Source organism: Thermobia domestica, chromosome 13, assembly GCF_964235325.1.
Source record: "Thermobia domestica chromosome 13, izTheDome1.hap1.1, whole genome shotgun sequence".
Taxonomy (NCBI): Eukaryota; Metazoa; Arthropoda; class Insecta; order Zygentoma; family Lepismatidae; genus Thermobia; species Thermobia domestica.
Window position 1 is genome coordinate 184,187,554 of NC_137466.1, and position 144,179 is coordinate 184,331,732.

General features: G+C 35.7%; 6 protein-coding genes across 7 annotated transcripts in view; 5 read left to right on the plus strand and 1 right to left on the minus strand.

The window, feature by feature from the left end:
* LOC145668845 (protein nucleotidyltransferase YdiU-like) overlaps positions 1-569 on the plus strand; it is a 15,627-nt gene extending 15,058 nt beyond the window's left edge. Inside the window, exon 3 of the mRNA XM_081737046.1 lies at positions 1-569. This exon is cut by the window's left edge and continues 656 nt beyond it. Within this exon, the coding sequence (XP_081593172.1) occupies positions 1-426 (426 nt within the window). The 3' untranslated portion in view covers positions 427-569.
* A 13,254-nt stretch (positions 570-13,823) lies between these two features.
* On the minus strand, positions 13,824-45,795 carry D2hgdh (D-2-hydroxyglutaric acid dehydrogenase). Of its 2 annotated transcripts, none has more exons than XM_081737047.1 (8): positions 45,646-45,795; positions 42,596-42,883; positions 40,781-40,978; positions 38,329-38,522; positions 33,082-33,250; positions 31,724-32,010; positions 21,667-21,835; positions 13,824-14,249 (listed from the first exon to the last, which is right to left on the minus strand). In XM_081737047.1, exons 2-8 carry the CDS (start codon positions 42,873-42,875, stop codon positions 13,999-14,001), a joined length of 1,548 nt encoding a protein of 515 aa, XP_081593173.1. In that variant the 5' UTR covers positions 42,876-42,883; positions 45,646-45,795; the 3' UTR covers positions 13,824-13,998. The 2 variants fall into 2 exon arrangements, with proteins under 2 accessions (XP_081593173.1, XP_081593174.1); XM_081737048.1 differs by having other exon boundaries at positions 45,443-45,679.
* Positions 45,796-48,604: 2,809 nt separating this feature from the next.
* On the plus strand, positions 48,605-85,637 carry LOC145667882 (degenerin mec-4-like). The gene is made up of 6 exons (XM_081735312.1): positions 48,605-48,907; positions 72,148-72,279; positions 73,934-74,087; positions 75,469-75,642; positions 79,847-79,992; positions 85,218-85,637. Exons 1-6 carry the CDS (start codon positions 48,605-48,607, stop codon positions 85,635-85,637), a joined length of 1,329 nt encoding a protein of 442 aa, XP_081591438.1.
* A 12,933-nt stretch (positions 85,638-98,570) lies between these two features.
* LOC145667883 (ionotropic receptor 21a-like) lies at positions 98,571-99,782 on the plus strand. Its single transcript, XM_081735314.1, has one exon. It carries the CDS (start codon positions 98,571-98,573, stop codon positions 99,780-99,782), a length of 1,212 nt encoding a protein of 403 aa, XP_081591440.1.
* Positions 99,783-106,973: 7,191 nt separating this feature from the next.
* LOC145667884 (ionotropic receptor 21a-like) lies at positions 106,974-108,164 on the plus strand. The gene has a single exon (XM_081735315.1). The coding sequence runs from the start codon at positions 106,974-106,976 to the stop codon at positions 108,162-108,164; it is 1,191 nt and encodes a 396-aa protein (XP_081591441.1).
* A 7,209-nt stretch (positions 108,165-115,373) lies between these two features.
* LOC145667885 (ionotropic receptor 21a-like) lies at positions 115,374-116,564 on the plus strand. Its single transcript, XM_081735316.1, has one exon. The coding sequence runs from the start codon at positions 115,374-115,376 to the stop codon at positions 116,562-116,564; it is 1,191 nt and encodes a 396-aa protein (XP_081591442.1).
* Positions 116,565-144,179: the final 27,615 nt, after the last annotated feature.

The window sequence follows — 144,179 nt, forward strand, 5'->3', positions numbered from 1 at the left end:
CTCCTCGCAATGATGGAAGAGACAGGTGCTGACTTTACCATGACTTTTCGACAGCTAGGAGACATAGATGTTGAAGAACTAGCCAGAAGTGATATTGTACAAGAATACTGGTCTCTTCATAGACTCTCGAAACATGACAATTTTCTGGAATTTGTTCATGATTACGTGAACATTTTGTCTGATCTTAAAATTACGGAGGATGAAAGAAAAGCCATTATGCGTGAAGTGAATCCTCGGTACGTGTTGCGGAATTGGATGGCGCAAGCTGCAATTGAGAAAGCAGAAAAGGACGATTTTAGTGAAGTTCAGTTTTTGTTGAAAATTCTTGAAGATCCGTATACGATACAGTATGAGGCTGAAGAAAGAGGGTATGCAGATCCTGTACCCAAATGGGCTAGGATGTTAAAGGTTAGTTGTTCCAGTTAAGGACAGTAACATCTTTGGAGTACTACATCAGGACGTGTAACGGACACATTTGTTTTTCCGAATGCAAAATAAATTTTTTACCGTAATTTATTAACTTTCCTTGCAGATGTACATAAAAAATTAAAGCTTGACGTCCTAAACAATCTTTTGTCTTTCTGCTCAGTGATTTTTGAGATTATTAGTTCTTTCTTCTTGTTCATCATCATCATCATCATTATTATTATAATAATAATAATTTCCAGTATCAATGAGTGCATGATATCAAAAGTAGCAGACTAAACTAGCTAATATTTTCTAAACGTACTTTACAAGTTCATGTTACGTATAACGCACAAAAAAGTTTCGAATTTTTGCTCAATCAATTGTCATGGTATTTAATGATAAATTAGCGTTTTTTTTAATTGTTTTCGAGCGACGATAGGAAAGAAGAAACTATGGTGCCCCTAAAAAAAATATCGAATTAGAGATTCCAACGTATTTACATGTTTCATGGTCCCTACATGCCGAAAGAGTGACTTTTGGATGTGTGTTCGTCCCGATGTTAATATGTCAGCTTACCTAGAAACCACACCGTTCAGCGTATCAAGACCAAATTTTAAATCTAAGATTTTCATAAGATCCTAGTTTTTTTTTTTTTTTTTTTTTCGAATTTTCTTCCTATCTCCAAAAATAAAAGTAATTTACTTAAGGGTCAGAGAAAATAAAAAGATATGATTTTCTCGGAAACAGCTCTGACAGTTAAGTTTATATTTCACACGAGAGCTGATCAATAAAGAATAATCATAAATGAATAAAACATAATTACTTGTACTAATCCTCCAAATGTTGGTGGTCTTTTTCAAAATAGTTCCCATTACATGCAATACACTTGTTCCAACGTTTTTGCGAGTTATCAAAGACATGCTGGAAGTCATTTTTGGGCACATCCTTCAAAATCGCCTCCGCAACTTTCACCACTGTCCCTGAAGATGCGAAACGCCGTCTCCAGAGGTGTTTCTTCAAAATTGGAAATAGAAAGAAATCACAAGAGGCTAAATAAGGGCTATATGGAGGATGGGGTACGCACGGAACGTTGATCTTTGCAAGATAATCAACAGAATTTATGTACTGTTCGTCGCGTGTCAATTCCATGTTGCCTTATGCGAAATTGAAACTACGTGTGCTTGAACGACTGCCAAGATCACATTTCTGACGTCATGGCCTCCAAACTTGCTCGATCTATTCGTCACTTCTCCCACTACAGAGACATGCCTCGTTTTCTGTGCTTTGCTGTTGTACTCACCTCATAAACACTGATGATCAGTCTTTATTGATGAGCCTACGTACGCCATTATTTCATTAACAACTCTATATACTCCTGGGAGAAGTCCAGATATGCTAGTTTCCTCTTTAAGGTGAGTTCTTGCCGAACGATTTTCTTAAACTCGTTTTCAATTAGAATACGAGAAAAAAAATACTGGATTTTGAAAAGAAAACCCTCAGAAATTCAAGAAAATCGGCTATTCGATAAGACAGAAAAAGTGCAAATTGGTGAACATACTCTAGCTCCAACAAATTGTTTAGAGAGCTTCTAGATCAACGTTTACCGACAAAAATGTTTCACTAATAAGAACTGCTCTGAAAATATATTAATTTACAGTGGTACAAAATTATCATTTAAAATTTCTGAATAAACTAAAACTTCATGTTAACTATATATATAAAACAAAAATTCGAGGGAGAGAGAGAGTTTTAAACGCCATCCACAAATTTCTTATTTTAAAAATTTTGACATGATATAATACTTTGGTAACATTAAAGAAAGAAGGAAATTCTATGAATAATGATGTTCAGTTTACGAAGTTTCAATTTTGTAAACGGGACCACCTATATCAAGTGTGCCAGAGAAAAATAATTGGTTACTTGACCATTTTGTAATCAAATGATCTTTTTTGTTTGTGGATTCCTGCATGATTACAGAGTCCAAAAATAACAATTTTAATTTTTTAAATCCTTTTTTTTCCCCAGCTCGGATGGCAGTCATTTTTGTTTGACAATACGCGTTTGTTCTTAAGTTAATTTTTATTACTTAGACCTGGTGAATACTGATGAAACAAACAAAAACAAAAAAGAAAAGAAAAGAAAGAACAGCCTGTCTTATGTCTAGTACATACAGGATGGCCCAAAAGTAGGCATACAGACCTACATTGATCACTAGAGACCGGATATTTAGGTACTAAAAACCTAGAAAATAGGCACTAAAAATTTTAAAAATAGGCAGTAAAATAGGCACTAAAATGTCGCTCGAAATAATGAAGATAAATACTCAATACCATTAAAAAATAGATTCAAGTCATAAATAATGCTCAAAGAATATAGAAACATACTTCTTTGTCAATATATTCTTTTATTGTATATAAAAACTAAGTTTGTTATGCATTCCATATATACGGGTGAACCTGGAAGATGTGCATATACTTTGGGAGGTGATTCGTGACATCAAAAAAATACAAAATGTCCTCTTTCCTGTTGTGGAATTCCGCGTCGTATACGAGTGACAGGGGGGCCAATTTGGAATCGAAAATCGAATCCTGACAATTGGAGCGAGACATAAAAGTGTACACATACTTTGGGAGGTGATTCGTGACATTCAAGAGGACTTTTTGTCTTCTTTTCATGTCACGAATCACCTCCCAACGTATGTGCACATCTATCTGTTCCGCTCCAATTGCCAGGATTCGATTTTCGATTCCAAGTTGGCACCCCTGTCACTCGTATACGACGCGGAATTCCACATGCAACAGGACTTTTTGTCTTCTATTCATGCCACAAATCACCTCCCAATGTATGTGCACATCTATCTGTTCCATTCCAATTGTCAGGATTCGATTTTCGATTCCAAGTTGGCATCATTATCACTCGTACAGGACACGGAATTCGACAAACTACAAGAGAACTTTTTGTCTTCTTTTGATATCATTAATCACCTCGAAAGTATGTGCACATCTTTGAAGTTCACCCTGTGTATATATTGTAACGTACCACGTGCTTGTGTTTACAAATACCTAATATACATATATATGTATGTATTATTTATGTTATATAAATTACATATTTTCCCATGAAGGCTTATTTTGAAGAAAATGCATAGAATAGGCAACATTAGGCAGTAAAGGTCGAAATAGGCAAGATAAGTAAAATAAAAATGGCTTAAATCGAAACTATAACCCCCTATATAAACTTTAAAACGTTATTTTTGATCATATCTTTAATATTAAAGAATAGGCATTTTGCCTAACATCCGGTCTCTATTGATTACGTATGCCATTTTAATTTATTAGGATAATGAATTTATTTGCTTCGGTCTCTTCCAAGCATCAGGTACAATTAAAAAGAAACTAAGTCAATACCTGTATAGATAACAAGTAAATGATATAAAATGTCATGAGCCGGTCAGTACAGGATTGTATACCTACTTTTGGGCCACTCTATATTTAATTAAATTTGTACGCAAAATAGTCCAAATCCCACCTAAACAGTTTACATATCGAGCAATCTTCAAACACATATCATCCAAAGAAAGACTGGAATTTCAGGCTTAATTATTTGGCAGTGTATTGGTACCTAAATGTACCATATGAAATATAAAACGAACATTGAGAGTCACTTCCTTTACAACTTACAGTGTTTCTAAAATGGGAAATTTTCAAAAGAATCAATATTTGGTTACTCTGTATCTTTATAGGGACAGAGTTTTAAAATCTGAAATGTTAATTGATAAACCTCTATCGTGTATTATACTGCTGAGCAAATACCATGCTTGAGATTTGTCTTCAAATCAAGTTACATGACGTTCAAATCACACAAAAATGAAATGAAATGAAATCTTTAACTTTTACGTCCCGCGGTTATGCCGGTTGGGCTAAAGGAGACGGTGATGATAAGAAATGAATGAAATGGTGGAATAAAGAAAGTGTAAGGAAACGGGAGAACCCCGAGGAAACCCACGAGCACGATGTTTGTCCACCACAAAATCTACACTGCTCGAGCTGGAATCGAACCAGAGACCCCAAGTACAAGAGGTGAGCGCTCTAGCATTGAGGCAGCGAGCCCTCCTCAAAACACACAAGAAACGTATTGTTAGCTGAGGACAGAAGGAGGAAGATAGGCAAGCAAGTGCCAGAATTGGACTGGGTCCATAATTTAAATAACAAGTGTTGTGGTTAAGTTTAGAATGACCTTTTGTTGCTGTTAGATACGTTAGTGTCCAATATTTCAACAACGGTAGTATTTTGTGTTGTGACCAATGTGAATAGAATAATGTCTTGTCTATTTCGGCACACCTACTAGAAATACGTTAAACAAGTTTCAGCAGTATAAGTGATTTCTTTTATATCTCAATAGTGGCGCAATCCGTAGACCACCATTTGTTAATAGTTTGTCACCTCATGGCTTGCTGAATATGTGTGCGTAAGATGAAATTATAACAACTCGCGATTCTACTAAGCGTTCTTTGAAAACATACACGAAATTACAATGACAGGTATTTCTTAACATTTTCGCATTACAACTTATTCATGCGTTTTCATTTACATTCTGTTTCAGTATAATGCCTTTGCTTTGTTTTATCTTTCACGTTTTCTTCCTTGTTGCTGTTGCATTGGCCTAATTGACCTTTGAACATTGAACTTTATAATGTGGAATATTTTTATAAATACAGATAAATCAAAGTGGGGCCATAGTATTTGCTATTAATAGCTGTTAGCTGAGAAGTTTATTACCCTTTAAAAATCCTGTGTTTCAAATACTCACAGGAGATTTCTAAAAGAAAAAAAATGTAGTCTGACTGCAGAAGAAACTATTATAGTGGCTGATTTTTCTGAAAATTATACTTTGATTGTGCAAGATGAGGCCCAGGCTCATTACCTGGTCAATCGACAAGCCACCAGTCACCTATTTGTTTGAAAATAAATGGTAAAGTAAAAGAGTCAATATTTTTGTGTCATTAGTGATACTTTGGAACACAATACAGCTACAGTCCATTAATTTCGTCAGCATCTAGTAAAATCTATAGAAGGAAATCATCCATATATTAAACGCTTCATTTAATTTTGTGACGGGGTTTGCTAGTCAATATAGGAAAGAAAGAAGGAAAAAAGAACTTATGTGAACATCAAACAGATTTTGATTTGGAAACTAAGTTACTTTTTCGTTTTGCTCGTGTCACGGTAAGAACGCCTGTGATGATTGGGTGGTGCCACAAAACGAGAAATAACCAAAACAAGCCTCCAACGACCTTACTGTAACCAAATTTTGATGCCGGCAGAAGTGTTTGAATTTTGTCAACACCATTTAAGAGGATGAAGAAATCATTCAACATTACAACAGCAAACTCTTTGACTGATTTGCAACTGTGGCAATGACTGGCACAGCGAATTTTCATTGTTTTGTGCCTGCGTCAGAGTAGAACCTTAAGTACTTCATTACTTCACAAGTACAGAATATGAAACTTAGTTCAGTACAACACTTCATAGTATTGTATGTGTATGATGATCAGTGGTGGCTGACAGAAGTGAATGACATTAGTGATGAATATAAAGATGTGCATGTAACATTCCCAAGAGCCAAGGACTGCTTTTACGAAAAATAAGAAAGACCATGAACAATGTTGTAAGGAAACTAAATGGCTTAGAACTTAAAACAGCTACTAGCAGAACATACAACATTAGTCCTAAATAAGCGAAGAAATATCAGAACTTCCTAATAAATGCAAATCACAAGAAAACCACAAACAGGATCCAAGAGTGAAGTTGTAAACCATACAATAATTAGCTTGAAGCAAAAAATACTTTTTATCAATTGTATTCTTCATACAAACTGTGTTATAAAGAAGTGACTAAACAGGCCTGAGTTGTTTATACAGTGAAACTTCTTCAATTTGAACCTAAAGGGATCAATAACAATTTTCTTGTCAGTTACTTCATATAACACAGTTACGTTTAAACGTAGTACGACATATTAGTTAAGATTATATTATCGTTTATTATTAATAAGGCAAATATATTTTTTCTCGTTTTTTGTGTGATATGTAACGTTCTGTAACTTGACTTGCAGATAAATCGCAAAAATGATATTTACGCAGCAGGGTAATACGTGATAGAGGGTGATTTATCAGCATTTCAGATTTTGTCTCAACAAAGATACAGGGTGTCCAAGCTTCGATTACTTTTGTTTTAAATTTTCCGTTTCTGAAACATTGTAACTTATAAAGGAAGCGACTCTCAATGATTTGTTTTCTCGTATAGTACATTTAGGTAGCTACCCCCTCCCCAAACAATTAAGCATGATATTACATTTCTTCGGGCGATATGCCTTCGAACATATCAATTTCGATGTTAGGTAAATTTGGATTATTTTGCATACACACTGTTTAAATATGTATTAAACGTAAGATAGACTGTTCTTTTCTATATAAAATGTTTTTTGTTTAATCAATTTAGGGTTTACCAAGTCTGAGTAATACAAGTTAACACATACCCCTATAGACGAAAGAATCAGCACGTGTTGTCAAACAAAATATCCTCCTTTGGAGTTCGGAAAAGGATTAAATAATAATAATAATACTAAAATTATTCTTTGACTCTTGTAATCACCTAGGAATCCACAAACAAAAAATCATTTGATTATAAAATGGTCAAGCAACCCTCATTGGCTCACTTCATATGGATTTAACCCAAACTGAACTTTCTGAAGATCAGGATAAAATGTTTCCCGAATAGAGAACGAGAAGGAAAGACTTTATCTATACATATCTATATGTATATGGTGTATGGTACTTCTTCTTATCTGCCAGATTGAATTTAGGCAACCAGTAAAACACATATCAAAATGTATAACTTTCAAGTACTCGATAAGATGGCTACGCAAAACGACATTAGGATATGGTGATTGCATAATGTAAACTAGCTGGCAACAACAATAATACCAGTTTGAAAACAATCAATTCAGCCATTACCAGACTGAACATAGGACTAATAAGTAGTGGATGTTGTAAACGCACTTCCTTAATTGCTACGGGGAAACGAAACTGATGCTTGAAGAAATACATACTTTTTTTTTTTTTTTTTTCATCTATACTTGGGAGTGAACTTTTTTTGGACTATTTTCTCAACAACGACTCTAACAGACTTTTTTCATATTTTATTAATAATCTGATATTATCGCATAACCTATTTGTCCTGAAAAATTCCACAATTGGTAGTTTGCTGTTGTGAATGAGGTTTCTCAGATTATTTTCTCAAAAATTACTTACGGGACTTTGATCATATTCCATAAATATTCCATTAATAACCTGCCAATATGATATAACTCATTTATCCTGAAAAAATCCACAAGGAATAGTTTACGCTCTTATAAGGCTTTTCGGACGATTTTAAAAACGACTCACGGGATTTTGCTCATATTTCATAAATAAATATTTCAATAACCTGACAATACGTACGGCATAACTCACTTGTCCTGAAAAATCTAGAAGGGGTAGTTTACTCTTTTCTTTTCTTTTGTTAAAACAATATTCTCGAATATGACTCATGCGATTTAGTTGATATTTCATAAACAAATATTCCAGTAGTAACCTTAATATATGGGATAAGTTATTTTTGATGAGAAAAAAATCACACAAGTAGAAGCTTAACTTTTGAAGTGACTTTTTTTTTTTTTTTTTTGCGAACGAAGTTTTGCGAAAACGCCTGATATTATTCGTATTCAGAAATATTAGCAGCACAATATGATTCAGTTAGAAGGTTGGAACGAAGAAGTTTTATGCGGTAGAATGTATCTTTTATTTAACAGGTAAGTAGTGCGAAAGTAAATGAACTGACTCAAGTAATAAAATAAAAATTTAGAGTATTTACTTGTTGCCGACGTTGGTAATTGAAAGGTTTTTTTTTCTTATACGTTCCGACGATAGTTTCACAAAGAGCTTGAAAGTTTGGGGCATTACACCATGAACGGAATTTGCAAGGTAGGTTGAGAAATAATGTTTCAGTGTCCTGTGTACATTTTACCCAGCCAAGTTGTCCAAAATAAACGTTCACATTTGTGAAACTTGTAAAACAAGAGAAACCCTATGTACTATTTACACTATTGTTGAATATTGCTCTATTTTCATCTATCTTCATTAATCTGTACTTCATCCTTGGTAATTATGAGAATGCTGAGAGCGGCATGGGCGAAAATTTGACCCCATAATCTATTCTCATACGTCTTTTATTTGTTTGGTATCATAATCTATTCTGGCATACAGAACAGAAAAACAAGTTCGTTGTGTTGGTTTATGTATATCTCTTCAAAACTACACATACACACGATATTGAACTGATTCAAGATGAAGCAACGTGCTGTACGTCAGCTGAGTCTCTCGCCGTGACTAGATGCAGTTTCTTGTAAGTGTATCTTAAAGATCGTGTATAATCGAATAAACCACGAACAATCGATGATTTAAAAAGCAGTGTCATCACTGAGACTAATAATACTGTAATATTACTGAAGTTAATTGGTAAAGGGTAAATGATATTTTATTAACCTTGATATTAATATTTTGTAAATTTTCACATTTTAAACGGAAATAAAAACTCAATTCCCACTCTGCTGCTGTTAGGTCGTTCACATGTTCAGAGCAATTAAGGAAGTCTCGTAACAACTCAAAACTATGTCTGGATAAAAAGCATTCTTTTTAATAGGAATATATAACTTTATGTTATGCAGCAATGTGTCAACTCAACAACAAACACTTCCTACTTCGAGTCATGAGGAAGTTCTTGAAACTGTAATTGTAAGCGGAAGAAATAACACTACCAAAAAACTAGGAAGAAAAGGTATGTGGACAAAAAGAGTAGTGAACTCGAGAGAGAGTTTTGAAGTGACCATTACAGAAGAAGGTTTGACCTCTTAATTCTTCTCCGATCAAATCTTGGTGAGTACATGCTGATTACGAATCGATAACACACTTCTATTATTCGACTTCATTACCAATTTCACTCATATCAAGGTTCTAACTCCTAATGTAATATGACAGTCATTAGTAATTTTGTCATAAGGCCACAACACCAGTTTTGGATAATTACCAAATCTGATGTCTCCAGTTTTATTTATCCAATTAAGACATTACCATCTTAACAAATTATTGTCCTATCTAAATTAAGTTCGTTATGAGATTGCACTTTAAATTGTCCTCATGCTAACATGTTTATTATTATAGGAGCTAAGTGTGGATATAATCTTGTATGTCGACGTCCGGATTTCGATCCAGCAAGTTGGCATACGTTATGGTGGAGTAAGCGCCGATTTTGTGGCTAACGCTCTTGTTAGAAACATGTTATGGTAGTGAGTACAAAATAAAATTTAAGGTTAACGCCTTTGGTACATAAATGGTAGTACAGTTTTTGTTTAAATATAGATATCAATCCCGAAGCCTCACATATATAAATAAGCAGTCAAATCATGCAGAGAATAGATGGTAAAATTACATGGAATATCAGATTTGTTATTATCCAGGATGGTGCTGTTATATATGTTTGAATATATGCATACCATTTCCTATAGAAAATTCTATAGCAACTTACAACATAGAAATATTGCATATACATATAGATGTGTTTTGCGTTTATTATTGAGTTGCTTTTCACATGTCAGGCATTCTTAGGAGATCTTATTGCAGTGCATTGTAACAGGAAGTGCTTATGTAGACAGTAAGCGTGTGTGAAGGTTATCTTGAAACACGACGTTAGTTCAGTACATTAATCACGTTCAAAGAATTAAATATTTATTGTTATAAAACCTATGGGCAGACGCAGAGTGAAGCTAAGATCAGACATGGCAACCTCTCCATCTCCTTCCCAAACAAATAATAGACGTGGTGAAAATGTTAACCAAATAAATGTCTCTCAATCTAGTTCTCAGTCAGGAGCACGCACCCAAATTGAGTTGACATATGTTAATACTATTCACGATAAGTTCCAGCAGGCTGCGCACAATATGCAGTCTCGAATACGGATGTTCACACCTACAAGGACGAGGAAATTTTCAACATCTAATGTGGTGAAAACTAAAACTTCAAGAGCTAATTTCAAATTTAAAACGCACTTGCATCTTGGTAGTCTCTATCAAACAAATGAGAAAATTTTAAAAACAACCCGTTTCATAAGAATCACCCTATATATCAGTTTTTTTTTCTACAATTTGCATTTTGTGCAGCAGTTGCAATACAAGTTTCAATTTGTATCGCAATTTGTAAATTTTGTATCGCATTTCATGTACTATAATGAGTAATTATAGAATAATTATATATATAGAGTCCCTCCCTTTGGTCGAGATGTTTTTTGAGTTAGGTTCGTGGCGTCTCGCGCGGAAAAATCTTGAAAATACTCTATGTTGGTTTTTACAAGGGGTGTAATTGAGCATCCGGTGTATAAGTACTTCAAATGAAAAGCGAAAAGAAAAAAAGAGAGAAAGGCGGGTGTATTTTTTTATATTTTCTGTGCTGAAAAATGCCGTTACTGCTTCAGTGATCTACTATGCACTTCTGCATTTTACTAACCATATCCAAACCTTATTCATGCTACATCATATATCGGTTAGGTCCAATATAATTTGAACTTATTTTCTATGCTGCCAATGCACCTTTTGTTCAAGGGTCATTTTTTTAAATTACACACTCAGAAACAAGGATATTATGTCCCGAAACCAGAGAAGATCTGGAGGATGATCCACTAGTAACAAACCGACAAAGGGAAGGAAAGACACATCGGAAAACTTCCGTAACCCAAAGTCGAGACATTTTTGGATCAAAAGATATAATATATTTCAATCAAAATTTTTCTTGTACGACTTATATCTTGAGAACTATACTACCAGTTAAACCCAAACTATCAGTTAATTCAGCATGATGTGCTCATTTCGCAGAAAATACGAAAGCTCGATTTAGGGGCCGCTCAAAAATGTTGTGGCTCCTGATCCAAGAACTAATTATTTGCGAAGATCGCAATATCTTGATCCATTTTTGGTTTTCCTAAAATTCTTGTTTCTTGCAGCAACCGACCCTTCAAAGAAAAGTTCAAGAAATAATATAATATTTTTTCAGCTTCCTTGGTATAATTAAAAATATAAAGATGCATCCCAGTTTGCGATACATTTTTCAATTTGTATCGCATTTCCATGTTTTTGCATCGCAAATTGCGATGCGATACCGCTTTAATAAAAATGTTGAATACACACACACACACACACACACAAACATATATATATATAGTTTTATCTAAGTCTTAGGAGTAAGTGGTAAATAGATATGTGTCACATAAAAAGATATAGGAGAGAGGGCAAGAAATGTAACGCTTGTTTAAAAATTCACTTCTGAAAGAACTAATGAAATGAGTTCCTTTACCATTTAAATATAAAAGCAGTAAAATAAAATTAATTATATGGCAAAGCACGTTACGTCTACTGTAGGCTACTCGAAGGAAAGCCCAAGAAAATAAATCTGCATTGAAAAGTATACATATTTATTAGCATTACCATTATTATATAATTTTATACAAAAATATACATTATTTTTCAGTCTTAGTATTACAAGATATTGTATTTTTGTACACTTAGGTCAAAACAGAATATTTTTTAACAGTCATGCAGCATTGCATATTTCTATGGTATCTACAATTGTGACTACTATTCAAATATTCTTCAAATTAATTATCTCCAATATCAACAATTATTAGAAACTAATTTCTATACAACTGGGAACATTAATTTTTTGTTTACATGACTAGGACAAAATCAAATATGCTAAGAATTCTACACGAAAAATTACGAAGTCTTAATTTCAAGACTACAAATATTAACTTAGATTCGTAAAGATCTGGCTCAATTTGTTGTTGAAAGGCTCCCACACAACAAAATTAGAATACTATAATACTCGGGCTCAATCACATTTTTTTCTTTCTCCGTCTGAATTTTATGTTTAATAATATAAACTTTAAAGAGTTGTTAAATGAACTAAATGACTCCATTTTGATCGGTTATAATATCTGATTTCAACAGTAAATTCTTAGCAAGATATTAAATAATAAAAACACCATTATCAAAATAATAGAAACACCTGAAAAATGCAATTCACCACATTAATGTGGCGTTGGACCATCTTTTGCCCTCAGAACAGTTCTGATGGAACGTGAAATGAGTCATAGAGATTACGAATGATACCAAGTGAAATATTACGCCATTCTGCGTGTAGTGCATCTGTTCCATGAGAGAGAATTGAGGCCAAAATGTGTGCCGAATTCGTATCTCTAGAATGGACCACAGATGTTCAGGTCCGGGGAGGTGTTCAGCTTCATCTTGATGTTCCTCAAACCAAGCCGCAACAGCCCCAGATGCGGAAATAAGCGTATTATCATCCTGGAATTTAATGTCATTACCCAGAAACAACATCTGGATCATAGGGTACACATGAGCTCATAAAATGGTAACATAAGCTCCTGGGACACCCTATATATATATATATATATATATATATATATATATATATATATATATATATATATATATATATATATATATATATATATATATATATATGTATATATGTATATATGTATATATATGCAAAAGTTCTAATTTGTTTCTTAAGTCAAGAGTCTTATAAATGTTTTGATACATTTCTGCAAACATACTTGTAATAATAAATAATTAGTGATTTAATTATTTCTGTCATGCAATACTAATAAAAATACTAATAACAAAACATACATCACGTATAACTGCATTTGTAGCGACAGTGAAAGTTCATCTTGATAAATTTAAAGAAGACATATAAAAGTAAATGTTGTACATTACAGAATTCGATTCACGCATGAACTTTCCCAAATGAATTGCATATCACAGAAGTTAGCTATTTTTATTATTGTAAGGAAAATAATCAAGAGAGTTTACTAAAATCATGTTAAACAATGTCATTACACACGGGAGCCATTGAAGACATACAAATCAGACTCATATTTAAGGGCCTTATGCAGAATCATTCTGACACGTGATTAGTGCTATACTAAAGAGTTCGACTATCATGTTTTCTACAGTAGTCAGGCCTTTAGTACGACGCTAATCGTACGTCAAAACGATTCTGCATAAGGCTTTAAGAGTTTTGCAGAAAAAAAAAATGTAATGCGAAAGCTTTTATGAATCCAATGTTCTTTCCTAAGAATTATATATCCAGATATTTTTGCTTTACTTCTTACCTCCACATGTTTGAAGTCTTTTCTCCGATAATATCCTGCAAGCCAGGAAAAAATATTTTCTATTTTAGTAGCTTGTAAAGGTACGTCTAGATGTAGAAGTTACAAATATAGTTATTTTGTCAGTGAGGAAGAAAACAATAGTAAAAAAAAAAAAAAAAAAAAAAAAAAAAAAAAATCCATAACCTTCAAGTTTAGCACCGAATATTAGTCCTTAAATCATGAAAGTAGTTTTCTTATTAATAGCGTGTTTACTTAAACTCAGTCATGTCCCATCCCAAGAGTTGTATTCGAACTATTAACGTATTCTTTATGGTAACATTTTATATGGATTGAGTATTCCTTTGGGATCCAATAATTTCTTGAGGTTTCTCATAACGTTGATGGCACTTGGAGATTTTGAATAGTGAATAAATTGCTTCTTTTTGAAACCAAGCCCATGTTCTGCACTGACACTTCCCTTCACTTTTGATGTCCATTCATATACATAGGGTTCTAGCTTGTTTAGTACTTTCTTGTCGTACTCTTTCGAAGTGACATTTAAGTGAAGATTGCCATCACCTGCAACAGAAAAAAAAGTGTGGTAATCAATTATGAATCAATCGATTGAGATTCCTCAATCAAAATGTGATAAGGCAGTATTACTTTATTGATACGTATGATAAGCCAAAGCAGTAGAAAATCTATTGAGTGGGAGGAGTTATTCACAAGTAGATTAGTACTTTTCATTGTTTTAGTGTTGTAAGTATATAATACATCTGTACCAACCTTGAAAGCTTTGATTTCATAAAGAGTTCAGAATAAGGTGATTGTGCATATAAGTTGTATTTCTAGAAGAAATATATTTTGTTTGATACTTCTATAAAATTGATTTCATAAGATATGAGTTGCTTTGCAGTCCGTGGTTGGGCAAGAAAACACCTCTGAGGAAGATGAGAGTCATTGAAAATTTTGGCAGTTATTAAACAACAGACGTGTGCAAGATTAGTCGACGTTAATACTAAATCTAATTTGCTCATTGGGTAGAATCCATCTCTCCGCACTTCGTGTCTTTTTATATATAGCCTAACCTTTTACTAACTTCTGTGCGTTATGACCTAACCTTTCTATTACATGAATATTCCAAGTGAAAATGTGCAGGAATAAGCGGGAAAGCAAACTCGGGCCTCCAGCTTACTATTGGTGCGCTAACCACTACGCCATCAAGCAAGGATCGACTCTCAATATTAAAAGTATGTTTTTATTTTTTTATTAGCGTAACAAGGTAAAAGAGAATAAGTGAGAAAGTGTACTTTTAGAGAGAGCAATCCTGGAGTTGCATTGAAAAAAAAAGCAAGGGTTTTCTCATTAAATAGTCATAAAATTCTAAGAAGTTCTGAGAAAATTAAGTTTACATTGTATCTCTGCTTTCGCAACTCTTAACATCTAGGCGATTGCGACTATCGGAGCAAATATTTCCCATAACAGAAAAGACACGTTCGGTAAAACCATTACTTACCATACATAATACAAATTGAACCCACTTGTACAAGTTTGGCATAATTTCATTTCCATATTTCTGAAACAAGAGATTCCACTTCGTTTCACATGGACTGTCTTTTTTTGCAGATAATATCAGCGAGACCTTTTTAATCGGAACAAATTCAGAGTACAGCGCATCCACATTTATTTGTTCCGTTAAATTTAATTTAGTCACTGCTTCCTCAAGATGTGACCACTCCAGCATAGTTCTTAACTTAAATCTGCTAAATCAATAAGACAGGATTTACATCACTCACAACCGTGGAACACAAAACTTAAACTCAAAGATTTACATCACTGAAATCAAAAGACTGCTGTAAGTAGTCGATAGCGCGTTGATAGAATCCATTAAATTTACTCTTCAAGTTGTTCTTTCTTTTACGTAGAAGCTCCCTGAAACACAAATTAACCTTAAAGCAATAAAATTCATCATGCAACCTTTCTGAAGTTCATTTAACAAACCTTTCATGATTTCAAACAACTCAGGGGAAGAACAGTTGCTTTCTTCAAGCAACAGGATTCTGCTATGGAAAATGCCCAAAATATTGTAGTACAAATACAGGTATGCTTCTTCTGGAGTTACTGAATTATCACTTCGAAGCCACTGGAAACAGATTTCCAAATTAGCGGATCACAGTCTTCCCCAAACTAAAAAAATAAGATTTAATGGCGAGCCATTTTTGCAACAGACGAGTCAGAGCAGGATAACGAGAAAGCTACCTCGTTGGTACGTGACGTAAAATATTTTGCCATTGTAACTCAACAAGCTCATAGAATTCCTTTAACTTAGCACCAATTTTTGCTGAAATTGAGAATTCATTATATATGTTATAATGTTTCAACATCCATGGCACCAAAAGCTTTGCCGGCTTGTTTAGCTACATTGAGAATAACATGACAGTTGTAGTTTGCAGCGATCAAGTTAGAATTGTCTTTCTTTAAGTTTTGGTAAACCGATCGGTGTATCCCATAAATAACAGCTGCATTGTTTGCTGTGTATGCCGTTACATTTCTGATATCCAAATTGTTGCTTTTTAAAATAGTTCTTATGCGATCTGCAATTGCGTTGGAAATTTCATTGCTGTCTTCGTAAAAATCTAGAACTCGGGTAGAAATTCCATCTTTAGAATAAAATTGTATATAAAGAGGGAAAAGGTTTTGATTCTTTCTGTTAGATGCATCACTTGAAATTGAAAAATAGGAGTTGCCCAATTTTTCATTAATGATTTCCACCGAATGAAGAGTCCTATAACTATTCTATCAGGCCTTGTTTCCATTTTGTACTAATACACAATAACACACTGAGCAAGGCTATGTGATAATATGTAAAAAACAGTATCACGTAACAGTTTCAACACAATAACTGTGTCTTCATCAGACTTCCACTCCTTCTGGCTGCTTGGGAGTTGGTCATCACTTATATTGTCTCCGGAGATCAACTTTTAATTAGGCTCCGCCCCTTCATTAAAAATAACACTTGTGTGGCTTTCACTTTCACTTTTTAGCTGCACACGTGTCCAATTAAAAGTTTACTTTTTTGGTTGGATACATTCTGTCCTCTAATTATCCTTATTTTCCTTATTAATTTTTCCTCTTTCTTTCTTCCTTTTCATTTCTTCTTCTTTAAGCAGAATCTTCTCCCACTCTTTATTTATCGAGAATCTTGCTTTCCAATTCATCACCTTGTCTCCTGCCCTCATAATCTCCCTAGCTTCCTTCCATTTTCTCACCAAAGTTCTGTCCTCTGCTTCTATGACCTCTCCTCCTTCCGATCCTATCCTGTGGTTTGTCTCTTTGTGATGCTTGTATATCGCATTGTTGTCCCTTTTCAATCTTACATCATCCTGGTGTTGTTTAATCCTTTCTTGCATTTTCTTTTTTGTTTCTCCTATGTAAATTTTGTTACACTCCGCGCATCCTACTCTATATATTACTCCCCTTTGATCTTTGTCCGCTACTGCTTTTCTCTTGGTTCTTCTTACTAATTCAATTATTCTGCTTCCTCCTTTCCTGTACGTCCTAATTCCTGCTTTCCGAAGTATTCCCTTTATCTTCTCTGTTTCCTTGCCTAGGCTTTCTATTCCAAACCATTTTTTGTTCTTGTTTTCTTCCTCTTTCTTTCCCTCTCTTGCTATGTCTCTTGTGATCTTATCCTCTTCGTTGTATCCATTTCCCCTTAGCTGTGTCCAGAACTTCTTTAAATCGGTTTTCCTCTATTCTTCATTTGAGTTTAGGTTGAAACTGTTACGTGATACTGTTTTTTACATATTATCACATAGCCTTGCTCAGTGTGTTATTGTGTATTAGTACGAATGAAGAGCTAAAACATAGAAACTATACTCTCGCATTTTGTTCGGCACAGGACAATTCACTAGCTATTTTTGAATCTGGGAAGCATTTCGGAGCAAGTTTAAAGTTACAGTCCATTGAGAGATAAGAATAACAGTGCTGAGTATGATGAATTACTTTGTGCAACTTTAGCTGGAGTCACCTTATTTTCTTCAGTAGTGTTCTTCTGTACAAAGAAATTAGTTAACACTTTACTTTCTGTCGCACTTCGTGCCTTTATTTTATGTTTCTCGAAAAATTCATGCGCTTTCATGGCTTTCAGACCATTCCATTTGATTAGGAATGTACTTAAACATACCTTGCACTTTGCGTTTTCACGTTTGTCTCCAATACACAACCAAGTATATGATTTCCTCCAATCTTTTTTATACGAACATATTCTTTTTCTTTTCCAAGATAAAGTACAAGGACTGTCACTTTCACTATCGTCATTATCATTCTCAAAAATTCGCTTTTGACATTTTACACAACACAGTCTGAACTAAGCACAATAAAAACTCGAGAATGTGTGCAGGCTTACATTACATAAACATCAACAGGATGAACAACTAGTAGGCTTATTGCTGTTTACTGAAAGTCGTATATCTAATTAGAAGGCCAAATTTCAACAATACTTTCACTGAAGCAATTTTACTATCAGGACACATACTTAAAACAAAGAACAGTTGAAAACTAGTCTTCCAACCTTTGTTTGTTACGTACTTTACACAAGCTCAGGAACAAACTATCCATCTCAGTCGATCACCCTCACTACTATGTAAGTCACTTGAAATGTTACATGAGTAACTATATTTACTTACAATTAGATTAATTTTAATAGCTTAATACAGACGTCATTTCGCTTCAAAAGGATTCCGTATTTAGAAAAATAATGACAAAAATTGCCGCTTCATTGTTTCTGTCAATTACAATCAATAATGGAAAGTGGTTTTTGTTGTGGCACAAAATGGAAAGAAAAAGAACCTATTTGGAGCTTGCGTTAGTGGTTCCAACTTATAATAACCCTCGGAAAAGAATACAAAACAGTTTATTATTCTTCTTCTATTATTATTATTATTACTTATTTATTATTATTTTTTTTTAAAGGCTAACGGTATTTAAAATTTCTGAAGCAGAAAATTAATGGACAAGACTTATGAAACTACTCGGTAATGCTTCTTTGAACCACTATGGCTTACGTATTATGATACAGATATGAAATGTAGATTTATAAATTTTCATATTCCCGGACATTTGGCGTCCGGAGTAGTAGGTGTTGTTCCGGACTCCGGCCGAATTAATGAATCCCCGGAATGTCCGGGTCAAACTCGGACGATTGGTAACCCTAATTGGTGCTCATACTTTCAACTATTTGGTCTAGGAATTAATTCGTGCGGTTGGTACGCACACATTGAAGCTGTAGTACAAACACAAAATACATAAATACCTTAAGAAAAATATTGTCCATCGCTAGCCACCACTTTCGCCCATCTGTCAGGCAATGTACGGATTCCGTGGCGAAAGAAGTCCTCATCCTTGGAAGTGATCCAGTCAGAGACCCACGTTTCGATATCTTCTGAAGAAGTAAACCGCTGTCCAATCAAATCGTTGTTCATGCAATCGAACAAGTAGTAGTCCGAAGGAGCAACGTCTGGTGAATACGGCGGGTGGGGTAAAACTTCCCATCCGACATTTTCTAAATAGGTTTTGACCGGTTTTGCGACATGTGGGCGAGCGTTATCATGTTGAACAATAAGTTTATCATGTCTGTTCTCCCATTCTGGTCGTGTTCTGGCCAGAGCTTGCTTCAAACGCATTAATTGTCGTCGATAACGTTCTCCATTCATAGTTTCACCCGGTTGCAGCAGCTCATAGTACACCACACCTTTCATATCCCACCATATGCACAGCATAACCTTTGCACAGTGAATATCTCGTTTTGGTTGTGATGGACCTGGTTCACCTGGTTTCACCCAGGCCTTTTTTCGTTTAGGGTTCTCGTAATGGATCCACTTCTCATCACCCGTAATAATTCGATGCAGAAACCCCTTTCTGCTCTGTCGTTGAAGCAGCAATTCGCAAATGGTTTTTCGTCTTTCAACGTCTCTGTCTTTCAATTCATGTGGAACCCAATGTGACATCTTTTGAATCATTCCCATGGCTTTCAAGCGTTTGGAGACTGTTGTTTGATCAACGCCTAATGCTGCTGCAAGTTGTTCCTGCGTTTGACACGAATCCTGCTCGAGCAATGCTGTCAATTCTTCGTCTTGAAATTTTTTTGGCTGTCCAGCTCGCTTTTGGTCTGCCAAGCCGAAATCACCACTTTTAAACCGTGCAAACCACTTCTGACACGTTCGCTCAGCTAGAGCATGGTCACCATACACTTCCACCAAAATACGATGACTTTCAGTCGCACTTTTCTGCATGTTAAAGTAATGCAGCAGGACACCCCGCAAAAACACTTTATCAGGCACAAATTGCGCCATGTTCACTTAACTACAAACTGGTGTTGTTGACGCTTTAATCCACTGCCCTATACTACGAACGATACGCGATGACAGGGGTTTGCAACACATGTGTGGATACAGGGAACTGTGGGACGCTCCGTTCGTTGCGCCATCTCTTGTCCACCCGCACGAATTAATTCCTAGACCAAAAATACATGGACTACACAAACTGCTCTCGTGCTTGGACAACTCAGTACCTATATTAATAAACACATAATGGTGGTTAAACTCGGTATTATGAGAAAATGAGCACTGATATCAAGAATGAAAGATGTGTGGATGTGCAGGGAAGTAACAGGTAGCGCAAGGACGCGGTATATCGGAGAATCAGGTTTGAGTCCCGTCTCAGTTCCGAACTTTTCTCCTCTGATTTGTAATTGAATTTGCGAGTCAAGAGGATGCGTTATAACGAAAATCAGTTCGTTGTGCATTTTAAAAAGAACCTATTTGGAGCTTGCGTTAGTGGTTCCAACTTATAATAACCCTCGGAAAAGAATACAAAACAGTTTATTCTTCTTCTTCTATTATTATTATTATTACTTATTTATTATTATTCGTGTTTTATTATTATTACTTATTTATTATTATTATTCGTGTTTTTACATAAAATCATTTAAAAAGATGTATCAGTAGTTAATAATACAGCTGTAGCGTCATTTTCGGTAAATCTGTTCAAATGGGAATTGGTACTGACAAGTGTACTAAAAGAAGAACTCTGAACTAGCACTGATTATGAAATTCAAAGTGGAAGACATATTAACACTAAGTTACTTTTAAATAAACTTGTCTTTTCTCTATACTAAAATGTGCTATAAATTTCTGTCTGTATTTTATCATTGATAATCGTCACATTACCTGTCGTGAAAATGCAAAAGCATGTAATCCTTCATTAGGAACAGTAAACACAATAATTCGGGACCATTTATTCTTCCGAAAAGTGAGAAAACTCTGGGTTTCAAAACAATTTGCCGCATTTGACGGACACAGAAGTATTAAAGTCTACACTGAATTAAAGGGCCGCTATGACAAGAAAGGTCATTATTTCCATCTGTTTGGACCCCTAAAAGAATTCCTCGGAGATCAATATTTCCACAATCATGATAAAATGAACCAGGCTTCCTTCAAATGGTCAGACATACGTAATTTTTTTTCTATACCGAAACCTCCCAGGTATTAGTTAAACGCTAGAATGAACATGTAACTGTAACAGGAGGTTATATGGAAAAGCAAGTGTAGTTTCTACTCCTAGATTATTATGATTCTTTATTTATTTTTTACAAAAAGCCCTGGATTGACCTGAACGCTCTCGTGTATATTCATAACAAATCAAAGCGAGTGTTCATTCAACCAGTCGTTTGAAACGGTAATACACGAGCTGCTCAATGGATTTGCCAAAAATTTCCCTTTTTAACTAATTAAATCACCAAATTGTATTCTCTGTAATTTCAAGAATGAATTTCCAGTATGATTTAGCAATTTGGAAGTTCTTTCAAAACACTGACAACCTGGATTATTCAACGTATTATCATAAGCAGATATTTACTTTTTTTAATAAGTGATTTTCGAAATTATTTCTTTGTTGAAAAAAAAAAAAAAAAAAAAAACTTATGCAACTAACTTACCGATGTGTCCATACCCACAACATCGTATCACATCAACATCTGAAAGATGTTCTCTTAACACAGGAACAATTTCATAGAACTTTGGTATCGGCGTCGATATGTCATATTTATACACATAGCCATCTCCTAGTAAACCTTCTGTTATTCTCTCTCTCAATTGCCAAATGTGCTAAAAGGGAAAAGTAATCTCATAATAATACTTTTTTTTTTTTAATCTTAAAACTAATTATAACAAAGGTATAAGTCAAATATTTTATTTTCAATATTGTTCATTTCTTATTGAGCAAAATTTACACACATTTAATAAAACATTAACATCTGGAATACTATCTTCGCTTGATAAAACAGGGGTGAGCGATAAACTTTCTGCACACAAATCCTTGCACCTAAAACTGTTTGGATTCTCCTCTTGAAAATCCTCAAAGACTAAACGAACTTCCAACCAAGAATTGCACGCCTTAGGGAATAGGAAGATTCAATATAAATAAGATTTTTCTAACTCTATATACAAAAGACTTACTCTAACAATAATGCTGTTTGGCTGATGGTTATCAAACATACATAACTTATTTCCATATATTAGAAAATATTTCCTATTCGCAAAGCATATGGTAGCGTAAAGTCTCCTCCATGTACCCACACGTTATGATTTTGCTAAATTAATTTGAGTCAGAATTTACTGTCAGCTGCTTACGAATTAAAATTAGTAAACAATTGCTCCCATGTCCTAATTTTTTGTATGCAATTGCTGAAATTTCAGTTGTTGAGACTGCCCTTTCTTTCGAGTCATTTCGCTGGGAATGATTTACAAGTTTGTTAAGTTTTAGCTAAGTAGTGAGAAGGTCAAGTTCTAAACTGTACAATGAATATTTTTAACAAAATGTTAATTATTAATTAATTATTTTATCAAATTGTGACTCAGGAATGTCTAAATATTTATTAATGTCGAAAGTTTGAATAGGCACCCCCACCTTCGCCAATGGCTTATTTATTTGAATAAACATACACTGTTGTTTCTATCAGATCTCATGGATTCTGCACAGTATAATGAAAAATCGTTTTCCATATGGTTAAGCTTCCGTTCTATAAAAAAAAACATACCATGATGGCTATAACAACTTCAAATACAGTAATGTTCCTGTTGCAATCATTTATTGAAGCTTCAATCTTTTGCGATTTTTTAAAACCAGTATATTGATGCTTGCCGCCTTCAACATGTTATCAGCAAGCGTTTAAGAGCATTCAGTCTCTTTCCTATTTCTCCAAGACATCAAACTGCACTAGTGGTGTCTTAGTATTTCCTAATATTAACCAAAAAATCACTAACTGAATAATTAGTTACTACAACTAATTTTTGTTTATGTGAACTTGTATTCGATGAATTTATTAATCTTCACCTTCAACAGAACAACCAATAATTCCAGGAAAGTTATTACCTGATTTCCTACATTTATTCAGAACGTGTTTATATAAAATAGTGTGTTATGGAGTATATTAGATTACGTGTCAAGGCGAAAGCAGATTCATTGGGATGTTAGAAAGGAATATAAGGACAATGATTAAAAATCATATTTAGAAAATTTCTATAAATAACATTTACGACAAACCTTAACACAAAATTATACGGAATACTGTTCATTCTTGCTTCTTCAGAATTACGTATTACTTACATAAAAATGGAAATTGATCAAAGCCAACACCTATATTTTAATAACTTTTGTCATAGTTCGATTTAATAAGCTTGTCACTTACTTCGATTTAATAACTTATGTTATCTATAATTTAATAACTTGTGTCACACTTCGGTTTAATAACCTGAGTCACCTATACTTTAATAATCTGTCACAGTTCGGTTTAATAACCTATGTCACCTACATTTTTATGACTTTTGTCACAATTCGGTTTGATAACCTGTGTCTTATATATTTTAATAACTTATGTCACACTTTGATTTAATAACCTTGTCACTTACTTCGGTTTAATAACCTGTGTCACCTATACTTTAATAACTTGTGTCACAGTTCGGTTTAATAATCTGCGTCACCTATATTTTAATAATTTGTGTCACAGTTTGGCATTCAATTATTGCCTTTATCAGACTCATTTTAACGAAGGGTATGACATGTTGTTGAATTGTAACACAGGCCTAAGAATGTAAGTGTTCGCTTCGGTCAGATTTGATTTTTTATCTGAAAACAACAAATCTTTCACAAGTTCAAATCATAATGTGTTAGAAAAAGATCAGGGTAGTCAATCTTAACCTTTCTTAACTATAGCTTATGTTTTCTCTTGGCTGCATATATGAGATATTAGATCACAATTGAAAAGGAACTATAGATAAGATCAATACCAATGATGGCTCAGCATACATCGCAATGATTCCTCCAACACAGATTTTTGCCTGTCTATTTTAACGTTTGTACTTGTGCAGTTCTCACCTGATTACTCCTACAGCATATTATATAAAAATCAAACCACTCTAAGGCTATTAACATTTTCTATTACATTAATATCAAAAGAATACAATAATTCTCAATATACAACATCCATTATATTTGAAAAGCCCGATTATCGATAAATAAAACAATTCCATGCTAACTCCCTGTTAGCATCTAAACACCGGATACTTTCTGCCCACAACTACGGCATTTATCACCCTCATATCTTCACTCTCAACACGGATTGAAAGGAATATTTACGAAACCATACTGCAAACGCACTACTAATTTGTCTTCAAATACCATTAAGAGGTTACCTAATTAGTGGATAAAATGATATTGTTGAAAGCTCGCAAAAATTTCAGTTAAAATCATAAATGTGTCAATAATTCTACCACAACTAGTTGTTCAGTTAGTGATTAATATTTACTATTGTCATATTGAAATTGTAATTTTGTAGATATTGAAGTATTAAGTTTTGTTTTAATACTGTAAAAGGCAGCAGCAGTACATTTCTATTAAGATGGGAAAAGAAGAAAAGCTGTGAAATACAATAAACTTAAGATGACTATTAATTAACAGTTTGAAGTATTTATGGTAAATATTAGAACTTGTCCTTCTAATTACTTACCAAACCTTTAATTTATTTCTAGCTAAAAAGCTCGAAAGAAAGTGACAACCCTCACGAGTGAAAATTCAGGAAGATTGAGCCTAGTAAATCTACTTACTTCGTATATCCTTATACATTATTTTATTTTTTAAACAAGAATTTTAGGAATAATCCAAAACATTGACCAAAAGATTGCGATCTTGGCCAAGAATCTTAGGAATGTTAAAAAAAAGTAATAAATAAATAAATAAATAAAAAGATTTCGATCTTGGCCAATAATTAGTTTTTGAATCAGAGGCTACAAAATTTTTGAACGGACCCCTAAATCAAGTTTTCGTATTTTCTACGGAATAAGCTTATCACACTAGTTAAGTGATAGTTTGGGTTTGGCTACACTATATGTAGTTCTTCAGATATAAGGCCTACAAGAAAATTTTTGATTGAAATATATTTGATCTTTTGATCCAAAAAGTAAAATAAACTAATGCATCGTTACATCTGTTACCTTGTAACTTATACAGGTTTCATTATAAGAAGGAACATTAACACTTAAAAAGCTGCCTCATTAACTAAATTGATTAGTTTGTTTGAAGTTTAACGTCAGTTTCAGAACCAACGCTATATGAGACGTGGACTTACAGCTTAACGTGGGATCCATAACACACAAATAGAATTCGGGATGCTAACCGTAAAGTCACGAAAGAGTTGCATCTTTACCTCTTGAAATAGAAGATCCGGACTCAATCCGCGCTGGGACTTCATATATTTTGGATCCATCTTAAACTAGATTCACATATCAATATAGGGTGTACCAAAAAGAACATTACAACTTTGAAAACACATATTTATTTATTTAGCTTACGGACATAGTTTTGGTGTCATTTTTGTAGCAAAATACATCGAGTTTTCTACCTTGTACCTAAAGAAATTCAATGTGGCTTTAATTAGTGATGCGGCACACACTCAATTTGAAGTCGATTTCTTGCCAAAAATTCCTTACGAGCAGTTATATCAGTGTCTTTTAATTCTTGCAGCATTTGCAATTTCTATGGTTTGAGATGCAACCGTTTTCTCAACACACGCCAAACCAAGGTATATAAAATAACAGGTAGCCCCAGTTCGCGATTAGCGTTCTGATTGGCTCCCTGTCCGTGACATCATGTGGAGGTATCTGTGAAAATTGTTTTCGCTTGCCTGCTTGTTACACTTCGCGCTTTATTCGCAAAACTGGATTCAATACATAACTATGATATTCCTTGTCTTTCCAAATACAAATAATGAGTTATTTCTACTCACAGATGAGACAATAATGTAATAAATATATAAATATCGTCAATAATGGTTAATTATCTATACAAATAAAAATGAATATGTTTACTCGCTAATTCATTCTAGAGCTTTGGATCGATTTTTATAATTTTTAGTACCGTACATGAGTTGACCTGGCCCTTATTACTTTGATTAAAGGGCGAATCCTAAGAGGTAGAAGGGGTTCAAAATTTGTACCTAAAATACAGTATCTCACGAACCTATCAAGTTAGGAAGATGAAACTCGGTATATAAACTCCTCATTAAGCTTAAAGAAAAACATGTCCCATTGTTTTTGAAAATTTCCGTTTTAAGGAAAGAGGGGGCATTTTCTATTCATTGTAACAATGTTTGATTGCTAACTTCTCCTCAACCAACTTTAACGATTTTTGGTACTTTAATGCAGCCAGGAGTAACTAACTTAGCCGAAATTGGTGTCCAGTCCATGATTTTCAGGATCACTGAAATGAATAGTGACCAACCCGATGCCGTTTAAAACCAAATTCATCCTCTTTGGGCGTGGGGAAGGGGTGGCATTATGGATTTTTGTCATTGCACTTTCATTGCAACGTAAATTCTAAGGGTGGAAAGAGTTCAAATACTTTCCATAAACCAATCCTCTCAATAAGAGCATTTCAGGTAGTAAAATACATAAAGCAAACACTATTCAAAATTTCAGAGATTCCGGGTAATATGCAATAACAAATTAGGTTAGGTTGTGTTAGGGTAGGTTAGGTTATGTTAGAAATCTAATCTACCCTAACCTAATATAACCGAATCTATCCTAACCTAATTTCATTAGGTTATGTTAAGTTAGGTCAGATTATAAATCTAACCTAACCCGGTGTATTTAGTGTGTATTAACCAAATTGTCAGAAATCGTGACAGCAAAATATTTCCTTTACATTACTAATATTTGTTTATTACTCAATATAAAACATTTTACAGTATGTATTACAGGTTATAAGTTGCACAGATATCTATAGAGTGGTATATATACATAAAAGAACCACCTTCACAGGGGAAAATTTGCAGTTACTTGTCTTACACTTTGCCCTTCGATTTATCGGAATTTAGTTTTTGTGGCTTAGCCCCCTTTCTCGGCCAGCCCTTCAATTATAAGAATATAGTACGAGTGCACTTTGATCAGAACAAATGATTTTGTCACACGATGTGGCATTCAAGAAGGAATAAAATGAATGTGATTTGTACGTAACAGGTACGGTTCGGTTGAACAAGATTAGATTAGGTAAAGTTAGGTAAGGTTCGGTTCGTAATAGGTTCCTATGAATGTTCTGCTCAAATGCACTTTGAACTCTTTGCTAGAATAATGTTTCAGATACTTAACAAAACTTACGAATATCATTTAAACTAAAGAATATATGAGGGTATACATTTATATTCTCGTTGATACCCCCTTCCACTTCACTTTACGTACATAAACTCCTTAAGCTTCAGGCCCTCAGAAACAAATGTCTAACTAAAAACTAACTAACTAACTCTATGGCCTATGGAACCCGGAGGTTCAGTGCCGCGTTCACAAAAGCTCTCCACTGACTTCTATCCTTAGCTAATTGGATCCAGTTTCTACTTTGTATTCCTATCTCTGCGAGATCCATCTTAATATTATCCTCCCATCTGCGCCTAGGCCTTCCTAATGGTCGTTTTCCTATGGGTCTACCAGTCAAGACTTTGAAAGCGTTTCTACTTTCTTCCATTCTAGCTACATGACCTGCCCACCTAAGCCTCCTAGACTTGACGACCCTAACAATGTTGGGTAAACCGTATAAACTATGTAGTTCCTCGTTATGAAGCTTCCGCCATTCCCCATTCTCGTTCCTCTTGGGTCCGAATATTCTTCTCAGGATCCTGTTCTCAAATACTTTCAGTCTATGTTCTTCCCTCAGAGTAAGCGACCATGTTTCGCAACCATACAGAACAACAGGCATGATTATCGTTTTATATATTTTAAACTTCAAATTCCTCGACAGAATTCGCGACGACAAGAGATTTTGAACCGAATAGTAACACGAATTCCCTGCTTTTAGTCGACATTTAATTTCTTCGTGAATATGATTTTCGTCTGTTAATATTGATCCTAAATATTTGAAAGTATCCACTTTATCAAAAGTATTGTTTAATATTTTAACGCCTCCACAATTTGCCGTATTACGGTCCCGACGCACTTCCATGTATTTAGTTTTCTCTGCATTTACTTCTAAACCCATGTCCCTGCAAGCGTTTAATAATATCTCTGCATTTATTTCTACTGTTCTCCTATCATCCCCTATTAAATTTACATCATCAGCATATGCCATAACCTGGTGAATGCCGTTCAACTCTAGGCCCTGGTTGCTATCTTTGATTTTCCTTATGGCGTATTCCAGCACAAAGTTAAATAATAATGGCGACAACGCATCTCCTTGTTTCAGGCCATTTTCGACGTGGAAGCTCGTGGACAAAAATTTTCCCACCCGGACTTTACTTTGGGATTCACTTAAACATATCTTAATTAATCTAATTAGCTTTCTCGGTATTCCAAGCTCTGTAAGAACGTTGTATAATGTTTCTCTCCTAACCGAGTCGTAAGCCTTTCTAAAATCAATAAATAGTTGATGTACCGGGGTATTGTATTCCCACTTCTTTTCGAGTATTTGGCGAATGGTAAATATTTGGTCGATAGTTGATCGATTTCGTCTAAATCCGCACTGATAATCTCCAATAATTTCATCTGCGTATGGGGTCAATCTTGTTAACAGAATATTTGAAAGGATTTTATAGGATGTTGACAGAAGAGAAATGCCTCGATAATTATTACAGTCAGTTTTGTCGCCTTTCTTGTGAATTGGAACAATGATTGACTCTTTCCACTCTTGTGGCAATTCTTCCTTGTTCCAGATAAGGAGAATGAGTTTGTGTATCTTGTTCCACAATTTTTCGCCTCCAGCTAAAATTAACTCAGCCGGAATTTCATCTACACCCGGAGATTTGTGTTTCTTTAATTTCTTTATAGCGGCTTCCACTTCTATTCGATTGGGTTCTGGAATATACGGTTCTGCGGTGTGTATCTCCTTTTCTCCACGCGCATTAGTTTTTGGCTGCGTGTTCAGCAAATCGTCAAAGAAATCTTTCCATCTATTTAAGAGGCTATCCGTATCAGTGAGAACTGTTCCGTCAGATTTCTTTAATATATAAGCACGAGGTTGATAGCCTTTCTTAAATTCGCTGATCCCCTTATACAAGTCCCGAATATTTTTATTTTTACTATTATCTTCAAGTTCCTTAATTTTAGCTTTCAAAAAATCCCGTTTCTTTGTTCTAAAAGTTTTGGAAGTTTCCCGCCTGATATCTGCGAAATTTTGTGTAGTTATTTCATTCGGATTTTGTAGCCACCGTAATTTTGCCTGTTTTCTCTTCTCTACTAGTTTAATGCATTCTTGGTCGAACCATGGTTTGTTCCTACGTATTTCCGCGTGTCCCAGTTTTTCTATTGCTGAACTTTTAATGCTATCTCTAATTTCAATCCAAGTATCCTCAACACTAGTGCACTCCGAGTCTTCTAAAACCGAGAATCTATTCGAAACTTCAATCTGGTATTCCTCTCTTACCTGGCTCTCTTCTAATTTCTTTAAATTAAATCTCTCCGTTTTCGGACATTGAGTATTACCTTTATTCAACGATAATCTCTCCCGTATTATCGCTGCTACCAGGTAGTGATCAGTGTCACAATCAGCCCCTCTAAACGACCGGACGTCAATTATGCTAGATTGTCTTCTTCTATCTACTAAAACGTGATCAATTTGATTATGTGTTTTTCCGTCTGGTGATGTCCAAGTGTATTTATGAATGTCGCGATGTGGGAATTTTGTACTCTTCACGATTAGGTTTTTGGATGTTGCAAAGTTCACGAGTCTAACACCGTTGTCATTACTTTCCTTATGCAAACTTTCGTTCCCTATAATCGGTTTGAAAATATCCTCTCGTCCTACCTTCGCATTGAAATCCCCTAATAGAATCTTCATATGATATCGCGGGAGTTGGTCAAATATCCGTTCCACTTCTTCGTAAAAACTATCTTTTATATCGTCACCCTTATCTTCAGTTGGAGCATGTACATTTAAAACAATAATATCACACCACCGTCCCTTAAGAGTAATAAAAGAAAGTCTGTCAGTAACAAATTCAACCCGTTTAATTGCTGGTAATATTCGTTTGTGAACGAAAAACCCTGTTCCTAACTGGTGATTTTTATTTCCTTCCCCGTAAAAGAACGTAAAATTTCCGGAATTCTCAGATCCATTTCCTTCCCACCTAACTTCCTGAACTCCTACTAAGTCCATCCTGTATTTCTCTAACTCACTCGTTACAGATTTTAACGCGCCTGCCCTATAAAGACTTCTAATATTCCATGTTCCAAATCTCATGTCCATTTTCTTTTGCTGATGTCGTGCCAAGTTATCAGTCCTTGTCCGAGGCTTTTGTGAATGTTTCTGAACAAGTACCTTTTTTTACAGGATGAGGGTGTTAGCCTTACCCAAACCCCCAAGCTGGAGGACCACTCCTAGTCGTCTGTCCGCGACTGCTTATTCAGTATATTCGCAGCTAACCTCTATATCTAGAGGCCTTCTCCTCGATCCGCAACCTGAGGACGCGCCATGCAGTGGTGACAGGAACCCACGTTACACGGGAAACAAATGTCATAAAAGTAAAATTAATATTGTTGTTACACACCTGTTTTTCAACTTAACTAGTGTCTAGTTTATTTTTCCCCATGCCAATTTGGTATCAATAATGAAGAAACAGCGTCAGATCTTAAACATTACTTTTGCAGGAAACTTAGAAGCTCGTTTTTTCAAACTCTTTGATAATCCTCTGGTGAAAAGTGAGCAGAACATATTCGTGCATTATCCACATTAAAAGTGTTCTTTCGCTTACAGCGGGAAATCAATGTTCTTTGAAGTTCATCATTTTTAGGGAATCGATGGAACATTGTTTCGTTTGTATTGCTTCCTATGCATTGAGATAATATATAGGGTCTATATATTATCTCAATGTTCCTATGTTATTAGAATGAGCTACTGCACAAGTAAGATAACTTTTCCCCATCTTGAAACAGTAGTGTTATTGTTTATGCAGAATTTCACTTATTTTGAAAAATACCGCTATACCTCCCCGTGACGTCATCGACCACAAAGTATCCTGGGAAAAATGAGAGCAGAAAAGCTATCCCGAGAGTCCCCTGCGCCAAACTGTCATGTGTGGGACGCCCAGTTGTCAAGAGACACGCCGGGTTGATTTTGTAGGACTGTTCAGAAAGCTTTGTCTGACTTGTTCTACAACGTCTTCAGTCGTACGGGGACGAAGGATTTTTTACCATACTTTGTACGAAAATTACGTTGCATAGTTGTCGCAGACTTGGATTCTTCAAACCAAAACACACAGATAGCATGCTCGGGACCAGTAAAGGCAACCATCTTTGCTCCAACTGCCTTGCGGTGGCTTGTTTCTGAATTAGTGTACTACATGAATCAAAAGTTGGTGTATTTTGCTACAAAATGACACCAAAACTATGTCTATAAGATAAATGAATAAATCACTACGAGTTTTCAAAGTTGTAAAATCTTTTTTGATATACTCTGTATAACTCGGTACTGAAAACAAACTCCAAATAAATAAATTGTATTTTAAATAATAAGCTTACGTTTATGTGAGAAGGTTCTGTTACTGTTGTTCCGTTTTTCACAATTCCTGATTCCATGACTTGCTCTAAAAACGATGTCAATTTTTCCTCATCATGGGCACTATTAGATCCTGAAGTTTCTATCAAAACGTAAAATGGATACTTTTCAATGGGAGACTGGAGTTTCAAATTAGTGGTAACACATTCCAACGAATCTTCGTCTATCATCTCACACGAGGAAAGGATCTCTCCTAGATTCCTCTTTGCTCCTTTGAAAATCTTTAACACATCTTCAAAAGATGTTAGACCTATAAAGGAACTATTTTATGTAAGTACAATATATATACAAAATATACACATTATTTACGCTGAGCAGATTTCCCGGATTTACGAGACATTTCTGGTTTTCCGCTAGCTGTACCGAGAACATTTTCTCTGGGATATATAAATGTTCCGGTTTCTGCGAAACACTTAAATATTACAAACGTGCAAAGACTTCCGCATGATTACTGAGAACATTGGCAAAATGGCGGAGTTTGTTTGTGGATGTTTCTGAAACAAATGCTTATGTTGAGCACATCTTAAGCCTAATGAACATGTATTGTAAGAAGAAAGAAAGAAAGAAGAAAAAGAAAAAAGAAAGTCGCCTTAATGTGGAAACATTAAAGCAGTGCTCATAGTAAAAGCATACTTTCATTACTTCTACTCAGAAATTTATGATTACTTCATGTAAAATAAGACAGGAAATTCATTGTTCTGACAAATGCATGTAAATTGCAAGGTAAATATCCTTCGTTTGTACTCTATATTTGCATTAACTTGACAATATAGCGTTAAATGTTGTACCTAATTCATTTTCATGTTACATTAAATAGCGTTAATTGTTGTACTTAACTCATTTGCATGTTACACTGACTAAAACCATGTATTCCTAGATGTTATATTTAAAATAGCCTATTTTCTAAGTGTCACTATTATTATAGCAATGTTAGGGGGATATAACAAATAAAAATAACATGCTAAAATGGAAATCTGAGCAGATCATACAAGGTGACCCGGATTTCAGCTTCAAGATCTGGTCAAGGTAATATTACTGTACTCCCCGGTAGATCAATGGTTAGTTCGATACCCATTCCGGGTACAATTTTCAGTGATAAAGAAATATTAGAATGCAAGAGAAGGATTACTTGAATTAAGGCGCAGGCAATCCCGGTTTAGAAGACCAAACATACAGCATTGACAGCTTATACATGCATTATCAGCTGAATCTGCGCCATGTGGCTGGTCATACTTCTTCACGGGCTTTTTTTTTTCTTTCTTTTGTATGACAAATAAAGTAACTACGTACTGTATTATAATTTGTTAAAAAAAATACTCACCTAAAAACGCCACATTTACAGCTCTCGGACTCGTTGGACATTGAATTGCCACTTTAGTTACAAAACCCAGTGTCCCTTCAGAACCAATAAAAAGATGCTTTAAGTGATATCCAGTGTTATCTTTTTTCAGACTACTTAGACAATCTATAACTTCTCCGTTTGCTAGTACCTGTTGACAAGAAGAAGAAAAGTGTTTTCAAATTTCCGAAAAGAAAAGTTGCTCTTCTCTGCCGATTGCTATAAATTCGGCACACTCTCCTGAAAAGCTTCACTTAAATACAAAATTAACATGATCAGAATAATCTGAGACGTCATTTTTACATTTGCCAGATATAAGGGGAAAGTTAAAGAAGAAAAGAAAGAAAAATAATGAGAATGAGAAGTTACGACATACACTTGATTAAACTTTTTTTTCAATCATAAGCTGTACATACTATCACTAGTACTATATATCACTAGTACATACTATATCTGAGTACTTACACTTAAATGTATTATTTGATTTTATGCGCAAATATTTCAAGAGATGTTAACTATACAATTCACAGTACAATTATTAAATGATATCCTACAAAACACGAATCACTAGCAAAGCTCTACAACTACCGCGAAAAATACCTTGAAGAACTCTAGGATGCATATTTAACATAGAAAATGAATTCACCTTGCATCCTGTGCTTTTCTTTTCTTTCTTTTTCTTTCTTTCTTTCTTTTTTTTTTCTAAATCCCTAATTAACAATTAATATTCGATATTTCAGCCTGCGCTGGGGCCATGGTTGCAAACTGGAAGAAATCAATCTTAGTTTTTAATCTTGTACTAACAAAACACTCCAAGTGTTCATAAAGCACTATAGTTCCAACTGTTAAGTTCTAAATACTTTTTTATGCTTTTGTGGACACTTCGAGTGTTTTGTTAGTACAGGATTAAAAACTTCATAATATCTCAGTGCTTTCTTGCAGTTTGCGTACGAGTGTTCGCGATCATGGCCCTAGTGCGAGGCTGAAGTATCGAATCCTAAGTTTTAATATGAATAAAAAAAAAAAAAAAAAAAAAGGCACCGGATACAAGATGAGCTCCTTTTCTAACTACGGGGGAAGTTTTGATTTTATGCTGTACAGTCATTAAAGGAAGTAAATCTGAGATCAGTGTTTTTTTTTGTTTTTTTTTTATTTATTTATTTATTTATTTTTTTTTAGTTCCTTTCGAACATAGTATCACAATGGGTGACCTTTGATCACCTTTCTTCTGATGTCATTACTGCCCATTCCTTTCCGTACCTTACGTGTAATTTAAATATTTCTTTTAAAAAACACACCATAATTAGTATGCTGGTGTAATTGGATAATTACAATGCCCGAAAGATTGTACCGGGAGATATAATTTCTTGGAGGACACGCAATACCTCGGTATACAAATTTTCTTATGAGTTGTACCTTTTCTCCAGGGGCGGCTTAAGGATTTTAATTTTGGGTAGGGTTGCTCCCTCGCTTATGGATACATACAGAAATTTGATTGATTAATGACAGTAGGAAATTACTTTTACAGTAGTGGTTCATTATTAGTTAAATAATTATCTACCATTAATATAAACAAAGGAAAATCTATTTACTCTTTATTGTATCTTTTAGCGTTTATATATTCTTCAAAATTTTTGGGTAGGCCCGTGCCTACCTGGCCTACCCGCTAAAGCCGCCACTGCTTTTCTCCTTAAGAATATTTGCCTCCCAGTACAGTTTATCGCAAGAGAACAAATATATTTCTACACCACGTTAATTATTGTCTCCATTTTTGAAGCTATTTTTGAGACATTTGTCAATTCTGGGCAACTGTTTGATCGATCTCAAAAACAATTTACCGGGCTAAGTAAGTAATCAATTAACTCTTGCGAATTTTGAGTTGAGTTGATTTTAGTTTAGCGTCCCGTTCAGCAGCGAGGCTATATGAGACGTGGACCTACTGATTAACGTGGAATCCGAACCACATGAGCTACCGCCGGGAATCGAACCCGGGTCTACCACGCCAAAGGCGCGTACGCTAACCGCTTAGCCACGAGGGAGCTTTCTTGCGAATTTTAGTCGAAATTAGAAACGTTCCTGAGAAATGGAAGTTCGAAGACAGAAAACAATACAGAACGTGTGGCTCACCACGAGGAAGAGACAGAAAAATAAATAAAAGCATTTAATCCATACGAGAATGCTGCAAGTTTTGATACATAAGCTAACAACGAAGGCTCAGTCAAAAGAACAATAAGTTTCAAAACTGGATTCTATCGTACGGTATTCCTTTCTCAACAACTTCTCTATACATTAGTCAATTATCTTACAGAATTTTTATCTTAGATACAATCATATTCTCAACAGGCTACTGAAAAAATTGTACCGAGATCACTCATCCATTGTGAAGTTACTGAAACCAAGTTCCCTAGCGATATAGCGCTTAGGAAAGGCTATGGCTACGTATGTGGCTTTTAGGTAAGTGATATGTGGTCAAAATCAATCACTCTCATATTACACTTTACTCTCTAACATTTCACTATTGAAGGTAAACTTAAGTCAGGAATAGAATGTTACAGAATACAGGGTAATAAGAAAGTCATAACTTTATACACTTGCAGTTTCAAAACGTATTTTTTTTTCCTTTATTGTCTCACGGTTTTTAAAGCGAACAACGAAATTCGCCCTCCCTCTCTCCTAGAGGAATTGAACCCGGGGCCAAGCACACTAGCTGCTCAGCACACAGCAGGACATTCCGAAGTCGCTGGGAATACAAATTCATTGGTTTAGTATGTAAGTGTACAAAGAATATGCATTCTTATTAATTACTAGAATCTTACCATGGGTAAAGTAAACTTGTTCTTTATTTTACTTTCAGCATTACTATATTATGTGCTATATGATAAACCATCATTTTTTCCTCTTCTTTTGCCTGTTTTTGGTACACTGTGTAATTTAAAATTGTACAACATCCCCCTAAAAAATTTAAGTTTTCACAGTTAATGCCGCATTACTTTGTATTTTTGGTCATAAAGAAACATTACCAAGCAACTGCAACTGACTGGCTATCAAATTCCGAAAAAATAGTTCTTACACTGTTCTAGCTTTCTTCCATCGTGACGCATCGTTTGAAAATGATAAAAATTTGCATCAGTTCCTCATTCTTATTTACCTCTACTCTTTTATCTACTAGTGGCATAAACAAGGGAAATTTTGGGGATGGTTTTTAGCCCCCAGTTCATCAATAACATACGTAAAAACGAACATCTGCTACATTAAAATGTTTATACAAAATGGGCGTGCTCAAAAAAATACGAGTTTGGCTGCTTCAACCCTCCCCCTCGTGATGAAATTCTGTGTACACTACTGTCACCTACTGGTTGTTTAATTCTATATGGAAATTTATCATCTTCCTTATGATTTATGGAATATCAAACTAAAATAAATAATTTGAGTAAGAAAATAACACAAGTTTTATGTCCTGTATATTACCGTATTTACTCGGGTAATAGTCGCACCTTAAGTTTGAAGTAAAAACATTCGAAAAAAAAATTCTCGAATTAAAATCTCAGTCTACGGGACCTTTGTCATTATGAATGAGACTTTCTTTAAAATTGCTTATCTTGGGCGAGTCCGAGTAAAAGAACTTTTCATGTTTACTGACACATGACATCGTGACCTATCTGTCAACAGAGGTCAGGCAACCTACTTCCGCTCTCGACCCCCTCCAAGTATGACTCATATTCTAGTATGGCACCTGTTTACAATCACCTCATCTGCTCTGGCAATCCATCGTATTACCTTGAGGGTTTCAAACATCTGATTGTGATTCCAAAAATCACTTCTTGGCTGGCAGACAGCCTCTGGCGCCAAAGCGACAAAACTACTTTCGCATGTATGGGCAGCTCTGATAGTTCTTGTGCGTGGGTTTTCTTTGTGGTGTTGTGTACTTCTTATTCATGTCTTTCCTGATTATGTAAATATTTCGTCCTTTTGTGCCACTGCCAAGCAGTGTTGCCGGATCTAGCATGATGATGCTAGATCTAGCATAATTTGCATGTCTTTAGCATCTAGCATCTTGCTTTTAGCATCCTGCCCAAATCTAGCATAATTTCAGCAAGTTTATCAAAAAGCCGCAAAACCTGGAGATGAGAAATTAATTGGTCGTGGGAAGAAAAAGAACGGCAGAAATGTATCCTCTCCCATTCATTCATACAGTCGGTAAACCATACAGACAGTATTATTTTCCGAAGTAAGTTAGAAACGGCTTTGGATTTTCTTTCTTTTTTTTTTATTTTTGGCTCCACCCATGGTTTTCTAATCCTTTAACTGCGAGACATGGGCTGAGCTATGGGAGCCATTCTCCTCCCAACTTTTTGACAACTTCACCATTTTTATTTTTGACTTCATGACCATCTTTATTCCTGAAATGAAAGGTCCGAGACCGACCAAAAATCTGCCCCCCAGCAGACAATTCCCAACTCCGCTTATGCTACGAGGTCATTTTCTTTCAAAATATGTAAACAAACACTTTGCATTCATTTATACGATATATACGGTACGCCATTGAATCTGGCAACGACTGCACTAGTTTATTGAGTTAAAGCTTTGGTGAGTGAAGTATTGAGTTCCATCCACGCATTCTTGCGCTCTGCGTATTTTAAGTTACGTTATCGTATCTCAACTTCGTTTTTTCTTTCTTTTAAAACTCCTGAATTAGTAATTATGAGGATCTAGCATAATTTGACCGAATCTAGCATAATTTCGATCAGATTTTGGAATAATTCCGAGCTGTGAGTCTGGCAACGCTGCTGCCAAGTATATATATATATATATATATATATATATATATATATATATATATATATATATATATATATATATATATATATATATATATATATATATATATATATATATATATATTTGTCTCCCACGAATCGATAAGTTATGACTTAAGTTTTATAAGTTTTAATATTTTATCGTATGTAGGCTATATTTTATTTTTTATGTTGACACAATGCCGTATGTATCAAAATTCGAAATTGTTTTGATCGTAGCGATAATTGAAGGGCAGCTTTCCTCGCGTAATAGTCGCAGTTGGAACTTTGCATTAAAAAATTGATACAAAAAAGTGTGACTATTACGCGAGTAAACATGGTAAATTAAAACTGTAGACACAATCAAATGTACTAAACTGAATTTGACCAAGACACGCCACTCCTGAATATACAAGAAATCTATGGGACATACCGCTTCTACACCAAGCACACTACCGTGAAGATTTCCGTAACGTAATAATCGTATACCACCAGCATTCGTTGATACATTTCCACCGATATGACAACTTCCTTTGGCTCCCAAGTCTAAAGGCATCATCATCCCATGCTCAGAAACGTATGAATCTAAATTTTCCAAAATGCATCCAGCTTGGCATATTAAAACACCTGGAAAATATACCAAAGAAGAAATCTAAATGTGAAAGGAAAAAAGAAGTTAATCCAAGCAGCAAAAATGTTAAAACGTTTTCCCCTAAGCTGTAAATTTAATTTATTTTTTATAGTGTTCAGAAGTCACAAGAAGTGATCAAAAGGGAAAATATTTATATGGCATATCGGTTTTAAATTCGTATGTGACTACCAAACAGACAATGAAAACAATGTTCAAATGGCATTTAAAAAATAATAAACGTCAAAAACTTCAAAAGAATCCTTATATAAGATGCACTAAAATGGATATTTTTTGTGGGGTAATTTAGTGTTATTGCCTTATTAGCAAAAACTTAGACAAAAAAAAAAAAAAAAAAAAAAAAAAAAAAAAAAAAGAGCTTCCTAAGATTATTGGCTAAATAAAATGAAGAAATGGGACTAAGACTAAATACTGGTCACTCTTCCTAAGCTTGAAACTAAATAAAATTAACAAATGAGACTAGGGATAAAAGTATTCGGATCTCTTGCTATGGTTGAGGGTTGAAGTTTTCATGGATATTAAAGAAGTGATTCGCTTTCCCCCAATTATTTTAGCTTTAGTCCGATTTCGTTATTTTACTCCACCAAAAAAGATATATATCGGTCTCTTTTTTGTTCGTGCACTTCTTCTAAACTTTTGTTAATAAGAACTAACACTGAATTGTCACACCAAAATATTATATTCTCCTTTATAGTGGATTTTATAAAAGCATTGGTTCTTAAAGTAAGGTTTTAGTTTTTAGTCTTTTTTCGACATCCTGCAATCAATTATTTATTCCTAGTTTCCTTAACTTGAAAATATTACATGATTTCTATATGTGACATTATGTATTTCATTTGTAAGAACATTTTACAAGTTTTTTTTTTTTCAAATATGTATGAAAAAAAGAAAGCTTTAAGGGTGTGAAAGAACACTTTTACAAGGTAATAGTTCTTGTAAAGTAATAGCTCCTACAAGGTAATAATTCCTGCAAGATAACAGTACCTGCAAGGTAATAGTACTTGCAAGATACTTGCAAGGTAGTCGTTCCTAACTTCTCCGCTAAAAGCGTTACATATACGGTCTCGAAATAGCACTGAACTACTCTGTTATCTATTTAAGTAATGCTTCATTAACTGACATTGCCTATTCATATCTAAATACGTCTGAAATAACGTAATAAATTTTACTGTAAAACGATAAGCAAAACCGAAAATTATGTGAAAATATTTAACTGACATCGGTTTTACGTATCTGTACAAAATCTCAGAGCTTTAGTTAAAAGTACATGAAATTTAACTTGACTTTAAAAGAAAGAAAAAAAAAACACACACACACACACACACAATAGAAAAATAACATTATAAAAGCATTGTGTAGAAGAAAAATGTACCGTAGAATGAAAAGAGGAGTGAGAGCTCTATTTAGATACAGCGAACAAATCAGCTTATAACTGTGTTATCCTATTCCTTGGTCGCAGAATTGTTTTATTGTTTTCGGTAGTCTAATTTATAGACAAAATATATTGTCAGAATTCAGGGTATTAGGGGGAGCAATCACAACCCGAACTATGCAAGCTATAATTGATCCTAGCTTCTTTTTCTTCAATGGGCTAAGCCTCACGACAGGTAACAGCCTCGACGTCAGAACTCTAGGCCTCCAACCAGATAAAGAGACCGGGAGGGCAGGTGATACCTCTGGAAGTAAGGAAAAGACGCAACTCAGTCAGTTTCACAACGGAGAGCGCAGAAGAGGATGATCTTGGGTCATCTAAAACCGATGGATTGTGTGTTTAGCAAGACAAGCCCAAAAATGTCAGCCGTTAGCGTGCACTAATGTAAAGTGGAAATCTCCACGCCAGATTGAAACACTCGCAATCCGTAGCCTGAGGAGCTCCTAAGCTGGGATCACGCTCGAGGTATCAACCGAATCCTTTCAGTCATAGTGTGGTAGAGAGGTTCTCAGTTATTTTAAAGTCATATTAATAATGTAGGGAGAAGACAGGTAAAGTATTGGGAACGTACGTACTATCCATGGAACTACTACACCTATTACAGCAGCAAAAATTATCCCAACAATTTTAAAAACTACTGAAAGCAGTTGCCATCTTTAGGGCTAAAAGGAGAAAGCAAGTTTCAAGAAGCAGTTTAGGGTTAAAGGTACAAATAATACGATGAACATTTATAACAAACTAAACTTACAGCAAGCAGAAAATCAAAACGTTTAGACGTACTCAAGCTACACTTTTTTTCCTTACCTGAAAATTCATCTAAACTAATAATTTGATTCATCAAACCAGTCGATATAACAACTTCATCAAATACTGGAACACTTCCTCCGACTAAACCAGTGTTTCCACCTTGTGGACAAACTGCTAAGTTCTCGTCATTACAAAATTTCAAAATAGCAGAAACTTCTTCTGTTGTTTTCGGCTTCAGGACGATTTTACTGTTTCCTGAAATCAAAAATGGGAAATCAAACACCGAAAGTGATGCTTATCTTTGTTCCTGTAAAATTAGATCTTAAACTTTAGAATTAAATAAACAAACGAAAGTTTAATTTTCTGAAACAAAAGCAAAACTGGAAGTGGCCTCACTAATGTTTTAAATAAATAGCAGGCACACATCTTCTGTATCCAGGTTGCTTATTCTGCATCAGTCGTTGCAAGAGCGGGTTATCAAGAAGTGACGTAGATTACTGGAAAGCGATTGTTTCGAATTCTCTAACTATCGCTAACGACATTTTCGTGAGCTACATAACGAGAAGAGACTTTGTTCAAGTCGACAACAAAGGGGCAGGAGAGATTGCTACTTGCAAACAATAAGAAGATCAATATTTCTATTCTTGTTGTTGGCTTTTAGGTAATTAAATTCAAAATAATCAAATATAAAAGCTGACCAGCCTATTTTGACAACGCTGGCCCCTGGATCACTGCAGAGAATTATTTAAAATAATAATAATAATTCGCATTTCTAATCTCGCAAAAAAAAAAAAAAAAAATAATATGCCAAGTTAAATGCAAGGTACAATTTTAGAATCTGGATGTCAATATTTTGAAAATTTATGAGTGCAATCTGTTAAAATCAAGAATCGAATTTACGGGTAACGATTAAGAATAGATAGCCCAATGCGTAAAAAATTACAAGGGAACTGTTATAAAAGAAGGAAAGATTATTGCTGAAATACGTAATTTATAGATAAATGTAACTGTAAGGTAATAAAGAATTTCAGAGGACAAAATTATGCCCACTACGTTCCATATCGAATACGTTCTATGCTTCCAACGATGAATGTGCTGTTATTCTATTTCGAATTGTTATCTTAAAAAAATTTATACGCAGTGTGAATCTGAAATGAAATGAAAATTTTCAGTTTAACGTCCCTCGATTATGCCTTTTAGGCTAAGGGAGATCACGATTAAGGCAACCGAATGATGATGGAAGAATTGGTGGAACGAAATGTGAGAGGAAATGGGAATACCCCCGAGAAAACCCACGGACACGATGTTGTCCACCACAAACTTACTTGGCGGGAGATCGAACTAGGGACTCCACGCACCAGAGGTAAGCGCTCCACCACTGAGCCACTGTCCCCCGCAAAGTGTGAATCAATCAACCAGTACGAAAAAAAAAAAAAAAACAAGTAAAATTTTATTGTTGTATACATGATAAGGAGTACACGTAAGAGTTGATCCTTTAGCACGCTGCTGTTGAAAATCATGTGAAATAAAATATAGGAAGTGAAACGAGTAGAGGCGCAAAAGCAAGTATTCCCCACCCTAAAAGTAATCCTAGCTACGTTACTGCTCGTCTTGAAAAGGTGTCGCGAAAGTGATGTCTTGTTTCTTGGGCAATCCTAGCTCCATGTTCTTTGGAAAGTGCCTTTCATTTTGAATTTTGCAGATGACAGGTAGCTTTGTTGAGAAAATAAAATCGAGGAATAATCACTGAAAAAAAAACACTCCTCTTAGAACTACTTTTCAAAGCCATTGCCGGGGAAACTTGTTTCATTCAAAATTTGGGTTTTGGCAGCCTATTTAGTTAGAATTAGAATAAGATTCAGCAGAACTTACCTCTAACCATTTTAAGGAAATCAACATTGTAACTTTCCACATCGGATGACGATGTTAACACACGACCTGCTCCTAAAACCTTTTCAAAAAACGACACATGGCTATCCTTAAGCACAGCATAATCTCCTCTCTTGACTGGATATCGGACAGATGTCAACTCGGGCAATGATCTTAAGCACACTCCTCTGTGAAAATATCTCTTCACCAAACAGATTCCAGTAGGCAGACACCTCTTTACGTTATGTGGTAACATTTTCAAGGAATTACATGCTGTTGCCATTACAAAATCTGAAATTTTGAACAAAATATATTAAGATTTTTGGCTTTACAAAATGAAATGAAACAGAATTTTTCATATTTACCGCACCGGCAATTGTGCCTTACATATTATTGATATGCGAGATAGTAACTATGTGCGTAGCAAATTACACAGCAGATGTTAGAATATTGTATTATACTGGTATTTGCTTTTGCCTTAATATAATCCTCGATAAAGATATCACGTTAATTTTAAACAATACATCATTCAAGCATGGGATTAATTTCCAGATGTTTATTATATATGCTATCTAAGTTACTTCATACTACTAATGAAGTTACTTCGTTCCATTAGTAGTATATTTTCTATAGCAACAAAGGAAGGGCGATAATTGAGTAGTATAATACTCGCTTCTCGAATGCACACTCAAAACTCGACTTGCTATCGTTATTATTATTATTATTATTATTATTATTATTATAATTGGTTTTAAGGTTCTGATTTATAATACAAGTTGACGTTCTTGGGTACATACTCGATAATAATAGTAATAATAAATCACCACCTTGAATCCTATAACATAATAAACAACAAAAATATTTACTTCTAGCTTGGTGACGGTTCATGACCATGGTCTTAGGATGGATCTAAATATGGAATAAATTTCTAAACAAAACGTAACACCTGCAGATCCAAAGTGAGTGATGTTTAGATATTTTCCCCACACGGTGATATGAATAGCACCCGACACTTGCGTTTTTCCTCTTAGAGATACATGCCTGTCTCTGCCCACTATATCCTCGGGCTCACGAACATATCCCGTAATGCAAGCACGCTAGTAAACGTTGAATAACAGTTTCTAAGACGGTTTGTTTCTAATTTTACCCAGATAATGCTGAATTTATAGCCAAAATACTTATGTCCTCCTGAAGTACACTTGCACCAAATAATGCAACGTTTCTTACAATTGCTGACTAGGTATTAAGTTAAATTAAGAGAACGGGGTGAAATTTATATGACATTCAAACTGACATTTCTTCGTGGAAATTGTATCCTAAAGAATTCTTCACGGGTCTTAGTTTGTTGATACTTGCCGATAGCCCACTTAGCACGTGCAAATTTACCTCCAGAGATAATTAAAAAATCATAATTCCTTCAGTAACTTCTAATACCCTGCAGACCCTTTTGGCGTATGACCATCAACTGCATACATATATATAATATGCCTGCATACTTATGTGTCATTAAAAGACACACATGTGACAAAAGCGATTATCCACCTGTGCTAGGTGGTCATCGCAAGCTAGCTTTCCATTACAATTGCAAGTAAAGAATAGACTTTTATAACGCTATTTTTATGTTCTCAAATTACGAGTTAAGTGCCGGAGAGCAAGTCCAGAAATATGAAAAATACATTGCTATAATTTACAGGATGGAAATAGAGTATGTCAGTTTTTGTCAAATTAATACAAACGAAACAAGTTTAATGTGTTAAAAGCTGCATCTTGGTACTAATTATTTCAATGGAGACATGCTGACATCAGACATTAGAGTGTATTGAGGCAATTAGTTGAAAGATAGAAGTTCCATATGAAGAATGTGACATTTCAATTTTCAGTTCTATAACAATGTGTTAGTAAAGAGAAGAAGTTACGTTTCATGAAGAGGCACGAATTGTTTAAAGTGTGATAAATGTAGGACGACCATAAATATAAAGAAATGGGGAAACACATACATATTTAAACATGAATACCGTGTTGATGGTTAGAATGTAGTTGTAATTAATGCATTATAAAAGCAATGCGAATATTGTGTTGATAATGTAAGAAAAAAAAGTGAGCACATGGAATGTAATTTATTACAGTTCTTATTCTAGGTCTAGCACTACATCCTACGTAGATAAGTAATTGCAATGAAAGTGTTAGAAAGCAACTAACTTAACGTAACCTAGTGTTTCTGGCGATCCTCGTTTATACATATCCACCATCGCTGACGCGCCTGTTCTCTGCGGACATATACTCTCACTAGAGCTCGGGCGCCTCTGTTGCGTTTCTACTCTGAATTCGTTACGCAACATTCGTGCTTTTCAGTGACCACCTAGTACAGGTTGGTTTGTGTTCTTTTGGCATACTTCCTGATGGAAAACGGTAAAATCCTCTTAAAGTAAATATACACCGAAGAATTCTTAAGAAACACAGTGATAATAAATTTCCTGACAAATGACAAAATTTTCACCTCCTTAGGTCTGAAAATACTGGACCTACTCTGCAGCACAGCACGAAGGCCCAAATTACATATAATCTCCACCTACACAAGTTCCTTTATGACTTAACAATTCTACCAGTGTACTAAAAAAAAAAAAACCGTAGAAACAATAGTTCTGAACCCATTTGCAGACAATTAGGACAAAGAAATGTGGTTGTAATTGCTATCAGGGCGCGGTGGCACTCTGATTCTTAATCTGCACGACTAATTCGTTTAATAACACTTAGTACTATATTTAGCATATCTCCTCTATAACATCCTAACACGATCACAACCTGCTTATTATCTCTTTATTGACAATCGTAGTAACTATTACAACTTGCCTGTTCAGTGTTTGGTTCAGCCCACTTGATAGATATTCAATACAAAATGTCCTTGCACTAGAAAGCCAAAATTAAAATTAATTATGTTTATGTATATCAGTACACCGTGAAAGTAGTTATCATAACTTCTACAAAATTAACACTTCAAATATTTTATCTTATCACTGATTATACAATGCTACATATTCCACCTTTGCACTTACATTGTTTACATCTGTATCATGCGATTCATGACCTTGTGTAAGAGTTGCCAGGTCACCATTTTATTCATTTAGACCCTACAATGAAATTATTCATTGCCCCATGTCACTGTCACATTTTAAAAATAAAAGATGAAAGGTTAAGTTGACTTTGAGTTTTACGTCCCGTTCAGCAGTGAGGCTATATGAGACGTGGATCTACTGATTAACGTGGAATCCGAACCACATGAGCTCCCGCCGGGAAAAAGATGAAAGGTGTTCGATATGCACAAATTATACTCCATGCCAGGCCCGCAACCAGAGGGGGGCTAGGGGAGCCTGTCCCCCAAACTTTTCGCGGCTCCTTCAGACAACACAAAATGCTATTATTAATACAAAAAACACAATTTAGCTTTTTGTAAGAGAATTTTTCATGACTTTCCCCCTAATATATTCATGGCCCCCAAACCTCTTTGGCTGGTTGCGGGCCTGCTTCACGCGCTCTCGTTTTTAATGATTAAATAAAAATGAATCTTTCCTTCATGCCATAGCCTACTATGTGGTTAAATTAAATATATATCAAAGATATAGGCCTAATAATAACAAGGTCATGTGTACACAACTCGAAGGAATTAGGTTTATATGCCGTGAGAGTTTCTCAATTATTATTGAAAGCGGAAGTGGTAATAGATTTCTACCACTTTTAGTGTCAATAGAGATATTAGAATAGGGACGAAATACAGGAGCGGATCTAAAGGTTGCAATTCGGAGCATTTGCCCCGGGGCGCAGCGGGTTGAAAGTATGTAGAGGGGCGCCGTTTCGATGTAAGAATAATGCTGGCAAGTTCGGATCAAGCCGTATGGACGACAATGGGATTGGTAGAATGAAAATTATGCGTGCACCAAAAGAAGTGTCCTTCCTATGTCCACTAAGTTGTTTAATAAGCTCCCGACTTGCTTGAAGAATATCAAAAGCATACAGAAGTTCAAAAATGAACTATTCAATTTTTTGTGTAACAAAGTGTATTATGACATAAATGAATACGTGGGTGATACTTTGTAAATTAATGTAAAATCAATTATATTGAAATATCAGGTCGGGCTGGGCTGGGGCGATCAATTGCAATTCTTTCATAATTATTGACTTTCGTTAAACGATAATTGGAATAAAGCCAAACGTTAAAGAAGTGTGTCCGTGAAAAATGCTACAAAGAATGCAATAGCTATTTACAGTTTGTGTTGCTTAGCGGCTCCACTTTCACTATAGAGGATTGCAGGCATTATGCGGTAAATTGAACTCTGATCTTGACCTTCACTGAACTCAAAATATAACAAGAAGGGGTGGGAATGTTATGCCTGTTGCTAAACAATATTGCCATCTTCACCTTATGCTAAAAATCAATTAAGTTAGATTTTTGTTACAGGGAATGGAGTTTTTATTCTCTCGATGACAGGCAAAGTTCTAGGAGGCAATGGTACCATTCGGGAGGCAAGCGTCAGGTTTGAACCAGAGATTAGAAAATGTTTCTCAGGTCAAATTTAGTAATAAATTTTGAGAAAGATTGGGGCTCGAGCTATTTTTTTTTAAATTATCGGGCCGGGGTCGGGCCAAAAACTTTTAAAATTTATCGGGCCCGGGCCGGGCTTGGGCCAAGAATTTTAAAAAACTTATCGGGCCGGGCCAGGCTCGGGTCGAAAATCTCCAAAATTTTTCGGGCCCGGGCTGGGCAGGGCTGGATTGGTACGTTCGGGCTGGATTGGGCTCGGGCCGAAAAATTCGGCCCGTGCAGGTCTCTAATGTGCTGGTCTCTGACCAATAATGTACGAAGTGGATGAATAAAAGAATGAATGAATGAAGAAAACAGGAGAACCGCGAGAAAACCCACACACACGAGTCAGGCTCGTATCCAAGGGGGGTCTAGGGGGGCCGCCCCCCCTAAATTTTTGCTGGCCCCCTCTAAAATGTTCACGGTAGGCTTGCAAGTGAACTATAATATGGTGATGGACTATAATATGGTTGGATCGGCCCCCCCTAACTTCAGCCGTGCCCCCTCTACATTTTTGGGCTGGCTACCGGCCTGACACGAGTCAAGTAAGAGGAATATAGGCCCGTTTCCAACATTTATTAATTTTGATCACTGGAATTAGTTCAATGAATTTATACTTTGTCAGGTCAAAAATAAATCCGTTGGTCTTACGAAAAGCGCCCAAAAGACTTTTTTCCTTTCTTAATTGGTTGTATTACTTTTTTTTATACATAATGATTAAATCTTGTCAAATCAATCGATCGTAAGGAAGAGAACACAGAACTACGTTGCATTGACTGTTATGATCTAGAGAATGGGAACTATCTTAACCTTATTCTTCTTTTCTCAAAGCATAATTCCACCTTAGGAGAAAGGGTCAAATATGTTAAAAAAAAAAAAAGACCAGATTTCGTATATTTCACATGACATTCAAAATGAATTCATCTGCTTCATAGCTAATAGACTATGGAAAAATTCTTAATGACGTGCGGAAGGCTGAACTATCAATAATGTTTTACTATACTCAAGATGTATCTCATAATGAGCAAATGACAGGTTCTATGCTATGTCACATTTCAAAAAAGTGGAGAAGTGTGAAATAAAAGAAAGCTTCTTTGATTTAATTGAAGTGTGTAAAAAAAAAAAAAAAAAACTGACGAAGATTTTTTTGGACGATATTGCACAAAAGACAGAGAAAAATGGCCTCAAATTAGCAGAAAATAGAGGACAGACTTACTACAATGCTGCCAATATGGGTGTAAAATATCGTTGAGTTCATGCAAGGATCCAATCGTTAAACAACATTGCGCTGTTTGTGCCATGCATAGGACATTCCTTGAATCTTGTAAGAGTACATGCATCGGTATCAGAACCAGAAGCTGGAAACCTCTTTAGAAGGCGACCAGATTCTGACAAGCAAACATCAACTCAGATAAAAGCGTATCTCGAAGAAGAGAATGTCAGGAGAAATGGAACGAGACGTTTTACTGAAGAGGATCGCTTTAGACAATCTTTCTTCAGAATTCTTGACCTCTTACGGGAAGAACTCTTCAGTAAAATGGACAGGCTCCAAGAAGCAAGCAAGGAATTCAACTTCCTCAGAGGAAGCTCATTATGTGAAGTGTCTTCGGAGGACCTCAAAAAAATCTTGTGTGAATATCACTTTGAAATACCAAGACGATTTGAATGTTGTTGAATTATGTGTAGAAATTGAGGGCCTTAAAGACTATATTGTTGCAGGCCCGCAACCAGCCACAGAGGTTTGAGAGGGCTATGAATATGTTAGGGGGGCCAAGTCATTAAAAATTCTCTTACAAATAGCTAAATTGTGTTTTTTGTATTAATAATAGCATTTTGTGTTAAGATCTAGATTGGCCAGAGAAAGTTTAGGGGGGGCAGGCCTCCCTAGCCCCCTCTGGTTGCGGGCCTGTGTTGTTGTATTCCTGCCCAACCTCAAGAAATCCACCCCAAGGAACACATTCGACATGATCACCGAAAATGACCGAAGTGCCTATCCTAACGTCAGAGTGGATCTAAGTTTTTTCCTTAATATTCTATGCAGTGTGACATCTTGTGAAAGAAGTTTCAGGAAACTAAAAGTTATTTAAACATACATACGTTCAACCATGGGACAGGAAAAGCACTCAGATTTGGCAACATTAGCTATAGAGAACATGGTCGCTCAGTCATTTTTTTATGAATAAAATTATTGATGACTTTGCAGAAATGAAAGCCAGAAAAGTATTTTTGTGATTACACTTTACAAAACGAGAAGGGAATCATATAGAATCATCATTATTAATAGGTACTATAAATAAAAGTACTTGTTCTCTATATTTATTGCTACTTTTGAATGGATGTGAAGCGTGTAAGAATCTAAATTGAAGCATTTATTACTAGAAGAATTATCTACACACAGGTGGAAGGCCCACACACAGAGTGAAGCCAATATGCATATGATAGGAAACACCAATATATACATGAGAAAAGTCAATATCACATGGGAAAAATAAATATAGGGGAGGGTGTTGTACCATGGAACACTTTTTATAACTGCTCTTAAATATAATTTATTTGAATTGAAGAAAGTAATAAATGTCACCATTAAAAAGTGCCACATTTACCCTAATTAATTTCATAATTATAGATTGTAATACCACTGTCCTGTAGAAATAAATGAAAAATAGTTACATGGTTATTAATGTTCCATGGTATAACATGTTGACATACCATGGTACAATACCCTTTGTACCTCGGAACACAGCATTTGTGTAAAAATTAGAAACACAATATGAACAGAAATACTTGTATTTACGATCTAGACAACAATTATTAAAATGAATAAAAGAAATGACAACACTGCGAATTATAGTAAGTTTCTTCAGAACGGCTTTTTAGATGAGCTTAGTTTAACCAGGGGTGCCCACAAGGGGGGCTATGACGCAAACTGCGTCATTGAAATATTTGGGGGGGGGTTAAAATCTATATAAATATGTTTGATGAGGGGGGTAAAATTAATCGAAAAGAAGATTTTTTTCATGGAAGAACACCTACGGATAGACAATTGGAGGGGTGCGTCATAGACATAAGGGGGGTGGGCACCACTGGTTTAACTATGGCCTACAAATAATAAATTGTAGCATACAGGAAATATTTCAACTTAAGAACTAATAGTTTTTCTCTTTCAGAAGCGAAATCAGTTTTAGGGTGAGTAGCCCTACAAAAGTCACAGATATGTCTTCCAAGTCTTCTTGTCAGAATCGGAACAAAGTTCGTGAGTTCATCGGAGACAGTTCATACAACGAATCCATGGTTCTCCGCCTTTATCTTCCCTATAAGGTTGTCTGCAGTATATGCACTTTTTGTCCTCACTATCTTCGTTATAATCGGAAAACAAAGTAAAAGACCTCTCATCTGAGGAATAGGTCCGAAACGATTATGTACATCCTCAAAGTTTTTGAAAAAGCAGTCAACATTTGCTTTGTTGAAGCTTGTTGAACGAGCCAAACTCGTACGTTCCGGCTTTTTTTTGTATAGTCAATTCATTGTCCTGTCTTCGCATGAAACCACACATCCATTGTTTCGCAGTCTTTTTATCCACATTCCATGTATCAGGAATTTTCTTACCATTTACGACTGCATATTTATATGACAATAGTCTTACACGGTTTTTGACAAACCATAGCTCATTTTTGAAACTTATTTATGTATTACACCTATATATTTTCTTCTCGAAGACTAAACACCCGCTTCATATGAAAATTTGTAGCATATTTGTAAGTCTGTACGCCAGATTTCTTGAACTTGAACAAACTCCTAGAAAGCATAGCGAGCTTTGAGTTGTATACTTTGCAGACTTCCCTAATTGAGATCGTACCAGGTTCAGCTGTAACAGCTTCAATAGCTTCCGGGACGACAGACACCCTCTTTTCACCAGATTTACTCGTACATTGTGATCTTCAATAAAATAACAAAAAATAAATGTATTGATGTACCTAGGAACATGTTCCAAGGTTTGTCATGTACTTGTGTTCCTTGGTACAACAGGACGCCATGTTTCAGAAATTTTGCTTTCAAAGTTATAAGTTACAACTACAGAAAAGAGACAGTAGTGCACTGTTCTTACCGAGAAACGACGAAAACGATGACTATGTTGTTGATTGTAAATTCATCAACGGTTTATACTACATCACAATAATGTCACTACGAAAATATTTATAAAGCACATCTTAAAATTTGTATCACCTCTCACGACCGCAAATCTTGTTCGTCTTGTTCAATGGCACAAACAAACGGACTGCAGCCACAGCTGGTATATTCCTCTCTACATAGTATCGCAGAACGCTGACAAGCTGCAACACCTACCAGAAATTACAAATGTTCGTAGGTACGTTATGCTCTAGGTACAAGACTCTTCCCTATACAATTATTTACATATAAGTGGAATGCCCGCACATAGAGTGAAGCCAAGCATACAATTGAAAAGCCGATATATATATATATATATATATATATATATATATATATATATATATATATATATATATATATATATATATATATATATATATATATGCGGGAAAATGAAATCTTTCAGTTTAACGTCCCACGATTATGCCGGTTAGGTTAAAGGAAACGGTGATGATAAGTAATGAATGAAATGGTGGAATGAAGAAAGTGGGAGGAAACGGGAGAACCCCGAGGAAACACGGTGTTTGTCCACCACAAAGTTCACTTGGCAGGGGCTGGGATCAAACACAGGGCCCCAAGCACCAGAGATGAACGCTCTACCTCCGAGTCACCGCGGCCCCTTACACACAGGAGGAACCATAAAGTAAGGAAATGAAGAAGAATCTCCTACGAGTCCGTATTTAAAGAAAAATGTTTCTAAATAGCTTGTTTGAATTGTTGTGTATTTGTTTTTTTTTTTTTTTTTTGTTTTCTTTTACAACACTAATATTAGGTTTCTTTGCTTTAAAATCCGTACGACATATCCCAATAGGTCCTAATAGATGAATATAACAAAGTGTATGTCTTTTGTGTTTCTTACAAAGAAAAATCTTGAAAATTTTGTTTTCAGTATAACACAGTATTTTATTTTCGAAATGAGCTCCAACAAAAGAATCAGTTTCAGAATCTAAGTTTTAGTAAATATCTACCGGTATATCAAATATTTAATATATGTAAATAAAACAAAAACAAACATTCTATAATTTATCGGTTTGTGTTTCGATTGAACGAGAAAATCTCTTTTGTACTGTACCTTTAATACTTCTCACTTTGTAGGGGGCCTGGTGGCTCGGTGGTAGAGCGTTAACCTCCGGTGCTTGGGGTCCCTGGTTCGATCCCAGCTCGCGCCGTGTGGACTTTGTGGTGGACAAACACCGTGCTCGTGGATTTTCTCGGGATTCTTCCGTTTCCACCCACATTCTTCATTCTATCATTTCACTCATATCTCATCATCACCGTCTCCTTTAGCCTAACCGGCATAAGCGTGGGACGTTAAACTTAAAGATTTTATTTTATTTTCAAGCTCGTATGTTGACACAAATTTCAGTTATAGTTATAAAAGTGAGAAAGATGACAAATAATAATTTAAACTTTTTAAAATAATCGGGGAGATCGAGGTATTTACGAGCACTTAAGCTTCGATTATAAATAACTTTTTTGTTTTTAGAGATAAAATTAAAATTTCTGGTGTATAGTAAGCTTGGAGGTTTTCCTGTGTAGCCCTACTATAATGCAGAAGAAAGTCAAAAGTAACATTTTTCAACAAATCAATGAGATATTTTAAAAATTTACCTATGTTCGGGATTTCTCCAATGGTCTTGATGATGCTGAACATTAGGGTGGAGCGTTTCGCACTTTTGTTGGAAATTCGATGACGGCTAGTGCGGAAAAGGTGTCACTATTTGCACCGACCTTACTGATTTTTTAAAAAAATTTTTTGGACAACCCCTTACCCTGCCCCAAGTTTTTTAAGTGTTTGGTTAGACAACACGCACAACACTAATGACAGAAAAGCTACTTGTGGTCGTTTTTAGAGTTACCGGATGGCTATAATACAATTATTTTATTAAAACAAACTTGTAGCAATAAAAGTAAATAATTTTAAAATGTTTATGAGTCAAAGTACAGCCATATTAGTTCAGTTGTTGGAATTAATGTCCAGATTTTGTTTGGAATGCCACGTCAACGATGATTATAGGCATAGCCCTTGATATAACACGATTTTCTTTGTGCAACTCTTCGCTTATTTTGCTGTGTACGCAAAATAACCCAGAACTCACCACGGGGAGGTGGTTGTACATCGAGTTCCATCCACCCACCCACCCAGTACGCATACGTTGACATTTGACCTTAGGTCACGTAATTCTTCTTGAGCATGAAGCAGGGCATTCTTGTTCTATACTTCAGTTTGGCTCTAACGTAGATATCTCTTGCGTTCTGGCCGCACTTTTTAGACGCTGCCAGTAATAATCGCGGCACTCTGCCGAACTTTTGATTATCCTCAATGAGGGGGCCCAAGGCCCGGGGTCAATGACCTAGGGGTACATAGGACCACCCCCTCTAAATTTTGGCAGGGGTACCATGGCCCACCCCCCTAAATTTTGGCAGGGGTACATAGGACCACCCCCCTTAAATTTTGGAAATTGCCAAATCTAAAAATTTGGTATGGTAGCCTAGGACCACAGTATGTACCTCTATCCGTATTGGGGGTCTATGTCGTTCCCTTTCATGGGTAAAAAATTGCCAAAAAGTCAAATTTCGGGGGTTTTCGACCTAATTTATCCCCTTGGATGAGGTCCTATTACCTTATATGTTTATATGAGCGTATACAGGAGTCTATTACCTTTCATAAGACATGGGTATATTGGTGCACCCCTTTAAATTCTGGGAGGGGTACCTTGGCCCACCCCTTCAATTTTAGAAATTGCCCAATTTAAACATTTGGTATAATAGTATAGAACCCTAGTATGTATCACTATAAATTTGGGTGGTCCACCTCGTTCCCTTTTAGGGGTACAAAATTGCCAAATGTTAGTACAACCACGTGTTTGGTCTTTTGACCTAATTTATCGCCTTTGATGAGGCGTTATTATCCTATATGGTTATATGGGCGTATACAGGGTTCATTACCTTTCATAAAACATGGGTATATTGGTGCACCCCGGGAGGGGTACCTTGGCCCACCCCTTAAATTTTGGAAAATGCCCAATTTAAACATTTCGTATTATAGTACAGGACCTCAATATGTATCATGATAAATTTGGATGGTCCACCTCGATCCCTTTTAGGGGTACAAAATTGCCAAAATATAAACGTAAGAAATATGTTGTACCACGTGTTTGGTTTTTGGTCCATTTTATCCCCTTTGATGAGATTCTATTACCTTATATGATTACAGGGGTTAATTTCCTATCATAAGACATGGGTATATTGTTGCACCCTTCTTAAATTTTGGCAATGGGGGTCCACTGAAATTGTCCAATTTAAGCATAGTACAGGACCTCAATATGTTTCGGTGGTCCTATTGTCAAATTTTTAAGTACAACCACGTGTTCGGTTACTGACTCAATGTATCCTATTTGATAAGGTTATAAGGTATGGACGGGTATCCCCTTTCAATTTGGTAGGACCCTTCGGGTGTAGTACGGTCACGTGATCGATGATTTGGTTTTGATGCGCGACGAGGTCCCTGGTCAATGTTCTCTAGGAATTAGGTGGAAACTTTGCCCAGGGTTCTCGTCTTATATCGCACAGTTCTTTAGGAGAATCTGATAACGTTGTATGTGGAATGGACAATAAAAACACATAAATAAGCATAAATTGTATTTTATTCAATTTTCTGGTTTCTTCTTTTTCTTTCTTATTGACAATGTTTGTATATTGAGCTGGGTTTCTTCATTAGACCGCCTCCTCTTCTTGATTGTAATGATTTGTTTCCATGGTTTGCAGCATAGCACCCGTTTGCAAAGCTTCGTATTGTGAATTCTGTAAAAAAGAACGAGGAAAAAGATGATTAGTATAGAAATAGATGATGATAAAACAAATACACTTACAATGATAAATATGATAAAATTACCTGGAAGGTATATTGCAGCAAGTCTACGATCATTAACCGTGGGTACTGTTGTGAACAAATATTGAATTTCACGCAGAGATTTTCCTTGGGCTTTACAGCACAAATAAAAATAAGCATAATAACCACATACGGATGAACCAAGACTTTGCATTTGGCTATTATTATATTTATAGTACATACAATGAAGTTTTAAGAATGCAACATGTTGTGGTACATAAGGAGGAAGGCCATAGCTGTCAAAATATTCTCCAACACCGCGATTATCAATATAAATTGCAATCCAATGGCTTCCTAGTTTTGTAGATGGATCTGAATTTACAATCATTGCCAGAGGAAGAGAAATCCGTGAGGGCAACTCATCGCTTGCAAATACCCCAGTAAAATGATTTCTGAACAATGGACTACCGTTTAAAGCACTAGCTAATTGTAATGTATTCAACATCGTGAATGGAAATTATACATAACGTATACGTACCTTGTAATTTAAAAGTCCAGGATAATGTTGCGCTGGTGGTCTATCTCTAGGAGTGAGGAAAACTCCCCATACACAATACAGTTTGCAGGTGCTGCTAATTTCTCTTGGAAATGAACTTGCAATCGGATAGCTCCATGTCGTTGTAAATTCCAATAGTGACAATCTCCAGCAGAAGAATCGGGAGTTAGGTCAAATACAAACAGTGTATATCCATTCTTGTAGTCGGCTCTTGAAATTGTATTTCCAGTATTGGTAAAATGTATGCCAGAGCCTGAGAACAATGTGTGGTACGATGAAATGTAGAGATTTTCTTCAAAGTTGGGTTGCAATGATTTTGAAGGTACAGCTTTTCCATCCACGTACAATGTAAAGAAATTAATGTTTAGATGTTGAAATTCAAATGGATTGCTGGTAATAGTTCCACTGGATGCTTCATTCGATGTAAATCCTACAATAATACGATTTGGCAATGTTCCCATAAACAGGTTATCAATAGTTTTGGATTGTATATCCTCCGGGATGGTAAATGATTTCATTTGAACCCTTGTCAGAGGATACTTTGCCGGTGTAGATTGTAAAATTTTATTGTGTGCCAATTTGACACTAGGGCTGATGCTGACTTTTTTCACCTGCAACGATGCATCTAGAATATTGATTTTTGCATTGACACCACTTTCACCGGCCATGAGACAAAAGTTTGGTTTTGCAGGAATAAGTTTCACACGTAATTCCACTCCATGAATTAAAAATTTATCTTGATTAAAAATGTCACAATGAAGATGTCCAATCATATCGAATTTCATACTTTGTTTTGTCAGTTCATAGCGTTGTTGAAATTCTTTGTTCTCACTTGTGGTTGCGTTCATATGACCAGCCGTATCTTGAAACCACATTGCTGTTTGTAAATGTGTATTTTTAGCTCCATCACTATAATTGATCAGTTTTTCCATGTACGAACGATATGGATGATTATGTGACGGAAATGAAATCAGTTTATTGTTCAAGTAGATTTGTACTTCACTAAACATAGCATTTAGAAAATCATTGACAGGTGCAATTGATTTATCCGTATTGGTGAAGGAGGAACCATCTGGTTTCACAATTTGTGCTTGGATGTATAATAAGGTTTGTGGCAAATCAATGTATTCATCACTGCTACCACTCACTACAAATTCTATTGGTGAATTTTCAGCTATTGAACTAATTGGTTTGTAGCCTATAATACGATTGTCCAGAACACTGGTTTGCGTAGGTAACGTTGAGAAAATGTCCAATTCACTTTTTACATATTCACAGGATTGATGATGTAAGAAAGCCATCGTTGAATTAATCAAAAATATCTGGTGACGATGCTAATGATTTCTTCTTCTTCTTATGTGATAATTTACGTCTCTTCGTAGGATTGATGATGTTGTTGATCGTTGGAAGGTCAACCTCAAACTGAGAGCAGTCATCCCATTTTCGTTTATGATATCCACTTCCCAGCATAGTTTTCAACTTATTTTTAGCTTTTTCTTGTAAATTTGATTTTGCCTCTTGCATACGTTGATGAAACGATTCTTCCAGCGGTTGATTCGAGATCACCACATCATTAATCATATTGGCACCTGATTTTAATAATTCTTTTCCCACAGTTTTAGCGCCTTGCTTCACAAGTGGTAACACTGAACGAAATAAGCCACCAAGGAAACTTCCAATGCCATGTCCTGCTTGATAGGGACTTCCCACATAGACGTTGCCGATACCGGACAACGCTTGTTTTTGGTAGTATTGCAAATACGGATCAGTCATGACGACGACGACGGAAATGTAGTTTTGTACACACCGTTCCAAAGGTGAATGGCATACGATGACCTGTGCTGTCCCTTATATCGATTTGTATTTGCTCAAAATTCATTTTTTCCACCGGAACATAATGTGCAGGATTAAAGATTTGTACTGCATGACTTCCAAAAGTATGATTCACAGGATCCATGTTGACAATTCGTAACAAGGGTACCATTGTATCTCCAACAATGACAGATTCAATAATGTCACAATAGACGTACATTTGTGATGGTAAGCCTAATCGTACATCCGGTGTATATTGTCCCTTTTCCATATCTTTTAAGTCACTTTTCGGTTCAAATCCAAGCATTAAACTAACATTTGGTGAGATTTGTACAGAAGTATGGATTTCCTTTTTGGGATGTCTTATGAGGCATATATTATTAGTAGCGTCATGAGATATAAATAAATTGGTTTCTTTATGATGAATATTAATTGCATGAATAAGATCCCGTATATTGTTATAATAGCGTACAGGGATCGTTACAACATTCCACGGTTCTTGATCATTACTACTTGATGATTTGTAATATATTTTATTGTTTTTACTGTTAATGTTCAGCAAAGAATGTGGATAATGAATCTCTACAATTGCCACATCCCATTTCTGGCGAAACTCTACACGTCGTTGTAATTTCGTAATATATGAAGTCAATGTATTTTCTGGAAAATAATCCATGGAACTATTACTGGGAAGTGTAACGTAAAAATCTTGATCAGGTTCCATTCTTCTTCTTCAATGAAGTTGCAGGGATCCACGAATTGAATGAGGAAGGATATCCTTTCCACTGGACGAGATACTCCTTTCTGCGACCTTTTGTTCTTGTACGTAATATTTTATCGATGAGGAACGTCGAAGGGAGCGGTACTGGTTGTAATTCTTCTCTGTAGAAAACACCATCGATGAGTTGATGATTTAAATCCTCTGGTCGATACACTGGTGGGTTTCTTGGTACAATGGCTTTTACTCTGAATATTTCCCAAGTCCAGTTCTCGAGGTAACCCTTGTCAAAGATACGTTTTGTTTTACTTATACGAACAGTATCACCAACAGATAAATCCGTATCTTGTTTTGAACGTTGTAGCTTTTTGTCGTATAAGTTATGCCACACCTCCAGTAAATTGTCCTGAGAAACGTTTGCAGGTGCCATTTTAATACTGGAATGCCGACTTTCATTGTATGCTTTTACAAGTAAAGGCAATACTTTGATGTAATTGTATGTTTGATATTTGGTAAAGTATTTCCACATACGATGTTTCAATGTCTGATTAAATCTTTCTGCGATGCTGGCTTTAATATCTGGATCCTTTGTTGTAACATGTTGCACGTTGTGTTTCCTGAAAAACTTTTGTACTGTCTTGTTGGTAAATTCAGTTCCTTGATCACTACGTAGCACAATTGGTTTCCTGTCCTGGAAAATCATTTCAAATGCATTCACTATATCCTCGGCACTTTTTGATTTTAGTGGTACAGCCCACCCGTACCGACTAAACACATCAATCACTGTAACAATATAGCTGTAATTGTCATTATAGTTTTGAAGTGATTGTAAATCATTTAAATCACATTCCCATTGATCATCAATATTGTTGACAAGGTAAAAATCTCTACGGAAACGACGACGTACAGGACGATGTAACGTGTAGGTAGGTTGTTTGTTTAACCAAAGTTTTATTTTGGCTAGAGGTATAGATTTTCCTGTGGCTTGCCATAATTTCTTTGCAGTAGAAAACGATGCAGGATGTGCTGGATTGTAATAAATGGATTTCAACTTTTTGTTCATGGTTTGTACGTTGACCATTGTGGAATGATACGTTTTCTTTTTGGTCGGACTTCTAAAACATCATCATCGTCATCATCATCTTCTTCTTCTTCTCCGGAAGAAAATAATTCAGGTGCCGGTTTTGGTGGTGCAGATCCTTCAGATGCGGTTGTACTATTATGCTTGACAATATAGTTTAATCTTCGTGGATTACCAATCAATTCTTGAGGTGTGTTTGACGATGCAAGGTAGTTGCAAAACAATTCCCAGCCTTGAGGATTAGAATGTTTCCTCGGTCGAGTCACATCACACATTAAATCTACAATATTGGATCCATGTAGTTTATTATCGTTGATGTACACTGTTCCTTTATGATCCCACGTAATTGCGTCATCTTGTTTTAAACGACGGAATAGTAGTTCGGCTTTCTTACGATACATTTGTGGTATTGCGGCTGAAATTTCTTGTTTCGTGCTATCGTCAACATTCGGGACGTCACCATCAGGTTTCATTGATGTAATTGTAAGTGGTATTGGTTCTTCTTGTTTACGTATCACATAAAGATATTTCTGTAATATTCTATTGTACTGATTCCATTTTTCTTCATCACTTGGATACGATGTATTCAATATAGATTGCATTTCACGATCGAGATTAGATTCTCGATTTTCACTCACACGGGATGATGATGCATGCATTCGTTGAAGCATTTCTGGTGGCACTAAAACCATCTTCTTGCTATGTTCCATGATGTTTATTGTTTAAACAAAATACTGGATAACACACTTCCTACAATAGGTGCAAGTAATGCAGGTAAGAATCCTCCTTGTTGTACGGCTAAATGTTTCTTCTTTTTATCCAATGATTTTGTATTGTCTACGAGATAGCGGAGCGTGTTCTTGTAACGCTTTAATCTTGACTTCTGCGCACTTGTCAGTGGAACATTGCCTTTTAAGACATTATAACAACATTCACAAATACTATGAATTAATGAAGCGTCTGCATTGGCAATAATAGCTTTACGCAATCTTGGTTTAGCTTTGTGCAGAGCACGTAGCAGATCAGCGTGTTTCACTGTAGGAGACATCGTGACAGACTAAGTCATTCTTTTCACATGCACAATAATTTAAACATGTTTTGTTGGTACGTAAACATAATGATGCAAATCGTCGGGAAAAATATTTGTACGAAATCGCATTTCATCGGGTGTATCTTGTTTAAGATCCATCAGTAAATAACCATGTGGATTTCTTGTTGCGTCTGCATAACTTTCTTGTAGAAACAGTGGATGCTCAGGCATGATTTGATAACTCATATGCTTGATTTGTGACTTGTCACGTGGATTTTTAAACAACACCAAATACCAACAATTTAAACTCATATTTCTATTTGCTTTACTTTGATGAAATACATTTTGTGTTATAAAAATCACACTAATATTTCGATGATGTGATCCTTTTGTGAACATATCAACAATATCACTATTCACTTCTCGCATATGGTCATCAATAATAATCAAATGTGGTCCATCTTGAGGCTGAAAATCTTTCATTCGTGGAAGTCCTTCGTGAAACTCTACTGGAACCGGCATTGTTGCATACACGTCTTGCCATTCTGCATAATACCAGTATATCTTACGAAATTTTGCATTGATCATGGTTGGGAGATGTGACAGTAATCGCTTCACAAAATACGTTTTTCCACACCCACTAGGCCCTGCGAGAATACAGGTAAATGGATGTTTCCACTGTGTATCCATGATGAACACTAACACCTTGTTTCAAAAATGATGCGTATTTAAAGCGAGTACAAAAATTCTTGCACTCACTGGTGTGAAAAGGAAAAAACCGTTCATCTCTTTATCGAATAATTGAAAACCGTTTATTTGTTAATCGAATAGTTGAAAACCGTTTATTTGTTATTCGAATAGTTAAAAACCGGATAAAGTTTAACGGTTAACCGTAAAAGCTGATCACTGATTTAAATTCTATTTGAAAAAAATTTTCTTTTGAAATTTGTTTTGAAATTTTTGTTTCAAAAATTTTGTTTGAAAATTTTTTTTTCAAAATTTTGGTTACAATTATTTTTTGTTTGAAATTTTTTTTTCAAAATTTTGGTTACAATTATTTTTTGTTTGAAATTTTTGTTTGTAAATTTATTTTTTCAAAATTTTTTGTTTGAAAATTTTTCATTTCAAATTTTTTGGTTGAAAATTTTTTCGTTTCAAAATTTTTGTTTGAATTTTTTTGTTTCAAAATTTTTTGTTTGAAAATTTTTTAATTTCAAGATTTTTGTTTAAATGTTTTCGTTTCCATTTTTGTTTTAAAAACTTTCGTTTGATTTTTTAGTTTGAAAGAGAGAACATTGACCAGGGACCTCGTCGCGCATCAAAACCAAATCATCGATCACGTGACCGTACTACACCCGAAGGGTCCTACCAAATTGAAAGGGGATACCCGTCCATACCTTATAACCTTATCAAATAGGATACATTGAGTCAGTAACCGAACACGTGGTTGTACTTAAAAATTTGACAATAGGACCACCGAAACATATTGAGGTCCTGTACTATGCTTAAATTGGACAATTTCAGTGGACCCCCATTGCCAAAATTTAAGAAGGGTGCAACAATATACCCATGTCTTATGATAGGAAATTAACCCCTGTAATCATATAAGGTAATAGAATCTCATCAAAGGGGATAAAATGGACCAAAAACCAAACACGTGGTACAACATATTTCTTACGTTTATATTTTGGCAATTTTGTACCCCTAAAAGGGACCGAGGTGGACCATCCAAATTTATCATGATACATATTGAGGTCCTGTACTATAATACGAAATGTTTAAATTGGGCATTTTCCAAAATTTAAGGGGTGGGCCAAGGTACCCCTCCCGGGGTGCACCAATATACCCATGTTTTATGAAAGGTAATGAACCCTGTATACGCCCATATAACCATATAGGATAATAACGCCTCATCAAAGGCGATAAATTAGGTCAAAAGACCAAACACGTGGTTGTACTAACATTTGGCAATTTTGTACCCCTAAAAGGGAACGAGGTGGACCACCCAAATTTATAGTGATACATACTAGGGTTCTATACTATTATACCAAATGTTTAAATTGGGCAATTTCTAAAATTGAAGGGGTGGGCCAAGGTACCCCTCCCAGAATTTAAAGGGGTGCACCAATATACCCATGTCTTATGAAAGGTAATAGACTCCTGTATACGCTCATATAAACATATAAGGTAATAGGACCTCATCCAAGGGGATAAATTAGGTCGAAAACCAAACACGTGGTACAACGTATTGCTTACGTTTATATTTTTGGCAATTTGGTACCCCTAGAAGGAAATGAGGTGGACCACCCAAATTTATCATAATACATATTAGGGTCCTGTACTATAATACCGAATGTTTAAATTGGGCAATTTCCAAAATTTAAGGTGTGGGCCAAGGTACCCCTCCCAAATTTTTCAAGGGGTGCATTAATATACCCATATGTTATGAAAGCTAATGGACCCCTGTATACGCCCATATAACTATATAGGGTAATAACACCTCATCCAAGGGGATAAATTAGGTCAAAAACCCCCGAAATTTGACTTTTTGGCAATTTTTTACCCATGAAAGGGAACGACATAGACCCCCAATACGGATAGAGGTACATACTGTGGTCCTAGGCTACCATACCAAATTTTTAGATTTGGCAATTTCCAAAATTTAAGGGGGGTGGTCCTATGTACCCCTGCCAAAATTTAGGGGGTGGGCCATGGTACCCCTGCCAAAATTTAGAGGGGGTGGTCCTATGTACCCCTAGGCATTGACCCCGGGCCTTGGGGCCCCTCATTGAGGATAATCAAAAGTTCGGCAGAGTGCCGCGATTACTACTCTGCCTCTGACACCAGCATCACAGTGCGTTCCACAGCTTGACTATGGCAAGGGAATGTTGTTGTTAGAGTAGCTGAAGTTCGGATGTTTTCTTCAAGCTGCTGATCCTTATGTTTCGTGTGATTGGCGGCTCTGTTAGACATTTAGGCCAATTAATCATGTCGTAGTAATTTTCAGCTGTAAAGTTTAATTTCGGAACAATGAAGTCACGAGGGCGGCTTGATCTCGGAGTCTTTTGGCTGCGGCACTTTTTTATCCTTCTCCAGCCTAACGTCCGAATATGCGGATTTTCATCTGCTGTCATCAGCAGGTTTTCATGATAAGCGTAGTATCCGTTTGTTTGTAGAACAGAATGAACTATGTGTTGTAGATTTTCTGGCAGAAAACGTGATAGCTTAACTATGCTAAACAGATCCGTGGCGCCCATTTCGCACGAAGGATTTCGCCGTATTGAAAACCAGACAGGAACGTATACTTTAACAATGCACTGGCAAAGTAGGCACAAACTTGAACTAGGTTTATCAGTACTGATATAGTGGCGAAGCATCCTACAGGCCAATGTAAACCATCGTGAATGTGATAATGGTCCTGGTTTTCTGTTTTCTAGATCAGTAGTACACATTCCTGTAGCATCAGCCGTACAAATTTCAAAGAGGTAATTTTGTTCTCTGCTTAAACCATATGGTTTTTCCATTTCAGACACCCATTCAACGGGAATGGGTGTAAAGGAGACGATCGGTGGATGTTCACAATCCTTTAATTTCTTTCCGATGGGGCAGGAAAAAGCATTGAGTCCGGTCGTCCCACCATCCAATTCGGTAACCAGATGTCGAAATGGCAACTCGTTGGTATGAAGAAGGCAAATTATATGCTGCAGTTCCTTTCCTAGGGATCTATGTATCTGACTTATCACTCCGTTATCCCATCCTGTGTTCGTGGCTTCACCATCGCTGCCGACTGCCTCAAGACTTGACACGTCTTACTGGTTCTTATCTAAAAGCTCCAATATAGAGTCGGCAATATCCTTGCCAGTGCCTGACTTAGGTGTGGCATGACCCAAGTATTCTGAACCGGGCTTCGATAGAACTGTGATATGTTTTTCTGTAACTGTTTGCCGTTAATTTTTTCTTGCAGAAGAGTTGCATCATTTTTTCCGTCGAAATAGATACTTGTAATCGCCCGGCCTATTGAGCCTTTTCTTTCTGGATCTTCCCGCCCAGTTTATCGTTTCCTCTTCATACCTTAGATCTGTCAACAACAAGATTTTTGTCCTCTGGCGTTATGAGTCTCGCGTCGTGTAGTACAGCAGAAGCGATCAAAGCAACCTGTCTGTCTGAAACTCCAGTTCTAAACGCTGCCTCCGCTGTATTTTGAAGACAGGTGTGCTTTAGGCTATGTATTCTTCTTGGTCGTTCCTCGAAGTCAGATCCCGACGTGCTTCCCGATTCAACATGAAGGACTTGCTTCAACACTTCCAGAGTCTTTCTTGGTTGTCTGCTCCTTAAATCTGCTCACCTTACGGGAAAACATCTTTGACAGCTTGTTCGGACATCAATGTTACCAATGCTCATTTTCCGTGATGTTCTCTGGTCCAAAAGAAACTTGAATTTTCGTTTCGGAATCTTGGGTGTCCTCTAACAGTTGCAATCTTCAGCGGTTTTATTTTGCACGACGCAATATCAAAAAGAGACTTTTCAGCGTGTGCAACAAAAACTGCACGAAGTATTGCTTCTTGCCCTTGTGGACTGAAATGTTTTTCCTTGGTGCGACACTTATTATAAAATGTTTTCAGCATGTCAAAAACTCTCTTTTCTGAAACCACAGGAATGCTTGCTTTACCCCAAATTTGTACAACTCTTTACTCTTTGTCCAACTAGTTTACAAATGTCAGTCACTGGTAATTTAGTTATACTTTCGTCACCACTTAAACCACTTCGAAACCAATGATAATGTCGCATACGTCAGCGTACGTGGGTAACTGCACTTCACTCATTTCACTTGGAGTGCCAAATAAGCCTCGCTTCACACTTTCCCGCGTTGGTCTGCTATGAGGCTTTTTCTTCATCTTGCTTTACATTGCTTCTGAACTTGGAAACCAAAGTATACAATATGTCTCTGAATCGTATCGCACTAAGAAGACTGTAAGTTTAGGTACAATGCACAAACTCTCTGTCTTAACAGAAACAGTAGCGAACTAAAACCGTTAAAGCTTAAGCTGCAATAAACTGGTTTGTTGGATTGGTTGGCCAAAGTACGCAATATTTATACCAGCGTGAACTTCGAGCGAGAATATTCTAGTAACGTCGACGTAGGTTCTGGAGCCAACGAGGCGAGTGGGAGGTGCGCGAATCTTTTTGGATGGAGCCGGACGTTGTGACGACGCTCGAAGAGTGTGGCCAAAGTAAGCAACCACGAAGTTGTGTAGTCTGTGCTAGATTGCATTTGCTGTCGCTGTACATAACAAGCAAAGAGTTGCCAAAACAAATCGTGTTATATCAAGAACTATGCCTATAATCATCGTTAACGTGGCATTCCAAACAATATATGGACATTAATTCCAACAACTGAGCTAATATGACTGTACTTTGACTCATAAACATTTTAAAATTATTTACTGACATTGCTACAAGTTTCTTTTAATAAAATAATTGTATTATAGCCATCAGGTAACTCTAAAAACGACCACAACTAGCTTTCCTGTCATTGGTGTTGTGCGTGTTGCCTAACCAAGCACTTAAAAACTTTAAGTCCGTTGGGGAAGGGTAAGGGCTTGTCCATAAAACAAAATCTGTAAGGTCGGTGCAAATAGTGACACCTTTTCCGCACTAGCCGTCATCGAATTTCCAACAAAAGTGCAAAACGCTCCACCCTAATGTGAGTACACAACTGCGATTCCCAGCGTTAGACTGTGCATGATATCGTGCATGAAAGGTTACGTCTCCGAGTCTACAAGTTAAAGCCTGTTTAAAAACTTCAGTTTAATAACTAGCCTTGCAGATATGCATTCACTGTTGACATGCTATCGCACATTGGTGAAGACAATGATTTTTTGAAAAAGGGTATTTTTTCTGACGAAACCACCGTCAGGTAAGGTGCATGATCATAACAGCAGGATATCGGGTGGAGGAAAATCCACATCAGTTTATGGAGCATGAGCATTAAACGTTTGGTGGGGTTACCTGAAAATTCTGTCATAGTCCCATTTTTCTTTGAAGAGGCTACAATTACTTAAGCAACGTACCGACAATGTTGAAAAATATGCGGTACCTCGCATACAACAGGGATAGTGTGTTCCAATAAGACGGGACCACTCCCTATTATGCCCGTTGCGTGCAAGAATTTCTGGATAACCATTTCCAGAATAATTAGATTAGAAGGGCAGGTCCAATTCGATTGTCCTGAGATCGCCCGATTTGACCCTTGGACATTTTTCTTTGGGGGTATGTGAAAGATTTTGTGTACTAGACCCGAGTTCAAGATTTGGATAATCTAAGACAAAAAAAAATCGATGTTTGTGGATCGGTGATATCTCAAATGTTACCCAATATCTAAAGGGAGGTTGAGTACCGCCTTGATGTTTGCCGAGAAACAAAAGGGGCAAACGTGGATGTGTATTGAGATGAGTTGAGTGGTCTTGTGCTAAATATAACATTCTATTTGTTGCTCTTCCCGTAAAACAAAACTAAACGACTGTACCACTATTGGTTCTCGAGTTATTCAAATTTCTTATTGGTATATTTTCAACCGGACATAGTTTTATAGAGGAGTTCTGATAAACCAAACTGGCTTAAATAATAATAAGTAGCAGTATTCTGTGTACACCACGGGTAGGAATTTGGTTTGAATGGCGTGATATTTTTTCAATTATTATTACAACTAGAAGTGGCAGTGGATTTATACCATTTCCGATTTTAGTAGGGATATTAGAGTGGAAATGGGATATATATTCTTCGGATGCATACGCTGATTGATTGGGGGTACGGTTGCTCAGTGGTAAAGCGTTCACCTCTGATGCGTGGGGCCCCTGGTTCGATCCCAGCTCACGCCAAGTGAACGTTGTGGTGAACATACATCGTGTTCGTGGGTTTTCTCGGGGTTTTCGCGTTTCCTCCCACTTTCTTCATTCCACCATTTCATTCATTTCTCATCACCATCTCTTTCAACATAGCCAGCATAACGTGGGACGTAAAACTTAAAGATTTCATTTTTATTAATTACAGATACTCGCTTTTCGCTATGTGTTACTTCCGAATGACTCGGCCATCAACCATGCAATTGTCAGTACTCTGTAGATAAATACGTTCTCTCCATGTCAAAAGATAATTAAATAAATTGGACAGCTTGTCCGAAGTTCTACACAAAAGAACTTATAAAGTGTGTAACATGGTTTTCTATTGATTTAAAAAAATAATTTTTTTTATTTCTTTCCTGTTGAAGTAGAGTCCTGAGAATATTTTTTTTTTTTAATGAAGCCTTTTCTCAAATTGAAATCAATGAAACAAATTAACATTACATGTCATGCAATGCTGAAACTATTAATGAAGTTTATTCATTCACTCATCTTTCAACCCTCAAAGAAGAAACTTACAAGAAAATGTTAAATGTCCATTTGTTATTGTCTTGTTTATAATTTCTTTTATTTAGATTATTCTCAAACCATTACTTAATTGTGTTATGTTTGACTTTCTGCTCTGCAGTAACATCTCTCAATTGGAAGCAGCATTTTCAGGTCATACTACTCTTATACTATTTTCTCTAAGAGCACTGCGGTCTATCACATTCTTTTAAATAAAAACTAGAGCTATTGAATTAAATCAGAATATACAATGTCTAAAGTATTTTCTATTGAAGGAAAGCATCATTGTTTGGGTTGCAATACAATGTACCAACTACCACAAACAGTTCATCATAAGATTGCATTTAATGAGAAAGTTCGAGTAACAAGTATTATTGGAGAAAAAATCAGCAAAAAGTCAACAAAGTTTTATCTGAAGTGGATTGTTCTGATTGGTTGTTTTATTGCAGTAATATTCCAGGTATAATAGAATATAATACATTATTACTGTTAACCTTTACAAGCAATAGACAACATTCAATTAGTATATAAATATGGTTAAAATTGTTCATTGGTAATAGTCTAATAATCAATCATAACCTATACAAAATTGTGATGGTTAATGTAATAACAAAATATAACAGACTTCGTAATAATAATACTAATAAAAATAAAAGAACATTATAAAGATCTTGTATCTTCAAATGTGAAGTCCAAATACCGAATTTCATGTTTCTAACCTTCAGGGGTTTCGAGATACGGGTATTTTAATGTAATAATTGCATTTTAATATGATAACTGGTTTACGTGACGAAAAACACATAGAACACAATTAAATTACGTGTAATTTAAACACCAAAGTCTCATTTAGGAGCTTCGTGCCCCTAGGCATTATTGCTGTCGGCGTCCCCCAATAATTACAGATGGTGATCAGAAAAATGGAAACACCTGTAGTTGGCAACACGTCAGATGTATGGGTTGGCAGTGGTGTCGTGGCGCCCGCAGCGCCGGACCGCTGGTGGTGGAATGTTAGGTCGGTCTCCATACTACGTCAGGCGCAGTGGAACAGCAGTGTCCAGTGGCTGCAGCAGACGGAGGTAGTGTAAAATGGGAGACCTCTCAGATTTTCAAAGAGGGCAAATTGTTGGTGCGCGGTTATGTGGAGTGAGTGTGACAGCAGTGGCTACTGTGTTAGGTGTGTCGCGTGGGACAGTGTCGAAGGTGATGATGGCCTACACAACACACGGGAAAACCACATCGGGGAAGCGGAACAGTGGCGGAAGAAAATCATGAGTGACAGGTCACGCCGGGTATTAAAGCGCATTGTCACGCAGAACCGTCGTGCCATTGCGGAGCAAGTGACGGAGGAACTCAATCAGCGCCTCCCTTACCCTGTTTCGACAATCACAGTCCGCCGCGAATTACATGACATGAACTTACGGGGTCGTGTTGCACGAGCCAAACCGCTCATCAGGGACCATAACGCTTTCGCACGCCGCAAATGGTGCCGCGACCATGCAACTTGGACCGTTGAGGACTGGAAACGTGTGATATGGTCGGATGAGTCATCCTTCACCCTATTCCCAACCACGGGGCGTGTTTATGTGTGGAGAACGCCCAAAGAAGCTTATGATCTGCAGTGTCTCCGCCCAACTGTGAAATATGGCAGCGGCTCGGTGATGCTGTGGGCCACCATATCAAGGTTTTCATTGGGTCCTGTGGTCACACTTAGCGGACGAATCACTGCCAACGATTATGTCGCAATTTTAGGAGACCACTTGCATCCTATGGTCCGGATGTTGTTTCCGGACATGACGCCATCTTCCAGGATGATAATGCACCCATTCACACAGCTGGCGTTGTTGCAGCGTGGTTTGAGGAACATCGGGATGAAGTTCAACACCTCCTCTGGCACGCCCAATCCCGAGATCTCAACATAATTGAACATCTGTGGTCCGTCTTGGAAACACGACTCAGGCGACGATTTCCACCTCCATCCTCTCTGACAGAACTGGCCGATGCCCTGCACGAGGAATAGTGTAAAATTCCACTTGCTACCATTCACGACCTCTATGCCTCCATCCCAAGTCGCATCAAGGCTGTTCTGAAGGCGAAAGGTGTCCCGACACCATATTAATCTGGTAAGTTGCAATTTCGTTCAGGTGTTTCCATTTTTCTGATCACCATCTGTACATGCTTCACCATCCCTTCACCCTTAACTTAAAAATAAAACTTTTATAACTAAATTATGTTTGTTGCTGAATTAACAATTTATTACAGTTAAATCCACTCACTAGGCGCTACAGCTACAACTACATAACAAAAAGTAACAAATGGGAAATATGTTCTGAATTACTTTTAGATTTCTTACACTATCATTAAACTTATTAGAGTAGTAAAAGAGAATTGTTCATGAAATAAATAGTATATTTGCTCTTGATTTTTTAACCTTTTTCACACGAAAAAATTTTAAAGATTATTTAATTTTAAAATTTTCCGGCCTTCAAAAATTTTGCGCACTAGGCACTGGCTTAGGTGGCCTATGGGAAATGCAGCACTGTTAAATGCGTAAAAAAAAAAAAAAAAAAAAAACAATTGAATCCTGTCAGACCTTGCTTATACTTACCGTGTAATGTAAAATTCGTTTCTTTTCTGTTTCGCTGCCTGAAATATGAAGAAAAATATCACGTTAAGTTAAAATTGCATAGCTTAGCCTGATAATGATTAATACGTATCAACCATGAAGTATTACGATATTGAAAAGTTTAGATATAACGAAGGAAAATCAACCCCCCGCCACGGTCCTTAACAATTTTTGAAAATTAACATCAATTATCTACTTACACGTTCGAGAAATTGTTATCCTTATGTAGAATTTCATAAAACATGTAACACTGAATATGAAGAGAATGAGATGTAGAGTTTACTTCTATGTGTGCGTTATCTGAGAAAGTTGCTTATTATTATATTATGAAATTTACGCACTTTAACCTGTCATTAAAATAACAATTAGTTAGCGGCTTCATTTGGCGCTGCAAAGTGTGCAATTTACTTCCGTCCCCCTTATTTTTGATATTAGGCCTATGTACTTATTTTAATCCATAGTACAGTAAACCAGTGAAAGATGTAGAACATCTTTGGCCCAAGCAAAACTTGAATTGATGCTACTGCAATTACTCTGTTTATAAAATATACGAGGGTGATTCAGAAAGTGATTCCTCCAAGCCCCGTACTTGGCCAATAGTACTGCAAATATTCTGAAGGGCGTTTATTATTAATGCATTGAAGTTTAAGCTATAGAATGTTACTAGTTTTACCTTCCTGTCTCTTCTCGTCCCAGAGTAATAGAGCAATCCATGGTATTCAGTGGTGACGTCCGGTTGGAACAGCATGCTGTTATTGAATTTCAGATTACGGAAGATTGTGCACACAGGAACATTCATCGCCTGCGACGAGTCATGGATACACCATTACGACACAAAACGAAGCGTCTGTCGATGGAGTCCACCAAATAAGTTCAAAGTTGTCTCATCTGCTGACAAAATGTTGTCGACATTCTGCCTCATCCTGCTTATAGTTCGGATCCTGCACCCTGAAAATTTTGGCTCTTCTGAAAACTTAAGAATAATCTTAAAAACCAGCAATACAGTTGTGACGTGGAGATGGAAATAGCAGATCGGCAATGGTGTCGCCAGGAGCCACCACACTTTTTCGCCCACGATATGAAAAACCTTTTCTCGCATTGGGGCAAATGTGTTGCCCGTAATGGGGACTATGTTGAAAAGTGATGCCACAATTTGTAGCTGACATTGCAAGCTTCCCACTTATACCTGTATCGGTGCGAGGTGCCAAACACAAATAAAGGTATCGCCTTGGAGCCATTACTTTCTGAATCACCCTCGCATTCAATTAATTTCTTAAACTAATTTCCAGTTTTCACATTTGCCAAGAGAATTGTAGAAAGAGAATAATTTCTTACCAGACTACTTAACTTTTAGAAACAAAATTGTTACCCACAAAATATTAAAATAACGGCATGTGTGCTCAATATAATTGAAAGTGTGAAATTATTAATCTCTTAAGGAGTGTTTTTTTTAATTTAGGAAAATTTTGAATAAATTCTTACGATAAACTAGTGAAATTTATTGCAGAATTTGATGAAAATAATGAACACCAATAAATTAATTTTGTTATCACATGGTAGACACATACAAGTGTATTCTATGCAAACTATTTAGAATTACGATAATGTAAGGTTTAGATGATATTTTTATTATTATCAGTATAACATATTCTTTTCGGTAATCTTCCCAAGGTTTTACTGGTGCTAAGGAAAATGTACAATTTATAATTTATTAAAATGTTTTACATTATTATTTTGTTTTTTTTTTGGAGCTGAACGAGTGCTTCACTAAGTACCGAAATCCCGAGGTTGGAAAACGTACCACTTTGGTTCTTAATAAAACTGTGATACCTCCAGCATTAACAATATGTCGCCAACCACCATACAAGAAGAAACTGCAAGAGGTAAGCTCACGAATATGAGAATAAATTTTGTAGATAAAAAACAGTGCCATATTTTCCAAAACAACTAAACTAGTACTATTAATTAATATATTTGGGGTAAATTTGTACCTGTTTCCCCTGTATTCAAAAGTAAGCTACAAGGTTAAAAAGTCCCAGTATAGCAATATTATTACAGAAATTTTTTAAAGAAATGGGCACTCGGCTTGTACTATAGTACTCGCGCCCAGTCGTGAAGCTTGGGCTCTAAACCAATCATAGAAATATTTTGCTTGAGCCCCGATGCATTCATGGATCCGCTTCCCGAGCGCACACTTGGGGAAACGTCGAACAGCTGAAATTCACCAACTATGTTGCCAAACTTTGAAGACATAGTAATTGAATATTTAAAAAGGCATTTAAATATTACCAATAATAAACACACCACAACACTAACCAGTGTAACAATTGTTCTAAAATGGTAATAACACGAATAGTAACAACGAAAGTATAACGCAATAAAAAAAACAATTAACAAAACGGAACTTAGCCCCAATCCGACAACACTGTACTCTCGGGAGATGTTTTCCGTGTAGCGCGAGAGAAGATACTGACAAAATTTGATGGGTGGGGGTTGACGAATAGTACACACCCTCCCGTTCTATTGGGTAGTGAAATCACTAGATCTAGGTCAAGCTTCACGAGTCGTCGCGAATACTATAGTAGCCTTGAAACAGGAACGTGTTATGTCAAATCGGATGTGTAAAAATAATTCAAAATTTACCATTTTTTTGGTTGTTTTTCGTAAGCGAAGGGAGATAATAAAATGCAACTTACCACAAACATAGAAGTTATTCTACAACAGAAAATATGAATCTGAAGAATTTTCAGTGTTGCCGTCCATAGAAATTACAGTGTTGCCAGGATAACAACTCCTCCCGAAATCTAATTTAAGGCAACGACTAGAGGAACGAACTCATCTGATTAGGTATTATGCTATGTTGAAATCCTGTGAACTACTTTTTAAATAATAGTTGTATTTAGTTTGTAATAAACAAAATATTTTTAACAGACATTATTAAAATAAATAATACTGTTATTTAAAACGTAGTTCACAGGATTAAAGCCGAGAAGGATTTCCACAGAGCTCCAAAGCAAGCTAGGTGACTGAGGTTACGAGTCCCAACAAAGCTCCGAACAAGCTGAGTGGGAAGGGATTAAGATTAGAGTTCCAAGCAAATTAGAGACTTTGGGATAGATATCTCCCAGAGCTCCGAAGCAAGCTAAAGGAGGGGAGACCAGTGGCATGTTTGTAAACAAAATGACACGTCCGTTATTGTAAGCACAGCCATGCAAAATATTACAAAGTGAAGTCTGGGAATCGAACCCAGATCTTCCACGCCAACTTAGCCACGAATGAGCTCGATGTATCGTATTGCCTCTAGACTAACCAAGCTCTCCTTATTGTATAGAGGTTTACTGAGTGATTTTCAAGGAAACTTACTTTTATTCATTTATAAAATAACCGCAAGTCTAAGACGTAACTGTAGAGTGTGCTCGTATTTTCTATACCGATCACTTTAATTACAGGTACGCGTATTGTATTAAATGAGCATAAGTATTTGTTATATTTACGTTGTGTAAAGAAGTGTACTCTCATTATAGTTGTTTTTCTCAGGCGTATACAGGACGATACAACAATGAGCTAGATAAGTATCTGCAAGAAAAGAGAAAACATTCCGAAACCTTAATGGAAGTATGGGAAAGGGAGACTTACACGAAAGAAGAGACGATACATCAGGTTTTTTATAAAATGGATGACTATGTTTCCGGTAAGAAGTTTCGGATACATTTCTCTCTCTCTCTCTCTCTCTCTCTTCTTTTTTTTTTTTTTTTTAATGAAGTGTAATGTTTGGATTTTGTTCTGTAGGCATGTTGGGGTAAGAGAACTAAAATGAATTCCATAGGAAACCCATTTAATGGAACTGTGTTGTGTACGGGGATCCGATTGAGCGAGTAAGAAATTTTGTGACCCGCGCTGAAAGTGGACGCTAAGCTCCAACCAAAATAATTCTTCCTTCATGATATAACACTTGTTACCGGTAATTATTGCATAAATAAATAATATTAATAATAATAACCCTGTATATTTAATCTGCACTATATTTTAAATATTTAAACTTACGTACGATCTATTAAAGATTCATTTAATTTTTGTTGTATATAAAAACTCCAGATTTTCACACAAGAAAAAACTATACAGTGGAACCTGGATAATTCGAACTTCTGTAATTCGAAAACTTCTTTATTTCGAACTTTTCTCTTGGTCCCTAGAATTTTATATACAAACAATGCTAAAAAAAAATCATGGTTAATTCGAATTATAATCTGGATAATTCGAAGTTTTTGCCGTGTAAATCTAAAAAAAGGTCAAGTCATCGGGTCGGATTTTCCAAGAAACGGATGAAGATACGTACTGTAGCAGGCTTTCCGCCCCGCCCGCAGACTACTCAGCTTGAAGATCATCGCACCCACCCCTCCACTCCACTCCTTTGAGTGTATGGTACTTAAAACACTTATTATTAGCTCCAAGAATGTTCTTATGTTAAAACCTGAAGTTTGATTGTTCATTTCAACCATTTACAAAAACTTTTTTAATTCCAATTTTTGTATAGTTCGAATTTTTCTACTGGTCCCTCAAGGTTCGAATTATCCAGGTTCCACTGTATGTAATATGATGAAAAAAAGATAATTTCTAATGGCATAAATCGTCTTCCTTAGCCTAAAGAGCATAATTATGAGATGTTAAACTGAAAAATTTTATTTCACTGCATTTCACTCACATTTCTCTAACGGTATAAAAACTAGCATAAAATGGAACATGTGTCAATTTCGTGTAGTGCTAAGGAGTTAGTTTACGCGCCTTTGACGTGGGAAACCCTGAGTCAATTCCCGGCAGCAGCTTATGTGTTTTGAATTCCACGTTAAACTGTGGGTCCACGTCTCATATGAAGAAATTATTAGAAATTAGAAATTATCTTATGTATAGCCTCGTTGTCGAAAGGAAAAATCAACCAATCTTGCATAGTGTCTGTGAATACACGGTTCACTTCCAAATGCATTTTACTTTCTTGCTTTTTTTTTCTTTTCGTACCGCGTTTAGTATTACTGCCCGCTTATTTATGTAATAATTACTGTCACCTATAATTGCAGATGTGACAACAGAAAGTCGTTTCTTCTTTAATTATGGAAGGTGTACTACGATTACTACAGATTTCATGGTTCGGAAAGATTATGGGTACGACATTAGTTTGAAAACAACGGATGACAGCGAAGGCAAAACTGAATATTTAATGTATACTCACGATCGTAATGATCCATGGACAGGTAATTGCACATATCCTTCTAATATTTCACATCAATTTTGAAATCACATAAAATGTAGAATTATAGTAATTAACTGCAACTATGATATACTAAGTCCAATAATTAAAATGCATTTGTTCTTCTTGGAAGAGGAAATATTTAAATTTCGTCCAAACACATATACTATACCGGCATAATCAGTATCAATAACGTATCCCTTGGGGAAGGGAGGCTGACCCTGCTCAACCCCCCCGTAGTACAATATCATAAAATGATTATTCTTGATGTATTATGTTTCACTTATGATCCCCAGTATTACGACGATTTTCGTAGTTTGTTAGGGAGAAATTATACTTATTGTTAGCCATATTTTTAAAAAATCTTACTTTTCAGAAGTTTTATCTTGCTCTTCTAGCGATCGAATGCATCAAATTTTACCATCTATGGATCCCAATAGAAAGCATGGAAATATCAAGTGGACTTTTTTTTTTCTTTTTTAAGAATTACTGCACTTCAGCGCGCGACTTCAGTGTGTATAACTCCTGGTTCTTTTTCCCGTGAGAGCACTAAACTAAAGGAAATAAAAAGTGCTCTAAAATGCTAGAGAAAAATAAAAGAATACTAAATACTATACATACGTAAAATTGTATGCTTTTCCGATGTTTACCCGGCATCACGAAGCAACTGAAGGTACCAGAATTGAGAGATATGGATTGAGAGAGGATTTCAGTTACAGTAAATAAGCACTAATAGCACCTGGGAGCTCCGATTATCATCTGGCCGCCCATAGTTCTTTATGAGCTGTAGCGAAAATAAATTTAGTTTTGTACTTTCTTCTATCTGTTTAGCTATTTCATCGGTATTTAAATATCGTGTAACTAAAGAAAACTGAAAAGAATATGAATATGGCCGGCAATACGGCGCACATTTCAGTGATTCTGCATGCTCAATTCTTCAACTTCCAACGCATATTTCTGACTTTCCCAGGCTGGTAGTGATCACCAGTTGAAGTAGAGACAGCAGGATAGTTACAGAAATCGCCCTGCAGAGGCTCCACCAGTGTATATGAATGAAACGTATCACGCGTGTGCTGCTGTAATGTGCTTCCTTTCTTGGTATCCGTGTCACTGCAGCAGTATTGCCATATTTGGTACAATTGTACCAAATTCAGCCCTTTTTGTCATTCATCGGCCCGTTGGTACCACGCAGGCATTTTCAGCCCCTTTTGTGAAGACAATTCTACCCAATTCAGCACCATTTAACAAATACGTGTCACATTTTCAAAAGTACGAGTAAGACTTTTCCTATATCTCACGTTACTCATACTGTGTGTTGGACTCGTAAAAAATGCTGTTGAACACTCATTTCTGTGACATTGCACCGCATAACGATACGAACTTTGTGTAGAAAATTCGTAATTCTAATTATACGGGGAAACAAATGACGCTAGATGAGCGCATCCGCGCCGTGCATGAAGCAGACGAGAAAGAAGCAGTGTGGTAGAAATTTTAGTCGTCCTATTTGGATGTTTTTAAAAATTATCTGGATCTGGAATCTGAAAAAGTAGGGGGATGCATGACGTCACGCCGTCCCCCGTGCCTACCTTTGCCCATTGTAATTTTTAGAATTGGGGGACGCCACAGATATATTCTGAAAGTGGGGAGACGGCGTCCTACTGCGTTCCCCGACACTTTTACCTCCGATGGTATAAAACAATGAATTCAGCCCTTTTTGTTTCAATTTGGTACTATGTTTCAGCCCACTCCAGAGTTAGGACTGTGGCAACACTGCTCTGTAGTGTGTGATGGGCAAGACGAAGGACCTGAATGCATTTAACCGTGGTCAAATCGTAGGGGTCAGAATACTGGGTGGCTCCATATCCGAAATGGCTGCCGCACTCGGATTTTCAAAGTCAACTGTGTCAAGGGTGTATCGTGAGTGTCTGTCTTTCGGTAAACCATCACCCGCACGGGCAAACTTTCATGGTCAGGGGCGTGTCGACTTGGGGTAGGCACCGACTGGTAGCTGCCGTTAGTCGGGACATAGTGCGTCAAATCGTGGAGAGGTTCAATGCAAGATAATAACGCTGTGTTAGTAGCCACACAATCCACAACCACGTACTCGCCATGGAGTGCGGAAGCCAACGACCCACGCGAGTACGCTTTTTAACCGCACAACACAGAAAACAATCCAGAATGAGCAAAGGAACACCGCCACTGGACTTTGAAAATGCGGGAAAAGGTTCCCTGGACAGACGAGTCACGTTTTACATTGATACACGCCGATGGATGGGTACGGGTGCGTTGCCAAGCGCACGAGGCAATGGATCTATTGTGCCAGCAAGGAACTGTGCAGGGTGGTGTTGCTGGTATTCTCATCTGGAACATGTTTACGTAGACTGAAATGGGCCTCCTAACACGTGTGACACGGTCCCTCACAGGTGAACGCTACCGCGATCTTCTGGATGACTATGTCCTATCATTTGTTCGGCTGCAACATCCGGATGGTGACCTCGTCTTTCAGTAGGACAATGTGCTAAGCCGCCGCTCTAGCAAAGCACCGGACTGGTTTGGTGAGTACTCCTCTGATCTGGCAGAGCTTCCTTGGCAATTATGGTCACCGAACCTCAATCCCATCGAACACATATAGGACGCCATGGAACGATGGATTGAGATTCCACAACAACACTTTAGGCATCTCGTTATAGTATATCATTGTTGTCCATTGTTCATTGTTGTAGTCCATTGTTGTCAATCCACTGCTGGATGAAGCTCCTGGTTCAGCTATGTAATGCTAGATTCAATACATCTTAATGTACTGCACGACAGTCTCTCTCTGTCTACACCACTTTTACATTTACTTTCACTATGCTCTTCACGTAAGCCTTGATTTTCTCGATTACATAGATTTTCGAATTGATTAGCTTGGACCCTTCTCCTAAGTTATGTATCATGCTTGAGTATTTTGCCTAAAGGCAAGTTTTAACCCACTTGTATAACGTGTCTAGGCGAGGCCACTAAGCCAGTACAACAGGTGTAAAGTAGCCAGTTCTTGTCCTGTGCGTTTCAGAAATGTTATGGCAAAGTAGAAAGAGCTGAAGTAAAGGAACTGATTCAGAATTAAGGATATCAACGTGTCTAAGTACTATCCAATATTGGATTAATCACGCAGGTAATCAGTCACTTGCACACATGAGTTAAAGCATGCATTTACATTTACCTCACTTCTATTCAAGATGTTTTAATTTGGTTTAGTTTTAGTGTTGAGTTATGATTATTTTGATTTTATTTAATCAATAAAAATAAAATTAAATATAAAAACTAAGTACAAATTTTCATACTATAGAATTTTGTAGCACATTATGCATTTTTTAAAAATTTATTTACCTCATTTAATAATATAGTCTTTTCTATTTATTTTGTGCAAGAGTAAATAAAGGTACGAAAACAATTACGAACCAAACTTACTGCCTTTAATAAAAGGGTGATTCAGAAAGCAGTGCCTCCAAGGTGATGCCTTTATTTGTGTTTGACACATAGCACCGATACAGATATCAGTGGAAAGCTTACAATGTCAGCTACAAATGGTGGCATCATTTTCAACATAGTCTCCGTTACATTTGTGTCAATGCGAAACAAGGTTTTTCATGCCGTTGGCGAAGAATTGTGGTGACTGCTGGCGACACCATTGCTGAACTGCTATTTTCACATCCGTGTCACAATTGTAGCATTGACTCTTAAGATGATCATTAAGTTTTGGGAAGAACCAAAAGTCGCAGGGTGCAAGATCCGGACTATAGCCGGGATGAGGCAGAATGTCAATAACACTTTGCCAGCTGATAGTACAACTTTGAATTTTTTGGCGGAAGAGACGACTGACGCTTCATTTTCTTGTCTTAATGGTGTGTCCATGACTCGTCACTGGCGATGAACGTTCATGGGCGCACAACCTTCCGCAGTCAGAAATTCAGTGACAACCCGCAGTTTCAACCGGAGGTCACCACTGGGTACCATGGATTGCTTCATTACTCTGAAACGAGAAGAGATAGGAAGATGAAACGTTTTATAGTTTAAATATCAGGGCGTTAGTGATAAACAGGTCAGAAAATTTGGTAATATTGGCTAAGTAGTGGGCTTGGAGCCATTACTTTCTGAATCACCCTCGTAAAACAAAGATAAAATATGAAGTCTTATAACTTAAGTTCCCGAATGGTAATGTATTGCAGAGTTGTTCGTTCATGGAATGGAGAAAATCTTTGTAACAATCCCGATGGGTAAAGTTATTGATATTGCTCTTCGAGTGCGCCAGATCCATTCTATTAACTACCCTAACAACCCGTGTGTGGAGGACCCGCAATACAGTGTATCAAAGGTAGGTCAATGATGAATATGCTAGTACACTGGTGGACATTAAAATATAATATTATTAGCATTTAACGAAAAAATGAGACATACTTATCAATAGGTCTCAGTAAGAACAAAATGATATGCGTCAGTGTCAATGATCATGCGTATTTTTTGAGAGAATAGAGAAAAAAACGAAATACTTTTCAAACCTAAAAGTTTACGCTGAAAGAGAAACATCCCCCATATTAATATGAGATTGATACTGAATTTACCTGCACAAAGCTCTTTAATGTGACACTGGTAAGATCTTTTGCTTGTTCTAAACCTTTTTTCCAGTTAGGTGGGGTCGGCTTTTCTTATCGCCGTCTTCTACCTGTTTCTACTTTGTGCGATATCCGCTGTGATATCACACTGCACTATATCGTTCTGCACAGGATCTCTTTGCTTTTTCTTTGTTCGGTCTCGGCCTCGGGCTCGTTTCTCATTCAATTTTATAGCTATCAATCAGTGAGCTACGTATTCCAAAGGTCTTCTTACATGCCCAAACCATCTCAGTTTACTTTGCAGTTTTTTTTACTACTGGCCTCACCTTTACTGTTCTCCAGGTCACATCATTCTTGATTTTGTCCTTCCACCGCAGCATTTTCGTCTCCGCAACATTTAACAACTGTTCCTCTCTCTCTCTTCTTCGTCGTCCAACATTCCGCGCCGTATACCATAGAAAGTCTTACTACTGTTCTGTAAAATTTTCCTTTAAGTGTCTTCACTACAGCGAAATTAAACTATCGCTAATTTTAGAGTTTTTCTGTATCTTCAAAACAAATAAAAAAAAATATATTCGAAAAACAGAAACGTAGTGAACTAGACAATACGATTTTGCATGTGGGACGTTTACTACAATTCACCTATCTGCTTTTGGTTATGCCGCTATTTACAGAACCCGCAAAAAATGTTAAATCTATCTACAGTTGCAAATCGAAAGCAGATAGATAAGTTGTGATAACGTATCACATGCAAAATCGTATTGTCTAGTTCACTACGTTTCTGCTTTTCGAATATTTTTTTTTATTTGTTTTGAAGAACTTACAGAAAAACTCTAAAATTAGCGGTAGTTTAATTTTGCTGTAGTGAAGACCTTTCCTGTCGCTTCTCTCCATTTTTTCCAACCGCTGCTAATTCTGCGGTTTACATCTTCTATTCCTCCATTTCCCTGTAGCATTGATCCCAATTATATACTTGAATTTCTTAATAATTTCTAGCTGTTTTGCGTCCAGTCGTACTTTTGTGTTTTCTATAAATGCTGAATGGATAACTAACACTTTTCTGAGCAGAGTTTTATACACTCATTTATTAAAACTAAAATTCAGTGTTACGGTTTGGAGAACTTAACGTTATCTTAATCAGACACATGAAATATCTCAAGATAATAGAAATATATATACTACCAGCAAAAAGAGAAAGACCTAACGCTCGTTGTTCGTTTGGGAAGCAACCTGTGTCTTCCTTTTCCGGATCTACACTTGTTCAATCGGCCACATACTCCACCTGTGTTCATCTTTTTCTTTGTACCCGCTGTTTACATGTGTCTCCATCTGTCTCGATAATAACCTAAACACTTTTCCTTTGTCCTCCCTTGATGCATGTTAGATATAACCTTGAATGTAACAACAATATACTAAACACAGTGATTCTAAATCTAACAATATAAAAGTGTATAGAAATATCATTAAATATAACATAAATAACACTATATATAGGCTACAGGGGTAAAATTATATTTTAAAAGATAGGGGGACTCACACCGTCCCCGTGCCTATCTTTGTTCATTGTCATTTTATTAGCAAGTGGGGGAACATCATAGGCTTTTTCTGGAAGTGGGTTAACGGGTCCCCATGCATTTCCCCTCACTTTTACCCTAGTATATATAAGAATAACACTATTAAATAAAGCTAAATATATATAGAAGTAAAGTACTGTCTTGGTTTTTCTAATTTTAAGCCCATTGATCTTCATTGGACTTGCAAGATGTTAATAGTACACAATATTGTTAATAAGATGTATCTCAAAAATATGACTAACTCTTAAACTTAAATTTTTAGTTAATTAAAATAAGACTAAATGAACTAAAATAATTATCAGCCAATAAAGCACAAAATGTTGTAAGGGTGAATTCTCATGTGTAAAATTGGAAATTGGCGAAATTGAATAAAAACGAACTTTTAAGGTGCCTGAAGGTATGTCGTTCGTTTCCAACAACAGAAAAATATTATTTTTGTTGGAATATATTATTTAAATATCTGTGTAGAAAAATCTACTAATAACTATCGGACCATATATCCTATTTGTGACATACCAGTGGCTTATATACTGCTAAAATTAGAACATACTATTTCTAACTCAACATCAAGAAGGTGTTTTCAGATTGATTGTGTAGAGAATGGAATGGCAAGAAAATAATTAGTATGCGGTGAAAAATGGTACAGATCACTTTTCTTGGAAACAATAAACTGGTAGTAGGCCGGAGAGTCACAAATAGTTCAGTGAATGTTAAATGTTGGTGTAACGTTAGTGCCTTTGAATGGTCCAATAATGCCTCGTCATTGAACGTGGCCATAATTCCAAAAGGTTGTTACTTTTAATCGCTTGAAAAATTGTGGCACGTTGTGACTCCGGATTATCCTTCTGCAAGATTGGTGTTAAAAATTGGACAGAATAAAACCACGGCGATGCAAATACGCACTTGTGACGCGATGGTATGTTACATCGTGCTGGTTACCAGCGATCGCGTCGAAAAGACAAACGTCTTGTGTTTATTGTGTAGCTTTCGGCCATATCTGGAACACTAATGGGGTTATTGCGTAGAGTCTAGTACCCTCAAGATCGACTGATTACAAGGCTTTGATTGCTGGGGCCTCCGTTTGACCTCACAGCATAGGCGTGTACGTTGGAATTGTACTGCGAATATCGTGTGCAGGGATTGAATACCGGATGAATTCAATCTGATTCAATCTGAATGATTCTGTCTGCAACATCAGATAAGTATAGGATTGTCTCGATCCGCGAGGAATTTTTTTTCTTGTCTCGGTTCTCGATACAATTTCCTCGTTTCGTCTCGCCTCGAATTTTTCTTCTACTTTTGTGATTTATAAACAGAATTTATGTATTGATCTTAACTTCATCAAGGAGTTATCAGAGTTTTTCCGCGTCACAAGAGATCCATGAAGGGTATGATGTATCAACATTTACCACCTTATGCACAGTTATTTTGAGGTATGACTAGAGTCATACTGAAGGGCGGACTACTGCAGGAAACATATGTTGTCGAACTCTTTAGTATGGAACTAATCACGCGTCAGAACGACCCTGCATAAGGCCCTTAAACTTTATTTATCACTAGCAGAAGAACCGTTTTTCGCAGGGGTAGAATACGTTTCATTTTGGACATAAGGGGGGGATTTGGATTTAAACAGCATCGGAAGTGTCACAGTTCATCGCAGCGACCCCGAAAACAATGGATTCGGCACTAATATCGGTCATTTTCGATCATTTTAGGATATCTCCCTCTTTCCTAAGTTGCACCTTCAAAGTGAAATGACAAAACCCATCCCAGGCCTGCAACCCGTCTATGTTCAAAATTTGACAGATCAGTTGGGTCGTTCAAGCGGTACGAAGTCACATAGTTAGTTTCATTTCTATCTATCTATCTATCTATCTATCTATCTATCTATCTATCTATCTATCTATCTATCTATCTATCTATCTATCTATCTATCTATCTATCTATCTATCTATCTATCTATCTATCTATCTATCTATCTATCTATCTATCTATCTATATTGGAGTATGTTCTGTAATGAATTGCGTATCTTTAAATGTTGATAAATGGTCTTATTTTGTGTTTATGGAATCAATTTATCAATTTATAGTTCCTATACTATGAATCATATAACACTCAATTAATGTTTAAGAACTAATATTTGGGTGAACTAGAGTTGTCCAAGAGGCTCGAGAAATTTCTCGTCTTGTTTTTGAGATATTTGTCGCTACGTGAACAGTTCTACAACCAGAATAAGAACGCAGAGAGTTAATCTACCCAAACACATCAAGACTATTGACAGGTAAAAATTGGGAATACTATGTTTAAAAAGTTGAGTGCTAGACTGCTTTTCGAGTAATCATAACGAACCGGTATCCAGAATTTATCGAGCCTTATCATGGATATTTTACCATTATTGGCGGGTCACTGCTAGAAATTTTAAAGCTTCCGTACTCCGTGATTCTTAGTTGACATTTTCGCCTTGACATAGCAACTTTATATTTTAATACCGTTCATCAATTATGGACTCTTTCGATTCTCCCTCTTTTTTCTGCTACAATACCTTCTAGCACAGCTTTCATGATAGAGTTCTTAGTTAGTTGATGTTTCAACTATACGAGGGCCGTTGGAAAATAACCTTCGATTGGTTAAAAGCAAAGACCAAAGTAAATAAGAAGACTTTATTATATACATTTGAAAACTACTTGTTTGGTCTATTTTTCAACATACAGTAGTTTCCATAAACATTCAAGCACTTATCATATCTCTGCACTAGCTTAGAAATTCCATCAGAATAATTATCTCCCGCCTGTGCCTTGAGCCAGCCTGTGATCGCATCTTTCAGCTCCTCCTCATCACCAAAGCGATGAGTTCCAAGCCATTTCTTCAGAGATTGTGAAACATTGATTTTCACAAACTTTTCCATCAATTTTCTGAACAAGTTCATCAGTGACCACTAATGGTCTGCCACTCCTCTCTTCGTCATGAATGTTTGTTCGACCACTTTTAAATGAACAAATCGATTCACGAACAACTCCTTCACTCATTACATTTGGTCCATACATGGCACAAAGTTTCCGATGAATAGCACAAAGTTGCCGAATATTGTTTTACCGAAGAAAAGGTATTTAACAGCTTGCATCTCGTACTTGGTGGAGCTTTCTATTGCAGCACTCATTTTGAAACGCTACAAAAGTGGAACTAGTGATCAGATAACCTTCACTCTATCACGGCTGGATGCAGACTGATCTACTGGGCTCGCCTATGCAAAGATTGTAGCGCTGCCCCCACTACGTCACGCACAGTGACCAATCGGAGGCTGTTTTCCGAACGCGCCTCGTAGTTGCTTTTTAAATTTTCTATTTTTGAATAAATTATAATTAATGAATTAATTATTTGAGTTAAAAACTGATTTATATCATGGCTTTTTCAGTGCATGGAACAATGTGTGAAGATGATGTTTGTCAACGATTTTCGCTGTCATGTGCCGTGGATATATATACCAACTGTTCCCGAATGTGATCCAGCCTATATACCTGTTATCAACTCGGGTTACTTGGACCCTGATTCTTTGTTTTATGAAAACTGCTCCTGTTATCGTCCTTGTCATATAAAAATATACCCTGTTGAAAGCATTAATACTAATCCAACCAGTGAGAAAAATAACAGTGACATAAACATTCGGATCACCTCTAATTTGATAGAACATATTGAAGACTATTGGACGTATGACGTATCTCAGTTGCTTGCAGATGTTGGTGGATCTCTTGGATTTCTACTCGGAGTATCTGTACTCAGTTTATTTCAGTTCATGTTGCGTTCTGTCATGTTGTTAAAATCATTCTTCAAATAAATTAATGTATTGTAAAATGTTACTTTTGATTTGTCAACTATTTGGCCTTGATTGTACTTCACTCATCTCGGTATCAATTAACAATACATACTTAGTTAAAGTTGATCAGAAGAAAATAATAGCAGGTTACAATTTGTAAACCGAGAATTTTGATTAATCACAAATATGTAGTTCTTAAATCCTTACCGAAAACTTTAATAATTTCCGTGGGTTAAGTGCCGCAGAGTAAGTAGGCCTACAGGAATATGAAACCTAACCGAAACTAAATTAAACTAACTCAGCCTAACCTAACCTAAGCCAATCCAACACTTAACATGCTGGACCTACTCTGAGACACAAAGATCCTTTCAGAAAATAATTGTAAAGAAAAGCCTCATACGCATCATTTTCATAATGTCGCCTTGTCAGACGATTTTTAATTTGTTATCAGGGGATGTGTCCCCAGTCCTCCGTCATTGGCAGCTCAAACACGATTTGAGTTCATGAGCTAGATCAAGCAGACTCAACGATGAAAACATTTGGTGCAACAAAAGTTTTACTCAGCTGGGTCATGATACATGGTCAAATATTATAACCCATTTGGTACCACTGCCTATAAGCGAGTTGAACCTTCATCCTTCCTGTATAATTCAGTATCAGCTGCAGTACAGCTAACTGATTTCCGGAAATTTCATGAGCATAACATTTAATCTGTTAGAAAAATCCTCATCCTGTAGTAGAATGAAACGTTCAATCAATCATATAACGTTCAACCAAGCAGATAAACCTTCATCGTGCTGTAGAGTTAAACGTTCAACTAATCAGTTGAACCTTCGTCCTGCAGATGAGCTAAACGTTTAATCCAAAAAGTGAATGAACGTTACGAATTTACTTTTACAGTGCATGTACTAATTCAAACTATTTCAAAGTAGCAACTACATGAAGAATACATTAATACAGTATATATATATATATATATATATATATATATATATATATATATATATATAGTGAAACTTGCTTAAACCGGAACTTGAGTAAGACGGAAATCTGTCTATAGCGGACATTTTTCGAAGTCCCGGCAGCTCTTATGGGAATTCCTTTACAAATAGTTTATGTAAAACGGAATCTTCCGTAAACGGAAACAGAAAGCAAAAATAGTCCCAGGGAACCTTTGAAGCTTGCATAAAACGGAATCTCTTTTTCGCAGTGGAAGGCTGCAATAGGTTACCTTTCATCTCTCTTGTGCTTGTCTTATTTGAACCTCGTTTTCCTATGACGATTTTTTACTGTTCGAAAGCACTGAAGCAAATGATTGACAGGTTATTGTTCATGTACCATTTTTTCTATCTCCATTTGCTTTCAATCCTCCACCTGTGAACTTCACCTGGTCTTAAAATAATGCTGGAGTCCACAAGTCTTTGTGTTGGCGGCTCTCCAAAATCTGAGAATCTTCATTTACAGGTGGTGCTTGTTCACGGTTCACTAAATTTGCCCCAAGCAAATGCATTTCGAGCATAATGATAGAAAGTTGTCATCAAAAACAGAACTAGAGGGGGAGTGGAGCGAGTACAAGTACATTTCTACAGCGTTCTGAGTTTGTGTTCAGCATCGTGTTTTTTCTTCTGTGGTTAAAACAAGCTGTTTTTATAGTGTTTTTATTTTAGCCGTACACACAATGGCTAAAAGACACGTGACTCTCACTTTGGAGGATAAAGTACAAATCATTGAATCCAAGGAAAAGGAAAAATTTCGGTGAAAGAAATCATGTATCGTTTTAAGTGCGAAAAAACACAAATTTATGATACACTTGAAAACAAGGACAAAATTCTGAAGTGCTGGATGGAAGGGAATGGCAACGCGAAGCGGGTAGGAAAAGTAACGGTCAACGAGAAAATAAAGGAACTGGTATGAGAGTGGTTTGTAAGTGCCAGATCGAAAAACTTGCCAATTTCAGATCCTATCTTACAAGCTCAAGCTCTTTCGATTGCCAAGTCTTTGTGGAAAGTCGATTTTAAAGCATCGTCGGGGTGGTTGGACAGTTTTAAGTCTAGGCATAATATTGTGTGGAGAGAAGTTTGTGGTGAGTCAAAAGATGTCGATCTGAAAGCAATTGAAGAGTGGATCCCCAAGGTGCATAAACTGACACAAAACTATGAACCAAAAGACACGAAAAGGGACGAAAGTGTAACGCCCGGAAGCTGTACGAACGGCACCTGGCAAAACAAAGGTGGATGTACGTCGTAACGCTCGATGAAGCATGGATTCACTTTTCCGACTGCGGCAAACCGAGAGTCATCATGTACCGAGAGATAGGCGCCAAGAACTTTAGAAGGTGGGTTCGTGTCTGTAAAGAATCCTTCCCAAAAGGGATCATGGTAGTTACTGGCTGCTGTTACCGAGGTAAATTGAAGATTCGTAGGGTGGCGAAGAGCTGCAAAATAAATTCGCAGTACTTTCAGGAGCATATCATGCGGCCAATCTACGAGCATGAGATTCCAACAATGTACGGAAATGACGCCAATCTGGTGCGCATTCACATGGACAAGGCCTCATCACGTACCTCACGATCGTCCCTCGCATTCTACAGGGAGATGGAGGAGGTAAGTGGTATACAGGTGATGCCTTTCAATGAGGTACCTGTTAAACTCCCAGATGAAAGTCCTATGGACTATTGTGGATTTGGATTGCTGAAGCGGGCTTTGGGAAAACGGCGTGTGACAACTGTGGAAGGACTTTGGAAAGCTGTGCAAACGGAATGGGGCAAGATTTCCCTCCCAGTTCATCAGAGAAGTCTATTACAGTGGAAATTATGCTGTCGGGCTATTGTTAGGAGCCAAGGGAAACACATCGAGCACTTACGGACCTGGCGCCATGGATTCTTCTAAATTTTTAGGTAAGTTGAAATTGGCCAAATGTAGACTGAACAACCTCTGTATATATGGACGGTATTGTTCACGGTTCACTAAATTTGCCCCAAGCAAATGCATTTCGAGCATAATGATAGAAAGTTGTCATCAAAAACAGAACTAGAGGGGGAGTGGAGCGAGTACAAGTACATTTCTACAGCGTTCTGAGTTTGTGTTCAGCATCGTGTTTTTTCTTCTGTGGTTAAAACAAGCTGTTTTTATAGTGTTTTTATTTTAGCCGTACACACAATGGCTAAAAGACACGTGACTCTCACTTTGGAGGATAAAGTACAAATCATTGAATCCAAGGAAAAGGAAAAATTTCGGTGAAAGAAATCATGTATCGTTTTAAGTGCGAAAAAACACAAATTTATGATACACTTGAAAACAAGGACAAAATTCTGAAGTGCTGGATGGAAGGGAATGGCAACGCGAAGCGGGTAGGAAAAGTAACGGTCAACGAGAAAATAAAGGAACTGGTATGAGAGTGGTTTGTAAGTGCCAGATCGAAAAACTTGCCAATTTCAGATCCTATCTTACAAGCTCAAGCTCTTTCGATTGCCAAGTCTTTGTGGAAAGTCGATTTTAAAGCATCGTCGGGGTGGTTGGACAGTTTTAAGTCTAGGCATAATATTGTGTGGAGAGAAGTTTGTGGTGAGTCAAAAGATGTCGATCTGAAAGCAATTGAAGAGTGGATCCCCAAGGTGCATAAACTGACACAAAACTATGAACCAAAAGACACGAAAAGGGACGAAAGTGTAACGCCCGGAAGCTGTACGAACGGCACCTGGCAAAACAAAGGTGGATGTACGTCGTAACGCTCGATGAAGCATGGATTCACTTTTCCGACTGCGGCAAACCGAGAGTCATCATGTACCGAGAGATAGGCGCCAAGAACTTTAGAAGGTGGGTTCGTGTCTGTAAAGAATCCTTCCCAAAAGGGATCATGGTAGTTACTGGCTGCTGTTACCGAGGTAAATTGAAGATTCGTAGGGTGGCGAAGAGCTGCAAAATAAATTCGCAGTACTTTCAGGAGCATATCATGCGGCCAATCTACGAGCATGAGATTCCAACAATGTACGGAAATGACGCCAATCTGGTGCGCATTCACATGGACAAGGCCTCATCACGTACCTCACGATCGTCCCTCGCATTCTACAGGGAGATGGAGGAGGTAAGTGGTATACAGGTGATGCCTTTCAATGAGGTACCTGTTAAACTCCCAGATGAAAGTCCTATGGACTATTGTGGATTTGGATTGCTGAAGCGGGCTTTGGGAAAACGGCGTGTGACAACTGTGGAAGGACTTTGGAAAGCTGTGCAAACGGAATGGGGCAAGATTTCCCTCCCAGTTCATCAGAGAAGCCTATTACAGTGGAAATTATGCTGTCGGGCTATTGTTAGGAGCCAAGGGAAACACATCGAGCACTTACGGACCTGGCGCCATGGATTCTTCTAAATTTTTAGGTAAGTTGAAATTGGCCAAATGTAGACTGAACAACCTCTGTATATATATATATATATATATATATATATATATATATATATATATATATATATATAGTTATATTTCTAAACTGGTAACAGTGTCCATTCTTTGCTCAGGAATAATAAAATAATCATAATATAATAGCGGTACTTAATGTTACTTAGTTACTGTCGGTAATGTTAAGTCCTAATAGAGCTAGGTAACAATAGCCACTCCGCTATGTTCGCTAGAGCAGTGCAATATTTTGCCAGCTTTACCGTCAATCCACATGAAGCGTATTACCAGTAACACTCACTAATAAATGGAAATAAGGTTGTAATTACCTAGATACATGCAAAAAATTCAGAAGTATTTATTATATGTCAAGCATAATATAATTTAGTAAGTAACCAACATATACAAGAGTATATAATTTACAGATAGTTGTTATTAATTATATTCTAAAATCACAAATGATCACTTTAGTTCAGATCGCACTTGCATTCATCTACTATATGTCTGGCAAGTTCGTATACGCTTATACCTTACCAATAGTGATGTAATACTAAAATATTTGGGGATAACTTTACAATGCCCGGTCCAGTTGCTATGTTCACCCAGAGACAAGAAATTACACTCTATTAATTTTAACAAAATGGGTTCAAACTTTCCTAAATTTAAGCTAACCCAACCTTACTACTCTACTCTAGTTATTCTTACCTTACTCTATTCTACCCCACCCTACTCTACTATACCCTTTTAAAGAGGTCCTACTTATCGATGCACGACTGGAGCATGCATTGTAAAATTTACCTAATATTTTGGTACGTATACGCTAGATCACTTTTAGAAATATGGCACATACCCAGCCCCATAAACATACGTTCTTTCGTAAATTTAAGGTGAGTGTACGCTAGAATATAAATATATTAGATGGATGTACGCCGTATACTACTATATATGGCCCATTACACCTTGGTCTACTATTTTCTTATAAGAATTGTTTAGTAATGAACTTATGGTTAGTTGTCGAATGGATCCGTATGTGCTCTATTATGTTGTCTTAATATAGTAAATAAAATTTCGGGAGGGCTTAAGTCCGGAAGCCCTCTAAATACGCCACTGGCCATAATATTGCCACGAGGTAAGTGATAAGATCTGGTTAGTCACATAGTACAGTAGTGCGATCGAGTGTACCCTGATGTCCCCAAAACTGAGCAGATTCTGCGAAGATTTCATTGTGGCCCTTCCCGCCGACAAATGTCGTAGAAATGTATCAAATACGTAATTTTCGAGCAGGTAATGCTACTGTGGATCGTATTATACTGAAATATGCAGCTTAGAGTCCAGGGCCCGCCACACCAACGCGAGCAGCTATAACCGTTTCCCAAAAGGGTTCATGGTTGTGGTCGGTTTCTGGCACAGGGGCAAACTGCGTCTCTGAAAGGTAAAGCGGGACATCAACATCAATGCTACGTGCTGCCAGACTCATCTTCTGACTGAAGTGTACCAGCATGAAATCCCAGCATTATACAGACAAGACGTAAACACGGTTCATCTGCACCAATACAAGGCATACAGCCACACGGCGAAACTATCGATGAAAGTCTATCGCTGTATGGAACAGGAAACTCGAATTGCGGCACTTTCCTTCTCTAAAATCCCTTGCAAGGGTCCAGACGCCAGCCCATTGGATGATTGTGCTTTCGGTCTTCTCAAACGGCGCTTGTCCCATTGTCGAGTTAACACCATCACCAACCTATGAAAAGCCCGTAAAGAGTAGTGGGATGCAATATCTTGATCTAACTGCAACACAGTCTCCTGCAATGGAAGCTCCAGTGCCAGGCAGTAATCAGTAGAAGTGGTCTGCAAATCAAATACAACCGTTGATGGAAACTCGGCATTTCCTAGCTAAGAGGCACATTCAAATTCGGCTTAATATAAGTGAACTTAAGACGTGCTTGGAGTCAAAAACTTTCGTGATAATTACCCGCAATGTTCGTACAATTTTATGGAGGAACTTCCGAACTTATGTATATATATATATATATATATATAGAGAGAGAGAGAGAGAGAGAGAGAGGAACCTCACAACTTAAATTTATATAAAGGAACTTCGCAACTTAAATTTATGAGAAGAAATTTACATGCGTAGTAGATGTAATGAAAGATGAACCCTAATAGTTTGATCGTCACGTATAAATGTGTTAAATCAAGTAAACTACATAAAGGTTATTGCAAAGAAAGAAAATAGTCTTTGACCTTCATTAAGAAAAAAAACATTTTGAAGAATCGATTTTGAATACGTAAGACATCGTTTGTATTGGTTCTATTTCATTTTCTTTAATAACACGACATTTTAAAGTTGGTGTTATTATGTTCTCTATATACATAAAGTGGAAAACACATAAACTGGCAAGTACATTTACTCATTTTCAGAATTACTTGAGCGAAAAAAACATCGCGTTATTGATCAAAAGTTCAGATAAAAAAAACATTCAATGCGAGTTTTGAGGTTATTATAACCCTCGGAGATATATACGTATGAACGAGACAATAAATACCTCAATAAAATCAAAATAGACTTCTTGGAAACACGCATTAATAGCAACAATCACAGGACATAAATTCCTTCTGACAATTTTCTTTACACGTCTACAACCATCTACACAACATCTAATACCAGGATTACAACTATCTAACGCCAGGATTTTATGATATACATACTGGGATTGTTGAAACATATGTTTTAATATAAAATCTCGATAGCAGGCTGTGATGTAAGTTGTAATTTTTAACATTTAGGTTTTTTTATATTGCAATTGCAAGCATTAAAAATATATTTAAAGGTCATAGCACTCTATATTGACAAATTAATAATTATCATTATAAATTTTTAACTCTGATATTTTTTTAAAGAAAATAGGAAGTATCTGAAATTACATTATATTTTACCTTACACTGCTCTGAAAACAGAATTATAGTTTCAGAAGTACTGATTTACCCCAGATCTGAAATGTTGATAAGTTTATTCTCTAGATGAACATCAAAAATTAATACTCGCTGAAATAGGAAACATAATAATTCAATCACTGTTCAAGGTTTATTCCCGTTTGTATCAAAACTTGAATTTAAGCATAGACGAAATGAGCAATATGGGAATGTAGTAAGTTGCTGCTGAAATATGAAAAAAGTTCTCCCTCACATTCACTGGTAAGTACTGCTTCCATTTGGATCATTGATTTTATTTCTAGAAGAAAAGGTACAAGAACTCAGTATTCCCCATAAATTTATTGTTGCTTCAGGAAAACTTGTCGTTGTGTAATCAGCAGGAACAGACATAGAACAAGTTCCTATAAACACTCCTGCAAAGTGTTCAGGACTAGTGGATTTTAGTGTGAAAGCTAATACTAGTACTGAAATATTAAGTTCTTAGTAAAGAGTTATCTTCATTACCCGTTTCCGTATTAATATCCAAAGAGCAAAAACCAAACTCCTATCAAAACCTCCAAGGCCTTAGGCAAACTCGTTCCATACTAAAGATTTAGACTAACATGTTTCCTGCAGTAGTCAGGCCTTTAGTATGACGTTAATTACGAGCATAAGTCAAAAAGACTCTGCATAAGGCCTTCAAAGTTTTACTAAATCTCCCAGTTCTTCATCTGTATTTTGAAACTTTGATTCGGGTATCCAGAATTGAATAGCGATCTAGTAGCAATCATAAATTTACATATTTAGATGGATAAAACAGATGTAGCGGTGGTTGTATATTCCTGATGAAAAAGTAGTTTTGTAATAATGTTAACTTTCAGTTATGCTTTCTCTGGTATCGAGATCATTTGTTAGAAACCTCAAATCACATTCACTGGAAGATATGGGCATAGTGTTGAGAATATACTTCAGTTTAAGAAAAGTTTCACGTACAACTTCGTGTAATCGAAGATATTCCCTAAACGCTGCAGACACTTCAATTTTACGAAGTTGAAATCTTAAATTCATCACGTGTTCAACTTTTAGTTTTGAAATGACTACTCTTCGTTCTTCTTTGCGACCGAAACAATTATCTCGAAGAGCCAAAATGTCAAAATACAATGATTCTGTTAGGCTTAGTATATAATAGCTACCCTTAAAATCCTGTTTATTATTATTATAATTATTATTATTATTATTATTATTATTATTATTATTATTATTATTATTATTATTATTATTATTATTATTATTATTATTATTATTATTATTATTATTATTATTATTATTATTATTATTATTATTATTATTATTATTATTATTATTATTATTATTATTATTATTATTATTATTATTCTTATTATTATTCAGTATTCTGCCTTTTGGCACATCCTGGGACTAATTAGTTTTCTCTTTTCTTCTTAATTTTCAGTTTCAGTTTGGGCCTGGAAATGTTTCTTCCATGTTTCTTGATTTTTAGTTTCCTCTTTTAACTCCCAATACGTTCTTTTACTTTTCAAATCATTGCTCAGTTGTGTTCTTCCTACTCCTCGCTTTCCTTCCATCTTTCCTACTATGGTGGAATAAAGAAGACAATTTCCTCGCAAGATATGTCCAATCAAATTGGCTTTCCTACTAACGATGTTGGCTAGAAGTGTCCTCTTCTCTCCTATCCATTTTAAAATCTTCGTTTGTTATTCTCTCTCCATTTTATCTTCTTCATTTTCCTCCAACACCACATTTCGAAACTTTCCTAATATTTCTTTTGTAACTTCCGTAATGCCCAAGTCTCTGAACCATACAGTCCAATATGCTCCATATATAATATTTAACCAATTTCTTCTTAAGTACAATATTAGGCCTGCTAGTTAAGAGTGATCTTTTCTTGTTGAATGCTTCTTTCGCTACTGCAATTCTTGACCTGATCTCTTTGGTGCAATACGCGTCTTTCGTCCAAATACTTTCCAGATACTTGAAATCGTCGACCTCTTCGAGTTCCCTTTGTGGTACTCTGATCCGTAAAAGAGCGTTTGCACGGGATATTCCCATCACTTTCGACTTTTGATGTTGATTTCCATTCCATATACTTTACCAGTGTCAACTATTTTGTCAATTTTCTCCTGTAGCCCTCCTTCAGTTTTAGCTATAATAACCGTAAGATATGCATACCAGATTTTGTTAGTGATCTGCCTTCCAATCTTGAAATCTTCAATTCCCATTAATGCTTCCTTCATTAAACATTCATGCTGCCTTCATTAAAATCCAATACAAACATTTATATCCACTTAAATATATGAGGAATTCTTATTAGTATCTATTACATCTTTTACCTTCGTATTCTATGCATCAGCAACAAAAACCTCACAATAATGTCTCAGAGCTCTTTTATTTATACGAGGGGCTGTCAGAAAGCTCTCAGAATTTTGTTGCAGCTCTTTATTACCAGAATATAAGTCACATTTACTTAATCGACGTCAAAATCGACACCTTCGGAACACACACTAATCGATCCCTCCTGCGACTGGGGAAACACTGATGAAGGGCATCTTTTAGTATCTTCCAAAGTTCAGCTGTGACTTTAATTTTGATCTCCTTTATGTAGGCCAAACGAGAAAAAAACGATTTTTAGCTTTGGGAAGAGCCAACCATCCGATGGTGTTAAACTGTTTTAAGGCTGTCAGACTCTCTGAATCAGATTTTCCCCAATTTACACATGAAGTTTTTTTTTTTTTTTTTTTTTTTTGACGTTGCTCGATATATGAAATTGCGCTAAGTGATCACCACACATTCCTCTGTTCCTTGTTAAATTCAGAATTAGGCAATCTAGGGACTGTATTGACGAAGATTCATTGTGGTTGCATCACAAATGCGAACTACAACATCATTTCAGGAATTCTTTGTTTATCCCTCGTATATAAATATATCAATATATTACAATTGAATCTAATCTTATTCTTAAAAGAACAAAAGGTAACAATTATCTCATTAATTCTTTTCTCAACCGCAATTCTAAGGTTTAAGGGTCAAGTTATCACTTCGCTGGGGTAGTTTAGTTATATTTTCATTAGAGGACAGTCATCCTTTCAATATAACGTTGTCCTTTATATCTATGGAATTTTAAGGTGTAGAATATTAATGTAAAGAACGAAACGAAATAGCTCTTTTCTGCACTAATTAGAATGGAGTGTTTTTTTTCTAAAGACAGATTGTATGATAAGATTGTTTTGAGAAATCAAAACTGGAAATCAAAATACTAATTATAAAGTTGTTACAAATTATTAAAGGAAATAACTCAAAGTGCAGATACTTAGAATAACAACTTTTCGAGCTTTATCAATATTATCTAACTTCGACTTTATTTTAACATAAGATACATATGAGAAGGGAAAGACAAAATCAGTTTAAAATTAACCAGGAAAATATAAACGGAATATATCGCCTGTTTATTTCAAGAGTGACATAACTCAAAAATCGCCCTTATTGACTTATGGACAGAAAATGACAGGTAATCTTGATGTCTATCTCCGGTTAAAAAAAAAAAATCACAGAGTGCTTCCAAAACCGAATGTTAAAGAGCACTTGTGTCGTTCTTGCTCTAAGTCGTTTTCACCGCGTTTTAAAACTTTCAAATGCTTCTCCTGAAAAGTCAGGAATTTTGAGTTATGCCACTCTTGAAATAAACAGGCAATATGAGTAATACTTCATAGTGAGAAATTTACCTTCAATTTCAACATTTCAAATTAGATAAGTTGCTATTATAATTTCAGTATAATTTTATATTACTACAGTTTAACGACTAACAAACACCACAAGATAATATTATTTTTATGTTTGTAAGTTGGTTCACGGTTTTATAGCTCAATATTTAGAATAGTATTAGCATCAACGTTGACCAATTAACTGATTTCTTGTTACTTAAAGTCACAATGCCTCATATCACCAGCACATGACTTAATAATAAACTTTTACAAATGAATATTTATGTAAGATTTGTATTCGTGACTACAGCTACATTACGTAAGTAAGAACTTTGTTTTGGGAACAACATCCAGACACAGATACGAGGCGTATCCGGAAAGCAGCTTTCTCAAAGACCTTGAACAGAAACAAAACACAATTGAATGCAAACATTTATTCTATCAGGTACAGGATGTGTTTAGGTATTTTCCAACATATTCACCACCAGCATTCAGACATTTGTCATACCGTAGGATCAACTGTCTATATCTGTGCCATAGAACTCGACCACCTAAGATTGGAATCGCTGTTTGACAACCTCCTCCGCCTTTCCGTCATTCTGAAAATGCCGATGCTCATCTGACATGAATCTCTTGAGGTATAAGAACAAATGGTCATCGCTCAGAGTGAGGTCCGGGCTCTACGGTGGATGGTCCAAAATGTCCCAGCCGAACTGCTGCAGGAAATCTGTTGTCTGGCGAGCTGTGTTCGGGCGAGTATTATCACGCAGCAGGACAACACCAGCACCAAGCATCCCATGCCGCTTGTTTTGACGATGGATTTCAATTGGCGCTATGCTCCGTGTATTCAAAAACTTTATCATTACTCGCAGTTAACACGCAGCTGGAGCTGGAATAGGAACGTCTATCTTCAACCACTGCCATGACATTACTGAGATCAGTAGGGAAGTTCCGTTGGCGAACGCTCCCAGCTGGTACCTCACTCTCTTTCGTGTACGCAGTCCCTTCGCGCAACATACGGGTTCTTAGCTATGGGACGCGTGGGAAAGCTACTTTCTGGATGATTCTTGCAGTATTAACCATATTAATTTATGTCAATAGTATGAAAAATATTGTGTGCTGAGCAATAAATATGTTAAAAAACTTTTTTTTACCAACAAGTCTATTTAGTGTTTGCGAATGTATTTTTCTTTGCAGAACGCCCTTATTGATAACCATGAGGATTTCACTTTTTGTAAAATTTCTTCTTATAGTTGTGGTCTCTGCTAATGGGCTAAAGAAGAATATAGACTTAGAATATCAACAATTACAGACAATGCATGTTCTCAGTGAGTGCGTTACACAAATTTTAAGAGACTATTTTCGTAATATCAGAATATTAATGTTGTCAACTGACGACAACATGAAAATCAGTGACTTCTTTATAAGACAGTATGAAGAACCTGTAATAAGTATTAACATAAATAAACTAGAAGTACCAAATATAAATTTATTTCGTAATTTGGAAAGTGAAAGACATTCTACGAAATATGTAATTCTACTAAAAGACGTAGTTTCTTTCCGATACTTGCTTATATATATAAAAGTACTGAAATTATGGAATACTCGATCACAATTCATTGTTGTTCTAATGACAGTGAATTATAACGAAAAAGACATAAACGAAATTTTCAAACTATCTTTTGAGAAAAGCATCTTAAATATTATTCTCATCGTTTCTAAGCCAGAACCAGATGAATACATTTTCTCCATATATACTTATTTCCCCTATGTTCAAAGTTGTGGTCTTGAAATAAAAAACACGTTTATGTGTGTATTAAATCTTCATAAAAGTAAAACTAATCTCAACCTGTTTCCCCTAAAAGTAAAAAATCTGCATGGATGTCCCTTGATACTTACTAGCATGAACATGCCACCATATCAAATCCTTGAAACAGACTCCAACGGAAAGCTTGACTTAAAAGGCAGAAGTGGGAAGCTCATTGAGACGTTTTCTAGAAAACTTAATTTCTCTCTAATTTTGATACGCGCAAATAGCGAGATAGAACGAATGGAAACATTTCCTAACGGTACTCTACGTGGCAAGTTAGTTGGTGTAATGGTAGGACTTTTTGAAGGTGATATAAGTTTCTTATCTACAGTTTATACTTTTCGGGATCTGTTTGAACCAATATATGCTAGGGATTTTATTTACGGATCCTTTATTGTACCTGCCTCTGAATTCTATCCTCGATGGTTGAACATTTATTTTCCGTTTCAACCTGTTATTTGGATGGTAACTATGGTTGCTTATGTAGTGTGTTCTCTTGTTATGCACACCACAAAAGTAGTTGCTTTACGTAAAAAGGATTCTCTTACGCTGACGTTCTTACAAAATATGTGTGTTTTGTTAGGAATCTCAACTAAAGATCCTGGAAACATCGGGATAATAAGATTCGTATTTTTAGCTTGGTCTTACCCAGCTTTTGTTCTGTTCAATAGTTATCAGGCCGCTTTGTTTGGATTTTTGACTTTTCCTAAGAAGTATCCTCCTATTGACACTTTGCAGGAAATGGTGACGTCTGGCATGATGGTTGGTGGAATTCACGGAAACCGTCACTACTTTGAAGATTCTTCAAACCCAGCTATCAAGGCAATATATGATAACTATGTAGGAGTTGATTCTGTGATGGAAGGCTATAGAAAAGTTGTTCAAACAAAGAACTACGGTTTCTTTTGGATGAAAGCTGTTTCAGAATACATGATGCAAATGGAATCATTTACTGACTCTACCGGGAAGTCCATGATGCATATAGTTTCAGAACCAGTTGCCTATTATCCTGGTTTCTATTTAATGCGAAGAGGTTCTCCACTTGTTGATGTGTTTGAAGATATTATTGAAGCTTGTGATTCTGCTGGTCTTATTCAAATATGGCACCAGGACGTTTTACATTCGGTTGCGGCTAATGCAGCAAAGAAAACTTCAAACTACAGATTTCGAGTCTTCAACATTTCTGACTTCTTTGGTGCGTTTTTGTTACTTATCTTTGGTTTATTTCTTAGCGTCATCGCCTTTGTAACAGAACTCTTGACGAATAAGTTAAAACATAAATTTGGACGTTTGGGGAGGAACGAAAACTGAGTAAAGTGCTTTTTTCGAATTAAGATTTCTGATAGTGACCAAAAGTGGCCGTTTACGTGCAGATAAAGTAGCAAGTAATATTTTGCTGATGTACTACAATATTTTGAGGTGTTGCGAAGAGATTAAACATTTGACAAGTTTAAAAAATAAGTTTTTTTTTCAAAAAAGTTATGCTTGTTATTGAAGCTTTTGTTGACGCATTTGGTGTGAAATAATGCAATTAATACTAAGGAAATTTTATGAGATTACGAAAATATTTTAAACCAAATATACACTGTAAAAAAAGTTTTATCCAGACAAATTCTGCTGATTTTCCTATTTTTTGCCAATTTAATGTGATATGTTTAACACTAGTTTTAGAAACAAACTTAAAATATAGTTAAAATGAATTGCATTGTTTGTATGTGTCTACACATATGATGCAGAAAATTCTATACGTAATAGAAAACAAAATTAAACCATTTAAATCTTTTACAAATTGAATAGATATTACCATTTGAAAATATTTGTTCTTCAGTGCTTTGGTACAACGAACTGTTTGTTTTGTGTGTTAAATGTTGTGGTAATCTTTTCAGATGTAATTTTTATTTTAATAAAACCTTTTTTTGAAGATGGTCCACATAATTTTTTCTTTTGTTTTAAATATTTCTTTTGCACATTTGTTGCTTATTATTTAGATTTTTTTAAACCTCATAATAAGTTTGAATCCCTTCCACTAAGACAAGTTAGTTTATTAATGAAAAGATGTAACAAGTACAGTCAAAGTTTTTATAGTGGAAATAAACGAAGAGTAAAAAGGCTCAAATAAAATAAGTGTCAAATATATGAAAGTTTGTCATACTTGCCAGCACTTCAAAATAGGCTCCGATCAAAATATGCTCCGATCAAATTTTAGTTTTGGCACGTCCATATGAAAGGGCAATTTTTCCAGACTATTGGAAATTAAAAAAAAAAAAAAATCTTTTTATGCCATCATGTTGGATGTTCTTTCTTGAAGACGACGAGATTTTCTCGCTTTCTGTCTCGAAGACGCACCACGTGCTGGAAGACCAACACATGTACAAAATGAAGATCCCGGTATCCACAATTGAATAATGATTTAGTAGCAAACATGACTTTACATATTTAGATGGATAAAACAGAAATAGCGGTGGTTGTATATTCCTGATGAAAAGGTAGATTTGTAATAATGTTAACTTTCAGTGATGCTTTCTCTGGTGTCGAGATCAGGTTCATTTTGTGAGAAACCTCAAATCACATTCACTGGAAGATATGGGCATAGTGTTGAGAATATACTTCAGTTTAAGAAAAGTTTCACGTACAACTTCGTGTAGTCGAAGATATTCTCTAAACGCTGCAGACACTTTAATTTTACAAAGTTGAAATCTCAAATTCATCACGTGTTCAACTTTTAGTTCTGAAGTGACTACTCTTCGTTCTTCTTTACGACCGAAACAATTATCTCGAAGAGCCAAAATGTCAAGATACAATGATTCTGTTAGGCTTAGTATATAATAGCTACCCTTAAAATCCTGTTTATTATTATTATAATTATTATTATTATTATTATTATTATTATTATTATTATTATTATTATTATTATTATTATTATTATTATTATTATTATTATTATTATTATTATTATTATTATTATTATTATTATTAAGTATTCTGCCTTTTGGCAGGTCCTGGGACAAATGAGTTTTTTTCTTTTCTTCTTCTTAATTTTCAGTTTGGGTCTGGAAATGTTTCTTCCATGTTTCTCGATTTTAAGCTTCCTCTTTTAACTCCCAATATTTTCTTCTATTTTTCAAATCATCGATCACTTGTGTTCTTTTTCCTATTCCTCGCTTTCCTTCCATCTTTCCTACTATGGTGGAATGAAGAAGACAATTTCTTCGCCAGATGTGTCCAATCCAATTGGCTTTCCTATCAAGGATGTTGGCTAGAAGTGTCCTCTTCTCTCCTATCCATTTTAAAATCTTCGTTTGTTGTTCTCTCTCCATTTTATCTTCTTCATTTTCCTCCTCCAAAACCACATTTCGAAACTTTCCTAATATTTCTTCTGTAACTTCCGTAATGTCCAAGTCTCCGAACCATACAGTCCAATATGCTCTATATAAAACACTTAACCAACTTCTTCTTAAGTCCAATATTAAGCCTGCTAGTTAAGAGAGATCTTTTCTTGTTGAATGCTTCTTTGGTTATGGCAATTCTTGACCTGATTTCTTTGGTGCAGTACGCGTCTCTCGTCCAAATACTTTCCAGATACTTGAAATCGTCGACCTCTTCAAGTTCTCTTTGTTCTACTTTGATCCGTAAAAGAGTGTTTCCACGGGGTAGTCTCATGACTTTCGACTTTTTGATGTTAATTTCCATTCTATATACTTTACCAATGTCAACTATTTTGTCAATCTCCTCCTGTAGTCCTCCTACAGTTTTAGCTATAATAACCGTAAGATCTGGATACCTGATTTTGTTAATGATCTGCCTTCCAATGTTGAAATCTCCAATTCTCATTAATGCTTCCTTCATTAAACATTCATGCTTCCTTCATTAAAATCCAATACAAATATTTATATCCACTTAAATATATGAGGAACTCTTATTAGTATCTATTACACCTTTTATCTTCGTATTCTATTCCTCAGCAACAAAAACCTCATAATAATGTCTCAGAGCTCTTTTATTTATACGAAGGGCAGTCAGAAAGCTCTCAGAATTCTGTTGCAGTTCTTTATTACCAGTATATAAGTCACATTTACTTAATCGACTTCAAAATCGACACCTTCGGAACACACACACACGCTTATCGATTTCTCCTGTGATTGGGGGAAACACTGATGAAGGGCATCTTTTAGTATCTTCCAAAGTTCAGCTGTGACATTAGTTTTGATCTCCTTTATATAGGCCAAACGAGAAAAACCGATTTTTAGCTTTGGGAAGAGCCAACCATCCGATGGTGTTAAACTGTTTTAAGGCTGTCAGACTCTCTGAATCAAATTTTCCCCAATTTACACATGACTTAATGTTTTTTTCACGTTGCTCGATATGTGAAATTGCGCTAAGTGATCACCACATATTCCTCTGTTCCTTGTTAAATTCAGAATTAAGCAACCTAGGGGACTGTATTGACCAAGATTCGTTGTGATTGCATCAAAAATGCGAACTACAACGACATTTCGGGAATTCTTTGAGTATCCCTCGTATATAAATATATCAATATATTACAATTGAATCTAATCTAATTCTTAAAAGAACAAAAGGTAACAATTATCTCATTAATTCTTTTCTGAACCGCAACTCTAAAATTTAAGGGTAAAGTTATCACTTCGCTAGGGTAGTTTAGTTATATTTTCATTAGAGGACAGTCATCCTTTCAGCATAACGTTGTCCTTTATATCTATGGAATTTTAAGGTGTAGAATATTAATGTAAAGAACGAAACAAAATAGCTCTTTTCTGCACTAATTAGAATGGAGTGTTTTTTTTTCTAAAGAGAGATTGTATGATAAGGTTGTTTCGAGAATTCGAAAGCTGGAATTCAAAATACTAATTATAAAGTTCTTATAAATTATTAACTCTTTGCGGCATAGTGATGCATTTTTTGCATCACCGATTTATTAAACGATGTTGCATAGTGATGCACTTATTGCATCACTTTAGTGAACGCTCAGCCGATACTTGCACAGTGCTGCAGATTTTGAATCACTTATTCGATGTAGTTAGGATCTTTGTTACTAGGTTGCCCGTCATCTTATTTAAAGTCAATTGTCATATTCTCTCGTTTTGTGGTTCTATTTGCACGTAGTGAATGCGGTGATAATTAAATTGGTAATGTTATTTGAAATCATACTAATTTATGTATTTTGTCTATGAGTTCTTGTATTTTAGATTCTTGGGATATAGCGCAGGTGATGTAGAAGTCACCCGAATTAAATTCGTGATTTTTATGTTATTTGTTGTGATGCAAAAGTTGCATCACTGTGCAAGAAGCCGATAGAAAACGATATTGGTTATCTGAACGTGTGTTTCTCATACCTCGGAAGGTACGTGTAATATATTTATTGATGGTATTTTTTAAAAAATATAGAATACAATAACACCAATAATGTAATCCTGTGGGAGCTCCGAGGGCGCAGTCCTACCTCAGAAAATTTAGTTTTTAACAAAAGTCTTAACTTTTCAGAGAAAATATTTTTACATGTATTTCATACATAAGTAGAACGATAAAATGAGGGGTATCGTGGAGAAATGCCGTCCTCCCACTTCGTAAAATTAACTTTGGCGTGCTTTCACTGCCAAAAAGAAATTATAATGAACAAAGTTAGCCCAGGGGGAACGGCGTGACGTCATATGCGTTCTATTTATTTCATAATACATAATATTACATAATACATAATTTCATACTACATAATATATAATTTAGTTTTAGATCAAGAGCATCATATTTATGGAAAGGCATTAGTGTTGTTGCACAGTGATGCAATAAATGCATCACCAAATTTTGGCGCCAATAATTATAAACTATGATAAAATATATTATTGCTGTATTTTATTGGGTCTAATATATTCAAAAATACATATGGTTTATATTTACTAAAGAATTATTTTTCGCGTGCAACATAGGGGTATGAAGAAAACATTTCTCCGTGCCGGAAAGAGTTAAAGGAAATAACTCACAGTGCAGATACTTAGAATAGTAACTTTTCGAGTGTTATCAAAATCATCCAACTTTGACTTTATTCTAGCATCAGATACGTATGAGAAGGGAAATACAAAATCAGTTTAAAATTAACCAGGAAAATATAAAGGGAATATATCGCCTGTTTATTTCAAGAGTGATATAACTCAAAAATCACCCTTATTGACTTATGAGCAGAAAATGAGAGGTAACCTTCATGTCTATCACCAGTAAAAAAAAAAAAAAAAAAAAAAAAAATCGCAGTGCTTCCGAAACCGAACGTTACAGAGCACTTGTGTCGTTCTTGCTCTAAGTCGTTTTCACCGCGTTTTAAAACTTTCAAATGCTTCTTCTGAAAAGTTAAGAATTTTTGAGTTATACCCCTCTTGAAATAAACAGGCGATATGAGTAATACTTTATAGTGAGAAATTTACTTTCAATTTCAACTTTTCAAATTAGATAAATTGCTATTATAATTTCAAATTTTTATATTACTGTACTACAGTTTAACGACTAACAAACACTACAAAATAATATTATTTTTATGTTTGTAAGTTGGTTCACGGTTTTATAGCGCAATATTTAGAATAGTATTAGCATCAACGTTGACCAATTAACTGATTTCTTGTTGCTTGAAGTCACAATACCTCATATCACCAGCACATGACTTAATAATAAACTTTTACAAATGAATATTTATGTAAGATTTGTATTCATGACTAGAGCTACGTTACGTGAGTAAGAACTTGTTTTGGGAACAACATCCAGACACAGATACGAGGTGTATCCGGAAAGCAGCTTTCTCAAAGACTTGAATAGAAAAAAAAATCACAATTGAATGCAAGCATTTATTGTACCAGGTACAGGATGTGTTTAGTAGGAATGCGCACGAGACAAGATTTGTGGCTGCCTCGGCTCGAAATTGTGCTGCAAAAGTGATGTCTTAACTCGAAAAATGTATATTTCTCTATTGGAAGAGCCGTGTCTCGACTCGAATTTTGTCACGAAAATCCTGTCTCGACTCATCTTGTGCGCATCCCTAGTATTTAGCAATTTTTCAACATGTTCACCACCAGCATTCAGACATTTGTCATACCGTAGGATCAACTTGTCTATAAATGTGTCATAGAACTTGACCATCTGAGATTGGAATCACTGTTTGACAACCTCCTCCGCCTCTCCGTCATTCTGAAAATGCTGATGCTCACCTGACATGAATCTCTTGAGGTATAAGAGCATATCTCTGAGGGAATCGCTCAGAGTGAGGTCCGTGCTATACGATGGATGATTCAAAATGTCCCAGCCGAACTGCTGCAGGAAATCTGTTGTCTGGCGAGCTGTGTTCGGGCGAGTATTATCATGCAGTAGGACAACACCAGCACTAAGCATGGCTTGTTCTGACGATGGATTTCAATTGACGCTATTCTCCGTGTATTAAAAAACTTTATCATTGCTCGCACTTCACACGCGGCCGGAGCTGCAATAGGAACGTCCATCTTCAACAACTGCCATGACACTACTGAGAGCAGTAGGGAAGTTCCGCTGGCGAACGCTCCAAGCTGGGACCTTACTCTCTTTCGTGTACGCAGTCCCTTCGCGCAACATACGGTTTCCTAGCTATGGGACACGTGGGAAAGCTACTTTCTGGATGCTTTGTGCAGTATTAACCATATTAATTTATGTCAATAGTATGAAAAATATTGTGTGCTGAGCAATTAATATGTTAAAAAAACTTTTTTTTATACACAATACCAATTATTACCAACAAGTCTATTTAATGTTTGCGAATGTATTTTTCTTTGCAGAACGCCCTTATTGACAACCATGAGGATTTCACTTTTTCTACAATTTCTTCTTATAGTTGTGGTCTCTGCTAATGGGCTAAAGAAGAATATAGACTTAGAATATCAACAATTACAGACAATGCATGTTCTCAGTGAGTGCGTTACACAAATTTTAAGAGACTATTTTCGTAATATCAGAATATTAATGTTGTCAACAGACGACAACATGAGAATCAGTGACTTCTTTATAAGACAGTATGAAGAACCTGTAATAAGTGTTAAAATAAATAAAGTAGAAGGACCAAATATAAATTTATTTCGTAATTTGGAAAGTGAAAGACATTCTACGAAATATCTAATTCTACTAAAAGACGCACTTTCTTTCCGACTCTTGCTTAGATATATTGAAGTACTGAAATTATTGAGTGCTCGTTCACAATTCATTGTTGTTCTAATGACAGTGAATTATAACGAAAAAGACATAAACGAAATTTTCAAACTATCTTATAAGATAAGCATCCTAAATATTATTCTCATCGTTTCTAAGCCAGAACCAGATGAATACATTTTCTCCATATATACTTATTTCCCCTTTCAAAGTTGTGGTCGTGAAATAAAAAGTACGTTTATGCGTGTATTAAATCTTCATAAAAGTAATACTAACCTCAAACTGTTTTCCCTAAAAGTAAAAAATCTGCATGGATGTCCCTTGATGCTTACTAGCATGAACATGCCACCTTATCAAATCCTTGGAACAGACTCCAACGGAAAATTTGACTTAAGAGGCAGAAGTGGGAAGCTCATTGAGACGTTTTCTGAAAAACTGAATTTCTCTGTACGTTTGATGATAGCAGGTAGCATGATAGAACGAATAGGAACATTTAACAGGACTGGCACGTTAGATGGTGTAATCGTAGGACGTTTTGAAGGTGATATAAGTTTCTTATCTACAGCTTATACTTTTCGGGAACTGTTTGAACAAATATATGCAAGGGATTTTATTTACGTATCCTTTGTTGTAGCTGCCTCTGAATTCTATCCTCGATGGTTGAACATTTATTTTCCGTTTCAACCTGTTATTTGGATGGTAACTGTGGTTGCTTATGTAGTGTGTTCTGTTGTTATGCACACCACAAAAGTAGTTGCTTTACGTAAAAAGAATTCTCTTACGCTGACTTTCTTACAAAATATGTGTGTTTTGTTAGGAATCTCAACTAAAGATCCTGGAAACATCGGGATAATAAGATTCGTATTTTTAGCTTGGTCTTACCCAGCTTTTGTTCTGTTCAATAGTTATCAGGCCGCTTTGTTTGGATTTTTGACATTTCCTAAGAAGTATCCTCCTATTGACACTTTGCAGGCAATGGTGAGGTCTGGCATGATGGTTGGTGGAATTCACGGAAACCGTCACTACTTTGAACATTCTTCAAACCCAACTCTCAAGGCAATATATGATAACTATGTAGGAGTTGATTCTATGATGGAAGGCTATAGAAAAGTTGTTCAAACAAAGAACTACGGTTTCTTTTGGCTGAAAGCTGTTTCAGAATACATGATCCGAATGGAATCATTTACTGACTCTACCGGAAAATCCATGATGCATATAGTTTCAGAACAAGTTGCTTCTTATCCTGGTTTCTATTTAATGCGAAGAGGTTCTCCATTTGTTGATGTGTTTGAAGATATTATTGAAGCTTGTGATTCTGCTGGTCTTATTCACATATGGCACCAGGATGTTATACATTCGGTTGCGGCTAATGTAGCAAAGAAAACTTCTAACTACAGATTTCGAATCGTCAACGTTTCTGACTTCTTGGGTGCGTTTTTGTTACTTATCTTTGGTTTATTTCTTAGCGTCATCGCCTTTGTAGCAGAACTCTTGACGAATAAGTTAAAATATATGTTTGGCCGTTAGGGAAGAACGAAAACTGAGTAAAGTACTTTTTTCGAATTAAGAATTCTAATAGTGATCAAAAGTTTCCGTTTATGTGCAGATAGAATAGCAAGTAAATATTTTGCTGATGTACTACAATATTTTGAGGTGTTGCAAAGAGATTAAACATTTGACAAGTTTAAAAAATAAGTATTTTTTTAAAAAAAGTTATGCTTGTTCTTGAATCTTTTGTTGACGCATTTTGTGTGAAATAATGCAATTAATACTAAGGAAATTTTATGAGATTACGAAAACACTTTAAACAAAATATACACTTTAAAAACGTTTTATCTAGACAAATTCTGCTGATTTTGCAATTTTTTGCCAATTTAATGTGATATGTTTAACACTAGTTTTAGAAACAAACTTAAAATATAGTTAAAATGAATAGCATTGTTTGTATGTGTCTACACATATGATGCACATAATTCTATACGTAATAGAAAACAGAATTAAACCATTTAAATCTTTTAGAAATTAAATAGATATTACCAATTGAAAATATTTGTTCTTGAGTGCTTTGGTACAACGAACTGTTTGTTTTGTGTGTTAAATGTTGAGGTAATCTTCTCAGATGTAATTTTTATTTTAATAAAACCTTCTTTTGAAAATGATCCACAATTTTTTTTCTTTTGTTTTAAATACTTCTTTTGCACATTTGTTGCTTATTATTTAGTTTTTTTAAACTTCATAATAAGTTTGAACCTTTCCACCAAAACAAGTTATTTTATTAATGAAAAGATATACCAAGTACAGTCAAAGTTTTTATAGTGGAAATAAACGAAGAGTAAAAAGGCTGAAATAAAATAAGTGTCTAATATATGAAAGTTTGTCATACTTGCCAGCACTTCAAAATAGGCTCCGATCAAAATATGCTCCGATCAAATTTTAGTTTTGGCACGTCCATATGAAAGGGCAATTTTTCCAGACTATTGGAAATTAAAAAAATAATATCTTTTTTTATGCCATCATGTTGGATGTTCTTTCTTGAAGATGACGAGATTTTCTCATTTTCTGTCTCGAAGACGCACCACGTGCTGAAAGACCAACACATGTACAAAATGAAGATCCCGGTATCCACAATTGAATAATGATCTAGTAGCAAACATGACTTTACATATTTAGATGGATAAAACAGAAATAGCGGTGGTTGTATATTCCTGATGAAAAGGTAGATTTGTAATAATGTTAACTTTCAGTGATGCTTTCTCTGGTGTCGAGATCAGGTTCATTTTGTGAGAAACCTCAAATCACATTCACTGGAAGATATGGGCATAGTGTTGAGAATATACTTCAGTTTAAGAAAAGTTTCACGTACAACTTCGTGTAGTCGAAGATATTCTCTAAACGCTGCAGACACTTTAATTTTACAAAGTTGAAATCTCAAATTCATCACGTGTTCAACTTTTAGTTCTGAAGTGACTACTCTTCGTTCTTCTTTACGACCGAAACAATTATCTCGAAGAGCCAAAATGTCAAGATACAATGATTCTGTTAGGCTTAGTATATAATAGCTACCCTTAAAATCCTGTTTATTATTATTATAATTATTATTATTATTATTATTATTATTATTATTATTATTATTATTATTATTATTATTATTATTATTATTATTATTATTATTATTATTATTATTATTATTATTATTATTATTATTATTAAGTATTCTGCCTTTTGGCAGGTCCTGGGACAAATGAGTTTTTTTCTTTTCTTCTTCTTAATTTTCAGTTTGGGTCTGGAAATGTTTCTTCCATGTTTCTCGATTTTAAGCTTCCTCTTTTAACTCCCAATATTTTCTTCTATTTTTCAAATCATCGATCACTTGTGTTCTTTTTCCTATTCCTCGCTTTCCTTCCATCTTTCCTACTATGGTGGAATGAAGAAGACAATTTCTTCGCCAGATGTGTCCAATCCAATTGGCTTTCCTATCAAGGATGTTGGCTAGAAGTGTCCTCTTCTCTCCTATCCATTTTAAAATCTTCGTTTGTTGTTCTCTCTCCATTTTATCTTCTTCATTTTCCTCCTCCAAAACCACATTTCGAAACTTTCCTAATATTTCTTCTGTAACTTCCGTAATGTCCAAGTCTCCGAACCATACAGTCCAATATGCTCTATATAAAACACTTAACCAACTTCTTCTTAAGTCCAATATTAAGCCTGCTAGTTAAGAGAGATCTTTTCTTGTTGAATGCTTCTTTGGTTATGGCAATTCTTGACCTGATTTCTTTGGTGCAGTACGCGTCTCTCGTCCAAATACTTTCCAGATACTTGAAATCGTCGACCTCTTCAAGTTCTCTTTGTTCTACTTTGATCCGTAAAAGAGTGTTTCCACGGGGTAGTCTCATGACTTTCGACTTTTTGATGTTAATTTCCATTCTATATACTTTACCAATGTCAACTATTTTGTCAATCTCCTCCTGTAGTCCTCCTACAGTTTTAGCTATAATAACCGTAAGATCTGGATACCTGATTTTGTTAATGATCTGCCTTCCAATGTTGAAATCTCCAATTCTCATTAATGCTTCCTTCATTAAACATTCATGCTTCCTTCATTAAAATCCAATACAAATATTTATATCCACTTAAATATATGAGGAACTCTTATTAGTATCTATTACACCTTTTATCTTCGTATTCTATTCCTCAGCAACAAAAACCTCATAATAATGTCTCAGAGCTCTTTTATTTATACGAAGGGCAGTCAGAAAGCTCTCAGAATTCTGTTGCAGTTCTTTATTACCAGTATATAAGTCACATTTACTTAATCGACTTCAAAATCGACACCTTCGGAACACACACACACGCTTATCGATTTCTCCTGTGATTGGGGGAAACACTGATGAAGGGCATCTTTTAGTATCTTCCAAAGTTCAGCTGTGACATTAGTTTTGATCTCCTTTATATAGGCCAAACGAGAAAAACCGATTTTTAGCTTTGGGAAGAGCCAACCATCCGATGGTGTTAAACTGTTTTAAGGCTGTCAGACTCTCTGAATCAAATTTTCCCCAATTTACACATGACTTAATGTTTTTTTCACGTTGCTCGATATGTGAAATTGCGCTAAGTGATCACCACATATTCCTCTGTTCCTTGTTAAATTCAGAATTAAGCAACCTAGGGGACTGTATTGACCAAGATTCGTTGTGATTGCATCAAAAATGCGAACTACAACGACATTTCGGGAATTCTTTGAGTATCCCTCGTATATAAATATATCAATATATTACAATTGAATCTAATCTAATTCTTAAAAGAACAAAAGGTAACAATTATCTCATTAATTCTTTTCTGAACCGCAACTCTAAAATTTAAGGGTAAAGTTATCACTTCGCTAGGGTAGTTTAGTTATATTTTCATTAGAGGACAGTCATCCTTTCAGCATAACGTTGTCCTTTATATCTATGGAATTTTAAGGTGTAGAATATTAATGTAAAGAACGAAACAAAATAGCTCTTTTCTGCACTAATTAGAATGGAGTGTTTTTTTTTCTAAAGAGAGATTGTATGATAAGGTTGTTTCGAGAAATCGAAAGCTGGAATTCAAAATACTAATTATAAAGTTCTTATAAATTATTAACTCTTTGCGGCATAGTGATGCATTTTTTGCATCACCGATTTATTAAACGATGTTGCATAGTGATGCACTTATTGCATCACTTTAGTGAACGCTCAGCCGATACTTGCACAGTGCTGCAGATTTTGAATCACTTATTCGACGTAGTTAGGATCTTTGTTACTAGGTTGCCCGTCATCTTATTTAAAGTCAATTGTCATATTCTCTCGTTTTGTGGTTCTATTTGCACGTAGTGAATGCGGTGATAATTAAATTGGTAATGTTATTTGAAATCATACTAATTTATGTATTTTGTCTATGAGTTCTTGTATTTTAGATTCTTGGGATATAGCGCAGGTGATGTAGAAGTCACCCGAATTAAATTCGTGATTTTTATGTTATTTGTTGTGATGCAAAAGTTGCATCACTGTGCAAGAAGCCGATAGAAACAATATTGGTTATCTGAACGTGTGTTTCTCATACCTCGGAAGGTACGTGTAATATATTCATTGATGGTATTTTTAAAAAAAATATAGAATACAATAACACCAATAATGTAATCCTGGGGGAGCTCCGAGGGCGCAGTCCTACCTCAGAAAATTTAGTTTTTAACAAAAGTCTTGACTTTTCAGAGAAAATATTTTTACATGTATTTCATACATAAGTAGAACGATAAAATGAGGGGTATCGTGGAGAAATGCCGTCCTCCCACTTCATAAAATTAACTTTGGCGTGCTTTCACTGCCAAAAAGAAATTATAATGAACAAAGTTAGCCCAGGGGGAACGGCGTGACGTCATATGCGTTCTATTTATTGCATAATACATAATATTACATAATACATAATTTCATACTACATAATATATAATTTAGTTTTAGATCAAGAGCATCATATTTATGGAAAGGCATTAGTGTTGTTGCACAGTGATGCAATAAATGCATCACCAAATTTTGGCGCCAATAATTATAAACTATGATAAAATATATTATTGCTGTATTTTATTGGGTCTAATATATTCAAAAATACATATGGTTTATATTTACTAAAGAATTATTTTTCGCGTGCAACATAGGGGTATGAAGAAAACATTTCTCCGTGCCGGAAAGAGTTAAAGGAAATAACTCACAGTGCAGATACTTAGAATAGTAACTTTTCGAGTGTTATCAAAATCATCCAACTTTGACTTTATTCTAGCATCAGATACGTATGAGAAGGGAAATACAAAATCAGTTTAAAATTAACCAGGAAAATATAAAGGGAATATATCGCCTGTTTATTTCAAGAGTGATATAACTCAAAAATTACCCTTATTGACTTATGAGCAGAAAATGAGAGGTAATCTTCATGTCTATCACCAGTAAAAAAAGAAAAAAAAAGAAAAAAATCGCAGTGCTTCCGAAACCGAACGTTACAGAGCACTTGTGTCGTTCTTGCTCTAAGTCGTTTTCACCGCGTTTTAAAACTTTCAAATGCTTCTTCTGACAAGTTAAGAATTTTTTAGTTATACCCCTCTTGAAATAAACAGGCGATATGAGTAATACTTTATAGTGAGAAATTTACTTTCAATTTCAACTTTTCAAATTAGATAAATTGCTATTATAATTTCAAATTTTTATATTACTGTACTACAGTTTAACGACTAACAAACACTACAAAATAATATTATTTTTATGTTTGTAAGTTGGTTCACGGTTTTATAGCTCAATATTTAGAATAGTATTAGCGTCAACGTTTACCAATTAACTGATTTCTTGTTGCTTGAAGTCACAATACCTCATATCACCAGCACATGACTTAATAATAAACTTTTACAAATAAATATTTATGTAAGATTTGTATTCGTGACTAGAGCTACGTTACGTGAGTAAGAACTTGTTTTGGGAACAACATCCAGACACAGATACGAGGTGTATCCGGAAAGCAGCTTTTTCAAAGACTTGAATAGAAAAAAAAAAATCACAATTGAATGCAAGCATTTATTGTACCAGGTACAGGATGTGTTTAGTAGGGATGCGCACGAGACAAGATTTGTGGCTGCCTCGGCTCGAAATTGTGCTGAAAAAGTGATGTCTTAACTCGAAAAATGTATATTTCTCTATTGGAAGAGCCGTGTCTCGACTCGAATTTTGTCACGAAAATCCTGTCTCGACTCATCTTGTGCGCATCCCTAGTATTTAGCAATTTTTCAACATGTTCACCACCAGCATTCAGACATTTGTCATACCGTAGGATCAACTTGTCTATAAATGTGTCATAGAACTTGACCATCTGAGATTGGAATCACTGTTTGACAACCTCCTCCGCCTCTCCGTCATTCTGAAAATGCTGATACTCACCTGACATGAATCTCTTGAGGTATAAGAGCATATCTCTGAGGGAATCGCTCAGAGTGAGGTCCGGGCTATACGATGGATGATTCAAAATGTCCCAGCCGAACTGCTGCAGGAAATCTGTTGTCTGGCGAGCTGTGTTCGGGCAAGTATTATCATGCAGTAGGACAACACCAGCACTAAGCATGGCTTGTTCTGACGATGGATTTCAATTGGCGCTATGCTCCGTGTATTCAAAAACTTTATCATTGCTCGCACTTCACACGCGGCCGGAGCTGCAATAGGAACGTCCATCTTCAACAACTGCCATGACACTACTGAGAGCAGTAGGGAAGTTCCGCTGGCGAACGCTCCAAGCTGGGACCTTACTCTCTTTCGTGTACGCAGTCCCTTCGCGCAACATACGGTTTCCTAGCTATGGGACACGTGGGAAAGCTACTTTCTGGATGCTTTGTGCAGTATTAACCATATTAATTTATGTCAATAGTATGAAAAATATTGTGTGCTGAGCAATAAATATGTTAAAAAAACTTTTTTTTATACACAGCACCAATTATTACCAACAAGTCTATTTACTGTTTGCGAATGTATTTTTCTTTGCAGAACGCCCTTATTGATAACCATGAGGATTTCACTTTTTCTACAATTTCTTCTTATAGTTGTGGTCTCTGCTAATGGGCTAAAGAAGAATATAGACTTAGAATATCAACAATTACAGACAATGCATTTTCTCAGTGAGTGCGTTACACAAATTTTAAGAGACTATTTTCGTAATATCAGAATATTAATGTTGTCAACAGACGACAACATGAGAATCAGTGACTTCTTTATAAGACAGTATGAAGAACCTGTAATAAGTGTTAAAATAAATAAAGTAGAAGGACCAAATATAAATTTATTTCGTAATTTGGAAAGTGAAAGACATTCTACGAAATATCTAATTCTACTAAAAGACGCACTTTCTTTCCGACTCTTGCTTAGATATATTGAAGTACTGAAATTATTGAGTGCTCGATCACAATTCATTGTTGTTCTAATGACAGTGAATTATAACGAAAAAGACATAAACGAAATTTTCAAACTATCTTATGAGATAAGCATCCTAAATATTATTCTCATCGTTTCTAAGCCAGAACCAGATGAATACATATTCTCCATATATACTTATTTCCCCTTTCAAAGTTGTGGTCGTGAAATAAAAAGTACGTTTATGCGTGTATTAAATCTTCATAAAAGTAAAACTAACCTCAACCTGTTTCCCCTAAAAGTAAAAAATCTGCATGGATGTCCCTTGATGCTTACTAGCATGAACATGCCACCTTATCAAATCCTTGGAACAGACTCCAACGGAAAATTTGACTTAAGAGGCAGAAGTGGGAAGCTCATTGAGACGTTTTCTGAAAAACTGAATTTCTCTGTACGTTTGATGATAGCAGGTAGCATGATAGAACAAATAGGAACATTTAACAGGACTGGCACGTTAGATGGTGTAATCGTAGGACGTTTTGAAGGTGATATAAGTTTCTTATCTACAGCTTATACTTTTCGGGAACTGTTTGAACAAATATATGCAAGGGATTTTATTTACGTATCCTTTGTTGTAGCTGCCTCTGAATTCTATCCTCGATGGTTGAACATTTATTTTCCGTTTCAACCTGTTATTTGGATGGTAACTGTGGTTGCTTATGTAGTGTGTTCTGTTGTTATGCACATCACAAAAGTAGTTGCTTTACGTAAAAAGGATTCTCTTACGCTGACTTTCTTACGAAATATGTGTGTTTTGTTAGGAATCTCAACTAAAGATCCTGAAAACATCGGGATAATAAGATTCGTATTTTTAGCTTGGTCTTACCCAGCTTTTGTTCTGTTCAATAGTTATCAGGCCGCTTTGTTTGGATTTTTGACATTTCCTAAGAAGTATCCTCCTATTGACACTTTGCAGGCAATGGTGAGGTCTGGCATGATGGTTGGTGGAATTCACGAAAACCGTCACTACTTTGAACATTCTTCAAACCCAACTCTCAAGGCAATATATGATAACTATGTAGGAGTTGATTCTATGATGGAAGGCTATAGAAAAGTTGTTCAAACAAAGAACTACGGTTTCTTTTGGCTGAAAGCTGTTTCAGAATACATGATCCAAATGGAATCATTTACTGACTCTACCGGAAAGTCCATGATGCATATAGTTTCAGAACCAGTTGCTTCTTATCCTGGTTTCTATTTAATGCGAAGAGGTTCTCCATTTGTTGATGTGTTTGAAGATATTATTGAAGCTTGTGATTCTGCTGGTCTTGTTCACATATGGCACCAGGATGTTATACATTCGGTTGCGGCTAATGTAGCAAAGAAAACTTCTAACTACAGATTTCGAATCGTCAACGTTTCTGACTTCTTGGGTGCGTTTTTGTTACTTATCTTTGGTTTATTTCTTAGCGTCATCGCCTTTGTAGCAGAACTCTTGACGTATAAGTTAAAATATAAGTTTGGCCGTTAGGGAAGAACGAAAACTGAGTAAAGTACTTTTCTCGAATTGAGAATTCTAATAGTGATCAAAAGTTGTCGTTTACGTGCAGATAAAATAGCAAGTAAATATTTTGCTGATGTACTACAATATTTTGAGGTGTTGCAAAGAGATTAAACATTTGACAAGTTTAAAAAATAAGTATTTTTTTAAAAAAACTTATGCTTGTTCTTGAAGCTTTTGTTGACGCATTTGGTGTGAAATAATGCAATTAATACTAAGGAATTTTTTTGAGATTACAAAAACATTTTAAACCAAATATACACTGTAAAAAAAGTTTTACGCAGACAAATTCTGCTGATTTTCCTATTTTTTTTTTTTTTTTTTTTTTTTTGCCAATTTAATGTGATATGTTTAACACTAGTTTTAGAAACAAACCTAAAATATAGTTAAAATGAATAGCATTGTTTGTATGTGTCTACACATATGATGCAGAAAATTCTATACGTAATAGAAAACAAAATTAAACCATTTAAATCTTTTACAAATTCAATAGATATTACCATTTGAAAGTATTTGTTCATCAGTGCTTTGGTACATCGCACTGTTTGTTCTGTGTGTTAAATATTGAGGTAATCTTCTCAGATGTAATTTTTATTTTAATAAAACCTTCTTTTGAAGGTGGTCCACATAATTTTTTTTCTTTTGTTTTAAATATTTCTTTTGCACATTTGTTGCTTATTATTTAGATTTTTTTAAACCTCATAATAAGTTTGAACCCCTTCCACCAAAACAAGTTATTTTATTAATGAAAAGATGTAACAAGTACAGTCAAAGTTTTTATAGTGGAAACAAACGAAGAATAAAAAGGATGAAATAAAATAAGTGTCAAATATATGAAAGTTTGTCATACTTGCGAGCACTTCAAAATAGGCTCCGATCAAAATATGTTCCGATCAAATTTTAGTTTTGGCATGTCCATATGAAAGGGCAATTTTTCCAGACTATTGGAAATTAAAAAAAAAAAGTTTCTTTTTATGCCATCATGTTGGATGTTCTTTCTTGAAGATGACGAGATTTTCTCGCTTTCCGTCTCGAAGACGCACCACGTGCTGGAAGACCAACACATGTACAAAATGAAGATTTTCACCAGATATTGAGGCGAATAGTGGCCAAATATGTGAGGAACTGGGACTACAATTCAGTATGAATGAAGAAACTATTCGGCAGCACCTCCATCTACTTGGAAAGCAATACGAGTTGGGTCAATGGGTCCCACGTGATTTGTCTCTTGGTCAGAGGGGAATGCGAGCAGACAACTGTGTTTATTTGCTGTCTTGTCTGACGAAGGAGGCATTTCTGGACAGAGTGTTGACATGTGATGAGAAATGCGTCCAGTACGAAACTCCACGGGCCGTCATCATTAGTTAACGTTCCAGGAATCGATTCCAAAATAGCAGAAACCAGCACTGCACCAGAAGGAAGTCTTCATGCGAAACAAATGTTTCTTTCCTGTTTGTAAATTTCTTAGAATTTAGCATGAACTATGTCAGTAACCGAATGTCAGTCATCGACACACAGAGAAACAGATAAGATCTTAGTGACACTTGCTGTTTTTGGAAGATGAGTATAACCTCAGGGAAATCACGTGTACTGATTAGGGTGGAGCATTTGCACTTTTGTTGGAAATTCGATCACGCCTAATCCGGGAAAGGTCTCATTTGTGGCACCGACCTTACTCAATTTTTTTATTTTTTTTGGACAACCCCTTACCCTGCCTCAACGGACTTAAAGTTTTTTAAGTGTTTGGTTAGTCAACACGCACAACACAAATGGCAGAAAAGCTACTTGTGGTCGTTTTTAGAATTACATGATGGCTATAATACAATTATTTTATTAAAGAAACTTGAAGCAATGCCAGTAAATAATTTTAAAATGTTCATGAGTCAAAGTACAGCCATATTAGCTCAGTTGTTGGAATTAATATCCAGATTTTGTTTGGAATGTCACGTTAACGATGACTATAGGCATAGCCCTTGAAATAACACGATTATTTTTGTGCAACTCTTCGCTTATTTTGTTCTGTACGCAAAATAAACCACAACTCACCACGGGGAGCTGGTTGCACATCGAGTTCAGCCTTCAACACCAGCTTCACTGTGCGTTTCACAGCTTGACTATGGCAAGAGAATGTTGTTGTTAGAGTAGCTGAAGTTCGAATGTTTTCTTCAAGCTGCTGATCCGTTATATTTCGTGTGATTGGCGGCTCTATTGGACATTTAGGCCAATTAATCATGTTGTAGTAATTTTCAGCTGTAAAGTTTAATTTCGGAACAATGAAGTCACGTGGGCGGCTTGATCTCGGAGTGTTCTGGCTGCGGCACTTTTTTATCCTTCTCCAGCCTAACGTTCGAATATGCGGATTTTCATCTGCTGTCATCAGCATTTTTTCATGATAAGCGTAGTATCCGTTTGTTTGTAGAACAGAATGAACTATGTGTTGTAGATTTTCTGGCAGAAAACGCGATAGCTTAACTATGTTAAACAGATGCATGGCGCCCATTTCGCACGAAGGATTTCGCAGTAGTGAAAACTAGACGGAAGCTTATACTTTAACAATGTACTGGCAAAGTAGACACAAACTTGAACTAGGTTTATCAGTACTGATGTAGTGGTGAAGCATCCTACAGGCCAATGTAAGCCATCGTGAATGTGATAATGGTCCTGGTTTCTGTTTGCTAGATCGGTAATACACATTCCTGTAGCAACAATCTTACAAATTTCAAAGAGATAATTCTGGTCGCTGCTTAAACCATATGGTTTTTCCATTTCAGACACCCATTCAACGGGAATGGGTGTAAAGGAGACGATCGGTGAATATTCACAATCCTTTAATTTCTTTCCGATGGGGCCGGAAAAAGCGTTGGGTGCGGTCGTCCCACCATCCAATTCGGTAACCAGGTGTCGAAATGGCAACTCGTTGTATGAAGAAGGCAAATGAGATACTGCAGTTCCTTTTCTAGGGATCCTTTTATCTGACTTATCACGCCATTATCTTCCCTGTGTTCGTGGCTTCACCATCGCTGCCGACTGCTTCAAGACTTGACACGTCGTACTGGTTCTTCTCTAAAATCTGCAATATAGAGTCGACAATATCCTTGCCAGTGCCTGACTTAGGTGTGACATGACCCAAGTAATACAATGTTTACATTATGCTACAGCAATTACAAATAGTGCAACACACACTGTAGAAAATCCTACACTCTATATACGCGTAAATTGCAACGACTTTGATCACATCTTTTACATGTATATATGCGTGTAACAGGAGTACAAATTGTGTGCAAAATGGGTAAGAAATGTGCAGAAACTTCCAAGAGTGCATGTCGTGCACATTTCTCACACGTTTTGTATATAGTTCGTACTCCTCCTACTGCATATACGTATACATGTAAAAGAAATTATCAAAAGTCGTTGCAGTTTAACCGTACAAAAAAGTGATCAATCTTTTACAGTGCAGTATAGCATTTTAATAATAGCGCATTGTTTATAGTTGCTATATTTATTTCTTTCTATGGATAAGTTTGGTAGGTGTCATAATTAACGATATACGGAGGGGGCTAATATAAATAAACTGTGACTGATGAGCAGGCCTACTTTATTACTAGAAAGTAACTGTCCGCATGAATAGATATAGCAAAGCTACTATTATCAACCTACAGTTCTAAACATTTACGATGATTGGGTAACTTCAAAATGTGAGATACTCCTCCTCCTCCTCCTCCTCCTCCTACTACTACTACTACTACTAATAATAATAATAATAATAATAATAATAATAGTGGTAGTAGGGAAAATTGGTATAAGATTTTTGTACATATTCAATTTTTCGAAGCTAAAAGTAATCGTTACTTGCTTTACTTTCGAAGTAGGGTAACAGTTACTTTTCTAGGTCAAGTAACGCGTTACATTTTAAGGGAAAGTAAAGTAACTTGTAACTCGTTACATTTTTACAAGTAACTTACCCAACACTGTTACAATATTTACAACTTAACGAAAAAGTGTATTTTATTGTTCCGTTCCTTAACACATAACCACCTCAGTGAAGTATCATTTTGATTCCATCAGATTGCTTACTAGAATGGTCTAATAATATATATGAATCAGTTAATTTTCTTGAGTTCTTCAATTTCCATTACCTCTCTTCAAGAAAGTGTGAGTGAAAGTTCAGAATCTCAACGTGAAAGACCTGAGATTCTTTTCTCTGGTAGCGGTTGTCGTTGCAGTCAATAATTACTCAGTGAATGTCGGATGATCAGTTTATATTCTTGCAATTTACATATGTAGAAAGTATTACACTTTTAGTTATTTCATCAGGTCTTCATGCTAATAAATAAATAAGACACCTGAGAGCGAGTTTCGAACCCTCGATCTTCCCAAGTTTTAGAAGTTCTTTACGAAAACTAAGCGCTTCAACTCGCTGGGTTACCGTCCGCATATGTATAATACTTTTTTCTTTTAACAAGAGTTTCATTCCCGTCCGAGGATGAGCCGGCCGTGGAAGACAACACCTTCTCTGTGACCGGAGATATTTTAAAGTTTATGGAGCTTTTAACGTGTAGAAATGTTGAAGACTGTATATATATTATGAGCTAAAGTAGAAAATGTATAAAGGTGTCTGTTTTTCAGCTAGTATCTGAATAAAGAACGCAGGGAAAATGCTATTAACTCTGTATAGATCTGCGGGAATTGTGATGGATTTAGGCTCACTTTTTTGGACTGTCTCTGAACGAGTTTCCAAGTTTATGTGAACAGGAGTGAAAATCTCGGAATAACAACAAAGAAGAAACTATTTAATCTTATTAATGAAATGTACATATGTACATCTCGAGAAAAATACCAAGAGACTTCGAGAAAAGCATATTAGTAACTATCCCGAAGAGGAAAGGCGCACGGAAATGCGAAGAACACAGAACGCTAAGTTTGTTTTTCCATGCATTAAAAATACTGTGCAAAATTATCGCACAACGAATAGAGGGAAAGATCGAAGAACGGTTATCGGAGGACCAGTTTGGATTCAGGAGAAAAAGAGGAACAAGGGAAGAAATACTGAGTCTACGGTTGATCATGGAACAGCACTTCAGAATAAATCAATTGTGATAGCATTTGTAGATATAGAGAAAGCTTTTGACAACGTAGATTGGAATATCATGTTCAGAGCGTTGAAGAAGCTGAGAGTAGATTACAGAGACAGAAGAATAATATACCAACTTTATATGAACCAGACAGCTGTTATAGGAAGAGATCAGAAGGAAGCAAGAATAATTAAAGGAGTGAGACAAGGAGTGGACTTTCATCTCTCCTGTTCAACGTCTATATAGAAGAGGCTATGAAAGAATTCTTGGATAAAAACGAGAAAGATGTAAAAGTAAATGGTCAGGTTTTCAGCACAATACGGTTTGCTGTTGATATAGCATTGATAGCGTAGAACGATGAGGACATGCAGGAAGCACTTTCAAACTTGTACGACAAACTGGAAAAACAATGCAAAATGAAGATAAATAATAAGGAAACGAAAGTGATAAAGTGCACAGGAGCAGGACAGGAAGGGGCAAACGTATGGCTAGATGGAGAGAAAATCGAAGACGTTAAGACGTTCCCCTATTTAGGAAGTCTAATGTCCTCGGACGGAAGAAGTATAAAAGACGTAAGTTCCAGAATAGCACAGGCTAAACAAGCATTCAATAGGGAAACAGGGCTACTAACATCAAGAAACGTGTCGCTGGATGTTCGTAAACAATTCATTAAGACCCTGGTGTGGAGCGTGGCGCTTTACGGATCAGAGACGTAGACATTGAGTAAAGCTGAAATAACCAAGCTGGAAGCATTTGAAATGTTGTGTTTGCGCAGAATGCTGCGCATATTAAAGACAGAAAGGAAAAAGAATGAAGACGTACTAAAGGAAGCTAATGAAGGACGACAGATCATGAAGATAATAGGAAAAAGAAGAAACAGCATGCTTGGTCACCTTATTCGGCACTCCGATTGGATCACTGTGCTGCTAGAGGGAAATGCAGAAAAAAACCAGGAAGAGGAAGACCAAGGATAGAATATCTAGATGCAATTACGAAGAAGAGACCTTATCAAAGTATAAAACAATTCTCCCAAGCTAGAGAAAAGTTTCAAAATTTCTATGTTGCCCACCTACCTATGGTTGAGGTGAACAAGAAGTTTTTTTTTCTGATGAATACTTGTATCTAGGAATAGCTCTTACTAATTTATCTAGAGTACATATCAAGGGTTCGGATTTCAAATATCAAACGAATAATACTTCTGCTTCACGAGATCAAACTTGTTATAAGTTTTCATAGTCATTGATTGAATCGACTTCTAAAATCGGTATACCTTTAAAAAGCTTATAAAATAGGGCAAGAAGTTAAAATATTTAATAGGATCTATCTACGGTTTTAGTAACTCTAGAAAAGATTCCCTCAATATATAATCAATAACTAGTGTGTTATTATCTTGTTAATTGTGAAGTCTCCGCTTTCAAGATGCTTTCCTTATGTCCACTTACAGCAGAAAGTATTCGTATTTGAAAACATTTGTTAGTTTACGTAATTGTTAAATATAACTATTCTATCAGGCCTTGTTTCCATATTGTCAAATTAAACACAACAACACACTGAACAAGACTATGCGATAATAATATAAAACACACAATCAAGTAACAGTTTCAACACAATAAACTGTGTCTTCATCAGACTTCCACCCTTTCTTTGAAGTGGAAGAGGAGTAGAATTCTGATGAAGACACAATTAAAGTGTCGAAACTGTTACGTGATTGTGTGTTTTATATTATTATCACATAGTCTCGCTCGGTGTGTTGTTGTGTTTAATTCTTAAATATGTGAGCGTTAAGCAATAATAGTCGTTCGACCTGATAAGCTCTTCTTGAGAAAAGAACCTTCACTGAATCACTTTCATATATTGAAACACTACAACTGAATCTGACTTTACATACAAGATCAAACTGGACCGATCGGTAATTTTGAAGTAGAACCTATTTAATATTCCTGTTGCAGTAAACGATCTATTCGACTCTGGTATAGAAAACTTTGAACATTCAACCATCAATATGAAAGCTATAGTAATTTTTAGATGAACTTCTAGACAGGATCGCAGAATGTAACATCCCACATAACTTGTGAACAATAGATCAGAAACACTTTCGCTCTGCACTTGGGTCCTGAATCTGGTACGAATGGATAAGGTAATGAATATATTTCGTAACATCTGAAATTAATGAAAAAATAAGATCAGCTAATAATGATGTTTTTCTTTCATGATAACAAAAATAATCAACGTTAAATTTGAAGTAAAATGGTCACCAGCGATAAATATTAGGTTTGCTGTGACCCTCAGTGACTACTGTCGTAATATTTGGCCATATTTATTATTTATCCCATTCCACTATTATCAAACATGTACTTCTGGTTTTGTAATGGTAATAGCCAGCGCCGTAACTTAGATTTTTCTGTGTGTGTGTGTGGGGGGGGGGACAATCATTAATACGCATACTCGGGTCCCCTAGAAAAGTTGATTTTTCTCATTTTGGACCCCTTTTTTCCATTTTTCTCTTACTCGCTGTGTACCCTCCCCCACGGGGCCATTAGTTACGCCTTTGGGCTCGTTCTATACATTACAAATTAATTACGGGGACAGTATTGACAAATCTTAAAGCCATACGAATAAATATTATTTCTAGGGCCCTTAATAGTAGACATTTTTTTTTACTGAAATGGGCCCACTACGCATTTTCGTTTTATTTACCCTTGGTGTGCTGTTTTGTTTATGTAATGTAGTGAACCTGTTTGATGCTTAATTTACAATTTCATGTTCGTATCTTATATGGAGTAAGAAAATTTTGTCTTAAAATGGGTCCCCCTCGAACGGCGGAGAGCTTCCCTGAGGGAGGGGGGCCTCTGCCTCACAAGTATGGCCCTGGTAATAGCTCATATATCATATATTCTTGAGAAGTCAATAATTGCATAAATAAGATAAAATATTATTTCAGCACCGATTTTTCATGTCCTTATTGGTTGAGCATGTATCAACAGCAAAGCGTATCCACCACTGATTCCAGGAAAAGAGAATAGAATTCTGATTTGGGATACCGATATAATCAAGTTCAACAACTACACACACACATACGTATATATACATAAGCAGAAAGCATTGTAAAATGAACTTTGGTGTTGAGTAATATTTCCAAAGCTTCTATAGCAAATCTGCGTGTTATTGTCATAGAATTATAATAACCTATATCCAAAAATGCATGATTCAAAATCATTTAATCGCGACGCAGAAAAAATTTCAATACGAAGTGAAGCATTATCGGATATTATGTTACGTAAAGTTGGTCTCATTGATAACACATAGAACGACGTCCCAGCAACAAGTAACAATTATTCCTTAGGAGGGTGTAGATGTCACAAACAGAATTAAGATGGCGAAGATTTTTTTTGCATGTTTTTGCATGAGCGTAGTGTAGCCAACGAAATTAAAATAAATGAAATATTCAAAATACAAAAAATAAATTATGTGGACTGAAGGAGACAACTGGCTAATAAAAGTCAAAAAACATGATTACACAGCCACACAGTAAAAAAAAAAGTTCTGTGCACTGAATACCAGAGTATAGATTCGTTGACAGAATCCAAATTTTGAAACCCTAAGACGATTTACTGTATCAATTTTGTTTTTTGAACGAAAACGTGTGCCCTCACTGTTTAACATCGTTCAAATTTCCCGCACGTAACAAAAAAAAAAAAAAAAAAATGACACAGTCAATCGTTCTGGGGTTCCGAAATTTGGACTTTACGTAACAAAATATATCGAATCCATAGCTTGGGGTCGGCTGAACAGAACTTTGTTTTTTTGTGTGGTTATGTTAAGTGTATTTCTCTATCCAAAATTGCTCAAATTTTTCACCCATAAAAAGAAACTGACACGGTCAATTGTCCTGGGGTTTCAAAATTTGAATTCTGTGTAACGAAATACATCGGACTGAACAGAACTTTTGTTTTTTGTTTAGTTATGTTAAGTGTATCTCTCTATCCAAAATTGCTCAAATTTTTCACCCATAAAAAGAAAGTGACACGGTCAATCGTCCTGGGGTTTTAAAATTTGAATTCTGTGTAACAAAATACATCGGGCTGAATAGAACTTTTGTTTTTTTTTTTGTGTAGTTATGTTAAGTGTGTCTCTCTGTCCAAAATTGCTCAAATTTTTCACCCATAAAAAGAAACTGACACGATCAATCGTCCTGAGGTTTTAAAATTTGAATTCTGTGTAACAAAATACATCGGGCTGAACAGAAGTTTTGTTTTTTGTGTAGTTATGTTAAGTGTATCTCTCTATCCAAAATTACTCAAATTTTTCACCTATAAAAAGAAATTGACACGGTCAATCGTCCTGGGGTTTTAAAATTTGAATTCTGTGTAACAAAATACATCGGGCTGAACAGAACTTTTGTTTTTTGTGTAGCTATGTTAAGTGTATCTCTCTATCCAAAATTGCTCACATTTTTCACCCATAGAAAGAAAGTAGATAAACACGGTCAATCGTCCTGGGGTTTTAAAATTTGAATTCTGTGTAACAAAATACATCGGATTGAACAGAACTTTTGCTTTTTGTGTAGTTATGTTAAGTGTATCTCTCTATTCAAAATTACTCAAATTTTTCACCCATAAAAAGAAACTAACACGGTCAATCGTCCTGGGGTCTTAAAATTTGAATTCTGTATAACAAAATACATCAGGCTGAACAGAACTTTTGTTTTTTGTGTAGCTATGTTAAGTATATCTCTCTATCCAATATTGCTCAAATTTTTCACCCGAAAGTGACACGGTCAATCGTCCTGGGGTTTTAAAATTTGAATTCTGTGTAACAAAATACATCGAACCCATATCCTGGGAACTGCTGCACAGAATTTTTGATTTTTTGGGTGATTGTATCACTGGATCCTCCCTATCCAAAATTCCTCAAGTTTTTCGCCCATAACAAAAAATTGTCACAGTCAATCTTCCAGGGGAACCTGTGTAACAAAATACATCAAATCCTTACCCTGGGGTCCGCTGAACGGAACTTTTTTGTATGACTGTATTACTTGTATCCTCTCTATCCAAATTCGCCCAAGTTCCCATAAAAAGGAATTGGCACGGTTATTCGTCCTGGGGTTTTAAAATTTAAATTGTGTGTGACAAAATACATCGGATCCTTACCCTGGGGTGTGCTGAACAGAACTTTTTTTGTATAGTTGTATTACTTGTATCCTCTCTATCCAAATTCGCTCAAGTTCCCATAAAAAGGATTTGGTACGGTCATTCGTCCTGGGGTTTTAAAATTTGAATTATGTGTAACAAAATACATCGAATTCTGACCCTAGGGTCCGCTAAACAGAACTTCTTTTTGGATATCTGTGTTACTTGTATCCTCCCTATCCAAATTCGCTCAAGCTCCCATAAAAATGAATTGCAACAGTCAATCATCCTGGGGTTTTAAAATTTGAATTGTGTGTAACAAAATACATCGAATTCTGACCCTAGGGTCCGCTAAACAGAACTTCTTTTTGTATATCTGTGTTACTTGTATCCTCCCTTTACAACGATAATGTTGTTATGTTGATGTATATAGTATTGGCAATCTGTGCCAGCTTATAAAAAGGCGATCAGAGGCGAATTAGTGGAACAGTATTATGTGAAAAGAAAAGAAAGATACATAGAGATATCAAGAGATTATTCTTTTGTAATCGTAAATTAGAAAAAAGAGTAGTTGCTATGGATACATAATAAATAAGTGTGTGTAGAGATAGACATCTTGTTATGTACGCTTCTCATGAGTGGATATTAAAATCAGCTAAGAAAGTGACAAAACGTATATGAGTTATATTATTTATGAAATTTATTCTTCTAAAATTGGTGCCTTAAACCCGGAAAATAAATTTGTCGTTTCGAAGTACAGTAAAAACGGCCAACATTATAAGTGACCTTAGTGTGACCACTCTAAGAAGCGGAAAAGTGATACGCCGAAATATTATCATGAGTGTCACGGATAGAAATACAACTGGAGAGCGGAGTACTCATCTAGAGATTAATCCCAACGAAAATCTTACTGACATCTTAAAAGATATAGCTCAACAAATTAGGAATCTTGACGAAAGAGAAGCTCAAAAAAGTGAAGAAATAGCACAACAAATTAGGAATCTTGACGAAAGAGAAGCTCGAAAAAGTGAAGAGATCGCACAGCAAATTAGGAATCTTGACGAAAAAGAAGCTCGAAAAAAATGAAGAAATAGCACAACAAATTAGGAATGTTGAAGAAAAACTAGACCGGAAAATAAGCCAACAAACGAAGGACTTTGAAGAAAAGCTAGAACAGTTAGAATAATGCAACGAAAACAAGTGGGAAGCTATTCAACGTCAACTTTCACAGATGAACCAGCATATTGTAGTCAAATTTGAGCAATATGACGAAAAGATGGAGAGAGTATCACAGAGAGTCACGGAATTTCAAAACTCTGTAGATTTCATAGAGGCAACATTAAACGCCCATGATACCCACATCAAGCTATTACAGGAGGAGGTTAATCTTATAAAAGAAAATTGTGTTTCCGAGAGTGCAAGACAGTGGATATAGGAACATGGTGGGTCCTGCATTTAATACTCGTGAACCTAGTCGCCATCCTAGGACGATGTTGGAAGCTAATGAACCTTCAAGTTGTGGAGAGGAAAGTATCGATAGGGAAAGAAGAGTGAGACAGTCATCTCGGCGAAGATCCAACAGGTATATGAACACTATAACAGGTAAACCCATACGATTTAGTGAAGTTAAATCACTTACCAAATTCAGTGGCATACCGGAAGATGTACCCGCTAGGGAGTTTCTTGAAAAATTTGAGGATGAGTGCGAGCTTATAGGTGTAGATGAGTCGCAGTATTTAAAATTATTGCCGCATATATTGTTACCACCCTGTTTAACATGGTTCAAGGCTATCAGGGGTAGTCTTCATACATATTCTGATTTTAAGAATGCTCTATTATCTAATTACGAAAATGATTTCATGACAGCGAATAGAGATGCCATCTTGAGAATAAAACATTTTAATCCAAAATCGCATAGGAGTATTACGGAATTTGTAGTATCTACATATAATGAGATGAGATCACTAAATCCAAATCATCCGGAATCTCGTATTATAGCTTCCATTAGAATCTTATTGCCATTCCAATTACAACAACTGTTAATGTCGGCACAATGCATCAACTTTAACCATTTAATTATGCTTATTCAAAGTTATGAAAGTCAGTCAGCAATACAGAATAATAGAATACAAGATAGAGGTCAGGGTAATTCTGGACGTAATCAGCCACAATATGCTTCTGTTCGTAATGTAAATGTACAACCTGAAAATAATTCCAATCTGCCTAGTTTTAATAATAGAATGATTACTTATAATCGTACCGGTAATCAAACACAACCCAATCACAGAAATGGTGTTAGGAATTTTAGAAACAGCAACAGAAATTTCAATAGGAATAATAATTATCGCCGATTTTCTCAAAATCAATTAGTAGATGGCAGGAATTCAGTAAATAGGAATCAAAATATGGTAACATCCTATGAAAGACAAGAACGTACACAAGATTGTGCTATACAATGTAGCTTAATTGAACCCTTTGAACGTATAACCTGAACTATCGAAAAGGCGTCCGATGGATTTGTATTAAATCGACCTTTGCTTACGTCTATGGTTATTATGTTCTTTATTCGATTTATTATTAAAATGTATGTTAAGTAATGAAACTATGTTTTGGTAATTAAGGATTTTAAATTTGAACATCGAATCAAAATTTGTGTTCCACCTAAAATTGGTGCCTCATATATTGAAATCTCATAATTACTTATATGAATATTATAAATATATAAAAATAAAAGATAATAATTTTAATGTAAACTCATCAAGGTAATGACAGATATATATAAAACAGATGCAACTTATGGAAAGAATATGAATAATGAATATCGAATCTCTTAATTTTTCATATGTTTATATGTTCTAATGCTTTCTGATCCTACTAATATTTAATATTTTAAAGATCTTTATTTGTGATTAATGTTATTAGAACATGAAGGAAACAATTAGTTAGATTTAAATTTTGAATAGACCCATTGATGATAATTGTAAAGCGACATATTAATAAAAAAATGTAATGTTATAATATATTATATATTTGAAGAGTAAAATATTTGTATTAAAAATAATATTGAGTATATACGAGGGCTATTCAGAAGATAGGTGTTTCATGAACTTTAACCCAGGGTTCTTTCCTTCATAGTGAAACTATTACAGAAGTCCCGTTCGGACGACATTCTACAACGATAACGTTGTTATGTTGATGTATATAGTATTGGCAATCTGTGCCAGCTTATAAAAAGGTGATCAGAGGCGAATTAGTGGAACAGTATTATGTGAAAAGAAGAGAAAGATTCATAGAGATATCAAGAGATTATTCTTTTGTAATCGTAAATTAGAAAAAAAGAGTAGTTGCTATGGATACATAATAAATAAGTGTGTGTAGAGATAGACATCTTGTTATGTACGCTTCTCATGAGTGGATATTAAAATCAGCTAAGAAAGTGACAAAACCTATATGAGTTATATTATTTATGAAGTTTATTCTTCTACCTTTACAAATTCGCTCAAGCTCCCATAAAAAGGAATTGACACGGTCAATCGTCCTGGAGTTTTAAAATTTGAATTGTATGTAACAAAATAGATCGAATTCTTACCCTGATCATTGGCGACACACGAAGAGGCTACACATGAAAGGAATCCAAAACATCTATGTAGCAAAAGCAGATAATGGCTGTGTTAGAGGATAAAACAGTTTAGAGAGCGTAGGATTATGAGCTTTAAAAGCGAATAGTGACAAAATAATAATATTGCCGGAGTAATTCTGAAGGTGGTGTGCAAAGATACATAACAAGGACTATCCAACCACGCAAAGATCAGCTGTATGGAATGAGCCCCTTCGTGAACGGGCTGATATCTGTAGATTTTACCTTTTGTTGTAATGCTCTACTGGAACCTTTAGAGAATGTGCTAATATATAGCAATCAGCCAGCGACAGTGCTTCCAACAGGATGGCACACTTGTACATTTTGATATTAATGTTAAAATCTTCCTCAATCAAATATTTGCAGAGGGTTGGATTGACCAGAGTAGGCCTATGCCTCATTGAGCAACATAATAAAATTAGATTTCAACCTGTGCTGTGAAGTGAAACGTATCGAATATGAAACCACCACCGTAACAGCCAAGACTCCCTTTCTCACGGCATTGCACCTAGCGTGATGATTTTACTAATATCATACTTGTTTGACTGTATCAGGGAACATAAGGTTCATTGATGACACCTTTGTCATAGGACAAGTGGGAACAATTTCATCGTCTTTTCTGACATCTTCCTTATTTCATCTCTTTCGTACCGTTAAGCAACTCTACATATCACTCAGGGTGTATCCAAAGGAAAGTCTTAAGGATATCCGCTCTTACGCGGTGTAGCGGGTTGGATTCATTGACTTTCATCTTTCTTGTGTTGATAGCTCATGTTATGTTTCTTTGTGGGTCGCCTGCTACGGCATCTCTGTCGTATTGTTATTATTTGTCATTATTTCCGTTTAATTTCGTGTTTGCACACTTTTCGAGCTGTCTACTTCCTAACACAATAATTTTAGACTTTTTTTTTTTACATATCCATTATTGTTTGTTTTTACTTATAACAAGGAGTAAAAGTGGAACTGAAAAGATAGGGGGACGCATAACGTCACACCATTCCCTGTGGCTATCTTTGCTCATTTTAATTCTTTTAGAAAGTGAGGGGACGCCACAGATATTTTCTAGAAGTGAGAGCATGACGTCCCGCCGCGTTCCCTCTCACTTTTACCCGGATAACAACCTTCCACTCGTTGTTAACGATTTTTGTCCTTCACGGGTTGGGGGAAACACGTTAGATCATTCTGGTGTATGTACACAGTAAGACAACGTAAAGTGACAAATGTTCTTAAGTAAATGAGTAAATACTATTTGGGTCTCTCAAGGTTGTCTCAGAGTCAAGTTGAACTTGATTGTAATTCAACTTTAGAAAGACATATCTTCAGTTTTGTATAAAAGATGAATTGTTATTTTCATAAAGAATTGAAAGTTTCATTTTGGAAATTAAGTTATTAGATTAATTTATGAAGTGTATCAAATTTATTATTCATATTTAATAGATTTCTGAACTGAATTAACCAAAAGAACCAAATTCTCATCAATAATTTGAAAGTTTTACCACATTTAATAGATTACTTTTCCTTACTTTCATGAAAAAAGTAAAATTATTTCCTGATATTATTACGGTTAAGAGAATATGGATGGCATTTAATTATTTGACACATGAAAATTAATATTTACAAATATCTTGAGCAAAGAATACAGCAAATATAGTTCTATTAAGAATATTATTTATATCATCAGTAACCTTCTTGATTTGTAGCATTTTCGACTCAAGATTTTAACAGCAGCGGTAAAATGATAAGAGACCCGATAAGGTTTGTTATTACCAAGCAACCTATGCTTAATAAAATAAGCGTAATTAATTATGATGTCCAAAATCGTTCATTTCAACTAAAGACACATGACTTACTCCTACGTCAACGAGCATTTATCAAGCGAAGAACCCAAATTTATCTTACAGCCAGAATAAAAAGAAACAAGGGAATAGTACTTCGATGGATTTTCATTCTCAGTTGCTTCGTAACTGTGATGTTTCAGGTATTCTATTAACTTTTTCTTGCTATCTTCTTTAACTTTCTTTATTTGTAACTTTGTAACTTGCTGGTTTGTAAGTTCCTTTGTTTTAAAACTGGTACAACCAGAAGCAGAAACATGAACAGTCAAGAAACTATTCCATTTGTCTTGATATACGATGCACCAGAAACTTCAAAGTGAAAAAAGAAAACGGAAAATACCCGAAAATAAGCTATTTCCTTAAAATTCACCCTAAGGAGGATAAATTAGTTTCAGGAAATAAAGGTTTTTAATTAGCACCGAGCTACTTTGCCTTCTATTGGAGTGACTCCATGCCATAAACGTCGGTTTACCACCGATGGGCAAATAACGACATCTCTCCATAAATTGGCGGACTCTCAGCGACGATCCACGGTAGCCTCACTTCCGTTTTGAAGATTATACCACCATCAGCAGAGACGCGACAAAACGACAATGAACCACAACATTATTCCCACAAAATATGTTAGATCACCTATATGTGTGATTTGTTTACATTAAAGTGAGTCTAAATAGCACTAAAAGAAAAGTGCCACATAACGAGTTCGAACCAGCAACCGTACGTCCGGCAAGTGGGCCACTAGATATTGGCGACGTTTACGGCATGGGGAATCCTTAATTAACTGATTTGTCCCTTACGCATCCAAGCAATTTAAATACGTATGTAATAATTTAAAATAGTTTCACGTTAAAACGATAAGCTGTAGCGAAAATTATACGAACATGTTGTCGTCGGCTTTTATGTATCTGTACGAAATTTCAAACATGTTCCAGTAAATATGTAAATGTGTAAAATTTAAAGGTATGAGTAAATAGGAAAGTAGGCTGATAAAACCTAAAAGGAAGTAGATTTATACTTACATGTTAAAAATAAGACAAATGATTAGGACAACAGCATTCATATAAGAGAGTGTTTAATGTGTTACTCGTATACAATGATACTTTGGACTTATTGAAGAACCCTGTTCGAATTCCAAGACGAATTTTCGTCTACAAAATAATATAAAATGGATTATTTCACTCCTGAATCCCACGAACTGGAATTTTTAAAACGATTTTAACAGTAAGTGTTTTGGATTTTAAGGCAACATATTAAGAAATAATAATCTAATATAAATAAATAAAATAAAGAGCTTGTTTGTGTGTCTGTCTGTCTGTCTCTGTGTCTGTGTGTGGCCTGAACCAGACGAGTGGACCGAGAGTTACCAAATTTTTGATCACGGGTACCTTCGTCCAGGCCCAAGACCAAGACGAAGGGTTTTTGTTTTCAAATTTCGAACTAGGGGTCTCAGGAGGCGTGATTAAGGGGACATTTAAAATTATTAGAAAATGACCGATATTAATGTTGAATTGATAGTTTTTGTGGTCGCTGAGATCAATGGTGAAACTCCGATCGCATTAACTTCCAAATTCACTCCATTCTCCTGCGGGCCAGGGGATCATCAAGAGGATACCGAAACATGTAAAAATAATGCAAAATAATCGATATTAGTGTCAAGTCCATAGTTTTCTCGGTCGCTAAGATGAATAGTGATACTCCCACAAGCGTTGATTTCCAAATCATGGGGTCTCAGGGGACGTTTACCAGGATATGTAAAAGTATTAGATGACCGATATTTTTTTCTTCTGTTGTTCAGTTTGTTTACATATATATTTTATCTGACCCATGCGAAGAATGGGTATTTCAGTTAATACTTAAATAAAATGCAAATTTAAAAATATAAAAATAGAAAAGACTTTATTCATTTTAAAAGATAATAAAGATGATGCATGTGGAAGATGGAGAAGAAGACGAGAGATTATTGCTTGGAGTATCAGTAATCTTCTATGATAACATCAGATAACTGCACTTCTCATGTTTCTGATGTACGCATTCTTATCTCTGTTCTCTAGGCTGCCGAATTCTGAGCCAAAATTTATTTGAACATTTCGTTCGAAATCCAGATTTTTCGAATTTTGGGATGTTTGAATTCTGCAAAGCAATACTTTATTTCTTTAATGATAACAATTTTTTTAAGACTACTTTTTACAGCTCAATAAGCGAAAATTTATCTTCAACCGACTGCTTGTAGTCGAAGATTTTCTCTGCTGTTTATTCTGTTTTCTCCACTAAGCACGATTTTTTTTTATTTACTTGTTTGTTTGTCTACACACTATCAGTGAAAGTTTTCACAAATGAAGAATGGAATTTTAAAAGATTGTAAACGCCAGTGACGGTGACTGGACGTTAAAAGTGGGGGCAAGGCATGATCTGAATATTTCTATATTAATCTTAGTTTTCTTGGTTGTTTCTAACACTTTGTTTGACGAAAGGTTGTATAACTAATAGGATACTAACTTTTTTCGGTTAAAAGACCGTATATCGTATTTCATATGTAACTTAAGTAAATTGGCAAGAGCAACGGAAGTAGGTACTAATCCTTTGTACCCTTAAACAACGAAGGCGTAAGAAGAGATTTTATTCCTTGCTCATGAACATCTTAAATTTCTGTCTGGAAAATTGTGATCAAATTACATAATAAACAATTTGCAAAACAAGTAAATAGCAAGGATAATATTAATTATAGTAATGAATAATGAGGGGTGTTTTGTAAAAGTTATATTCAAACTGGAGATAAACGAACAACTTAATTTATAATTTCACACATGGCATTAAACATATATTATTACTCTTACAAGGTACATTCGCGAAGTGTCCTCTCGGGATTCGTGTAAAATTGATTCAAATGAAAAATCCTCCTCGTCAAATGCGTATTGTACTAATTTTAGCGGCACATACTGATAATTTCCATATTTATGTACCTTCATATATCCGGAATTCAATCATACACTAGTATAACGCTAGGACACAAAAATTGCTTTTAGTTTCTTTAGATGTAACTGGACATAAATATGGGCATGTGCAAAACAAATTTGATCAAGTACTGCTTCTCTGACACATGTTACCAAACCAAGCTGCCATTTTGCATTTGCCATATTGGATTCTACTTTCGGTTTTTCAAATGGGAATAGGTGCAAGTGATACATCAAATTCATGTACAATTTTCTCGGAAATTCACTAATTTTACCGTAGCTATTGCATGTTAAATGTCAAGCACTTCACGAATATTGAATCAAATAGAAAGTTGTGCAGGGCCCGCTGTGTATATGTAATCTTTTACGTGATTTATCGTTGACGAAACATTCTCTGAACGTGCATAATATAGACATATTTACGGAAATGGTCTTTACCTAAATATGTTCGTATCTGGATTTACACTAAACATTTTGACCGTTATACAATACTTTTTTTTGTTGTAGTATATCATAGAAATAATACAATCAGTCACAGAAGTGTAATAAGATTATGACACAAATGTTGTAAAGAGTTTGTTTATACCTACAATATTTTTCCAGTTAGAAATTGTTTTGATTTGTCAACATCAAAAATATATGCGTAACTAGTACTACTCTGCAATGTCTATTCGCCAAGTGTCTGGAAGGATTTAACATGCAATACCTTGCAAACGGTACAAGCTACACTAAAATAATATACATCAGTGAGTTTCCGACAAAATTGTAAATGAATTTGATGTGTCATTTGCACCTATTCCCGTTTGAAAAACTGAAAGTCGAATCCAATATGGCGGATGCAAGATGGCAGTCAGGGTGGGTAACATGTGTCAGAGAAGCAATACTTGATCAAATTTGTTTGCATGTTCCCAGTTACATCTAAAGAAACTAGAAGTAATTTTGTGTTTGAGCGTTGTACTAGTGTATGATTGAATTCCGGAGATATATATATATATATATATATATATATATATATATATATATATATATATATATGAAGGTACTTAAATTTGGAAATTACCGGTATGGGCCGCTAAAATTAGTACAATACACATTGTAACGAGGAGAACTTTGCATTTGAATCAATTTTACACGAATCCCGAGGTTACACTTCGCGAATGTATCTTGTTAGAAAATGAAAGACAGTAAATAATACAAGCACATGGTACGAAATTTAAAGAAATACGTAATCGCAATATTAACTGCTTTGAATTGCAATTAAAACGCAATTTCTGTAGCTTACTTAACTCCACGAGAAGACAACTAATACGAACTCACGCAACGGGAAATTTCCGCAAATAAATTCAAGCGATAAATACGAGGACTGTTCAATAATCATAATTGAATAAAACATAATTACCTGTACTAATCCTCCAAATGTTGATGGTCTTGCAATGCATTTGTCCCAACGTTTTAACCAGTCATCAAAGACATGCTGGAAACCATTATTAGACAGTATTGCTGTATGTGGTTCGTGTCCTACAGTTCCCTAGAAGGGCTTGGGCATTTACGACAGTCCGGAATTCGATCCTCAATGTTTGGTGTTTCTCCTTCAGACTATAATAACAGTTTGGATCGTTCACCAAAGCCGACCATATAGCCACTGGACAACAGGTTCAGAGTTCGGGTCAGAACGTTCTGGCAAATCGACACAAAAGCAGATTCTAACTGTATTCCCAATGCCGATGTAATTTAATAATGCAAGAATTATTATGTTGCATAGGCACTGGTTATTTATGCTGGAAAGAAAAGTAAATAAGGTTGTTTCTTACAACTAGCAAATATAGATTTATATCATGATAATTATTTTGGTAAAGAATACGCAAGATTTCACTTTTCACTTTAATTAGCAACACTGAAACTGCACAAACACATATTAATTTACATTTAGCACTTTAATTTGAATGATTTAATATGATGACGAAATTTATGTTAGGCCCACTTATTCGTATTGCAATCGCGGAAGACGCGGTAGTCTCGCGTTACTGGTTGTATTTCACTACATCGTTATTATCTATAATCACGCACTGTCACTGTTCACGAGTTTTGATGCCGAAGAAATGACATTTTTTGTGGTTCCAGGGGGGAAGTCCTGAAGGGTGCGGGTTGCATTCCCTCTTCATCTATTCCGTCCTGTTTTAGTAGACTAGAAACTTTACGCTGCGCTGCTGCTCCTCATCGTTAAGACGCTTTTAGAAGAAGCTATTACGAACGAACATTTTAAGGTTTCAATCTTTACTTTGAAAAACATATTTATTGTTATTAACGCACTTTTTATGTATTATAGCATTGCACTTAACAACGTAAAATAATATATAATAATACACGCAGTGTTGTGTGTTTACTCGTCCAGAACAGCCTCCTTGGTAACGAGCTGTTGTCACACCAGGAACAATTATCAGACTAACTTAATTTTTCTCCCCGTCTCCTCGCGTTTCTATGCGGTGGACAGGCTTACAATGCAGTCTGGTGATGTCAAAGTTAAAAATAGCTATGACAACCCATAGGCAGGAATTTTTAGAGACGAAGTTTGCTTCCTGCTCTGAATTTAGCACCTTATTTGGGGAGACGAGAGGATCCCCAAGATTTCTGTCGCAGACGCGACGCACACACACACATATGCATATTTGTCTGTTTGCTGAGAGAAAAATTTCTTGAGAACGCTTTTGTACGAGGTTTACTTAAAAAATTAAAATTTTCTTCATTAATGTTCGATGAGTTGGACCATATGGTTACAACAGATCCTTCAAAATCGCATTCCCAGCTTTCACCACCGTTCCTGTAGATGCGAAACGCCGTCCCCGGAGTTGTTTCTTCAAAATAGTTAAATAGAAAGAAATCACAAGGGGTTAATCAGGGCTATATGGAGGATGAGGTACACGCGGAACGTTGATCTTTGCAAGATAATCAACAGAATTTCTGTACTGTTCGTCGCGTGTCACTTCCATGTTGCCTTATGCGAAACTGAAACTACGTGTGCTTGAACGACTGCCAAGGTCACATTCCTGACGTCTTGGCTTTCAAACTTGCTCGATCTATTCGTTACTTCTCCCACTACAGAGACGTGTCTCGTTTTCTGTGCTTTGCTGTTGTATTCACCTCATAAACACTGATGATCAGTCTTTATTGATCAGGCTACGTACCTGTATGACAAAGGCAAAGAAGAGTTTTTTCTCTAAAATTATAGTTGTAGTTACCTACAGCGTCTATTAATTCCACTCTTCAAATATGAGTAGGACAAGTATACATAGTATAATTCAATTTGTTACATTAGTTAAAAAAATCACTTTTTTGGTGCAACATGAGAGAAAACACCTAATCGTAAAGGAACTTCTAGCACTGAATTCGAATATGCATCATTCGAATATGCTGAATTCGAATATTTTACTCCACCACGTACATTTTTCCAGCGGCAGAGGAAGTTTTGCAAAATTCAATCAAAAATTTTCCTTTTTCGAATATTTCATAACCCTAGTTTCTTCTGGTTACAAATAATAACACAAGAATTAAACCTAAGAAAATCTTAACTGATAGTCAATAAATCATTCAAGTTTCAGAGCAATTGCGTTATTATTTCTGGAGAAATAAAGATATTTATATGTATATTGTGATGTATTCATTGCACCATACTTTAGATCTCTTGATTTGGGTAAAAATGATTTAGTTCATTACCAAAAGTTGTCCTTTACATAATGCAAATCAAAAACCTTCTATACTACTTGCCAAAAACCTTCTGTACCTTATATACCACTGCACTCAGTGAAGATTAAGGAATCTTGTGACACCATGTCAACTTTCCTAAATTTCATAATTTCAATAACCTTGTTGTTGGCAAATATGTTATGATTTCAAGATAGTTGGTATTTTATTAGGACTGTAGTGCGTTTACACAAAGTACCAATGCTTTTTATGTTTATGGGATAGCCGAGCTAATGACAAGTATTATGAAGTGAAGGACAGGAAACCTCGAGTGAATTACTTTCCTAGAGAATGCAACTTCAAATATCCTCCATTGGTAGATCCTAATAAGATTCTTCTGCCACCACTTCATATAAAGTTAGGACTTATGAAGAACTTTGTCAAAGCCATGGACACAACTGGTGAAGATTTCAAGCATTTGCGACATAATCTTCCTAACTTGAGTGATGCTAAGATTTCAGTAGGAGTGTTTGTTGGTCCCCAGATTAGGAAACTTATGCTTGATGATAGCTTTGACAGCAAGTTAATCAGTGCCGAACTAGCGGCCTGAACAATATTTAAGTGTGTTGTGCTCAACTTGACAATAAGAAAGCAGAGAATTACCGTGAAATCGTACAGAACATGATACGGAAACACAAAGAATTGGGTTGTAGGATGTCTTTAAAAATCTACTTTTTACACTCTCAACTTTGCTTTTTTCCTGCTACTCTAGGTGCTGTAAGCTACGAACAATTGGAAAGATTCCACCAAAATATAATGGAAATGGTGAAAACGTACCAGGAACGATAGGACCCTCCAATGATGAGGAATTATTGTTGGGGTCTTGTTAGAGAATGCAAAGGAAGTAGTGTAAATTCGTGTAACTCAATTAAGTTTCATACATTCTGGTAGTTTTAATGGCTTTATCATGACACTTTTGCATATTTGTATTATTGTTTATTGTTAATTGTGATACATGTAAGTTGTATTGAATTCTATTTTGTGTATGTGCTTTCATGGTAATAAAGAAATACTTTTTTTTTTTTTTTTTACCAAAGCAAGAGATGTGAAAGCATAGACATACTGTATAAATATATTTATTTCTCTAGACATAATAACGCGATTGTTCTGAGACTTGGAGAGTTTATTTAGTATCAATCAAGGTTTCTTTAGTATATTCTTGAGTTATTATTCGTAAAGGGACAAGAGCTACTACAGTGAAACCTCCCTTAACGGACACCTCTTAATAATGGGACCTCTATAATACGGACAGAGTTTTTTGTCTTGGCAAAATTATATGTTCTCTTACGGAACAAAAACCCTTCTTTAACGGACACTCTCAGATACGGACGCGGACAGTCCTTTTCCCTCCAAACGTTTCAATAACCTCTTCATATCAGACAGGAATTTTTCTCGGTTCTGCGATATATTACAGGAGACAGAAAAGTCTTCTCCCCACATGGTGAACCATCAAACAGAACAGCTTCAAGCTGAACTTGAAATTCTTCTTTGTTTATGCCCGCAATAAACTGTTTTCTGATGGAAATCCTAGAAAAACTTCAATAAGTAATAACACTCATGCAGGGTCAGTCGTAAGGCCAAGAATTCCATGCAAAAGATCTTCCCTTCCCTAATAAACTTAGTCCTTTTTCATCTGGGCCTTGCATCTTTCTCGACAATTTCTTAAATAACAAAATATTGTTTGATTTACAATAATATTTTCAACGAGCAATGTTTCCTCTCTTACTTTTTTGGAAAAGAACATTTTTCTTTTACGTATAATACTGGAACAAGTCTGGGTTTGGGGTTTTCTCGGCTTCCTTTTCACTTTTACTAAGAGGATATTCTTTGTGATTGGGACTGGATCAATAAACATATGCACTTCCAATAACTTGCCTTTTCATCCATTCTGCCAAAGAACGAATATATTAACACATTCTCCAGTAATAATAATATTTAACAGAAATTAATTTCTCCTTCATCCCTCCTAGTAATTCAAATATGTACTAAATAGAGTATTTTCATATTGAATTTTCCATATCTACGCTCATACATAATGCATTTACTATATATTACTGCATACAATTACCATTGTGAGAAATTAAATTTCTGTAACCTCTCTGTAACGGACACCTCTCAATAGCGGACAAAAATTCATGTCCCGTTGGTGTCCGTTATTCAGAGGTTTCACTGTATTATGAAATACGCGAAAAAGGGAATTTTTTAGGTAATTTCCCCTAAAATCCCTCTGTCACGGGGAAACTGTACGTGATGGAGAAAAACGGAATGCATATTTGAGTTCAACGCACATAGTTCTTTCAAGATAAGGTGTTTCCTCTTATGTTACTAAAACCTTGTTAACTAGAGTTATTTAACAACCTTTCAAATATACTGTGTAAGACAAGTTTTACATAAAATCATTAACAATCAAGAGCAATAAAATATAAAGATGAAGCAGTAATGAGTAAAATATTTAAAAGTACATCCCAACATATCCTAGTTGACCTCAAGAACATATAGAGTAGTAAAATTATGATTTAAGCTAACTTTTGTGCCCCTGGGACCCTGACTCAGGAGTCATAGTTCGTGGCCCAAAAGTGTATAGAACCACCTCTCTAAATTTTGGCAAAGGTACAGTGGCCCAATCCCTAAATTTAAGAAAGTGTACATTGAACTGTTCCCTTAAATTTCGGAAATTGTCAAATTTAAAATAGTTCCATATGGTAGTATAGGACCTGTTGATGTATTAGGTTGGGTCGAAAAAATCATTTTCATTTTCTCGAAATGCTTTAGTGCAGAAAAGTTGTCTCTTGTAATAACAAGGAAATCGACATAAAGAAAATTAAAATCGGTCTTCTGTTCGCGCATCGCACTTATATTTTTTTGAAAATTTCAAAAAATGCGCTTTTCTTTGTAAATTTTTAAAATTACTTTGAACTTTTAACATAAAGACGCTCTACCTTTTTAACCTTTTTTAAGGTTTGAAAAATCTAAATAAGTTAAATTTTGATCAATAATGTTACATTTTCCGCTTGCGCAAGGTCTGAGAAGAAAAAAAAATTTATCAATATTTCTCAATTTTCATTGTGAAATTCTTCTTTCGTTTCGCTAGGAAAAAAAGAAGCAGAACTACTTGGCATTGGTTGAACTGGATTTAAGCATGCGCAGATTGAATCATATTGGACTGACTATTCACAAAACAGTTAGAAAGAAGAGAAATTTGAATGCCCAGCGGAAAGCTCGCAATCTTCAGCGAACACTGAGTGGAGAAGATGTTCTTAAGTTGTGGAGGTCCTCAGATATTTATGAATACAGATATAGTTCTACCTTTAAGGTCTCGGAGTATGAGGAAGGTGAACACAAACCAAGGACATTAACTGGAAAGCCCCAATAGCAGAAGATAGTTCAAGTTAGTGCAACAGCGCTAAACAGTTATCGGTTCGGAGTCTCTGACCGGGCAAGAGCTGTCATAGCATCAAGTGTCCTACAAAATGTTGGGATGATAACTGATACAGATTCTTCCCATGTGGTTGACAAGTGTAAAATAAGAAGAGAACAAAGTCGTGTTAGAAATAATTTGAAAAGTGTATTCAGAACTCCCTAGGAAAGTTGGGGTCTCTTCTTTGTTGAACGAAAAGATGATACTTTGGAAATAGAAAAATTAAATGCCAATCAATTTCATAAAATTGTGAAAGAACACTATTCTCTTATCCAGGAACCTGGATAATTTTTTATTAGACATGTATCTCCTTTCTCGAGTTCGTCAAATGATATAACTCAAAGCATAATTTCTTGCTTGTTTGTACTAGTAATATCAATTGAAAAACTAGAAATAGTAGGGTGTGATGACACTGTAACTAACACTGAATGAAAGAACGCTGTCATCCACTGATTACAAAATTATGTAGGACGTCTGCTACAGTGGAGCATATGCCGCCTGCATATTATTGAGCTTTCTTTTCGCCACATTTTTCTACAAATTGATAGTCAACTGCAGGGCATAAATCTTTTGCTAGGCCAATAGAGCATCACCTCTCTTGCTGTGAAAAACTCCCTGTGGTTGCTTATGAACCCATAGTTTGTTTGATTCCTAATATAGACAGGAATTTGTTGAGCAAAGCCAAACAGTATCTGTTGGACATTTCAAAGCAACTACTTCGGGATATTGTCCAGAAGACTTGACAAACGGAATCCTGGTCCTTTGTCCCATTCCAGGTACTGCAGCATTCCGAGTCCTTAGATTGTATGTAAGATCTTCAAATCCATATGAAAACTTAAAAGAAATAGTTAGGTTCATTTTGAAACCATACATGACTCTCTGGTTTGTCATAAAAGGAACCCATACTTTAGTGATGGACCAAAGCATGTCTTTGCAGTAATCCAAACAACACAATGTTTGTCTGACGAATTACTTCAAGTTATCGACCCAGTAATAGAACGACTTGCGCACACGCAGAGAATCTTCTGTTGGCAATGCTAGTTGGTGACATAGAACATATATGGAAGCTTGGTTATAGAAGGATCTTAAAAGCAAAATAAGCTGCCCCCAAAAGAAGACTGTTCGAAATTTTGTACAACCAAAGATAAACTTTCAGGCTACCGATTACTTTGAAATTATTAATTGGAATTCTTGTGTGTTGTATCGTCCTCCAATTATGCGCACCCTAAGTGAAGATAATACAAAATCATTCATCAAATCTGACACTACAACCTTCAGAGAAATACAAAAGTTTCCCTGTCACATCCAGGCTGTGGAGAGTTGTCAAAGATGTGACACAGGCCTCAAATAAAGTATGTGGACATGAAGCTAGAGACGGCTATATCAAAGCAGCACTTAAATCTAGTTTAGTCATGCCGCATTTATCCAACAAATCAGACTTTAAATGTGTGTAGATATAAAAAAAAGAAAGAGTAAATATACAGTAAGTCAAAAGTTCTACTGTATCAAAAATATTTTAACATAGTATATTGTAAAATGTAAATAGTTGTAAATATATTGTAAATAGCACATCACACAATTGGATGGTTGGCTGGGTGGGTGTGGGTGGAACTCGACGTGCAACCACCTTCACGTGGTGAGTTCTGGGTCGTTTTGTTTTAGAAAAACGAGTGAATAGTTGCACAGTGAAAATTCCTGAAATTTGTAAAATTTCAGCTTTTTGTGACCTTGCGCGAAGGGAAAATATAACATTATTGATCAGAATTTAACTTATTTAAGTTCTTGAAACCTTAGGAAAGGATGGA

Bases quoted from the DNA above. Each gene is read 5' to 3' on its own strand.
- LOC145667885 (XM_081735316.1), top strand. From the start codon at position 115,374: ATGAACATGCCACCTTATCAAATCCTTGGAACAGACTCCAACGGAAAA.
- LOC145667883 (XM_081735314.1), top strand. From the start codon at position 98,571: ATGCCACCATATCAAATCCTTGAAACAGACTCCAACGGAAAGCTTGAC.
- LOC145667884 (XM_081735315.1), top strand. From the start codon at position 106,974: ATGAACATGCCACCTTATCAAATCCTTGGAACAGACTCCAACGGAAAA.
- LOC145667882 (XM_081735312.1), top strand. From the start codon at position 48,605: ATGTCAGGAGAAATGGAACGAGACGTTTTACTGAAGAGGATCGCTTTA. The intron at 74,088-75,468 runs GTAAGAAGTTTC...CTATAATTGCAG, and splicing joins AATGGATGACTATGTTTCCG to ATGTGACAACAGAAAGTCGT. The intron at 75,643-79,846 runs GTAATTGCACAT...AATGTATTGCAG, and splicing joins TCGTAATGATCCATGGACAG to AGTTGTTCGTTCATGGAATG.
- D2hgdh (XM_081737047.1), bottom strand. From the start codon at position 42,875: ATGGCAACAGCATGTAATTCCTTGAAAATGTTACCACATAACGTAAAG. The intron at 33,251-38,328 runs GTATGTCCCATA...TCTTGTCAACAG, and splicing joins GTGTGCTTGGTGTAGAAGCG to GTACTAGCAAACGGAGAAGT. The intron at 14,250-21,666 runs GTAAGTTAGTTG...TTTCTGTTGCAG, and splicing joins TTGTGGGTATGGACACATCG to GTGATGGCAATCTTCACTTA.